At 36.8% G+C, this 144,179-nt stretch overlaps 1 protein-coding gene across 1 annotated transcript; it reads right to left on the reverse strand.

The window, feature by feature from the left end:
- Positions 1-3,952: 3,952 nt before the first annotated feature.
- CA4 (carbonic anhydrase 4) lies at positions 3,953-90,918 on the reverse strand. The gene is made up of 8 exons (XM_053704841.1): positions 90,813-90,918; positions 54,359-54,400; positions 52,943-53,107; positions 40,363-40,508; positions 34,045-34,104; positions 13,814-13,880; positions 9,419-9,582; positions 3,953-5,234 (listed from the first exon to the last, which is right to left on the reverse strand). The coding sequence occupies exons 1-8, from the start codon at positions 90,886-90,888 to the stop codon at positions 5,052-5,054; spliced, it is 903 nt and encodes a 300-aa protein (XP_053560816.1). The 5' UTR covers positions 90,889-90,918; the 3' UTR covers positions 3,953-5,051.
- Between the last annotated feature and the right edge of the window lie 53,261 nt (positions 90,919-144,179).

Below are 144,179 nucleotides of genomic sequence, written 5' to 3' on the forward strand. Positions count from 1 at the left end.
TTCAGCCTTATGGATAAATTGCTTAGTGGAGATCCATTTCCTCACTACAATAAATACAAAATAGCAGCAGGATTACACAATAGTATATGTTTGTGACTCCCAACATGTTCAAATATTTAACCTTGGACCAGGAAGCAGTGATTGGTGCTACGAGACCTAGGGTTTGGAGTCAGGACAGTCAAGGAAACAGTTATGTATTTCTGGGTAGGGTACCTAAACCTAAATAAAGAAACTGCAAGATGCTCTACTTTGTTCTAATATATATATATATATATATATATATATATATATATATATATATATGCTTAGAGTGTTATGGCTGCACCTCACTGACAAAGCCCGCAGAAAGCTGGGGTTGCCATGTTCCTTGTTCAGAGGAGGATTGTCTGGTATACTTCAGGAACGTTCTCCTCTGTGAAAAGCACTATTGGGCTAAAAGAGGCTGCTTTTAGCTACTAAGCTGTTGTTCGTTCCTGGTAGAGAGCTTATCTTTCTGTATGTGTGTGTGAGTGTATATATATATATATATATATATATATATATACACACACACAGAGAGAGAAGCACACTGACAGGAATGAACAACCAGCTCAATACCATTGTTAGCCTGTTCTATGGCGATTTATCACCTGGGTGCAGCTTCTTTTAGCCCAGTAATGCTTTTCACAGAGTAGAACTTTCCTGTAGCATATCAGTCTAATCCCGCCTATTACGGTCAGTCCAGCACTGAAATACCAGGCAATTCCTCTCTGAACAAGGAACACAGCAACCCCACGCAATTGTTTCGGCATTCATTGGGTCTTGTCAGTGAGGTGTAGCCATATTCCTCTAAGAACACTGAGCAAGGAGTCCACGTCTGGTTTCCCCTTTTTCCCATAGGGAGACTAAATACACACAGAGAGAAGCACACTCACAGGAACGAACAACCGTCTCAATACCATTGTTAGCCTGTTCTACGGCGATTTACCACCTGGGTGCAGCTTCTTTTAGCCCAGTAATGCTTTTCACAGAGTAGAACTTTCCTGTAGCATATCAGTCTGATCCCGCCTATTACGGTCAGTCCAGCACCGAAATACCAGGCAATTCCTCCCTGAACAAGGAACACAGCAACTCCAGACGATCATTTCGGCCTTCATTGGGCCTCGTCAGTGAGGTGTAGCCATATTCCTCTAAGCACACTGAGCAAGGAGTCCACTTCTGGTTTCCCCTTAAAATATATATATATATATATATATATATATATATATATATATATATATATATATATACATATATGCTATTGTTTCATAGTATTTATTGCTGTGAGGAAATGGAGAATCCCTCGGTAGATAGTTAACATATTTTATACAGCTGTAAATACATTTTTGATTAAGTACAACTTACAGGTTCACATTATAATATACTATTTTTTGTCCTGAGAAATATTTTTAGCATGACTGAAATATGTGTTAAAATAAATGTAGCTTAACAGTAGTTCATCAGGAAGACCAAATAATATTAGAGTTATGAAGTGAAACTAGAAATAGTTGTTAAATGGACATACAACTCAAAACTCATGTTCCCCATAAAGGACCAGATTACAAGTGGAGCGTAAATGTTTGCGCGGGAGCGATAAGGGGTTTATCACGGGGCTTAACACTTAACATATTTTGAGTTGAAAGTAAACGCGATCGCCTGAGCACAATTGCGATTTACACTAGAATAATTAACGTGACTTCAGAGCTCATTTAATGTTCAAAAGTACATTACACAGTACCGTTACACTCATATTAACACCACCTAATAAAAATTATTTAAAAAGAAATATTGCACACAAAAGTTATAAGGGTTCAAAGATATGAGGTCTCAGGTGTTAGAGAAAAAAAAGGCAGACAAAGGGCTTTAACATTGAGATACATACATATACTGTACATCTGTAAAGATGGATATGTATGTATATATATATATATATATATATATATGTGTGTGTGTGTGTGTGTGTGTACATAAGTATTTATGTATTTATATGTGTATATGTATTTGCAAAAATTTATACACATATTAACACTAATACATATATATATATATATATATATATATATATATATATATATACATATATAATATAAATATATAAGTGCATTGGAGACCTTTGCAGTTAAGTAGATGAAAACATGAAAAAACATAATGCAATATTCATTCCTAAAAACTATGTATTTACTGTAAATATTGCATATACTTACATATTCTGTACATAGCGGAATATGTTCTATGTATTTTTAAATAGATATTCCTCTATAAATGTGTATATATTTATAGCTATTTATTATCATTATCATTTATTTATATATACATGTAGAAATGTGTATTTCTGAATAAATAGAACATATTCTTCTATGTGAAGAACATTGGAATATGAAATATTCATATTTTCATGTCAGGTTAGCGCACTTGAGAATATGCGTTCGGGTTTGCGCGAGTGTTGGTGTTTGTTTTTTTCCCCTTTTTTTTCTCCATTGACTTCTATAGGGGAATACGTGAACATGATATTGTAAGTTTGGCTTTTCTCCCTCTTCGGGTTAGAGCGCGATTGAAAACAGTTTACTTTCAACTCATAATACCAGCGCACAGGAACGAACAACCATCTCAATACCATTGTTAGCCTGTTCTACGGCGATTTACCACCTGGGTGCAGCTTCTTTTAGCCCAGTAATGCTTTTCACAGAGTAGAACTTTCCTGTAGCATATCAGTCTGATCCCGCCTATTACGGTCAGTCCAGCACCGAAATACCAGGCAATTCCTCCCTGAACAAGGAACACAGCAACTCCAGACGATCATTTCGGCCTTCATTGGGCCTCGTCAGTGAGGTGTAGCCATATTCCTCTAAGCACACTGAGCAAGGAGTCCACTTCTGGTTTCCCCTTAAAATATATATATATATATATATATATATATATATATATATATATATATATATATATATATATATATATATATACATATATGCTATTGTTTCATAGTATTTATTGTTGTGAGGAAATGGAGAATCCCTCGGTAGATAGTTAACATATTTTATACAGCTGTAAATAAATTTTTGATTAAGTACAACTTACAGGTTCACATTATAATATACTATTTTTTGTCCTGAGAAATATTTTTAGCATGACTGAAATATGTGTTAAAATAAATGTAGCTTAACAGTAGTTCATCAGGAAGACCAAATAATATTAGAGTTATGAAGTGAAACTAGAAATAGTTGTTAAATGGACATACAACTCAAAACTCATGTTCCCCATAAAGGACCAGATTACAAGTGGAGCGTAAATGTTTGCGCGGGAGCGATAAGGGGTTTATCACGGGGCTTAACACTTAACATATTTTGAGTTGAAAGTAAACGCGATCGCCTGAGCACAATTGCGATTTACACTAGAATAATTAACGTGACTTCAGAGCTCATTTAATGTTCAAAAGTACATTACACAGTACCGTTACACTCATATTAACACCACCTAATAAAAATTATTTAAAAAGAAATATTGCACACAAAAGTTATAAGGGTTCAAAGATATGAGGTCTCAGGTGTTAGAGAAAAAAAAGGCAGACAAAGGGCTTTAACATTGAGATACATACATATACTGTACATCTGTAAAGATGGATATGTATGTATATATATATATATATATGTGTGTGTGTGTGTGTGTACATAAGTATTTATGTATTTATATGTGTATATGTATTTGCAAAAATTTATACACATATTAACACTAATACATATATATATATATATATATATATATATATATACATATATAATATAAATATATAAGTGCATTGGAGACCTTTGCAGTTAAGTAGATGAAAACATGAAAAAACATAATGCAATATTCATTCCTAAAAACTATGTATTTACTGTAAATATTGCATATACTTACATATTCTGTACATAGCGGAATATGTTCTATGTATTTTTAAATAGATATTCCTCTATAAATGTGTATATATTTATAGCTATTCATTATCATTATCATTTATTTATATATACATGTAGAAATGTGTATTTATGAATAAATAGAACATATTCTTCTATGTGAAGAACATTGGAATATGAAATATTCATATTTTCATGTCAGGTTAGCGCACTTGAGAATATGCGTTCGGGTTTGCGCGAGTGTTGGTGTTTGTTTTTTTCCCCTTTTTTTCTCCATTGACTTCTATAGGGGAATACGTGAACATGATATTGTAAGTTTGGCTTTTCTCCCTCTTCGGGTTAGAGCGCGATTGAAAACAGTTTACTTTCAACTCATAATACCAGCGCAACCTGACAAGCACAAAAAACATACTTTTAGCGCAATTGGTGTTCCACTTGTAATCTGGCCCAAAATGTTTTAATCATGCATAGGAGTAACAAAGTTTGAAATGTACTTTTTATTAGTATTCATTTTATCAACCTCTCCTGTCATTTATATCTCTAAACTAGTTTTTTCACTTATCCTGAGACTCTGGAGTGCATACTACAGCCTTCAAATCCTTGACTCTATAACATTCTACATAGTCATTGATTTTTAATTCCCTAGATTGCAAACTCACAGTTTTAAATGTAGTGTGTAATTGCTTCTATATACTATGAATAGATATAAAATGAGTTTATGTCCCTTTAACATTTTTTTTTTTTTTTAAAGCGATGTAAAACCCAAACCTTTTTTTTTTGTGTGATTCAAAAAGAGAAATTTTTGCAAGGTTTCCAATTCACTTCTATTATCAAAATCGCTTTGTTTGCATGATATTCTTTATTGCAGAGATATCTAGATAGGTGTCTGGAGCACTAAATGGCAGGATATTGTGCTGCCATCTAATGTTCTTGCAAATGGAACAAAAATTTGCAAAACTGCTTCCATATAACACTCCAGACAAATGCATATTCCTGGGCTTACTTGCCTGTTTTTTTACCAAAATATATCTCAAGAAAATTTGATAATAGAAGTAAAATAGAAAGTTGTTTAAAATTGCATTATTTATCTCAATCATGAAAGAAATATTTTGGGATTCATATCCCTTTAAAGCAACATTTTGATTAAAATGTTATCATAAGACAAACTGCAGCCAAAGATATTAGCAAAGGTTTACCCAAGGACAATATTGCCCCAGCTCTTGAGTAAGAGACTTTTCTTTCATTAAGGTTCTGAACAGGCCTAAAATTATTTTCCATTTTATGGGTACCCGCGTCAAAGTTCAGAGTTTCGTAGAATGCCTTTATCTGAAAAAGAAAACAGTCTGTGATATAACCAGTATATTCATAAGGTTTCATATTTTATTTTACACAAAATGGCAACAAAAGCAGCATTTATATTACAATAAGACCCTACAATGATGTAAGAATGATCCAATCAAAATAATCCTTTTCAGCCACTTACAGCAGGGTGAAATAAAAAGACTAGGATAACCCAAAATGGTATTTTATGGGACAAATCCTACAAAAATGTAATAAATTATTATAAATAAAGTGGAATTAACGTAATAAAACACAAAACTTACTAAGATTCTGGTGCATCGGTATAATTATATTCCCCTATATAGGACCAGATTACAAGTGGAGCACTATTTAAAACTCCTGCTCGAGCGTTAACTGCGCTAGAAGTAAGCTTTTTGCGCTTGTTAGGTTGCGCTCATATTATGAGTTGAGAGTTAACCGTTTTCCCTCTTGTGCTAACCCGACAAGAGCAAAAAGCAGAAATTAGAATATCACACGTATATCACACGTGCGATAACCTATTCCTAAGTCATTTCCCTATGTGCATAATATTGGAATGTAAAATATTTACACTACATCTATAGTTAAAAGCTTTTTTAAATATAAACATTGGGTAAATATAATTGTTCATGTTTCCATCAACTTTACTGCAAAGGGCTCCAATGCACACACATACATATATATATATATATATATATATATATATATATATATATATGTGTACACATATACATACATACTGTAAATACATATATAACACATACACTCGCCACTCGTAACCTAGCCCATAATGTTCATTTGAGGTGTTTAGTCCAGTTAATTTTCACTTATTGTAAGCTCTCTATCTCACAGGTTGGATAAAAATCAATTACTTTTTAATTGATTTATTTTTTAAAACACTTTTTTTTAATTTAGATCAGATTTTTTTTTATTTAAATCAGATTTTTTTTTATTAAATATGTTTTTTTTTTTAAATAAATTTTTTAAAATACATTTTTTTTTGAGGAAAAATCTATTTAAAGATAGTTTCTATTTAAGAAACATTATAATGATATTCTAATTTCTGCAAAGGTTATGTATCCTGAAATATAGATTTTTTAAAATTATATAGCAAGATGCTGTATATTCCTTCGCTGTAGTGTGGTTTTATTTTATTGGTAAATTAATTCCATTATTTGCTACCCTGCAATGTATCTATGTACACAGAATCAACCCATACTAAATTTTCAAGAAGCTCACTGAATTGTTTGGAGTGGAATAGATCTGCACAAGGACCTAAGTGGGAGGAGGAAGGGGCCAACATTAAAAAATGCAATATAATGTTATTGTGTTAATTAAATACAACTATTTAAATTATTATTATTATTATTAATGTAATCATTATTTTTCTCCTTCCAGTAAAGTACAGGTGAAAAGTTGATTAAATATGAAGGATTAACAAAAAAAAAACAGGAGAAAGTTCACCTCCAAATAATTTCATTAATTTCAATTATTTATCTATGCATATCTAATGATATTTCACCAAATCAGTAATGGTCTGATATAACTGGAAATAATAATCTGTAAATGTATTATTCTAAAAATGACAACCATGATTTAAATAGATTTAAATTGATCTTACTGACTAGTGATTTGAACTGTGATTTAAATCTATTTGATTTAAATCAAATCCACCCTGATAGCTCAGCCTTCCTTCCCTGTCTTGTCTTTATTTTTTATTATGATGAGGATTATTATAAAAATAATAATTATTATTGGATCACTAAGAGTAGTTCAGAATCCCCAGTCTCCAGTGTTCTCCATTGTTCAGTGTATTCTAAGGAGCTCATTCACTAGATATAGATATATGAGTGAACTTTACAGAAAACTAAAGGAATTTAAGTGACTAGAGAAGCCTTTGCTATGAGAATTATTCTTAGTATAAAAGAAAAAAAACATGGCTTACATATATCCCGTTGTTTACAATAGGAGCTGGAATTGTACAGAAACCTTATACATCTGCATATATTGCAGTTCAAATAAATTCACTAGTGACATTTCAGTTTGATATATTTTTGCTACTGTTATATTTTAACTCCAGGAAGGCTAGGGCTATGTTATGCTACTCTGATTAGTTTATATGTTAGGTCATGCAGTTCACTAGATATGTGCAATTTGTTTCGGATCGATTCGGGAATTCGGAAAATTCGGAAAATTCGGAGATTCGGATTGAGCCGAATTTCCGAATTAAAATACTGCCGAATTTACTGAATAAATCCGAATTAGTTCGGATTTATTCAGTAAATTCGGATGGCCATGGATTACACTAGTATTGTACAGTATATTAGGTTATATCACTCTGCTATGGGTTACACCTAATATACAGTACATAATACTAGTCTAATACACAGCACACATACCGAAATTCCGAATTTCCGAACCGAATTGAACCGAATTTTTTTGAATCCGAATGAATCCGAAACGAATCCGAAACGAATTCATTCAAAGTTTTCCGAATTCGAATCGATCCGAAACTAAATTAGAAAAACTCAGAATCGATCCGAACCGAACCGAAACGAATTTTTCGATCATGCACATATCTACAGTTCACACATTTTAACTAAAAAGTACAGAGTAGTGATAAGGTGGGTACTCTGAATTCAGTGCACTCAGGCACACCATGCAATCAGCAATCAGCCTGTTGCTGCCTGCAACTAAATGCATGTGCTGTTCTCGCCACTAAAAGCACCATGCAACCAGCTGCCTGCTGCTTGCACCTGGAGCACGGCAGCTCCCTGACTTGTATGCTGTGCTTTTTCTGAGGGTGGCTTAATCACCTCTTGCACTCAGGAAGCAAGTAATATTGGTTCACCCCTAAATGAGAATATAAGAATGTTGTAGCTACTGAGATGATCACAGTGTTGGGCTTGGGAGCTCCAACTAGGGTTGCCACGCCACCCCAGCCATGTTTTCCTGGACACTTATGAGTAACATATGCTGCAGGGTGTGTATGGAGGAATATGAATAGAGCTGTCCAGAAACACAATGCCCTTACACATGTTCCCCTCTGCACACCCTGCAGCATGTGTAACTCATAAGTGTCCAGGAAAAACATGTCTGAGGTGGCAACGCTAGCTGCAACACTTGTGTCTCATAAGGAGGTGTTCACTTATGTGCTTAATTGTGTGGACTGTTGTAAATTGTATATGCTGGTGGTAACATAACACATCTCTATAGAGTTTAATGAAGATACTTGTTGCCACCAGTTTAAACAGTTTGCAACAGCAATGGAAACTAGGCCATAGTTAGCTAAGGTTAGTAATGTAAAAATGACATATGCTAACAAATTATTCCTTTAATCTTTATGATGTCAAATTACACTATCAAGTAAAACTGAATCAAACAGGATCCAGACAACTTTGTTATAAAGATGTTTAGTTCTGTTTCTTTTGATTTGCATTTTTTTTTTGGTGGTCCTTAAAGGGTCATGAAGGACATTTTTTATTTATTTCATGATTCGGATAAAGTATACATTTTTAAACAACTTTCCAATTTATTTCTATAATCAATTTTGCTTAATTCACTTGGTGTCCTTTATTGAGGGAGCACCAATACACTTCTGGGAGCTAGCTGAACACATTTGTAAGCCAATGACAAGAAGCATATATTTATATGCAGTATATATATGCAGCCACCAATCAGTACCTAGCTCTTAGCTCCATCCTGAGCCTACCTAGGTATGCATTTGAACAAAAGATACCTAAGAACATTATAAAACAAAAGTAAGTTGGAAAGCTGTTTAAAACTGTATGCTTTATCTGAATCATGGAAGAAAAATTTGGGGTTTCATGTTCATTAAATCTGAAACCAGATTATTTAAAATTTTAGATCACAAACTTTTTATTTTGTTCCCACTGTTTAGTTTAACAGTCTAGATGAGTAATCAGTGAATTAACATGGGAGTATATAGTCAGCGCTGCGGAATCTGTTGGCGCTCTACAAATACCTGATAATAATAATAATAATAATAATAATAGTGTTCTGAGGTTCAATTTGATCTCTACAATTTGTTTTTTTTACTGTTATTTACCTAATTTGAACATATGGTATAAAAATATATCAAAAATTGACCAGATGCAAAAGCATTTTTTTTTTTACATTTCTTCTGAATCAGGTTATTGTTATACACTATTAAAGGTTATGGGTATTACCTGTTCTTTACCCAGCAGAATTGGTTCTTCAAAGACAGTCCATATAACATTCTCAGTGCAAGGTGGAGTGGTGAGTGACCCTTCATATCTGTAATAACGTGTAAGATCTTTCTCTTCTGGAATGAGATCTTGCAATTTCAAGTTGGCTATGGATTGATTGCTATCTAAGAAGGAAAGATAAATATTAATGAGTATATCTTGGCAAACCTTTTGTGCAATAATGTCGCTTTCCCCATCATATTTTGACATTTTGGGCTCCATTTATTAGCAGCAGATGTTATAAGGCCATAACTTCTTAACCTTTGAGACAGTGGAGATAAATCACCCCTAACTCATTTGTTTAGGGTGAAGATCTGCCTAATAATTTACTTGTGCAACGATAACTGATAAATCTAAGCAGCATCACTAAACATATTTTATAATAAAGGGACACAAAACCCATCCCTTAAACCGGACTACTCACACGTTTTTAGTGGTTACCTTTAATTTACTGCTGAAAAGGGTTTGTTTATGTCCTTTTTAATAAAATAAATGCTCCTTTACCCTTCCTTTACTTAACACATATTGCTCCCAGCTTGTCAGTTATTCTCACAAAGTTTTAAAGCTAATCTAAAGCTGTAACACTCTTCCTGTTCATTATAAAATAAAGCACATACTCTACCTAATGTAAATGTATTGTAAAATCCTTAAAGGGGGAGATGATTTTATTAAAAATAAAATAAATAACTCTTTTTTTTTTCCTGCAGTAAATTAAAGGTAAGCATTAAAGGTATTGAATATATAGTTTTTGAAGGAACTACTTTTGTGTGCCTTTAAGTATTGCACTACAATCATTTTAATCAAAGTATTACATTAGCATAATTTCCTCTTTTGTGAGGCTTCTATCATTTGATGAGCTATAAAAGAACATTACATACAAAATCCAATCCCCTATCAAATATTTAATTGATCAAATCATAATACTATGTAATAGATATATATTATGAATTGTGATTGCTTTTTTAGTATTTTAATTATTGTGTAAAATGTGATCTTTTCTCTCATCCCAGATAGGTTGGAATGCATACTTCATGTTTTTATATGGTGGAGATTGCCTGACCCTGCAACATACTACAGTGATTGTTTAAAGGCAGATAAAAGTTACAATTGACATTTCATGATTCATAGGGAATGCAATTAAAAAAATCCAATTTCCATTACAACATTGCATATTTCCTTTATGACTCATTAAAATCTATTTGAATGTCATCCCAATTGTAACCTTGATGATTGCATTGTATTGCCCCTTAATAATAATAAAAAAATCCACTCTTTTAACAAACTTACATATTTCTCTTGGTATCTATTATCATACCTTAGCTGCATCTTTTTACGTATAAATAACATTGTTACAACTGCAGCCTACCTCAGCAAATTTCAGCAAATATCCTATATAATAAAAGGCCAGGTATGTTTGTCCGATGCAGTCATGCACAGTAGAGACTGCGCGAGGACAAACAAACTTGGCCTTAACCGCAGTGAGGTGCGAGACAGCTTCAGGAAGCTCCAGCACTCTCAGCTGTTATGTTACAGCCGAGAGCTGGAGCTCCTGCAGCTTCAGGCATCTGTCGAATATGGAACTGGAGCGCTTTCGGTGCTCCGCCTCCATTTAAGGGCAGATGTCTGTTCCTTACAGCCGTTGACACTGTGTGTGTCACTGTCTGTAACGATCTTTGGCTGGTGCCGTTGGGAGGAGTGGGCAGGGGGGTGGGAGACGGGTGGGTGGCTCAGCAGCATAGGGGGGAGGGAAGGGGAGGGAGTGGGAGGGCCCTACGCTACAGAAAAAAAGGGACAGGGAGGGATGGGGCAGCTACACTACAGGAAAGAGTTGCTACAAAAACAATAAAAGGGACAGGGAGAAATGGGGCAGCTACACTACAGAAAAGGGTTTGCTACAAAAAAATAAAAGGGACAGGGAGGGATGGGGCAGCTACACTACAGAAAAGGGTTTGCTACAAAAAAATAAAAGGGACAGGGAGGGATGGGGCAGCTACACTACAGAAAAGGGGTTGCTACACAAAAAAGGGACAGGGAGGGATGGGGCAGCTACACTACAGAAAAGGGTTTGCTACAAAAAAAATAAAAGGGACAGGGAGGGATGGGGCAGCTACACTACAGAAAAGGGGTTGCTACACAAAAAAGGGACAGGGAGGGATGGGGCAGCTACACTACAGAAAAGGGGTTGCTACAGAAAAAAAAGACAGGGACGGTTGGGGCAGCTACACTAGAGTAAAGGGCTTTGGGGGTACTAAATGGTGATCGTGGGACCACTACACTACAGAAAAAAAGAAAAAACAGCTGCCAGTAGCTAAGATGGCAGCGATAGTTAGAGGGTGAGGGTTAGAGAGCTGTTTGAGGGGGGATCAGGTAGGTTGGAGGGTTAGGGGAATCCTACACTTTAGAAAAATAAGGATAAAGGGATAGGGATAGAGGGATAGGGATTGAGGGAGAGGGATAGAGAGATAGGTGGATAGAGGGATAGGAGAGATAGGGAGAGGGATAGAGGGATAAGGATAGAGGGATAGGGAGAGGAATAGAGGGAGGGGGATAGGAATAGATGGATAGGGATAGAGGGAGAGGCATATAGGGAGAGGGATAGAGGGATAGGAATAGATGGATAGGGATAGAGGGATAGGGATATAGGGATAGGGATAAATGGATATAGGGAAAGAGGGATAGGTATATTTCTTTCCTTAAACATTGTGGCCCTGTACACAGGCTTTAACACTAGTATCAAGATAAAGAAGTGCATTTAATCACAGAAGTAAATTAGGGAGTTTTTACATTTTCATGCTATATCAAGGGTTTTCAAACTAGTCCTCAAGTCTCCCTAACAGGTCAGATTTTCGGGGTTACCTTGGATGAGAGCAGGTAAAATAACCATGTTTATACTAATTAGCTGATTATTTCACCTGTGTCCCAGATCAGATATCCCGAAAATGTGGCCTGTTAGGGAGTCCTGAAGACAGGTTTCAAATTCTATGTTTAATTTTGACATTCATGTCCCTTTAAATAAGTGCAGAATTTACATTTCATCTTTCACTGGCTATATAAAATGAGATAAATATACTCAAGAAGGGTGTATCTGCTCTGGATTTGCAAAACCCTGCTGATTTTGTTAACAAAATTACATTTTAAAATTAATTGAAATGTGAAATTTCTTTACAGATACATTGCAATGCATGAGGTTAATTGGAGTACTTTCACTTTAAAGAAGGCTTAATACATATAGAGAGAAGTGCACTCACAGGAACGACCAGCTCAATACCATTGTTAGCCTGTTCAATGGCAATTTACCACCTGGGTGCAGCTTCTTTTAGCCCAGTAATGTTTTTCACAGAGTAGAACTTTCCTGTAGTATACTAGTCTGATCCTGTCTATTACAGTCAGTCAAGTGACAAAATATCAGGCAATTCCTCTCTGATCAAGGAACATAGCAACCCCAGACGACAGTTTCAGCCTTCATTGGGCCTTGTCAGTGAGGTGTAGACATATTCCTCTAAGCTGCCCCTTTTTCCCTTAGGGAGACTTAAAGGGATATTAAACACCAAAAATGTTATTGTTTAAAAAGATAAATAATCCCTTTATTTACCTAACTTAACTAACTTGCATGAGCACAATGTTATCTATTATGAAACACATGAACTAGAGCCCTCTAGCTGTGAAAAAACTGTCAAATGCATACAAATTAGAGGCGGCCTTCAAGGGCTTAGAAATTAGCATATGAACAAAACTAGTATTAGCCTTTAACTAAGAATAACAAGAGAACAAAGCAAATTTGATGATAAAAGTAAATTAGAAAGTTGTTTAAAATCATGAAAGTTCAATTTGGACTTTACTATCCCTTTAATACATATAGAGAGAACCAATATTTTTGCAATCATATATTAATATTTATAATAACTTCCCTAAGCCACTTAAATATATGGCACAGATAACACAGATTTGTACTGAAAAGCTATTAAAGTTAGAGACCTAAAAGCCAGTTATTTTTTCCCACAAATTTCCAATTTAGTTTTCTAACTTGTTTTGTTCTATTGGTAGCCTTTGTTGAAGAAGATACCTAGGTAGACTCAGGAGCTGTCGATTGGTGTTTGCACATATATGACTATTGTTAATGGCTTGCTCTATGTGTTCAGCTAGCTCCCAGTGGTGCATTGCTGCTTCTTCAACAAAGGATACCAACATAAGGAGGTAAATCAGACAATAGTAAATGGCAAAGTTGTATAAAACTATATTCTCTATCTCAATCATGAAAGAAAAGTTTTGGGTTTCATGACCCTTCAAACAGTGGCATTAATAAAATCAATAAAAAATGCAATAGAATTGTGGTCTTTGAAATGTTGTTTTGCATACTTATATTAGAGATGCCTTTGACGGCTGTGATCAGGTTGTCATATTTTTCATTGTTGTGTTCCGATTCCTAAAAAACAAAAAAACAAAATTATTCTACAAGAGTTTGGTAAAAGACAATTTTGCAGTTGCACTTTGTCCAGCTTTTTTTTTTATTAAAGCGCCACAAATTGCACAAATTACAGACCTCGTTATAACATGTCGTTTTACATTACAGGTACAAGCAGTGGTAAACATTCCAGCTCACAAACAGAAGAACGCTGATAAGCCAAGCAGGAACATAAATCACATTCCATGTCCTGCTCTGGACCGCTTTGTAGACGATACAAATATAGTAAGCTAGTAATTTATGTTTTAGAATTTCCCTTTAAAGGGATAGTGTACTCTGATATTTTCCCCTCTTTAATGTTTTCCCAATGATCAATTTTACCTACTGGAGTGTATTAAATTGTTTACAAATGTTCCTTCAACTTTATTTTCTCACTTGAAATAGCTTAAGTTCTGGTTACAAAATAAAAAAAACATGTACACAAGAAGGTTTAGAATAATACTCCCAGTGGGGGGGCTGTGACAGAGAGGTACTAAAATGTTTCCATTGTTCTCTCTGAATATTGGCATTTAAATAAACAATAATAAAGAAGATAAGGAGGACTTTGTGTAAATAATTAGACAAATAAGATAATGAGATATTATTGCCCTACAAGATTAACCATTTTTGGCCATATTACAAGTAGAGCGTTATTCAATGCTCCCGCTCGAATGTTAACTACGCTAGAAGTAAGATTGTGTTTGTGCGCGTCGGGTTGCACTCATATTACAAGTTAAAAGTAAACAGTTTTCGCTCACGAGATAACCCGAGGATTGTAAAAAGCCTAACTAACAATATCACGTGCACAATAACCTATTCCCCCAATACAAAGAACATCTTCTACTATGTGCAGAACACTAGAATGCAACATATTTACAGTAAGTACACAGTATAACACTTTACAACACTTTAACACTTTATTAAATATGAATAATATGCTTTTAAATGTTTTCAAAGGGCTCCAATGCACTTATATATATATGTCTATATGTGTGTTTATATTTGTATATTTGTCTGTAAATACATATGTACACATATAAATACATAAATACGTATGTGCACACATATAAACACACACACACACACATAAATATATATATATATATATATATATATATATATATATATATATATATATATATACATACAGTATACATATTTAGACATGTGTATGCATGTATGTATGTATGTATTTGTTAAAGCCCTTCGTCTGTCTTTTGTTTCCTCATATCTTTCAGCCCTTATAACATTTTTGTGCATTTAAAAAAATATTTTTTATTAAATGGTGTTATTATGAGCGTAAGTGTAATTTGTAATGTATTTTTGATGTGTTTTGTGACAATTTTTTTTTCCTGAAACAGTTAACTGAAGTCACGCTAACCTAATGCGCTCAAACTATGGAGTTTACTTTCAAATTGTAAAACAAGACGCTCACAAAAACACCCTCGATAAACCCCTTTTTGCTTGCATGTAACTGTTAGCAAAACACTCAAAATCTATACCTGTATTGGGTTGTAGTTTCAGTTAGCAGAAATGTCTATTTCATATACAAAAATATACCTAAAGGAACACTTTCCCATACATTTTAAACTCAGATGGCTGATGATTTAATATCTAATGATGTCTACCTAATAAGGGCAAGATTACGAGTGGAGTGCAAACTGTTTTGCGCAAGCGATATCGGGTTTATTGCGGCTGATTGAATGCATCGGAATGAGTGCTTGTATTACAAGTTGAAAGTACAGTTGCAATAATAACAACACTATCTAATATCAATTATAAAACAAATGAACAAAAAAATTATAAGGGCTAAAAGATATGAGGTCTACTTTCAGATGTTAAAAATAAAATGGCGGCAAAGGGCTTTAACATAGAGATACATACATATACATGTCTAAATATGTGTGTGTATATATATATAAATACGGTAATAATAAATTTAGCCAGCACAATCTTCTTGTTAAAAAGGAGTTTCTTTATTTTTTGACATAATAAAAAAATGCTTCAGTCAGCTAGACAGGACAATCCGTCTGACATGTTTCGGCCAATAGGCCTTAATCATTGACATACAATTCAATTAAAACAATTAAAATTCATACCTGTTGCTGTTTTAATATTAGATAGCATTGGTCTTGTGACTAGACAAGGTTCATCAATACATTTAACCATATGATGTCCAATTTTGTTTTATGCTTCATTTGGATAACTTTACAAAAAATATATATAAAGCTTAGCACAAAAGTATACTGTTTATTTATCATTATATTGTACCAATATTTAATCAATGTTTCATACACATATGAAACATATTGAATCTGTTCAATTATACATAATAATTTATACATCTTAAATTATATTATATTGTATCAGGGACACAATATTCTTGTCCAGGATCAAAGGGAAAATATAAGATGGACCAGTATCTAAGAATTTACATTAAGTTAATAAACTATTGCCGGATTCTATAATATCTTGATACTTATATATTTGTCATCATATGTATAAATCTGTATACCTTTGATTCACACAAATTGGCATATTATATATGCCACTGAGAAATATATATATATATATATATATATATATATATATATAGATAGATATAGCCGTCATTAGCACTCAAGGGGTTAATAAAGTGTTATACTGTGTATTTACTGTATCTATTTCACATTCCAGTTTTCTGCACATAGTAGAAAATGATCTTTGTATTTATAGATATTCCTATATGTAGCTGTATATATCTTTACATATACTGTATATATACTCTATATATATATATATATATATATATATAGAGAGAGAGAGAGAGAGAGAGAGAGATAGTTATATACTGTACCAGAATACCATCAGATATATGAAGATAGAAATATGTATTTATGAATAAATAGAACATACTCTGCAATATGAAGAACATTGGAATGTGAAATATTCATATTTTTATATCGGATTAACGCACTTGAGAATATGTGATCAGGTTGCAAGTGAGTAGGGTGCAAAAAAAATTTCCATTGAAGTCTATGGGGGTCTATATTAACTTTGGCTTTTTGTGGGCGTCGGGTTAGTGCACAAGCAAAAACGTTTTACTTGTAACTTGTAATACGAGCACTACCTGACGTGCGCAAAAAGCTTACTTCTAGCGGAGTTAATGCACAAAAGGGAGCAATAAATAGCGCTCCACTCGTAAAATAGCACTAAGTGAATACATTTTCTTTTATTAACCAATAATATACATTAATTAATGACCATTATCTCAACAGTAAAGTGAATGGATATTGGGGCCCATATCAAGCTCCGTATAGAGCTTGAGGGCCCGTGTTTCTGGCGAGTCTTCAGACTCGCCAGAAACAGCAGTTATGATAACCCAGAGCTCAGAGCAGGCGGACAGGAATCGCCACAATTCAACCCGATCGAGTACACCTCCCTGCTGGCGGCCCATTGGCCGTGAGTCTGCAGGGGGCGGCGTTGCACTAGCAGCTCTTGTGAGCCGCTGGTGCAATGCTGAATACGGAGAGCGTATTGCTCTCCGCATTCAGCGATGTCTATCGGACCTGATCCGCACTGTCGGATCAGGTCCGACAGGCATTTGATGAATAGGCCTCATTGACCTAACTGACTTAAATTGTCAATGTATCAGTAAAACCTACATAAATATCAGCAAAGCAAAAATGATCCGCATTTATTCCAAGTCCTCTGCCTTTAGAACATGACCACTTATTGTGGTTAACATCCAAAATTAAAATCAAACTTTCATGGCTTGTTGAGTTACTAATGAAGTTCCACTCTTCAGTATTTATTTGCTACTATGTATTAAACACAATGAAAATGCACAGACTATGGGCGTTATCACATATTTGGCAACGGGTGCAAAACCTAGCTTGGACAATTTTTAGTCTAATCGATCGATCACATATACGGCGCAGGAGACAAGTTACGTGTGTTTATTTTACACGTCGGCCACAGTTTTTACTCCCATAAACTAACATAGATCTGGCGTCGCCAGTCAGTATCAAATATGCAGCACAAGGACTTACACGCACAGAATCTTGCCACACATACGGCTAGATTTAGAGTTTTGTCGGTAAGGACCCGCGTATCTAACGCTGGCTTTTTTCTGGCCGCACCTTTAAAATAACTCTGGTATTGAGTCCACAGAATGGCTGCGTTAGGCTCCAAAAAAGGAGCGTAGAGCATATTTAACGCCACTGCAACTCTCGATACCAGAGTTGCTTACGGACGCGGCCAGCCTCAAAAACGTGCTCGTGCACGATTCCCCCATAGGAAACAATGGGGCTGTTTGAGCTGAAAAAAAACCTAACACCTGCAAAAAAGCCGCGTTCAGCTCCTAACGCAGCCCCATTGTTTCCTATGGGGAAACACTTCCTACGTCTGCACCTAACACTCTAACATGTACCCCGAGTCTAAACACCCCTAACCTTACACTTATTAACCCCTATTCTGCCGCTATCGCTGACCCCTGTATATTATTTTTAACCCCTAATCTGCCGCTCCGTAAACCGCCGCTACTTACATTATCCCTATGTACCCCTAATCTGCTGCCCCTAACACCGCTGACCCCTATATTATATTTATTAACCCCTAATCTGCCCCCCACAACGTCGCCTCCACCTGCCTACACTTATTAACCCCTAATCTGCCGACCGGACCGCACCGCTATTATAATAAAGTTATTAACCCCTAATCCGCCTCACTAACCCTATAATAAATAGTATTAACCCCTAATCTGCCCTCCCTAACATCGCCGACACCTAACTTCAATTATTAACCCCTAATCTGCCGACTGAAGCTCACCGCTATTCTAATAAATGTATTAACCCCTAAAGCTAAGTCTAACCCTAACACTAACACCCCCCTAAATTAAATATAATTTTAATCTAACGAAATTAATTAACTCTTATTAAATAAATTATTCCTATTTAAAGCTAAATACTTACCTGTAAAATAAATCCTAATATACCTACAATATAAATTATAATTATATTGTAGCTATTTTAGGATTAATATTTATTTTACAGGTAACTTTGTATTTATTTTAACCAGGTACAATAGCTATTAAATAGTTAAGAACTATTTAATAGCTAAAATAGTTAAAATAATTACAAATTTACCTGTAAAATAAATCCTAACCTAAGTTACAATTAAACCTAACACTACACTATCAATAAATAAATTAAATACAATTCCTACAAATAACTACAATGAAATAAACTAACTAAAGTACAAAAAATAAAAAAGAACTAAGTTACAAAAAATAAAAAAATATTTACAAACATAAGAAAAATATTACAACAATTTTAAACTAATTACACCTACTCTAAGCCCCCTAATAAAATAACAAAGCCACCCAAAATAAAAAAATGCCCTACCCTATTCTAAATTACTAAAGTTCAAAGCTCTTTTACCTTACCAGCCCTGAACAGGGCCCTTTGCGGGGCATGCCCCAAGAAGTTCAGCTCTTTTGCCTGTAAAAAAAAACATACAATACCCCCCCCCAACATTACAACCCACCACCCACATACCCCTAATCTAACCCAAACCCCCCTTAAATAAACCTAACACTAAGCCCCTGAAGATCTTCCTACCTTATCTTCACCATACCAGGTTCACCGATCGATCCAGAAGAGCTCCTCCGATGTCCTGTTCCAAGCCCAAGTGGGGGGCTGAAGAGGTCCATGATCCGGCTGAAGTCTTCATCCAAGCGGGAGCTGAAGAGGTCCATGATCCGGATGAAGTCTATCAATGGCATCTTCAATCTTCTTTCTTTGGGAGCCATCATCTTCCATCCGACGCGGAACATCCTATTCTCCCGACGCCTACTAGCCGAATGACGGTTCCTTTAAATGACGTCATCCAAGATGGCGTCCCTCGAATTCCGATTGGCTGATAGGATTCTATCAGCCAATCGGAATTAAGGTAGGAATATTCTCCGATCAGCCAATAGAATGCGAGCTCAATCTGATTGGCTGATAGGATCAGCCAATCGGATTGAACTTGATTCTGATTGGCTGATTCCATCAGCCAATCAGAATATTCCTACCTTAATTCTGATTGGCTGATAGAATCCTATCAGCCAATCGGAATTCGAGGGACGCCATCTTGGATGACGTCATTTAAAGGAACCGTCATTCGGCTAGTAGGCATCGGGAGAAGAGGATGTTCCGCGTAGGATGGAAGATGATGGCTCCCGAAGAAAGAAGATTGAAGATGCCGTTGATAGAAGACTTCATCCGGATCATGGACCTCTTCAGCTCCCGCTTGGATGAAGACTTCAGCCGGATCATGGACCTCTTCAGCTCCCGCTTGGATGATGACTTCAGCCGGATCATGGACCTCTTCAGCCCCCCGCTTGGGCTTGGATCAGGACATCGGAGGAGCTCTTCTGAATCGATCGGTGAACCTGGTATGGTGAAGATAAGGTAGGAAGATCTTCAGGGGCTTAGTGTTAGGTTTATTTAAGGGGGGTTTGGGTTAGATTAGGGGTATGTGGGTGGTGGGTTGTAATGTTGGGGGGGGTATTGTATGTTTTTTTTTTACAGGCAAAAGAGCTGAACTTCTTGGGGCATGCCCCGCAAAGGGCACTGTTCAGGGCTGGTAAGGTAAAAGAGCTTTGAACTTTAGTAATTTAGAATAGGGTAGGGAATTTTTTTATTTTGGGGGGCTTTGTTATTTTATTAGGGGGCTTAGAGTAGGTGTAATTAGTTTAAAATTGTTGTAATATTTTTCTTATGTTTGTAAATATTTTTTTATTTTTTGTAACTTAGTTATTTTTTATTTTTTGTACTTTAGTTAGTTTATTTCATTGTATTTATTTGTAGGAATTGTATTTAATTTATTTATTGATAGTGTAGTGTTAGGTTTAATTGTAGGTAATTGTAGGTATTTTATTTAATTTATTGATAGTGTAGTGTTATGTTTAATTGTAGCTTAGGTTAGGATTTATTTTACAGGTAATTTTGTAATTATTTTAACTAGGTAGCTATTAAATAGTTCTTAACTATTTAATAGCTATTGGACATGGTTAAAATAAATACAAAGTTACCTGTAAAATAAATATAAATCCTAAAATAGCTATAATATAATTATAATTTATATTGTAGCTATATTAGGATTTATTTTACAGGTAAGTATTTAGCTTTAAATAGGATTAATTTATTTAATAAGAGTTAATTAATTTCGTTAGATTTAAATTATATTTAAGTTAGGGGGGTGTTAGTGTTAGGGTTAGACTTAGCTTTAGGGGTTAATACATTTATTAGAATAGCGGTGAGCTCCGGTCGGCAGATTAGGGGTTAATGTTTGAAGTTAGGTGTCGGCGATGTTAGGGAGGGCAGATTAGGGGTTAATACTATTTATTATAGGGTTAGTGAGGCGGATTAGGGGTTAATAACTTTATTATAATAGCGGTGCGGTCCGGTCGGCAGATTAGGGGTTAATAAGTGTAGGCAGGTGGAGGCGACGTTGAGGGCGGCAGATTAGGGATTAATAAATATAATATAGGGGTCGGCGGTGTTAGGGGCAGCAGATTAGGGGTACATAGCTATAATGTAGGTGGCGGCGCTTTGCGGTCGGCAGATTAGGGGTTAATTATTGTAGGTAGCTGGCGCCGATGTTGTGGGGGGCAGGTTAGGGGTTAATAAATATAATACAGGGGTCGGCGGTGTTAGGGGCAGCAGATTAGGGGTACATAAGTATAACGTAGGTGGCGGTCGGCAGATTAGGGGTTAAAAAAATGTAATCGAGTGGGGGCGATGTGGGGGGACCTCGGTTTAGGGGTACATAGGTAGTTTATGGGTGTTAGTGTATTTTAGAGCACAGTAGTTAAGAGCTTTATGAACCGGCGTTAGCCCAGAAAGCTCTTAACTACTGACTTTTTTCTGCGGCTGGAGTTTTGTCGTTAGAATTCTAACGCTCACTTCAGCCACAACTCTAAATACCGGCGTTAGAAAGATCCCATTGAAAAGATAGGATACGCAAATGACGTAAGGGGATCTGCGGTATGGAAAAGTCGCGGCTGAAAAGTGAGCGTTAGACCCTTTTTTGAGTGACTCCAAATACCGGCGGTAGCCTAAAACCAGCGTTAGGAGCCTCTAACGCTGGTTTTCACGGCTACCGCCAAACTCCAAATCTAGGCCATAGGCAGGTGCAGCAAACCTTGCACTGAGTAAAAAAGTACCGTAACTCCATGGAAGCCTTAACTAACACCTAACGCATGCGCAATATCAACCCTTAAACCGCCATCCCCCCACATCGCAATGTCTAATAAACTTATTAACCCTAAACCGACATCCCCCCACATCGCAAACTACCTAATAAATGCATTAATCCCTAAACCGCCAACCCCCCACAATACAAAGAATTAACCTAATAACTAAGCCCCCTAACACCCCCTAACTTAACCCCAATTAAAATATTAAAGTATTACCCTAATACCCCTGTAATAAAAAAATTACAAAAATAAAAGACCTAAATTACTAAAAAAAAAATATAAACTAACACTACACAAAATAAAAAAAACTAACATTACAGAAAATAAAAAAACAACATTACAGAAAGAAAACTAACATTACAAAAATAAAAAATAACTAAGATTACAAAAATAATTCTGCCCTTAAAAGAGCATTCAGCTCTTTTGCAGCCCATGCAAAATAAAAAAAAGCCCTAATCTAAAAAAAAAAACACTCCAAAAAAAACACTAACCCAAAAATAGGAACTCGCCATTGCTGAAGCCCACCGATCCATCTTCTTCCCGGCAGCGAAAAGTCATCATCCAGACGGCTCCATCTTCATCCATCGCGGGTCCATCTTCTATCTTCTTGGCGGAGGCATGGAGGCGGAGCGGTCGGCCAATAGGATGTAAGCAGCTCTCATCCTATTGGCTGATTTGAAATTTTCAGCCAATAGAAATGCAAGGGTACCCCTATATAAAAGGCTTACCTTGCATTCAATCTTCAGTGTGTGGCGGACAATCACATGAAGAGGCCCTCTGTTTGGACGATGACCTCCCAGACCGCTCCACCTCCGCAAACAGCTTTGCCTCTGTGCCTCCGCCAAGAATATAGAAGATGGACCCCCGATGGATGAAGACCTTTTGATGCTGGGAAGAAGATGGATCGCCGGACTTTAGCAATGGTGAGTACCTATTTTGGGGTTAGTGTTAGGTTTTTTTGTTTTATTTGGGGGGGGGTTTAGATTAGGGCTTTTTTTTATGGGCTGCAATAGAGCTGAATGCCCTTTTAAGGGCAATGCCCATACAAATGCCATTTTCTGGGCAATGGATAGATTAGGGTTTTTTAAGTTAGGTTTTTTTTATTTTGGGGGGCTGGGTGTTGAAATGTTAGGGGTACTTTGTTTTGTTTTTTTGCAAAAGAGCTATTAACTTTAGGGCAATGCCCTACGCCCTACAAAAGGCCATTTTAAGGGCTATTGGTAGTTTATTTATAGATTAGGGTGTGTTTTTTTTTTAAAAAAATATTTTTTTTAAACGGGGTATTAGAATAGGAGTATTTTTTATTTTGGATAATTTAGCTTGTTATTTTTTGTAATGTTAGCTTTTTATTTTTGTAGTCTTAGGTTTTTTATTTTTGTAATATTATTTTTTTTTATTTTCTGTAATGTTAGGGTTTTTTATTTTGGGTAATGTTAGTTTTTTTTTAGCAATTTAGGTTTTTTACTTTTTGTATTTTTGTATTATTTTTTAATGTAGTTAGTATCTTTTTAATTTATGTAACTGTATTTTAATTGGGGTTCAGTTAGGGGGTGTTAGGTTAGGGGACTTAGTTATTAGGTTAATACTTTGTATTGTGGGGGTTGGCGGTTTAGGGGTTAATACTTTTATTAGGTAGTTTGCGATGTGAGGGGTGGCGGTTTAGGGGTTAATATGTTTATTAGACATTGCGATATGGGTGGGTGGCGGTTTAAGGGTTGATATTGCGCATGCGTTAGGTGTTTGTTAAGGCTTCCAGTGAGTTACTGTACTTTTTTACTCAGCGCAAGGCTTGCTGCACCTGCCTACGTGGGGCGAGGTGAAAATGGGTGAAATATCTCCACTCTGCGCGCGTAAGTAATTGCGCTGCATATTTTATACCGACTGGCGACGCCAGTTCTATGTTAGTGTATAGGAGTAAATACTGTGGCCGACGTGTAAAATATACACGCTTAACTTGTCTGCTGCGCCATATATAGACTAAAAATTGGCGACACTGGGTTTTGCGCCCGTTGCAAAATATGTGATTGCGCCCTCTAAGTCTAAATGGAGCTTTAGAAAAATTCCCAAATCAAGAGGAGACTCTGTTTTACTTCAAAAGTATATCCATTTTTTTCTTTACAAAGTCCTCCATTAAATCCTATTGAGATTTTTAAAAGATACATTTATTGTTAAGTAGTTCAACTGAATCAGAACCAAACCCTGTTAAATCGATTAACATAGACTACTGGTGATGCGCTGACTGTAGTGCGTGAGCGATATGGGGCATTTTTGCGCACAGCCAGGTAGATAAGAGTTGTGCGTTTGTGTTTTAATGCTGAAAAAATTGCCATTTCAGCGTTAAAACAGTAATGCAGCCATTACGAGTCTTGTGGGTATAACTGTACCACAAGCCTTTTAGCCTTTAACGCAACGTCAGTCCCGCACATTTAAAAAAAATTGTGTTTTTTTCATGGGATTCCCATAGCGCTGCCATTACGAGTTTTGCGGTGAGGTTAAAAGCTTGCGTTACACCCTATAATGACAACATCCGTACCGCCATCTGAGATCAGTAGTTATGAGTTTTACGCAACAAAACTGTTACATAAAACTCATAACTAAACTGTTACAAAGTACACTAACACCCATAAACTACCTATTAACCCCTAAACCGAGGCCCTCCTGCATCACAAATACTATATTAAAGTTATTGACCCCTAATCTGCCGCTCCCGACATCGTCGCCACTAATAAAATTTTTTAACTCCTATTCCACCGCTCCCCGACATTGTCGCCACTATATTAAAGCTATTAACCCCTATTCCCCCACACCCCAACATTGTCCACACTATAATAAATATATTAACCCCTATTCCACCGTTCCCCGACATTGCCGACCACTAAATAAAGTTATTAACCCCTAAACCTCTGGCCTCCCACATCACTAGCACTAAATAAACTTATTAACCCCTAAACCGCTATCCCCCCACATTGCAAAACACTAAATTAAACTATTAACCCCTAAACCTAGCAACCCCCTAACTTTACATTAAAATTACAAGATCTCTATCTTAAAATAAATAAAAACTTACCTGTGAAATTAAAAAACTAAGTTTAAACTATAAATTAAACTAACATTACTATTAGACTAAAATTAAAATAACTATCAATTAAATAAATTAAATTACTCATTAAAAAAAACTAACACTACTAAAAAAAATTAAATCTACAGTTACAAAAAATTAAAAATACTAAATTACAAAAAATAAAAATATACTGAATTACAAAAAATAAAAAATACTTATTCAGCCAATAGGAATGATAGCTGCTTAAATCCTATTGGCTGATTTGAACAGCCAATAGGATTTTATCAGCCCTAATTCCTATTGGCTCATTTAAAATTTTCAGCCAATAGGAATGCAATGGTACCCCCAGTATAAAAAGGGTAACTTGCACCGCAGGGATGAAGAAGAATCGTTCAAGCCGGACTTCAGCAACTGTGAGTACCTAAAGAGGGGTTAGTGTTAGGTTTTTTGGGGTGTTTTTTTTTTTAGTTTAGGGTTTGGGCTGGTCTTATAAGAGCCGAATGCCCTTTTAATGGCAAGAAAAAAAGCTGAATGTCCTTTTAAGGGCAATGCCCATACAAATGCCCTTTTCAGGGCAATGGGTAGATTAGGTTTTTTTAGTTAGGTTTTTTTAAGGGGTTTGGGGGGTGGGGGTTTGTAATGTTAGGGGGTGTTTGCTTTTATTTTTTAGAAAAAGAGCTGATTTCTTAAGGGCAATGCCCTTCAAAATGCCCTTTTAAGGGCTATTGGTAGTTTATTATAGGTTAGTGTTCTTCTATTTTGGGGTATATTTTTTAAACGGGGTATTAGAATAGGAATAATTTTTATTATTTTGGATAATTCGCTTGTTATTTTGTGTAATGTTTTTTTTTTGGGGGGGGGGGGTTTAATTAGCCATTTTTTTATTTTTAATGGGCAGCAAAAGAGCTGAATGCCCTTTTAAGGGCAATGCCCATGCAAATGCCCTTTTCAGGGCAATGGGTATATTAGGTTTAACTTTATTTTATTTTTGTGGGTTTGGGGGGTGGGGGTTAGGGGGTTGAAAAAAGTCCCAGAAGGGGACCAAAAGAGGTACGCTAAAATATATAGATTAATCAATGTTCAAATATTCAAAGGTTACCAATCGTGATTACAAACAAAAGTTCTGGCATTCCCATATCAAAGGCTTGATGTTGAATGGAATCTTCAATATATAGCAGGGCAGCTCCTCTTAGACCCGGTGTGTAGGACAATCTAGAAGAATGTAAGAGCAAAGAGAGAGGCACCCTCTCTTTGCTCTTACATACTGTTAGGGGGTGTTTGTTTTTCTTTTGTAGAAAAAGAACTGATTTCTTTAGGGCAATAACCTACAAAAGGCACTTTTAACGGCTATTGGTAGTTTATTATAGATTAGGGTTCTTTTATTTTGCAGTGTTTTGTTTTTAAACGGGGTATTAGAATAGGAATAATTTTTATTATTTTGGATAATTTGTTTGTTATTTAGCTAGCTTAGGTTTTATTTTTATTTCACGGGTACGTTTGTATTTAGTTTTAAATAGGTATTATTTAGTTAATAATTGTAACTTTAATTTAGCTCTATTTTTTTATGTTAAAGTTAGGGGGTGTTAGGTTTAGGGTTAGGTATAGGGTTACTGTTAGCTTTAGGGTTAGGTTTAGGGGTTAATAGTTTAATTTAGGCTGCTGCGATGTGGGGGGCTTTTTTCCCCATAGACATCAATGGGGCTGCGTTACGGAGCTTGTAATTCCGCAATCGCAGGTGTTAGTTTTTTTTTGTAACACACTCTCCCTATTGATGTCTATGGGGAAAGCGTGCACGACCACGTCAAAGCAGCGCTTGTATTTTGTGTGGTATGGAGCTCAACGCAAACATATTGCATGCACAAGGCGGCTTTTTCAAAACTCGTAATGGCAGCGCTAGGGAGGGTGAAATAACACAACTTTTGTTGCGTTCATTTTGGAACCCTCTATAGCGCCCAACTCGTAATATACCCGAAAGTTAACAAGGTGAGTTTTTGCGTGTTGAAAGTAAACACGTTCGCTTGAGCACAATCAAGTTTAACGCACAACGGGTTAGTGCAACTTCAGGGCTCTGGTTAATTGTTACGCTAGACAAATCGTTGCACAAAACACATCAAAAATACATTTAACAGTACAGTTACAATCATATTATCTGATAAAAATTATTAAAAACAAATTGCATTAAAAAGTTATTAGGGCTCAAAGATACGAGGTCTCAGATGTATGGGTAAAAAAAAGGGCAGCAAAGGGCTTTAACATAGAGATACATACGTACACATGTCTAAATATGTATATTTATTTATATATATATATGTTTATATGTTAAATACATATAAACACATCACATTACATAAATACATATGTACACACATATAGATATATATCAATGCATTGGAGCCCTTTGCTGCCAAGTAGCTGAAAATATTAAAAATCATATTTATGCAATATTTATATTTAATAAAATGCTATAGTGTGTATTGACTGTAAAATGTTCCCATTCCATGGGAACTTTTAGGAGAAAGCCACAAGTAGCACCTTCATTTGTTACTTCTCTCCGGAAGTTATTTCATGTGCAATACAAATACCTCATATTCGGCTAGATTACAAGTTATGGCGTTATGGCTGCTCACTAATTTCGTGTACGTTATTTTCATCGCTCACCTTTCATAGCGCTGTTATTACAAGTTCTGAAAAAGCAGGCTTGCGCAGGCAATATGGTGGCGTTGAGCTCCATACTTCACCCAAATACAAGTGCTGCTTTGACGTGCTCATGCATGATTTCCCCATAGACATTAATGGGGAGAGCCGGCAAAAAAAAAGCCTAACACCTGCAATCGCGGAAACAAAAGCTCTGTAACGCAGCCCCATTGATGTCTATGGGGAAAGAAAAAGTTACGTTTAAACCTAATACCCAAATATAAAAACCACGTCTAAATACTCCTAATCTGCCGCCCCCGACATCGCCGCAACCTGCATAATGTTATTAACCCCTAATCTGCCGCCCTTAACATTGCCGCCACCTAAATAAAACTATTAACCCCTAATCTGCCGCTCCCAATATTGCCGCCACCTACATACAGTTATTAACTCCTAATCTGCTGCCCCTAACATCGCCGCCACCTAAATACACTTATTAACCCCTAATCTGCCACCCTTAACATCGCCGCCACCTACATTATAGTTATTAACCCCTAATCTGCCTCCCCCAATGTCACCGCCACTATACTAAAGTTATTAACCCCTAAACCTCTGGCCTCCAACATTACTAACACTAAATAAATATATTAACCCCTAAACCTAACCCTAACCCTAAGCATAACCCTAACGTAACCCTAAGCATAACCCTAACCCTAACACCCCCTAATTTAAATATAATTAAAATAAATCTAAATAAAACTTACAATTATTACCTAAATAATTCCTGTTTAAAACTAAATACTTACCTATAAAATAAAAACTAAGCTAGCTACAAAATAACTAATAGTTACCTAATAGTCTTATGTTTTATTTTTATTTCACAGGTAAGATTGAATTTATGTTAACTAGGTAGACTAGGTAGTAAATAGTTATTAACTATAAGTTACCTGTAAAATAAAACCTAACCTGCCTTACAATAAAACCTAACATTACAATAAAATAAAATAAATTAAATTATTAAAATACAATTATCTAAATTACACAACAAAAATAAACACTAAATTACACAAAATAAAAACGAAATTATCAAAAATAAAAACGAATTACTCCTAATCTAATAGCCCTATCAAAATAAAAAAGCCCCCCCAAAATAGAAAAAAAAACCCTAGCCTACACTAAACTGCCATGGCATTTAGCTCTTTTACATTGCCCAAACCCTAAGCTAAAAATAAGCTAAAAATAAAACCCACCCAATAAACCCTTTAAAAAACCTAACACTGACCCCCGACGATCCACTTACAGTTTTCGAAGACCGGACATCCATCTTCATCCAGGTGGCAGAAGTCTTCATCCAAGTGGGCAGAAGTCCTCATCAAAGACAACAGAAGTCTTTATCCAAGCGGGCAGAAGTCTTCATCCAGACGGCATCTTCTATCTTCATTCATCCGGCACGGAGCGGGTCCATCTTCAAGACATCCGGCGCCGAGCATCCTCTTCTTCCGATCGTTGCTGGAAAATGAAGTTCCCTTTAAGTGACGTTATCTAAGATGGCGTCCCTTACATTCCGATTGGCTGATAGAATTCTATCAGCCAATAGGAATTAAAGGGGAAAAAATCATTTTGGCTGATCCAATCAGCCAATAGGATTGAGCTTTAATCCTATTGGCTGATCCAATCGATGAGGACTTCTGCCCGCTTCGATGAAGACTTCTGCTGCCTGGATGAGGATGGATGTCCGGTCTTCGAAAACTGTAAGTGGATCGTCGGGGGTTAGTGTTAGGTTTTTTAAGCGTTTATTGGGTGGGTTTTATTTTTAGCTTAGGGTTTGGACAAAGTAAAAAGCTAATTGCCCTTTTAAGGGCAATGCCCATCCAAATGCCCTATCAGCCAATCGGAATGTAAGGGACGCCATCTTAGACGACGTCACTTAAAGGGAACTTCATTTTCCAGCGACGATCGGAAGAAGAGGATGCTCCGCGTCGGATGTCTTGAAGATGGACCCGCTCCGCGCCGGATGGATGAAGATAGAAGATGCTGTCTGGATGAAGACTTTTGCCGGCTTCGATAAGGACTTCTGCCCACTTCGATGAAGACTTCTGCCTCCTGGATGAGGATGGATGTCCGGTTTTCGAAAACTGTAAGTGGATCGTTGGGGTTAGTGTTAGGTTTTTTTAAGGGTTTATTGGGTGGGTTTTATTTTTAGCTTAGGGTTTGGGCAAAGTAAAAGAGCTAAATGCCCTTTTAAGCGCAATGCCCATCCAAATGCCCTTTTCAGGGCAATGGTTAGCTTAGATTTATTTAGATAGGTTTTTATTTGGGGGTTTGGTTGTGTGGGTGGTGGGCTTTACTGTTTGGGGGTTGTTTGTATTTTTTTTTATTTTGGGGGGCCTTTTTTATTTTGATAGGGCTATTAGATTAGGAGTAATTCGTTTTTATTTTTGATAATTTTGTTTTTTTGTGTGTAATTTAGTGGGGTTTTTTTTGTAATTTAGATAATTGTATTTTAATAATTTAATTTATTTTATTTGATTTTAATGTTAGGATTTAGTGTTTAGTGTAAGGCAGGTTAGGTTTTATTTTACAGGTAAATTTGTATTTATTTTAACTTGGTAGTTAATAAATGGTTAATAACTATTTACTAACTAGTCTACCTATTAAAATAAATACAAACTTACCTGTGAAATAAAAATAAAACCTAAGATAGCTACAGTATAACTATTAGTTATTTTGTAGCTAGCTTAGGTTTTATTTCACAGCTAAGTATGTATTTAGTTTTAAATAGGAATTATTTAGGTAATAATTGTAAGGTTTATTTAGATTTTTTTAAATTATATATAAATTAGGGGGTGTTAGGGTCAGGGTTATGCTTAGGGTTAGGGTTATGTTAGGGTTAGGTTTAGGGGTTAATATATGTATGTAGTGATGTGGGAGGCCAGAGGTTTAGGGGTTAATAGTTTAATTTAGCCTATTTCATTGTGGGGGGCTTGCGGTTTAGTGGTTAATAGGTTTATTATAGCGGCGGCGTGGGCGGACGGCAGATGAGGGGTTAATAATATTAAAATATTGTTTGTGATGTGGGAGGGAGGCGGTTTAGGGGTTAAAAGGTTTATTATAGTGGCGACAATGTCGGGGAGCGGCAGAATAGGGGTTAATACATTTTAATAGTGGCGGTGATGTCCAGAGCGGCAGATTAGGGGTTAAGAATTTTATTATAGTGTTTGCGATGCAGGAGGGCCTCGGTTTAGTAGTTTATGAGTGTTAGTGTACTTTGTGACAGTTTAGTTCTGACTTTTATGGTACAGCTTTGTAGCATAAAACTCATAACTACTGACTTTAGATGGCGGTACGGATCTTTTCATTTTAGGCTGTACCGCTCACTTTTTGGCCTCACCGCAAAACTCGTAATACCAACGCTATGGAAGTCCCATTAATAAGGGACTTTTTTAAAAGTGCGGTACTGACGTTGCGTGACGGCCAAAAGGTACACCTATTCTGACAAGACTTGTAATAGCGGCGTTAGGGAAAAAGCATTGTTATGAAGCATAACGATGCTTTTTCACTCATAACACAAAACTCGTAACTGATTGTGAGGATTTTAAATGTGAGTGTGATGAGAGAAGTATTTTATTGAGTATATTTTAACTTTATTAAACAATATTACACTATCAGCTGTTTTCTTTCATTCCTTATATGAGCACAGTGGGGATAACACTCAGTGATCAGCCTTAAGATTGAAAGTTTCTACAGCTGAGACTCCGGGAGACAGGACAATTAACTACAAACGAGGCACTAATAAGAGCTACAGCAAGGAGGATTTTGTGATAGGTTAAACTTACCTCATATCGATTGAGGTAGAATAAAGTAAGTGGACACCCAAAAAGGGATTAATGAAGAGGATATGTATATAAGAATATAAATATACACATATATAATCCCAAATTAAGCTGTTCTGATAGGACTGCATAACCAGTGTGGAACTTTGCTTTATCTTAGTTTCTATATTGTTTTTCACTGTATCTACGCATGTATAAGCGACCAGCGCTTTCTATGTTCTTTTTTTTTTTATATAACTGTTAAAAAAGGTATTTGGGGAGTATTTCTTTGCTTTTTGAATAGCTGCAGGTTGCGTCTATATGTGTAACAAAAATTTATATATATATTTAGAAGTATTCTTGATTCCAAAGCACAGGTTCTAGACAAATTAATATTCTTTATTGTCAAATATAGGACCTAGATGGTACGTATCCTACATTGTGTGATTAAACTGTACCATATATGGAGTGCTCTTAGACTTTGGGCTTTTCTTGGAAATTCTGGAAATTCTACTTGTTTCAGATATAAATATCTGTATAATCATCCATATACATAGGTATAGATACTGTACATTTTTAACCAAAAAATTATATATATATATACGTATATATAGTAATGTGAAAAAGTCTTAAGCCACTATTAGATTTGTTTTCCATATTTATTTTTCGGTCTCCTTATTAAGATACAAAGAGAAAATACAGGAAATATGTAAACAAAATATAAAAAAACACAATTTTCAGCATAAAATGGCTTCTTCAGGCAAAAGTCAGTATTTAGTGTGACTTTCCTTGGCACAAAGCACATCTTGAACTCTTTTGGGGAGATTGTCCTGAAGTTTTCTGAAGTAATCTTCTGGTATATTATACCAGGCTTCTTTCAGCACTTCCCATAGTTCTTCTTTAGATTTAGGTTGCCTTTTATTAATTTCTCTGTCCGGTGATCCCATACTGCTTCTATAATATTCAGGTCTGGACTCTGAGGAGGGCAGTCCATGACTGTCAGTGTTTTATCAGCTGCTTTTCTCTCCAAATATGATTTAACTGCATTAGCAGTGTGCTTGGGATCAGAAGGAATGTCATTATGAATTAAAACCTGTCTGTATTTTTCAGCATTTATGGTCCCATCAATTCGGACAATATCGCTAACACCACTGTCAGAAATGCAACAACAAACCAGGACAGACCCTCCACAATGTTTCATTGAAGGCTGCAAACACTCATTCTTCCACCTCTCTCCAACACTTTTTCTCACATATTGTCAACGAATGGACCCAAAAATTTCAAATTTCAATCTTTGTAAGCTTTAGCATACCTTAGCCTTTTCACCCTGTTCCCCTTCCAAAAAAGTGGTTTCTAGGCTGCTACTCTTCCACAAAGACCATTCCTGATCAAGCTTCTTCAGACTGCAGAAGATTCAACTTGGTATCCCGATGAAGCTGCAAGATGCTGAGCCAGGTCCTTCCTGGACGACTTCTGGTCTCTCAAAGAAGAAACTCTGAGAAACTTCTCACAAGATTTTGAAAGTTTTCTCGGCCTTCCAGTCCTTCTTCAAATTTCTTTGTAATAGCTTGAATACTACATCTTGAGTATCCAGTTTGTTTGCTGATTTCCCTTTGAGACTGAGCTTGCTGATGCAAAAGTATGATTTTATGTCTGTCAAATTCTGTGATCTTTGGCGTTTTGAATAGAATGATTGAAAGTTGGTCTTACTACAAGCTTCCAATAAATTAAACTCATCTACAATGTGTATGTAATGCTCAAGCACGTCTTGCACAATCCTGTTGTAATAGACATTTTTCACAACATTCATTTTAAAATGTATTTCATACCAGATAGTTGATATATATTTTGGTGTTTACATTAAACAAAACCCTTTTTTATTCAATTTATAAACCAGCAAACCAACATCTCTAAATGGCGGAGGAGAGGTAAAAAAAACAACTAAAGGGACAGTAAAGTCAAAATTAAACTTTCATGATTCATATAGAGCATGCAATTTTAAATAACTTTCCAATTTATTTCTGTTATCAATTGTCCTTTGTTCTATTGGTATCTTTTATTGAAGAGTAAAACTAGGTAGGCTCATAAGAGCTCAGGAGTGTGCACGTGTCTTTAGTACTCTATGGCAGCAGTGTTTTTCAACATTATTTGTGGATTTGTTATACAATGTTGCACAACACTGCTGTCTTAGAGTACTAAAGACACGTGCACACTCCTGAGCTCCTATGAGCCTACCTAGTTTTTACTATTCAATAAAAGATACCAAGAGAACAAACCAATTTTCATAACAGAATTAAATTGTTAAGTTGTTTAAAAGGGCATGCTCTATCCGAATTATGAAAGTTTAATTTTGACTTTACTGTCCCTTTAAGTTTTGTACATTTTAAATTGTTTGGTATGAAAATATCTGCTTACTTCATATAGGAATCCCAGAACAGCCTTCGAACCATCTTGCAGTGCGTGGACTATATGAAGCTTAATAGAGAAAGAGAAGGTTAGTAAACAGTTGCATCCATTCAGGAATACTAAATACAGATGATTTAGAGGCACAAAATCTCTCTCTCTTAAAGGGACACTAAACCCAGATTTTTTCTTTCATGATTCAGGTAGAGAATACAAGTTTAAACAACATTCCAATTGACTTCTATTATCTAACATGCTTCATTCTTTAAATATCCTTTGCTGAAGAAATAGCAATACATATCGGTGAGCCAATCACACGAGGCATCTATGTGCAGCCACCAATCAGCATCTACTAAGCCTATCTAGATATGATTTTCAGCAAAGGATATCAAAAGAATGAAGCAAACTAGATAATAGAAGTAAATTCGAAAGTTGTTTAAAATTGCATGCTCTTTCTAAATCATGAAAGAAAAAAATTGGGTTTCATGTCCCTTTAATATTTAATCGTAATCAAATATAGGAAACATTAAATATATGATGAATAACAAATAAAAATGAATACATTTAGACCCAAATAAAAATCATTGTATGAATACATAAATTAGACATATCACCTATAATTTGGGTAAATACTAAGGAGACTGTATAAGTGTTTAGAAAAGTGTAATTTTTTCTGTTATTCAAACTGATACTCCTAACTTTATACATGTGCTGAAATTTGGGGATGGTGACCCGTCCAGGATCTTTATTCACTTCATCATGGATCGAGTGCACTGTTTTTCAAACCTGACCTTAGACCTCCCTAACAGTCCACATTTTGAGGATATCTGAACTAGATCACAGGAGAAACAATCAGTGGATTAGTAAAAAAGGTTAATTTACCTGCTCTCATCCAAAGTAATTCTGAAAACCTGGCCTGTTGGGGAGGCCTTGGGACAGGTTTGAAAACCAGTGATCTAGTGTATACTGGTCTGGGGGTAAAAAGCATAAGGGGTCTACACTACTATGGTACAAAGAACATCATGGATCTGATCTGGATGTGCAGTTCATTTTGTGCAGGGAGCATGGATTAGGTCTGTATCCCCAGTAATGTGAGGCCAGGGGCAGTGTCTGCTGCAATCTTGGCATGGGCTAGTGGGTCTGGTCTGGGACTGCTGTAGGGCTTTAGTAGGATGCAGAGGGCAATCAATTGTCTGTCCTCATCCACTTGTGTCATAATTAATAGTACAGACATATTAAAGGGACATGGAAGCCCATTTTTTTCTTCAGACATGACATACAATTTTTAAAAAAGTTTTCAATTGACTTCTATTATAAAAAAAATAACTGTTTTCATTGTACAGTTTGCTGAATAGATGTCTAGACAGGTAGTGGGCACATTTATGGTGGAGTACATGCCTGGAAACACTTTTGCCACCTACTGTTCTTGCAAATGTATAACATAGTCATAAAACTGCTGCCATACTGTATATTGTCCCACACACATGCACGTTCCTCCACTTTCCTACCTACTTTTCAATAAAGAACACCAAGAGAATAAAATAAATGTGATAATAGATGTAAACTGGAAAGTTTTAATTTTATATTCTATCTGAATCATGAAGGGAATGTTTTGGGCTTTATGTCCTTTTAAGGACGCTGCACAGAGGTCCAGGCTCAAAATGTCTGCTTACCTGATAAATTAATTTATTTCATGATGGTGAGAGTCCACAAGTCATCATGTGTGAGAATTTCCCTCCTGACCACTAGGAGGAAGCAAAAAAAAAAAAAAAAAACACCAGAGCTTGTTGTGAGTCCCAGAAAAATGAACAAAAAGAGAAGAAGAAAGTCTGAGTCCTTTTGCGACTTCCACATAATACCTGAGAATACTTACAACATCCAGATTCATATTATCTGTAGACACTACCTTAGGAAGAAAAAATGGCAAGTGTGAAGAACAGCCTTATCCTAATGAAAAATAAAAAAAAGGAGGTTTGCATGAAAATGCTGGAAGCTCAGAAACCTGTCTAGCGAAGAAATAGTTAAAAAAAAAATCCAGGATAAAAATTAAAGGTCTAAACCGTGCATTATATCAAAAGGAGGAGTTTGAAGAACAAAATCAGATTAAGAAAGTGGAGAAAATAAATGGTTTAATTCTGATCAGAGCCTGAACAAAGGTAAGAAAATCTGGAATTTTAGCAATTTCTTTATAAAACAAAAAAGAAAGCACTGAAAACTGACCTTTAGCAACAGTAACCTTAAAAAATAAATCTAAATTTGTATAAGTGCCCAAAAGTGCTATAAACTGCTAGTATAAAGGTGTAGGGGGAACAAATATATGTCCCCAGACTATGTGAAGCATGTGTACATGTTCATACTAATAGCCGGTGGCAGGGCCTCCACAAGAAATTTTGGGGTCCCTGACTAAACTTTTTTTTATTATGAATTTTTACTTGTGTATGATATATGTGTGCAGATTTATAAAGGGTCTTAATGGCTTTAACCAGCAGTTGTATAACATTTACCACATCTAGTGATTAAATTCACTAAGACACTTTTAAAAGTGTGTGTGTGCCTATATTTTCATTTATGGCATTGGGGTCAGTGGGTTAAGAGCAGTTAGCGTTGTTATCTTGCCCACACATTCAGCATATTAAACACTTCCTCCATTCTGTCTCATAGCAGAGTGGGAGACATTGAGAATAAGAAAAATCCGGCAGCACAGCAGTAAGACTTCAAAAGATGCTTTATTTTTTACAACGGGCAAGCAGGTACAAACATGGAATAACGGCTGACGCGTTTCGGGCCCCCTAGTGGCGCTTCATCAGAGACTACAGATAGTGCCCCCATGGCCCTCTTAAATACTGGCCATTGATGAACGAATATTAATTTAATTAATTTAATGTCAAATACAGAGAATGAACTAATATATATATATATATATATATATATATATATCATGATTTGACAAGAAAGAGAAAATCCTGGAAAAATTGATACCAGGATAAAAGACAGGGAAATCAGCACTCTTTTTTATCAAAAAAAGTTTATTAAGCTCTACAAAATATAATAAGGTGTATCCAAAGTGAAAGCTGTAATGGCTTCAAGAGAGATCAATCTCTGGCACTGGAATTCCTAAGACAAAGTTATCTTAGAAACATACTTAGCAATAGGTAAATACACAAGTGACCAAGTAATGTGTGTAACAAAAACATAAAAAATAATTAACAAACCTGACCGGTCAGGGGTGAGTGTTCAAGCATGAACAGGATATATTAATAAAAGACGTTACGTCTATATTATGTTAGACAAAGATATCTCATTGTACTCACAACGCTATAAGTGCAATATATTTCTTGGGAAACAATAGTCAGACTGCTGCTCCCTACTGCAGTCGGCACCTTTAAGAATGTAAGGCAAACTGCCGGGCAGATATCAAAATGGGAACAAGGTAGTTTCTGACTGTGTACCTCAAGATATAATACAGGTATATATGATACAGGTTAGAGCAAAAGCATAGTGATAATCATACAAAGTATTACTGAGATATATTAGTGGGGAACAATTATCAAACTACTACACCCTGCTGCGTACGGCACCTTATCAAATAAGGCTTAATGCCGGGCAGATATAGTGATGGGATCTAAGTAGTTAATGATAATGTGCCTCAAAATATTTACATCTGTCAGTAAATAAGCAAGCAGGCATCAAAAAAGCAGAGATGAAATATGCTCAGCAGAGATTAGTAATAAGCAGGTAGTAGCATGTTGTTTGAAAAGTCACTGCAGAGATCCTTAGCATTAGGTCATATGTGCATGAGATGGAAAAGTCATGAAAAGATGACAAACATGGTGCAAAGTGTGGAATTGCAGATCAAGTATGCATAATGTTAGTATGCCATGAGCGATAGATAGAAATATCAAACTCTTATATATAGAGTGACTTCTGTTTCGACCCTCTCTGCAGGGTAACGATATCCAGATCGAGCATCAATTTGCCTATTTATCAGGCCAAGTTATGACAACATACGACCTGTCTCTTGTATAGTCCTCAAGCTGATGCTTGCTGTATAAACATCAGTGGTTTTCCAGGGACCTCCAAACTTTTCCTGAATGCGATGCTTGTTGTGTATCCGTTCAGTGGCGTTCACACTGACCACATGTACCGTGTCGGCTTGTCCAATGCCGACGCGCGTTTCACCCGCTGGGTGTGTCGGGCTTCGTCAGGGCGTGATCATATATGTAGTTTTATTACGGAAGAGGTCACTAAAATATTAATATAGAATGAACTAAAAACTCATCCAAAATAGGTGAGCATTAGATATTGTGATATTTTGGATGACCTGTTTTGCATATCTAATGCTCTCCTATTTTGGATGAGTTTTTAGTTCATTCTATATTGATATTTTACTGACCTCTTCCGTAATAAAACTACACACATATATATATATATATATATATATATATATATATATATATATATAAAAAGTACATACAAAAGTATAAAAACAAGAGTGAAGTTATAATATGCATAACATATATTTGCAGTATGCGGTACTTTGAATTGTTCATTTCATTGTAATATGATATAATGAAAATGTTTAGGGAGAATCTTTTCTTTGCAATAATCTGCATATATCTAGCTGGGTTAATAAGACTGTGGCATATTTTATGTTTTTAACTTCACATATATTGTTAATGTTTTTTTTGTGCTCTGTATTTGACATTAAATGGTTAATATTTGTTCACCAATGGCCAGTATTTAAGAGGGCTATGGGTGCACTATCTGTAGTCTCCGATGAAGTGCCACTAGGGGGCGCAAAACGCGTCAGTCGTTATTCCATGTTTGTACCTGCTTGTCCTTTGTAAATAATAATAAAGCATCTTTTGAAGTCTTACTGCTGTGCTGCCGGATTTTTCTTATTCTAGATGTTTCATGTGGTTGGTTCTCTGCACTTCGGGCATTGCACCCTGTCACTAAGGTTGGAGTTCAAGAGTTTTCGGAGCTGCAGTTGGGGTGACGCTTGATTACGTCATCTGCTTGAAACAAACACTGGATGCCGACAGGTGGATTAGGAGCGGCCGCTGTTTTTACTGTCCTTGGAGACATTGAGAATCCTGCATAGCTGACCTAATTAGCAGTAAGATAAGCAAAGTTAGAGCCGGGAAGGAGAGCCCTGCCCCTCGGGACTTTTAGTGTCTGACAGGGAAGGTTCAGGCAGCAGAGCAGATCAAAGCAGGTGTCCTCCCAACCTCAGTTTAACATAACCAGGCATAGTAGCTCTAATCTGGTGGCAACCCTAGCTGCTTCAGCTGTGCCAGGAGTGCTCTTCCTCCTCACTCACTTCTTGTTTCTATCTAGTCCTGGCAGGAACTCCTCCCTCCCACTCTGATTTGAGAATATATGCTGCAAGGCATTCTGGAACGTGTAGTTTCCAGTTCCAGCTGTGCAGCATGTAAAGAACCCAGCCTTACTAAATTTCCTGTGCAGCTAGCTGCTGCAAGTAGTGGGGGTATGTGGGGGCCCGCTGGGGCCCTGTAGAGCACGGGGCCCCTGACTGGAGTTATGTCTGTCACCCCCTGATGGTGGCCCTGGCCGGTGGGTTATGAAGGTGCAAAGTATTTACCTCTTTGCATCTGCTTCCACGTTATTAACTAAGCTGCAGCAACCTGTTTCCATGAGATAAGTGAAACCTAGGCAGTGCAAGTACAATACTAAGGATCTAAGTCAGTAACAGTATCTAAACCCAGGGAATTGGTGAACAAAAGTTTACATTTCACCTGGGGAGGGCTATAGATCCTACAAGGAGCAGTTCACTGTAGACCAGGGGATTGGTGGACAATTCCACATTTCACCTGGGAGGCTTGTGACATTTTTTACTGACAAAATACTGCCTGTCTGATAACTCCTCGTCTGCCCTTCTGACTGACAGGGTATTGCAAGGAGGAAAGGGCCTCAGAATAGTTAGAGGACCTCTCTCAACGACGAGTAGATCTGCAATTCACCTTTACCTAACTCCTCCTCAAGGTGACAAAAAAAATGACTGAGGATCATGGGAAGTGAATGGATTTAAAGCTCTGGTGTGTTGGGGTGTATTTTGCCTCCTCCTAGTGGTCAGGAGGGGAATTCCCACAACGCTCACTTGTGGACTCTCACCACCTGATAAAAGAAATGTAGCCCTAAATATTTTCCTGTGTCTGATCTGTGGAACTATGTAAATCACTGGTATAAAACAAATGAGGGGAATGCATAAATCTTGAATATTATCAGTCTACCTTTTAAATATAGTAATATAATATAGTATCTAACTGTATTACTGTTAAGATTCAACTTACTGTGGGTAACACTTACCTCCATTGCATATTGTTTACCATCTATTGTGTGCTCTGATCCTTTACTATTGCTACTGCCCCAATGAAAATGGAGCTGAGCAGCTGTATATGTATTTTCAAGCCCACCATCTGATATTGTGATTGCTGCAGTCAAGGCTACTTCAGCTACAAGTGAAAGAGACAAGAAAAAAATATAAAAATTATATAACTCCATTCTTAAAACTGATTAGAAAATGGAAGGTCATTCTTGATGACAATAGATTTTCTATGGCATTATCACACTGCGTTTTATAGATACCTTAAGTTTCTACTAACTAACATTATTATTATTATTATATTATAATATGTTAGATAATATTTATATTATGATATTTTTATATAACTCTAACTTAGTCCTTTTACATTGATGACATTTTCTAAAATGGAAATATATATGTCATCTACATATCACTTTTAAAGGGACATGAAACTCCAAATGTTTATTTTATGATTAAAGGGATAGTAAACACCAAACATGTTATTGTTTAAAAAGATAGATAATCCCTTTATTTACCATTCCCCAGTTTTGCATAACCAACACAGCTATATTAATATACTTTTTACCGCTGTAATTACCTTGTATCTAAGCTTCTGCTGACTGCCACTTTATCTCAGATCTTTTGACAGACTTGGTTTTCAGGCAATTAGTGCCGACTCTTAAATAACTTCACGTGTGTGAGCACAGTGTTATCTATATGAAACACATGAACTAACGTCCTCTAGCTGTGAAAAACTGTCAAGTGTATTCAGATGAGAGGCGGCCTTCAAGGGCTTAGAAATTAGCATACCCAGGTTTAGCTTTCAACTAAGAATAACAAGAGAACAAAGCAAATTTGATGCTAAAAGTAATTTAGAAAGTTGTATAAAATTACATGCCCTGGTGTTTCCGGGGGAGGAGACTGGGTGTAGGACATGCTGTGAGCACGCTCTCTCTCAACTCCCATACTAGCCATTGGCGGTAACTCGCGCCAAACCCTCTGTCCTGGGCGGCTAACCATCTAGAAACAACTAGATCCCGGTTCCACGGCGGTGTAACTACAACACACCGCAAAAGCCTTGATTTCTCCAGCCTTATTAAAATATTACCAAAGAAGTGAAACACTAGGTTCTGCTGTCCTGCCCGCCCCTCCCACCGATGCTGCGTGAGGAGGTGGATGGGACGCTGCCTAGTGAGGACACTCTTCTCTGCACACAAGGGACTCGCTGACAAAGATTGACAACAGCTACTCAGATCCAACTTTAACTCCCAGAGTGGCACAAGTTTTATGTGCCGCCCTACCTTACCTTGAGTTCTTCTGGTCCGATTGGGCCCTATTCTCGGAGCGAGGGAGTGTGGAGCTGGATGGTGCCCTCCTGTGCAAGCCGCGCTGTGTGAGGAAACAGCCTGGTCGCTGACCAGTGACGCCGATTGTCGGGGCCGCGCTGACTGCTGACGTAGGAGGAGAATAGCTGCCCGGCCATAGCTCTCCGCACACCAATGCTGCTAGCGGAAGCCTGGCGTATATCAGAGGCACAAATCTCCGGGATATCCTGCGCTGAGAGAACTATTCAAAAGTCTACCCGAAACTCTGGCCCCACGAAGACAATAGGATTTACGAATACACAGGCAAGAACCTGGAACTTCGATACAACCAGTGCACCGTGCTGCATGGTATAAGGTACTCTTTCGCTATAAAGGCACACTTGTCCAGACCCTGGGGAATATTGCGGCATAGCCGTCATAATACTGATTGAAACAAACACTGAGTGGCTCTCACAGAACAGTAGTATAAGAGAACGAGCAGCAGAGGTTATGTTACTTCCATACCAGTCCCTGTACCTATCTCCAAAGAAATCAGCTGGATTAGGAAAGAACTCTATGCTTCTTAAAGGGACATAATACTCACATGCTAAATCACTTGAAACTGATGCAGTATAACTGTAAAAAGCTGACAGGAAAATATCACCTGAGCATCTCTATGTAAAAAAGGAAGATATTTTATTTCACAATTTCCTCAGCTCAGCAGAGTAAGTTCTGTGTAAAAAGTTATACTCAGCTGCTCCCAGCTGCAGGTAAAAAAATAAAAAAAATTAAGAAATGAACAGCAGCCAATCAGCATCAGCAGTGCTGAGGTCATGAACTCTTACTGTGATCTCATGAGATTTGACTTAACTCTCATGAGATTTTATAGTAAGCTTCCTTTACCTGATTGGTGAAATAATATGAGAGTGCACGATGCTAGTTCCTTCAGATGTCCCAGGACAAACACACTAAAATGCTGCTTAGAAATCCTTTACAATGGGAGGTGGCTACTGAGGAACTTTTGAGGTAAAATATCTTTCTTTTTTACATAGAGATGTTCAAGTGATATTTTCTAATCAGCTTTTTACAGCTATGCTGCATCACTTTCAAGTGTTTAAACATTTGGGTATTATGGCCCTTTAATAATTGAATGTAACATTAAGCTTCCTGGACACTTTTGCTTGCTCTGTCTCCCGGCTGCTATATTAACCTCTGGCTGCTCTCTTGCAAAAAGAACTGTGCTTCTAAAATCTTTATGGACATTGCTGTTTGTTTTGTTTGCAGACCAGTAAACTAACATATTGCTGTATTCCTATGCAACAGAATTGCTTAATTTTCAATAGAAACCGATAAGCTTTAAGGAAACTAAAACATAGTATATATTTCTGCTTAACCTTCTGGGAATCAAAATATGGTTGCTCTCTGTTTTTCTTTTTTTCTTTTTTCTGATATTTTCCTTGCTTTTTTTTACTGACTAGCCGCAATCAAATATCTATACTCTCTTGAAGGCTAAACTGATTTGTTTCTGTAATTTACTAACATTGGTAAACTAACATGCTGATACACTATTTGTAAAATATTGCACAGATTAACTGTATATACCTAATCTAGAGGTATTAATATACAGAGTATATCCTACTAAAACTACACTTTACTCTATTTTTAACCTCTTTCAAGAAATAATGGGCTACTTCCTGTAGCTAACCTTGATAGAAGGCCTTACTACATGATTACTGTATCTTTATAAATTAGCCAAAAGCAATGTGCTTCTAAATTCATTTATCCTTGCTCTCAGTTTTCCCTTAGGTTAGTTAGTTCAGTATTTGACTGTTTTTTCCATTTGTGCTTACAATGTATATATTCTGTTTGTAGCATTTCCACACAGGCTTTGGGGAACCAAAACAGAGTATAACCTGGTTTAATGTATGTCTGTTCTAAGAATTTTTTTCCTAAGTATTATTGCTAAATATTAAATCACTTCCTGATCATAGATGCTAACTAAATAACCTGTTAGTACCCCACTGCCTTGTCTAACCAGATACATAAGTACTAAAAGAACTAATACACAGTCTATCCCTCATTAAATTCCACTCTAACCGCTTTAAAAACTACGCCCCCTCTTCAGTGACAAACTCTATCTAATCATTTTAAACATTCCCCCTCTCTTACTCCCACGGCTGGACTTATAACACAACCAATTTACTCACCCTTAAATAGACACCTTGCCCCCCTTCCCCTTTCTTTCTCCTTTTCTTTTTTTTTTTTTTTTTTTTTTCCTCTCTCCCCTTCCTATTCCCCACTTCTCCTACACTATTCACCCCCTTCCTCACTTTCCCATTTTTTGAGGCTTAAACACCTCCTTAACCTCCCACTCCCTTGGTCTCTTTGGGTTTTCAGAGCACTCCACTCTCACTTTTTCGGCGTCACGATATTAAAACTCACTTTTTCAAGCTTTTTCCTCGGCACATGGATAAATTTCTTCACGTCCCCCACAAGACCCCCTCTCCAGCCATGGCAGCCAGACAGAGGGATAGGAAAATGAAGACCACACAAGAGAATGTCACTGACATACAACCAATAATGGCCAATACAGCAGGGATACAAGAAGTAACCAATATCCAAAACTTGGTTACCAGTATCTCAGATGCCCTTACCCCTAAATTCGATGCTCTTAAAGCCGAATTAAAACAAGATATTCTTTTATTAACACAGGAAGTCAGGCAGTTTTCTGCCAGACTACAAGAAGTAGAACAAAGGGTATCTGATCTGGAAGACCTCACAAATTTACATAGCTCTAAATTGGAATCAGCAAATACTAATATACAAAAAATCCAAAACAAATTAGAAGACCTAGAGAATCGTTCCAGAAGGAACAACATAAGAATCATTGGCCTTCCAGAGGAACAACAAAACGAGAATCTTATATCTTTTATCTCAGAACTATTACCTAAAATTCTTAAAATATCATCCACCCATCAACCCATAATGGTTGAGAGAGTACACAGGATAGGTTCCCCACATACAGATAGTAAAGGTAGAAATAGACCCAGGCCGATTATAGCGAAACTCTTAAATTATCAGGATAAAATTACCCTACTTCAACACTACCGCAGACAACAACCGATTACATTCAATGGGGCTACAATTTTAATGTTTCAAGACTTCTCTGCTGATACAGCAGCAAAGAGACGGGAACTCGCCCCCATCTGCTCTAAATTTATCCAAAAAGGTTATCGAGCAATGATAATATATCCCCATAAACTTAAGGTTATAGCACAGGAAGAAACACACTGGTTTGAAGAATCTAGCGCGGCTGAAAATTTTTACAAAACACTCGACTCTCTAAACTAACAATAAAAACACAGGAGTGTAAGAAATTTTAAAAAATCAACAAATAAAAAAAAATAACCCTTTTTTTTGTTTTTGAAATGCAGGCTTTATGTAGGGAAGACCCCGGTCTATGGATAGACAAGGGTCATGGGACTTCCTCCCCTCACGTGTGTGGCGAATGTAATAGAAAAATCCTTCTTTCCCTTTCCTTTTTTTTTTTTTTTTTTTTTTCCCCTCTATTATATGTCTTCTTTTCGAACCCCCGTTGATGTTGTGGCTGGGTTTCCCCTCTTTTCCCAACTATATATCTCTCCCAAATGGGAAAAATAGGAAAATGTAAGATAGTGTCATGGAATGTAGGGGGAATTTCTACACCTATCAAACGTAAGGCGATCATTACACAACTATGCAAATTTCAAACTGATATTGGTTTCCTTCAAGAAACACATTTGTCAGCAGAGGAAACCTTAAAATTAAAAACTTCCTGGGTTAAAGAAGTATATTTTGCGGCTGGTGTTAAGAGAAAGAGGGGGGTAGCAATACTAATAGGTAAAAAAACCAAGTCAGAAGTTGTTCACTGTGTGGCCGACCCAGGGGGGAGATATGTCCTGTTAAAAATAAAGATTGCTAAGAAGCTATACACACTCTGCAACACATACGGTCCAAATGTATTTGACCCTGGATACTGGAATGCTCTTCAGTCGAAACTCTTATCCTACACAGAAGGCTCTCTAATCATTGGCGGCGATTTTAACATGGCACCTCAATATCCAATAGACAGATTAAGACAAGACACTAAACACCTGAAACAAAAAAGAGACAACTTAGAAACCAAGCTATATAAAAAAATCATGCATAACTTAGCCATATATGACATATGGAGAAACCAAAATCCAACTACTCATAGCTACACCTGCCTTTCGAAGGCCCATAAAACTATGTCTAGAATAGACATCTTCCTAATTGACGAGCGCATTCCAGTGTCAAGGGCCAAAGCGACAATTATGCCGATACTATTATCAGACCATGCACCTATCTCTCTTGAAATACATTTAGCAGATGTACATTCGTCTTCTTCACGCTTCTTTTTCCCCTATTACCTAACACCAGACCTAAAGTTTAAAAACTGGCTATCAAACAAATATAAAGAGTATGTACATTTTAATAGAGAACATCTTAACAGTCCCGAAATATTTTGGGAAACGGCGAAAGCTGTAATGAGAGGGGAAATTATCGCCTATGGTGCTATGCTATTAAAAAAAACCAGGCTTAGGGAAAAAGAATCCTATAAATTTTTGTTGAATTCCTATAATCAATATCTCTCTGATAGAACCCCTGCTAATTGGGCAAATTATCTACGAGCGAAAAAAGAGAGAGATGCCTTTGTATTATCCCAAGAAACACAAAAAGAATTGAAAATTCAAACTAGAATGTACAGGTATGGCAACAAGTCAGGCAGAATATTGGCTAAATTAATTAAAAATGAAAAAAAACAGTTAAATATAGATAAATTGCTACAGAAAGGGAAACATGTTACTAAACCAGATGATATTTTGACGATATTTTATGAATATTTTAAAGAATTGTATACCCCTAAAACTACTGAGGCAAATAAATCCGCTGAGTTCTGGAGTGAAATTGAATATCCCATATTGGCCCCAGATGCCATTAATAATCTCAACGCCCCTATATCGGCGGAAGAGATTGAGAAAGTAATATCTAAGCTGTCATCAAATAAAGCACCCGGTCCTGACGGCCTCCCCAGCGAATTCTATAAAATACTGCTCAGTGAAATCACCCCACATATTCGTACTCTTTTCAACAGCTTCTTTACTGAGGGTAAACCTACTCCCCTATCTTTTTCACAGTCTTATACAACATTAATACTGAAAGGCGATAAAGACCCAGTCTGCAAGGAATCGTACAGACCCATAGCCCTTCTCAATGTGGACTATAAAATTTTAACAGCAGTATTGGCGGCTAGATTACAAGGGGCCCTTGCAGAAATTATCCATCCAGATCAGTCAGGGTTTCTAAATAACAGAAATTCTGCCGCAAAAATTAGAGAGGTATTAGTTGTGACAGAATATTACAAGGCAATGTCGGATGTGAGTGGCGGGGGAGAGGGCATACAGGACCTTGCTATTGTCTCTGTTGATGCAGAGAAAGCATTTGATTCAATTATTCATGAGCATATATATTCTTCACTTGAACACTTTGGTATCAAGGGTAAATTTACGGAGTTTATAATGAATCTATATGCTTTGCCTGCCACAAGATTGATAATTAACAATAATCTTTCCCCACCTATTTCCATAGGCAGAGGGACGCGTCAGGGCTGCCCTCTCTCCCCGCTTCTCTTTAACATTGCAATTGAACCCCTGGCAATCAAAATAAGACAATCTCTCGACGGGATTAGAATTCGTAAGCACGAAATCAAAATTGGGCTCTATGCAGACGATTTGCTTGTCTATATGACAAATACCAAATTAAATATCCCTAAACTTTTCTGTATAATGGACTATTTCGGTTCCTTTTCAGGATACAAAGTTAACTATACAAAATCTGAAATATTCTGGCTTAGAAAGACTAAGAACTCGATAACAAATATACCACTACGACAAGTCACAGACTCTTTTAAATATTTAGGAATTCACATCCCGCTTAATATCGAGGACCTATACAAACTCAATATTCCCCCAGTCTTGAAAGTAATTAAAGAAAAACTTAAGAACTGGCATAATCTGCCAATATCATTATCTGGCCGAATAGCTCTATTTAAAATGGCCCTTCTCCCGAAGTTACTCTATATCCTTCAAAATACATCTATATTACTGCTAGGGAAAGATATTCGTTCACTTAACACCGCACTTACAGAATTTCTATGGCAAGGGAAAAGAGCAAAAATATCTCTGAGGAAACTCTCAGTACCAAGGGAGGCCGGGGGACTGGCCATGCCCGACATATGGCTATATAACCTTTCTTTTCTTGCACGTATAGTTACAGACTGGATCTCTTCTAACAACTACATTCTAAATAACGAACTAGAATCCAACGTCTGTTATCCATACTGTTTATCTGCATTGATTCATCTTGAAATAAAAGAAACCCCGACAGAAATAAAAAAACTTAAAACAATATATAATCCGCTCAAAGCTTGGCAAAAAATAGCAAAGCTTCTAGCAATAAATAGCAAAGCCTCCCCATATTTGCCGATATTAGGGAATCCCAAATTTCAGGCAGGCATCCTTTCTGGTGTCTTTAAGAGATGGTACTACTCTGGTTTGACCAATGTTTATCAAATAATAGACAAAGAAAGACATTGTATTAAATCATTTCAAGAATTAAATATAGAATTTGGCCTACTAAATAAAGACTTTTATGCATACCTACAACTTAGGCACTTTGCGCTTGAACTAGTTAAGGAAAAAGGCTGGAACTGGAATATGGGCAAACTTGAAGATTGGTTAATATTAACTAGAAATGGACGTATGTCCATCACACCATGCTACTATTTCTTAGGCACAAATAAAGGTCTATCTGTCCTAATGCAACTGACTGCAAAGTGGAATATACTAACTGCTTCGAGCAATATAGAAGCAAAAACCATCCAACTTTCACTCAAAAAGATCACCCAAAATACACTTTCGGCTACATGGAGAGAAGCCCACGTTAAATTCCTTCATAGGGCATATTTTACCCCCGAGATAGGCTACAAGTGCGCCAACTTAAGCTTCAATAAATGTCCCAAATGCTCACACTCTGCAGCTAATTTTTTGCATATGATATGGCATTGTTCAAAAGTCAGGATTCTATGGCTCAAAATAGAATATTGGTTGAAAAATGTATTAAAAATAACCCCTCTTTCTCTGACATTATTTCAGATTATATTTGGCCTAAGGGAAGAACCCGGCAAACAAAACAATGAAAAGGTTGTAATTTCTACCATTTTGGCCACAAGATATTTAATCTGTAAAAAATGGAAGACCCGGTCAATCCCCTCTCTTTCTGAAGTAAAAAACTGTTTAAAAAAACAGTGTATTTTAGAACAAAGGGACACAAATATTGATAATGAACAAGATGTTAAAAGATTTTTCAACAACTGGGCAATCTTTTTAAAAATATTCTCTCCCACAGAAATAAATCACATAATTTTTCCTTTTCAAAACACGGAAATAGTCCTGTTAGGGAACTGGTAGATAAGAATTTCTTCATAAGAGTAAACAATTTTTTTTTTTTTTTTTTCTCTTCTTTCCTTTTATCACACGTGGGGGGGGGGAGATATGGGGTGGGATTGGAAAAATAAATAAAACCCCAAGACACCTCTCATAGATAATTACATAAGATATAACAATATTATGAATGGCAATTAATTTACCTTCCTAAGACTAAATAGATTAGACATAACTAATACAAGGTCACTGCTCTATTCTATGACTTCATAGTCTTTGTATTTTCTGTTCCTATTTCTCTCTGTGATCTAGATGAACAATAAGTGTATTATTTCTGATTTGCATTAATTATATTTTGGTTCTAGATACTTCTAAGGATAAATATATAAGAAATATGAAGTACAATTGATATAGTTTTAAATTTACAGGTTATGTAAAAATCAATCTAATTTTGTTTTTTCCTTTGTATACCTAAATGGATATAATATGTTTCAATGGCCTTATATCTTATTCTTTACTCTTGTTTTTTGTACAAAATAGTAAATGTATGATATCTGACTTATGTAAATTGTTTTGGTTTATAAAATAAAAAAAAAAAAAAAAAAAATTACATGCCCTATCTGAATCATGAAAGTTTAATTTGGACTTTACTATCCTTTTAAGACAGAGAATACTATTTTTTTTAAAAAGTTTTCAATTGACTTCTATTATCAAATTTGCTTCATACTCATGTTATTCTTTGTTGAAGAGATATCTAGATTGGTAGCGTCTGGGGCACTACATGACAGGAAATAGTGCTGCCATCTAGTGCTCTTGGTAATGTATAGCTTTTTTGCAAATGTTTCAGATACAGCATACAATATTAAACAACTTTCCAATTTGCCTTAATAAGCGTATTTGCTTCATTCCTTTTGTATTCTTTGTTGGAAGAGCAGCAACACATTACTGGGAGCTAGCTGTACACACTGGATAAACCAATGACAAGCGGCATGTATTTGCAGCTACCAATCAACAGCTAGCTCCCAGTAATGCATTGCTGCTCCTGAGCCTACCTAAGTATGCTTATCAACCATAGATACCAACAGAACAAAACCAATTAGATAATAAAAGTAAACTGGAAAGTTGTTTAAAATTGTATTCTCTATCTGAATTATGAAAGAATTTTGTTTGGGTTTCATGTCCCTTTAAGGGTATACTTATACACCAAAGCATACTGAGAATCAAACTTACTTGTAAATGTATCCCATTATAAAGTTAAATAGGATGCTATTATCATCTATTTGTAAAGCGCTGCCAACTTCCGTAGCCCTGGATACAGGCATTTCTGCCAAGAATTCTCAACTGTTGAGTTTGTTTGTTTTAAAATATTTTAAATTGTATTTATTTGCTAAAACATAACTTTTATTTTACAAGAAGATTTCACGACTGTGTAACATGAAAAAATTAAGTTCACAGCAGTTCTGGAAATACAAAAAGGCTGCAGTAAAGAACCAGAATGATCGTACTAGTCTATGTAAATGAAAGCTTAAAGTGTCATAAAACATGTTGAGATCTGTGCATATCTTTAAAGGGCTAATTTATTTAAAATAGTTTGTCTAAAAAAATTGTTTAAAAATTGCTGGCAAGTATTTTAAAATAATTTTCAAAAATAAGCAAAATGAATTACATAGCTAAGCTGCCTGGAGCAGCTAACTCCACCCTCTTATCAGTGTTTAGACACAGGCATTGTATTTCAACTGAGTTCACAGCTTCTAGGCAAGCTCCAGCAGATAATCCCTATTCACTTTTGCATTCTACCAAAAGAACAATAAACATAGATACAGCCATAAAAGGAATTGTGTGGGGGGAGTTAGAGCTTTCCAATTCAGAAACTAAAAAGAAAGGGTTAATGGCGAGGTACTGCAGTTTAAATTTGCAGGTAAAGTAATTAAAGTACATATTATATTATTTTGTCTATATCCCAACTTGTTTTATGTCCCTTTAATTAGTACTTTGGATAATCGTATGCATATCCCAGAGTTTCTCTAAAGGGACACTAAAGTCAAAAACTAAAGTTTCATGATTCAGACAGAGCAAGACATTTTAAGCAACTTTCTAATTTACTCCTATTATCATTTTTTCTTCCTGCTCTTGGTATCTTTATTTGAAAAGCAGGAATGTAAGCTTAGGAGCCGGCCCATTTTTGGTTCAGAAGCTGGGTTGCACTTGTTTATTGGTGGCTAAATGTACCCACCAATTAGCAAGCGCTGGCCAGGGTTCTGAACCAAAAATGGGCTGACTCCTTAGCTTACATTCCTGCTTTTCAAATAAAGATACCAAGAGCAGGAAGAAAAAATGATAATAGGAGTAAATTAGAAAGTTGCTTAAAATTGCATGCTCTATTTGAATCATGAAAAAAAAAAGTGGGTTTAATATTCCTTTAAGTATTCTTCCTTTCCTGCACAAGTTATTCATAATGTCGTCATAAAGTCTTTTCTTATATGTTTTATGTTTTTTGACCATGCACTAAAGTACAATATTTCACTGTGTAGTAAGTCAGCAAATCCAAACGCATTAGGGATGTTGAGGGGTCTAGATAATGACAGTCAAACTATGTTTACACTTACATATATATATATATATATATATATATATATAAAATTATTATTATTCTTTATTTATAAAGCGCCAACAGATTCCGCAGCGCTGTCCATGGGTAACAAATATAAAAGGACAGCACAATATGAGACACCAGGCAAAATTTAAGAAACAAATACAGGGGGAGCTGGGAGTCATGTTCCCGTGGGAACTTACAATCTAAATATATATATACAGTCAGTATATGTGTGTGTATGTGTGTAACCCCAGGTTTCCTGATTAAGGATATCTTGGCATGGAAGTCCTAAGCTGGATAGAAGATCCAAGTAGTGGCTGTGTTCTGTTGAAAACTGCAATTTATTGAAAACTGCAATCTGACGTCACTTCCGGTGAGTCTTCTATTTTAGTATCTGTTTTGCCTCTGTCTGGGGGGCGCACCGCTGATCCTCTGGCATACACCCCAAGTAAACCTTGGAGAGTGAGGTTTACAAGGGGGGGCTTCGTCCCCCTTGAACCCCCAGGCAGTGGCAAAATAGATAGTGAAGATAGGCGATTACAGTGCCCATCTGATTGGTTGTGAATCCTGTCACTAACTGGACACGGATCAATCAGGTGTATAGAATGACCGGAAGTGACGTCAGATTGCAGTTTTCGATGAATTGCAGTTCTCAACAGAACAGGTGCTCATTGCTTCAGGCAAGCTGTTACAGGAGAGTGGACAGTGCTGCACAGGACTGGGTAGAGTAAGGAGCTAGGATCTTAAAATAATAAAAGAAGAAATAAGAAAGATGTACTTCTTACTTATGTTCTTAATGTATTACAATTATATACATGCTTTGATATTTAAAGGGATAGAAAGGTCAAAATTGAAATATTTATAGGTGCATTTCAATTTTAACTAGAAGTATTTTTACTATTTACTTCCATTGCTAAAAATGCTTCTAATAAAAGTTATTACTGTTTTTGAGAGCCATGTGCAAATATGCTGGGAGGGCCATGCACTACTATTCAAGCTCAAGAGAGCTGGCGGTTGTGTGCAATGTGTCTGACATGGGCTGCCTTGATTTTGATTGTTTGAGATTATATATACACACACACACATATTATTTTAATCAGAGTAATATTTATGTATCTAAAATATGTAAAATGAATTATGCATTCATTCTACTGCTTCTAATAAGATATTGTGTTAAACTTACCTGAGTGGCCATTATTTTTAATAGTAGTTGAAATGGAACTGTCATATCCTTTAAATGCAAATGATTTTAGATTTGAATCAGACGCTACATTTTTAGTATCAATGTTGATTGGAGATTGTTTGTGACCGCCACAATCCTTGAATTCATCTGTCCATTTACTAGGTCCTGTGTAATACAACAAAATACTAAAATAATGTTCAGAATACCAAACAGTTAGTCTCAGTGTAGTGCTACAATATAAAAAGTCTGAAGGCAGACTAAAAGTATTATACTAAAAATAATATGAGTTAGCGCCACAACTACAGTATATCATATTTATAAATTATATCTATTTGAAACATTAAACTTTGCTCCAAAAGCATTATGCCAGAGTTACACATCTTAAGGCACAATTACAGCAAGGAAATATTCTGTATATGAAGCAAACTATAGGCCTGAAAGATGCACTTAAATGATCATTTCTAATGATAACAAGTACTATACATGCTACTCTTATAGAACTATATTTTTACACAATCAAATAAAGACTGTTACAAATGCATTATCAATTACAAATATTAGATTTGTGCTGTGCAAGAATACATAAATAAATCCCCTGCTGTGGTATCATGCAAAAAAAAGATCATCACTGCTCAGACAGACCTGCTGCTTTTTCTTTAAAGGGACAGTAACAAATGTTTTAAACTGCAGAACATTTGCAGCATTGCAGTTCATACAACTGCTAGGTGTTAAATAAAGAGCTTTCTAAGTGCACATGGTTGCTTGTTGTACTCATCAGCCTCTGCCTCAGGCTTTTCTTTTTTCTATTTTATTTTTGAACAGGTCAAGCAGTACAGCCAGTCAGACACTTCTTATGGAGGAGGTTAATTAACACTGAATAGGCTTTTCAAGGGGTGTGTTGCTGGACTACAGAACTATGCACATTTTGCTTAATTTCTGGTGCGTATAAACATAGATTACTTAAAATGCCCCTTTAAACCTGCTAATCAAATTGTTTAGCCTATAACTAGTACTTTGGCATTAAGGTTGCCAGCTGCTCTTACAGGTTATGAGCTTTGCACCAGCAAGAACTTATGTGCTATGTTATGCCTCCCCAAAAATACTTATATGAATAGTTCTAAACATTATATACATGGTGAGAAATCTACAGTTAGTAGTAAAAAAACTTCACCTTGCACTGTACTGTCAGTGCAGTTACCTTACTTGCTTGCAGCATGTATTAATCTTCCTGGGAGTCTCTATATGTTGACTAAATCAATCTGACACCGTTTGCACTATGCTCATTGCATATTTATACTGTAATTTAAATGTGAGGAAAAGAAAAAGAATTCTATCTACTTTGATATGTTTTTCTTGACATTCTACTTCAACTTGCATACATAATTTTTAATAATTATTTTATTATCTTCATTTTACCTGGGCATCCATCAGCCTGAATAGATTCATAACACCAATGCCCTGTAAAGGAAAACACAGATTTTAGAAAAGTCATACACAAATTGGTCCATCTAAACTTTATTATATAAATGGAGATTAGTCTGTAGTTTATTATATAGAATAAAAAACATAAGTTAAAAAGAAAACAATAATGCATTAAAGTGAAGGTCAGTTTTATAATACTGGAATGCATCTATTTACATATTAACCTATCAGCATTAAAGTCGCTAACTTCATTTTTCAATTAAGTCTTTTTTATATAAATACAAAGTATATTATAACTCCGTTTTACATGGTGACTCCTCCCCTCCACCACTTCCGTATTCGGCACTAGTGACGTAGCGAGCGGTCCAACACGCTCACTACGTCACCGCAAAGCTCGTGCACAATACAGAGAACAACCTGCCCATGCGTACAGTCACCGCAATCACGCATGCGTTACAATTTTACAGCCCATAACATTGAAACATAGTATTCAATGAATGAATACATACATTCATTGATTACTTTGCGATCATGATACTCGCTAGAACTTTGAGAAGACTGTACAATCTATTAATTTCCAATATGTAACTAGTGTTTATACAATAAAGTCGTTATATATATATATATATATATATATATATATATATATATATATATATATATATATATATATATAAGCAAATTGTCAAGTCTAAAAATAAAAACAGTGTAGTGAATTATACGGTGTATTCGATAACATATTTTGTCTAAAGTGAAATTGCTTCCATGGGCATTATACTTACCCATAAATACGATAGCAGCGGACAATTTCTTTATATTGCTTTCTTGTAGCCCAATCGGTCGTTGTGAGCTATTAATTGTATCCAAAATATAACGAAGCGTAATACGCATGCGCGTCTCATGCACGAGCATGACAGGTTGATGATGCTAGTGGGACTTTAACGCATGCGCATAAGTGAATAATGACGTGGAGAAAAAGGGGCAGAATGCCCGGGGGGGGGGGGGGAAGGCGATTGGAGATTACATCTTAAAAATTGTCAATCAAAATTGGCAAGATGGCGTGCGGACAATAAAAGTAAAACGAGCGAGAATTGAAAGGTATAATATAAAAGTTTCTGACCAAATTGAGTAAAAATGATGAATGAACATTTAATTAACATTTATTAACTGTAGAACGGAGCGAGCGACTAAGCCAGACTTGACCTTCACTTTAAGCTGGGCCTTGAAATAGTTTCAATTTACCACCATAAACAATAAACAAATGTAAAACTGATGTACAAGGGGTCTGAGCATTTATGTGTCCACCATCCTCTATCCAATCCTGCCATATTATCACTAATGATTGATGTTAGCGACAGTCAGGCAGTAAATGTTGATATTAGCGATACAGGCTTGTCCAATCAAGCCTTAACCTAGCATATGTAGGTGGGAGACTAGGGGAAGCAAAGCCATTTTCAATCACTCTGAATGTGCAGTTGTGTGACTTCTGTGCCTCTGTAAGATAGTAATTGACTGTTTTTTTACCATTAAAAGATTAGTTATTTTAATTGTTCGAATTCTATAATTAAAGATTTTTGTTAAAATTAGTTGTATATATTTGTTGTTCCCATTGGATATAATGACAACAAATCCAAAACAAATATTCGAACAAAAAAATGCCCACATGAAACAAATTTGTCTGAACTCAGCCTTGGGGAAAAATCTGAAACTCATTTTTTGCCTGTGCACATCTCTACTCTATGCATCTTTGTTCTTAGTTCTACAAATTATATGTCAAGAATTACTTTTGTTGTAAAGAGGAAACAGTCTTTCTTTCAGTACTGACCTTATACTTATATTCCAATATTTATTTTCAAGAACATTTTGAGTTGCACTTCAGTTCTCACAAATCCAGTGCTGGAACTAACTGAACGTCGGAAACTAAGGATACGTTTGTTATTTGTTTACTCAACAACTATGAGATTTGTAACATTTTCACATCACAAATCTAATTTCTACTTGTGTTCAAACTTTTTTCCCATTAACTTGCTATTTTTAACATTTTCAGCAAGCATATATATAATATATATATAAATATATATATATATATAAAGCAAGTATTGTGTATGCACTCCCACTATCAATTAATGTCTGCCAGGGTGCTGTAGATAAATTAAAAAATCATAGTAATAAGTTCTCACTGGTCTTTGGACGTCTGTGGCAAACAAAACTTTATTCCATGTGATGTTTCGGGACCAGATGCAGTCCCTTCCTCTGACAAACAAAAAGTGAACAAACTGAACTTTTAAAGGCCTATGGAACCCTCCCCCAAAAATTGGCCAATCATGGCTGTCCATATGACACGCCTACACCCAAAAAATACTTATTTGTCATAAATCAGTGATCACGTATTGATATAATATGTATATAAAACTATAGTGTATATAAGCTCTATAACTCACATTCAGTGGTATAGCCAGTACCATCAAAGACTGCGTGGCATCCCTCCTACGCTGCATACAGAGAAAGCCATACACACTTCAGCTAAATCGGAACATACAATAAGTAATAAGCAAACCGCCCACCTTCACCTTGGGCCAATCACTATGGCCGGGGAGTGTCTCCATATAAACGCATGATTATCAAAACACATCAAAACACGAAAGGGGCGGACCAATCACAACCTACTGCCGCATACCCACCTGTCACTGCATTACAAGGACCACACAGCGTCATCCCCAGGGGCAGAGAAAACCCACGTCACATCAATACCCTCCACATTGCCAGAGGGCCAATCACCATCTGCTGCCGCATACCGGCCCCTCATTGCACTACACACCGTCATCACAGGGGGCGGAGAGACCCAACCCACAACGAATCAACACCATCCACATTACCAGAGAGGGGTGTGTCCCATTGTTTCATAGCAACAAAATCCAAACAACACAGAGGGATTGCACTACCATATGTAAAAGAATCACCCAACTAGCTCATACCATACTTAGCTGCCACCCTTGGAGTGTAAAAGGGCAGGAAGTATCTGGGGATATATTGAACCTGAGCAAAAAGCGCCACTCCTCGACTCTGTCCCCAAATTAAAAGCTTCATCAACCCATATGACCCCAGATCAGAATAAAGTACAGAATTTACAAAATATAAAATCCATCATATTAAAACCACACAAAGTATGCTCTATGGTGACAGGCTACCACCGTGTCAGATCAGACCAGTATCACATTTACACAAAAAAACGGAACATATCCATAATCTAATCAAGAGGGTAATTTACCCACCTGTCAGTGCTTGTAATGCAATGCCAGGTGGGTATGCGGCAGTAGGTTGTGATTGGTCCGCCCCTTTCGTGTTTTAATAATCATGTGTGTATATGAAGACACGCCCCGGCCATGTGGGCAGTTTGCTTATTACTTATTGTATGTTCCCATTTAGCTGAAGTGTGTATGGCTTTCTCTGCATGCAGCGTAGAAGGGATGCCACACAGTCTTTGATGGTACTGGTTATACCACTGAATGTGAGTTATAGAGCTTATATACATGGTAGTTTATATACACATTATATCAATATGTGATCACTGATTTATGACCAATAAATATTTTTTGGATTTAGGCGTGTCATATGGACAGCCATGATTGGCCAATTTTTGGGGGAGGGTTCCATAGGCCTTTAAAAGTTCAGTTTTTGTTTGTCAGAGGAAGGGACTGCATCTGGTCCCGAAATGTCACATGGAATAATGTTTTGTTTGCCAGAGACGTCCAAAGACCAGTGAGTGCTTATAACGATTTTTATATATACAGTATTTATATATATATATATATATATATATATATATATATATATATATATATATATAACACATAAAGGAAACCCAGCACTCACCAGCTAGCTCACAGCTAAGATTTAAAATGGAAAGGTTAGTCACCGCATCTGGCCAAATGGGACAAGCTCAGGCACCACGTCAAGGTCCTTTCCAACACCTGAGTCCCTAACACAGCCACACAATGCAGGGTCTCAAAGCCAGACAAACTGGGAACAAGGGAGGGGTGCACAGGTATATGTAATCACCCAGCAGCATACAAAACACGGAAAGGGGACTGCACTCCAAAACCGGACCAGGTACACATCCCATGACCCAGCAACATGCCAGCCCTGGGTGCTAAATAGCACTCACAAAAAGAAAAGCTGTACTGTCACCAGAGCCATAGACAGTTAACCCCAGACAGGAGTGGGTGCAAGAACCGTGGGGGATTACAAAACACATACAACACATAAAGGAAACCCAGCACTCACCAGCTAGCTCACAGCTAAGATTTAAAATGGAAAGGTTAGTCACCGCATCTGGCCAAATGGGACAAGCTTGTATGTTGCTGGGTGATTACATATACCTGTGCACCCCTCCTTTGTTCCCAGTTTGTCTGGCTTTGTGTGGCTGTGTTAGGGACTCAGGTGTTGGAAAGGACCTTGACGTGGTGCCTGAGCTTGTCACATTTGGCCAGATGTGTTATGTGTTGTATTTGTTTTGTAATCCCCCATGGTTCTTGGACCCACTCCTGTCTGGGGTTAACTGCCTATGGCTCTGGTGACATCACAGCTTTTTGTGAGTGCTATTTAGCACCTAGGGCTGGCATGTTGCTGGGTCATGGGATGTGTACCTGGTCCGGTTTTGGAGTGCAGTCCCCTTTCCGTGTTTTGTATGTTGCTGGGTGATTACATATACCTGTGCACCCCTCCCTTGTTCCCAGTTTAGAAATACCTGATACACTATACAAGCGTAACTCTAGGGGGCGCTAGAAGAAATATATAATGTTTATCCATTGTTACGGTCACATTTGTGACATTTTATATTGTATTTTACTGCACCATTAAACTATGGTATTTTAACTCTTTGCTGAGAGCCTGAGCTTGATTGAAATCTACCCTGGAGTGATTTGTTGCACTGCCTTGGTCAGTGAACTGGGACACTGTGAACTCCCAGTCTGCCTCTATAAGCACAACAGAGTGCTGCTTTACTTGTGAGTATAAAATCTGTATTCACCTATTTTTACATTTGCCCAAACTGTATCACACGAGGAGGCGCCCTTGTCTTTGTGATTTTCTTTGCACAGAGAGAGTACTTGTTCCCAGTTTGTCTGGCTTTGAGAGCCTGCATTGTGTGGCTGTGTTAGGGACTCAGGTGTTGGAAAGGACCTTGACGTGGTGCCTGAGCTTGTCACATTTGGCCAGATGCGGTGACTAACCTTTCCATTTTAAATCTTAGCTGTGAGCTAGCTGGTGAGTGCTGGGTTTCCTTTATGTGTTGCATTTGTTTTGTAATCCCCCTTGGTTCTTGGTCCCACTCCTGTCTGGGGTTAACTGCCTATGGCTCTGGTGAGAGCATAGCTTTTTGTGAGTGATATTTAGCACCCAGGGCTGGCATGTTGCTGGGTCATGGGATGTGTACCTGGTCCGGTTTTGGAGTGCAGTCCCCTTTCCGTGTTATATATATATATATATATATATATATATATATATATATATATATGAGTAGATAGAGAGCACTCTCACTTTCGAATCTTGATGCCAGGGTGCCAGCAGATAAATATACACGGTAAAGGAAGGCACTCACTGGTCTTTTCCTCAAAAAACTTTAATAAGCGTGACGTTTCGGGGACACACTCCCCTTCCTCCTGAGGAAGGGGAGTGTGTCCCCGAAACGTCACGCTTATTAAAGTTTTTTTGAGGAAAAGACCAGTGAGTGCCTTCCTTTACCGTGTATATATATATATATATATATATATATATATATACAGGTGGCCCTCGTTTTACAACGGTTCAATTTACGCCGTTTCAGAATAACAACCTTTGTTTCCAGTCATGTGACTGCTATTGAAAAGCATTGAGAAGCAGTGCATTTATTAAAATAGCCAGTAGGTGGAGCTGTCCGCTTGTGTTGCAGCAAAGCCAAGCAAGTTGAAATCAATCAGTTTAATCAGTTTAACAGAAATAACTGTGCAAGTAAAGTCTGTGTTGTGTGATTATTTTATTAGGTTTATAATGCTGTTTAGCAAATTGTTTTGTTCATTTAACTTAGTTGAATTATATATTCTGTGTTGTGTGATTATTTTATTAGGTTTATAATGCTGTTTAGCATTTAAAGTCTTCATTTCAAAGCTTTAAAAATAATGTATTAGGGGTTACTTATGATAATTTTGAGAGGAGCCTGGAACCTATCTCCCTCACTTCCCATTGACTTACATTATTAACTGGGTTTCAATTTACAACGGTTTCGATTTACAACCATTCCTTCTGGAACCTAACCCCGGCGTAAACTGAGGGCTACCTGTATATATATATATATATATATATATATATATATATTATGTGCATTTTGTTCAGAATTAATCACCTAATACAATATGGTAGATTTACCATATGATATTATTTTAAAATTACAGTAAAGCCAAAATGTAATGTTTCCAATTTAAACAGAGTGTGCAATTAAACAAATAAAAACTTTCCAATTAACTCCTATTATCAAATTAGCTTTATTCTCTTGGTATCCTTTGTTAAAGAGAAAATGTAGGCAGATTAAATGTGCACATGTTTTTAGCACTCTATAGCCGCAGTGTTTGTAACAATGTATAACAGTGCTACAAACATTGTTGCAAATCTGGCTGACATACAGCACTAAAGACACATGCACACTCCTGAGCTCCTATGAGACTACCTAAATTTGCACTTCAACAAAGAATACCAAAAGAATGAAGCAAATTTGATAACAGAATAAATTTGAAAGTTGTTTTGCTCTAATTGACCTTACTGTTGTTTGAATCCTAAGCATTAAAAATATGTGGGTGCAGTGCTGGTTCAAATTAATTATACTTTTTTTCTAATTTCAACTGGTTATATTCCATGTACAATAAAAGGCTCTAAAAGTTTGGGGAAACTGTTTTTTACTGCCTTCAATGTCACTATTGTGTCTTCTAGGTATTGAAGAAAATAAAAATAACAAATATTAGTTGTTTTTGTCAGCTCTAAAAGAATATTTGAAGAGTTGCATTTCTTTTACAGAAACATTTGAAAATCAGAATGATTTATAAGGAAAATATTTATTCTTCTATTGGCTATTCAAATCAACCAATAGGATTTCCTCAGCTCTCATCCTATTGGCTGATTTGAATTTCCAAAATCAAATCAGCCAATAGGAATGCAAGGGACGCCATTTTGAAAAGGCTCCCTTGCAATGAAGATTCAGTATACGACGTCGACCGTATGAAGAGGATGCTCTGTGCCGGATGTTTTTAGGATGGAGCTGCTACGCGCCGCCGGGATGAAGATAGAAAATGGCGCCTGGATGAAGACCTCGCCGCCTGGATGAAGACTTCTCGCTGCCTGGATGTCCGGACTTCAAAAACTGTAAGTGGATCATCTGGGGTTAGTGTTAGGTTGTTTTTTTTTTAATGCCCTTTTAAGGGCAATGCCCATACAAATGCCCTTTCCAGGGCAACGGGTAGCTTAGGTTTTTTTTTAAAGTTAGGTTTTTTATTTTGGGGGGTTGGTTGGGTGGTGGATTTTACTATTGGGGGGGTCATTGTATTTTTTTACAGGGAAAATAGATGATTTCTTTAGGGCAATGCCCTACAAAAGGCCCTTTTAAGGGCTATTGGTAGTTTATTGTAGGGTAGGGTTATTTTTATTTTGGGGGGCTTTTTTATTTTTATAGGGCTTTTAGATTAGGTGTAATTGTTTTTATTTTGGATAATTTCGTTTGATATTTTTCGTTATTTAATGTTTGTTATTTTTTGTACTTTAGCATTTTTTTAATTTTTGTAATTTAGTATTTTTTATTTTTCGTAATTGTAGATTTAATTTTTTTTAGTAGGGTTAGGTGTTTTTAATTTGTAATTTAATTTATTTAATTAATAGTTATTTTAATTTTAGTATAATAGTTATGTTAGTTTAATATAGTTTAAACTTAGGTTTTTTTCATTTCACAGGTAAGTTTATAATTATTTTAAGATAGGGATCTTGCAATTTTAATTTAAAGTTAGGGGGTTGTTAGGTTTAGGGGTTAATAGTTTAATTTAGTGTTTTGCGATATGGGGGGCTGTCGGTTTAGGGGTTAATAGGTTTATTTAGTGGCAGTGATGTGGGAGGCCAGAGGTTTAGGGTTAATAACTTTATTTAGTGGCGGCGATGTTGGGGTGCGGGGGAATAGGGGTTAATAACTTTATTATAGTGGCGGCGATATCGGGAGCGGCAGATTAGGGGTTAATAACTTTATTTCGGTGGCGGCAATGTCGGGAGCGGTATATTAGGGGTTAATAACTTTATGTAGGTGTCGGCGATGTCAGGGACAGCAGATTAGGGGTTAATAACTTTATTTTGGTGGCGGCGATGTCGGGAGCGGTATATTAGGGGTTAATAACTTTATGTAGGTGTCGGCGATGTCGGGGGCAGCAGATTAGGCGTGTTTAGACGTGGGGTTTATGTTAGGGTGTTAGGTTTTAACGTAACTTTTTTTATCCCCATAGACATCAATGGGGTGGCGTTACTGAGCTTTTCATTCCGCGATCGCAGGTGTTAGTTTTTTTCCAAACACTCCCCATTGATGTCTATGGGGAAAGCTAGCACGAGCACATCAAAGCAGAGCTTGTATTTTGTGCGGTATGCAGCTTAACGCAACCATATTACACGCACAAGGCTGCTTTTCAAAAACTCGTAATGGCAGCGCTATGGAGGGTGAAATAACGCAACTTTTGTTGAGTTCGTTTCGCACCCTCTATAGCGCAAAACTTGTAATCTAGGTGTATGAGAGGGAAAGTTAAGAAGCTATTGCACTAGAAACAATAATATAAAGTAGGTTTATTCAGTGTGAGCCGCTGTATATGTCTCCGCAAATCATTGCAATTACACACTTTCCATTTAAAAAAGGAGAGTATAGGAAAATAATGCTTGAGAAGATGAAAGGGAGGAATAAGGATGGTATTAACTAGACATTTAAACTTTAAAGGGAAATAAATCTCCAGAATTTTCCTTCATGGTCCAGATAGAACACACGATTTAAAAAAACTTTCCAATGTACTTCTATTATCAAATGTTCTTTGTTTTTTGTTAGCTTTTATTGAAAAACAGGAAGTTAAGTTCAGGAGCATGCACGTATCTGCAGTACTATATAGCAGCAAGTTTGCAACAATGTTATAAATTACCAAGAGCACTAGATGGCAGCACTATTTCCTGTCATATAGTGCCCCAGATTTGTGCACACTACGGGGTATATTTAACAAGCAGCGGATGCTGCAATTTACCCCCGTAGTTTCTAGATTGCTGGAAACAAGAGTTAAAAAGCAGCGGTCGTAAGACCGCTGATCCTTAACTCATCCGCCACCTCTAATGTGGCGGATAGCAATCATCCCGATCGGATACAATCGGGATGATTGACACCCCTTGCTAGCGGCCTATTGGTGCAAATCTGCATGGGGCAGCATTGCACAAGCATTTCACTAGGAATGCTTGTGCAATGTTAAATGCCGACAGTGTATGCTGTCTGCATTTAGCGATGTCGGGTAGACATGATCCGATACAGCGGATCATGTCTGTCCTACATTTGGTAAATCGGCCCATATCTATCTAGATATCTCTTCAACAAAGAAAAACATGAGAACAAAGCAAATTTGATTAAAGAAATAAATTGGAAACCTTTTAAAATTGTATTCTCTATCTTAATCATGAAAGAAAAAATTGGGGTTTCATGTCCCTTGTAACCCAGGTGGTGAAGCAAAAATGGACCGGCTCCTAAGCTTTACATTCCTGCTTTTTAAATGAAGATAGCAAGAGAACGAAGAAAAATTGATAATAGGAGTAAATTACAAAGTTGCTTAAAATTGCATTCCTTATCTGAATCATGAATGAAAAATTTTGGATTCAGTATCACTTTAAGGTAACATTTGTAAAGAATTATTCCATCTTCCTTGTGTTAAAGGGACATGAAACCCCCAAAAATATTTCATGATTCATAAAAATTTAAACAGATTTCCAATTTACTTTATTTATCTAATTTGCTTAATTTTCTTGTTATACTTTGCATAAGGAGCAGCAATGCACTACTGGGTGCTAGCTGAACCCATTAGGTGAGTAATGGATTGCTGCTCCAGAGCCTACCTAGATATGCTTTTTCAACAAAGCATACCAAAAGAACAAAGCAAATTAGAAATAGAAGTGAATTTGAAAGTTGTTTGTAATTGTATGTTTTGTCTGAATCGTGAAAAAATTGGAATTTTAAGTTCCTATAAACTTGGGTAACAGCTGAATTTTTTTTCCATACAGTTGTCTATAAAGATTGAAATTTGTGTGCAGGTTTTCTCTCTCTCTTTTCTTTTTCTTTTTTTGCAATATGTATCCAGTATTACTTATTATGATTAGCTTTATTTGTAATGTGCCAAATGATTCTGCACCTCTTACTTATCAGCCTCCCCCTTTTAAAAGTTTTTTTAAAGTGTTAATTGAGAAATGTTTAACTTAATCCATCACTGTTTTCATTAGCAATGTTAATGTAGGTTGCTAGCATAACCATTATAAGGGGCATAACCGACTTTAACCCATTGCACCATTTGGACGTAGATACTATGTCACACTTTGCCCAGCATACTGTGTTTCTGTAGTACCTATGTCTGACACAGAGGCGCTTGCTGTGGTCCCCACTGTCAGCTTAGACAGCAGAGACTGCATCTGGAGGGCAGAAGGCATCTGCTTTCATATGGTAAGAGAGCACGGATCGTGCTTCCGTTACCATATGAAAGCAGATCGCCGATCGTTACAGAGAGTGACACTATCTGTGTCACTCTCAGTAATAATCATCGTTGGTGCCGAGTTGGGGCAGCAGGAGGGAAGGAGGCAAAAAGGTGTATTCGCCCAGTGGAGGAGGGAGAGGGTGTGGCAAGGTTCCCTACATTACAGCAAAAATATGAGGCCGGGAAGAGGGAATGATGGGGCAACAAAATCAGATGGAGGGGGGACCCTACGCTACAGAAAAAAGGGATCTTGGAAGAGGAGGGGGAATGTTACACAACAGAAATCAATCAATCAAAATTTTAAAAATGAAACAAAAAAAATTGTTATTTGTTACTGGCAGACTGGTTGCCAGTAACAAATATGGTGGTGGGCAGTGGGATGGGGGAGGGTAAGAGAGCTGTTGGGAGGAGGATCAGAGGAGTGGGAAGGTGAGAAGGGACCCCTTCAATACAGAAATAAATAAATAAAGAAATAATAATATTTTTAAAGGGACATGCTAGTGAAAACTCACTAAACTCATAAAACTTTACAAATTGCTGCTATTATCAAACTGACTTTTTGTTCTTTTGGTATCCTCTGTTGAAAGTTAGCTCCTTTACATGAGAGCAATGTTTTTTTGTTAAAGATTTTTAAACATTACATTGTTTAAAGCAATTCTCCCATATAGTATTAAAGACACATGCACACTCCTGAGCATACCTGAGTATACTCTCATAGAATGAAGAACTCTCTAACTGAATCAGAAAAGTTTAATTTAGACTCTGATGTCACTTTAACTTCATAATAAGCAAATATAGAGTCCATGTATGAAAACAGTATGCAGCAGCACTGGTGATTTTAGCTTCTTTTTCTAAGCCGTAGCAATACATTCATAGAGACACCGTTTAAAATAGTAAAACTGGTGGATAGAGGATTACATTATTTGGGAATCCTTCCTTCAAATAAACTAGACTCATTATATCATCTCAATTACCAACCTCTACTTTCACAGATAAAAGGACTGATTCAGAGATGGGAGAAGATGAACATTTCACTCTATGGTAGAATTACCGCTGTTAAAATCTCTATACTCCCTAAATTGTTGTATCTGTTTCATTCCGTCCCAGTCTCAGTACCTGTGACCATTCTGAAAAGACTCCAAAAAGATATCATCTTGTTTATATGGCAGATGAAGAAACCTAGGACTAATAGACACACTCTTTGCTGCAGCAAAAGGGGGGGTGGTATGGGACTCCCAGATTTACTAGATTACTATTATGCAGCAAGGTTGGCCCAAACGTCCCTATGGCATAATAGATCAGATAGAATTCAATGGGTCCAATTAGAATCTGATATGATACAATTATACCCAATATATAAATTATTATGGTCTGATAGGGCTGATAGACCCATAGTTTGGAAAAATTTCTCCTCAGTTTTTCACACGGTCTCATTATGTGACTTTTTAAACGCTAATTTTAGATTACTATCAGGAAAATCTAGGGCGACACCTCTAGTGACTTTCTCCACTAAATTTGACATAGCCCTTCAAGATAAATGGGCGAATAGAGGGTTGTATTGCATTGCTGACACACTACAGAATCAGAAATGCATGGACTTTAACACACGCTGGACTGAATGAGCTAGACAAACTGAGCTGGTGCCATTACTTACAATTTAGGGAACGGGTGCTGGAGGTGGTGGGCAGAAACATTAAAGGCAATGACACATACCTGGAACAGTTATGCTTAAACCCAAATCGTGCTCAAAGTATCATTTCAAAACTTTATTTCATTTTTAATGCTCCATCTGTGGCAACGAAACTCCCTTTTATGCACAAATGGGAAAGTGATTTTGACTTCTCTTGGTCGCCTGAGAAATGGTATAAAACACTAAACAAAGGACCTTCCTTTTCAATATGTGCTCATTTAAAAGGTGGCGTTTAGGTGGTATTTTCACCCCGAGTCCTGTATGCATGCCACTGACCCAAATAAGTGGAACTGTTTAAAAGGATGCGTTGAGAGAGGAACTTATCCACACATGTGGTGGCACTGCCAACACATATCTAATATTTGGACACAGACCTTCTCATTACTAAGTGAAATTTTTGAGACAAATCTCCCTCTGACCCCGGTTCAAGCTTTATTTCATGACCCAGTACCTGGGCTCAACATGAAAATAACTACATTTATATTTCTTATTTGCACTATAGTTAAATTGACTGTTGCCCAATTCTGGAAATCGGTGGTTCCTACTTTTCAGCTAATCCACAATAAAATAAAGTATTACTTTCAGTTAAGTAGCATTGAAGCTGATATACTAGATACTAAAGACCAATTCATATCCCTATGGGAGCCTTGGATCATTTATACGGAAGCGAGGAATAGTCTTTTAGGTACACCTAGATCAAGTGTAGACATCCTTTATACAGCAGTATGAAATAGATAGAATACCTTAGTTTTTGGTTTTGGAGTCTCCTGGTTTGGGAGTGGTTATTTGACACTATATCAATACTATGTTGTCTCATATCGAACCCACTAATACCTTAGAATGTACTCTACTAGCATTTCCATTTTAAGCATAAACAAAGGTATTATTATATGTATTGTCACATGACTTCTTCCAGTCTAACTCTAAACTCAGGTATGATGCATAGGCCCCTATTTATTAAAGGTCTTTCGGACCTGATCCGACAATGCGGATCAGGTCCGCAAGACCTCGCTAAATGCGGAGAGCAATACTCACAAGAGCTGCTGGTGCAACGCCGCCCCCTGCTGACTCGCGGCCAATTAGCTGCCAGCAGGGAGGTGTCAATCAACCCGATCGTACTAGATCGGGTTGATTTCCAGCGATTCCTGTCCGCCTGTTCAGAGCAGGCGGACAGGGTTATGGAGCAGCGGACTTTAGACCGCTGCTTCATAACTTGTGTTTCTGGTGAGTCTGAAGATTTGCCAGAAACACGGCCCTTCAAGCTCCGTACGGAGCTTGATAAATATGGGCCATGGAGAGCTGTGACCTCATTGTCTAATTCTGTAACACTGTAACTGTACTTATTATTACTTTTTGGGAAAAAAACAATACAAATCTTTTCAACTTAAAATAGCAAAACTGCTCAAATTAGTAAACAGTATATAACACTAAAATCTAGATAAATATATAAATAAATTAAACAACAAAATTATAAAAAGAAGAGAAGAGGGTATTAGTAGTTCATATTTGTTATGAACTTGTTTTTTATGTATATATGGGAACTATTTGATCAGGAGATCAAAAAACAATTGAGAACATTCTTTACATATCTAGTGCAGTAGTAACAGTTCAGGTTCAGATATTTACCTTTGTAAACTCAGCTTATTGGAGACAGCAAATACCGCTTAAAATTTAAATAGTGTATGAAATGTATTGCCATTTAAAATAGTGCTAACCCTCTCAATATCAGCTCTCACATATAGGCCCTTTGGTAAGATCTTGTTCCACATTCTTTCTGGGACCACCATTCTCAAAGTTGTGACAAGTAAGTTTATTAAATGACTGTGTGCAGTTTACAATGAGTATGTGAAGTCAATAATCTACCCACAAGTCAACAGCTACCCTTGGGAAAAAGTTGCAAAACAACGGTAACTATAGTTTTTCCCCAAGTAGATAAATGTTCACCTTTTTGTAATGAATCATTTGTAGTCTTATTGGCAGGGCCAATGAGTGTGGTTTTCTACGTTGACTGCAATTGACTACACTTGGCTGTAAGTGGTTGGTAGCATTGGGGGAAACACATCCAGATTTGATCCTTACTGACATACCTTCTGCTTTGCACCTTAAATTCATACAATGCAGATGTACTTAGGTAGCAGAGCCCTATGACATTTTATAATCTGCAAGGTATAAGTTTGACTGTATGGTAAACAATTGCATTATTCCTGAAAAAGCCTCCTCCTTTTAGGTTAACTATTGATGACTTCTGACATACTTTGAGTAAATGAAGTTCACTAATGGAATGTGATATTGTTTATTATCTGTTCTTCTTTTTTTCCCTAAAAATATCACTGTGTATGTATATTTCAATCCTTACCAGCATAATTTATTTTTGTTTCATAATATTTAAGGCTGATAAGACATTGTTGGCTTTTTGTATGCCCCCATATTCATCATTGTCTCATGCAACAGACACACCCAATACCTCTGTCAATATCTACACTGCATAACTAGAACACCTATAGTAGGAAACAGTATAAACCTGCTGTTGTTATTGCTAAAATATATGGCTGCACCTCACTGACAAAGGCCCACACTAGGCCAAAGTGTACATCTGGGGTTTGCAATGTTTCTCGTTCAGAGAGGTATTGTCTGGTATTTTGGGTCTGGACCAGACTGATATTCTGCAGTATACTTCTTCTCCCTTTTTGTGTATGTAAAGTATGACCCTTGGGGAACCTAAGACAAATTACTTTAGAGATCATCCTGGAGTCATTTGATGATCATCAAACTACTTTTGAGGTCATTTGCACATCATCAGACATCATCAGGCCGGTAAAGTAATCAGCTAAGGTAAAACATTCTGGGTGATGTGTTCAGAATAATTAGCAGATTACCTTACTTATTACTTCACAAGCATGAATTGCCAGTGAATGACTTTAGAGTCATCTCATTTAAATATTTCGGCCTGTGGGCATACTTCAGGATGGCTTATGATGACTAGTTTGCAGTCATCGATTACTCCAGAATGATTACAGGAAGATCATCCTTTTTGAATAGGGAAACTAGATGTGGTTCCATCGCCCAACATGTCTAAAGGGATATGGCTGCACTTCACTGACAAGGCCCACACTAGACCGAAACATACGTCTGGTGTTTGCCGTGTCTTTTATGCAGCAAGGGATTACCTGGAATTTTGGGGCTGGACTATACAATAAAATCTACTTGGTTTGCTTTGAGACAGAAAGCTTTCATCAACTTAAGCCAAATCTTGCAGTATAAATGTTTCCCTGGTGTTCCCTCCAATAAACAAGAGATATTGTTTGTAACCCCAGCTAACATAAAGTATTTAATCATCTTTCATAAACCCCATACAAATAACAGGTATTGATATTTAAATATACTGTAAACTGGATCTACACCTTTTTTGTTTTGCTTAATAAACTGCGTCCTCTTTCTGTAGCAATTTTGCTTCCTGACACAATGAGAACTACTAAACAATTAGTATCATATTCCAAGCATTTTGTAAATAAAGTTTCTGGCTTCAGCACACAGCAAAGGACAGTGCGGATACTCTACTCTCTGTAAGTGGATGTTTGTTTAAATGTACTGCAAGCTGCCGGAAAGAGCTTATCTACTTCCAACTTTTCACCAGTTAAAATGGAATATTAACAAAACAGCTAAACTTGAAACTTTTCCTTGGCAAATACTGAATTATTTTGCTTCAGATAAAAGGTCCTACTTTGTTGCTTCCTAAAAGCAGCACATAGCATGAAAGCAAACACCGTTCTACAGCTTAATTAAATCTGTAAACTGGTTTGTGTGAAAAGAAAGTGACTAGAATGTGTCTCTCAGAGGCATAAATCAGTCATTCTTTGCAACAGCTAAAAGGACGTGTATTTTTTCCTTACTACATCTAAACGGAGTATTTTAAAGTTCATTATTATGTTTTTGTTACTTTTGTTTTTCTTTCTGCATCTCTGCCCTGAATAAAACAATGTTTCTGTTTTCAATTCATAATGGTTGATGTCTTCCTGTCCACCAATGGGACAGTGGGAGCTGTTCTTATCAGCCAGTCAGCAATCTATCACTAGGGCCCAGTTTTAACAAAACATATTTTTATGTCTGTTTACTATCAACTTTAACATAATCTTTTTACATGCAAAAATTATAGTTAATTTAAATGATGGTGTTTACTACACATTATAGTTTTTTTGGTTAGAATGCTTTGTTGGAATGGATTGTTTTACAGAGGTTTTTTCTGTATAGTTTTGAAGATGTTTTGTGATTCTGGCATCTTTCAGAGTGAAAATCTTTCTATTTCCTGAGAGGTAGTGGTGTCTCTAGAAATTAATTGTGTGTGTGGGGGGGGGGGTGGCATTAGTCATTTCTGGACTTGGCTTTGGCAAGAGAAGCAGGACAGATGTACTGTGGGGGTAACTGGTTGTGCAGTGGGAGAGACTGGACATGCAGCTGGCCTTGCCGGGTCGAGCACGTTCTGGAAAGCAAGGGATGACCACCGTTGGTGGGGGGAAGCCATTATGCTGGGGGGGGGGGCTAGAGTCCCCTGACAATGGGACAGCCGAGAGGTGAACAGTTAAGGGGTAATGCTGTTCCATCAATTACTTGCAGATGTGACAAAGGGCTGGTGCAAATCTATTTGTGCTTCAATACAATTGTAACATCTAAGAATTAAATGGACGTAAAACCCATTTTTTCTCTTTCATAATTCAGATAGAGCAAGTGATTTTAAACAACTTCCCAATTAACTTCTATTATCTAATTTGTTTTGTTATTTTGGTATCCCTTGTTGAAAAAGACAGCCTAGGTAGACTTGGGAGCTGCTGATTGGTGGCTAGTGGCTACACATATTTGCCTCATGTTATTGGCTCCCCAATGTGTTCAGTTAGCTTCCAATAGTACATTGTTGCTTCTTCAACAAAGGATACCAAGAGAATTAAGCACATTAAATAATAGAAGTTAACTTGAAAGTTGTTTAAAATCGTATTTTTTTATCTGAATCATGAAAGAAAAAAATATGAGGATTTAATGTACTTTTAAATTAATGTGAAACGCAATATTAAAAAAAAAATTCCCTTTAAAGAGACAGTGACACATGACTATGAACAAATTTACCTTTGTTTTTATTTCTTTAAAATTTGTGATGCTAATTTGCATAAAATGTTGGTGCCTTTTTGATCTTTAAAGCGGGCAACCATACATTCTCTATAATTAGAAATGTAAGACACTGCAATTGTACAACGTGCAGTTGTATCATATGAAGTAAGTCTCAGCTGTTGCTGCTGCCGCCAATGGTACAAAGCACCAATACAAAATTCAGTGCCTTAAAGGGATATGAAACCCACATTTTTTCTTTCATGATTCAGAGCATGCAATTTTAAGCAACTTTCTAACTTACTCCTACTATAATTTTTTCTTTGTTCACTATCTTTATTTGAAAAAGCAGGAATGTAAGCTTAGGAACCTGCCTAATTTTGGTTCAGCACCTGGGTAGAGCTTGCTGATTAGTGGCTAAATGTAGCCACCAATCAATGTAGCACAACTTTGCTGCCATGAAAAAGCATGAAGGTGGCATTTCAAATAAATGTTTGCTAATATTTATAAGTAAGAAGATATACAGAGGGCGACTCCTAGTGTGGAATTAGTAAGCAGAGTGTGAACCCACCAGCTTTACCCTTCAGAGATATACTCACAAAGTATAGAGCACACTGTAGTGCTAATGAAGCAAGCTGGGTATATTAAAAGTGGCCCAGCGCACATACCACTCCGGTGAAAGATGGTCCAATGTATTCAGAAGGTTCAGATAAAAAATTCAGGAGACTCCAGATATATATAAAAAACACTTTATATAAAAATATAACAGTGTACAATAAAAATCAGTAGAATTCGCTACGCGTTTCTCAGAGCTACCACTCTGTTTCCTCAGGCAAGTTATACTGATCTAAAACTGAAGTCTCCTATTTATACATCCTCAAATAAATTAAAACATTGGTCACACCCAATTTACCAATTACTTATGCAAATGTTGCTATGGTGACCTTCACAATACAAACTGACTTTTCTTGATACCAGTATGTGAATATATAACTCATTGTATGCATAGATCTACTTTAACATATACAGCTAGTATCAAAACAAGTATATAGCAGATATTACAATATATCTCATAAACATTTCGGAAGAAAACATATATAGTATGCACAATAGTGTTTCAGCAAAAAAACAAATACAGCACTCATATAGTTGGTTCATTAAATTTTCAGCAATCTCTCTTTATGAAAGTGAATGCACTATTTATTTCTATTTTATATGGTTAATAACTTCTTTATTTCCTGAGGATTTCTTTCCTCCCCTTTGTTCATAGTAGAAAGTCTAATTTATTTATTAATTAAAAGCATTAGCTAGTTTGTTTATATCATATATAAAGCTGTCAGCTTGTGGGTGTGTGTCATTAGCCTATCTCACACTTCCATATGTGTGGGTAATGGCTAGTGGGCGTGTATCATTTATCGCCGGTCTTTAAATACAATTCCTCAACTTTCTTCCTAATATATTCTTACCCCTTTTGACATGATCTCCTACAATAAACTGTTTAAATGTTATCTGAATTGTTGTATTGTGCATATCATAAGCTGATTTTATGAAGGGCTATGTCTATTTGTTTAAAGCTCCCTCTCTGATTTCACAATGTCCAATGTGTAGGTGATAATCCGTGGGCGTGTAGCATAAACCAATCACGCGTCACTATGTGTGTGAATCCCAGCTTATAGGCGTGTGTTTTCTATCGTTAAAAAAAAATAAAAAAAAAAAATAAATCAACTATTGTCTATTTATTTTTTTGGGATATGAACTGCTTTGCTATTATGATATATTTATATATAACCCTATGGCTATGTTCGAGATAGCATCAGCCAATTTGTGTAGCCCTTTGGTATACCAAAGGGCTACACAAATTGGCTGATGCTATCTCGAACATAGCCATAGGGTTATATATAAATATATCATAATAGCAAAGCAGTTCATATCCCAAAAAAATAAATAGACAATAGTTGATTTATTTTTTTTTTTATTTTTTTTTAACGATAGAAAACACACGCCTATAAGCTGGGATTCACACACATAGTGACGCGTGATTGGTTTATGCTACACGCCCACGGATTATCACCTACACATTGGACATTGTGAAATCAGAGAGGGAGCTTTAAACAAATAGACATAGCCCTTCATAAAATCAGCTTATGATATGCACAATACAACAATTCAGATAACATTTAAACAGTTTATTGTAGGAGATCATGTCAAAAGGGGTAAGAATATATTAGGAAGAAAGTTGAGGAATTGTATTTAAAGACCGGCGATAAATGATACACGCCCACTAGCCATTACCCACACATATGGAAGTGTGAGATAGGCTAATGACACACACCCACAAGCTGACAGCTTTATATATGATATAAACAAACTAGCTAATGCTTTTAATTAATAAATAAATTAGACTTTCTACTATGAACAAAGGGGAGGAAAGAAATCCTCAGGAAATAAAGAAGTTATTAACCATATAAAATAGAAATAAATAGTGCATTCACTTTCATAAAGAGAGATTGCTGAAAATTTAATGAACCAACTATATGAGTGCTGTATTTGTTTTTTTTGCTGAAACACTATTGTGCATACTATATATGTTTTCTTCCGAAATGTTTATGAGATATATTGTAATATCTGCTATATACTTGTTTTGATACTAGCTGTATATGTTAAAGTAGATCTATGCATACAATGAGTTATATATTCACATACTGGTATCAAGAAAAGTCAGTTTGTATTGTGAAGGTCACCATAGCAACATTTGCATAAGTAATTGGTAAATTGGGTGTGACCAATGTTTTAATTTATTTGAGGATGTATAAATAGGAGACTTCAGTTTTAGATCAGTATAACTTGCCTGAGGAAACAGAGTGGTAGCTCTGAGAAACGCGTAGCGAATTCTACTGATTTTTATTGTACACTGTTATATTTTTATATAAAGTGTTTTTTATATATATCTGGAGTCTCCTGAATTTTTTATCTGAACCTTCTGAATACATTGGACCATCTTTCACCGGAGTGGTATGTGCGCTGGGCCACTTTTAATATACCCAGCTTGCTTCATTAGCACTACAGTGTGCTCTATACTTTGTGAGTATATCTCTGAAGGGTAAAGCTGGTGGGTTCACACTCTGCTTACTAATTCCACACTAGGAGTCGCCCTCTGTATATCTTCTTACTTTTCAGATGATTTTGGAAATCTACTAAGAGGAGCTGCCCTAGCATTCTAATGCACAGTCAACTGGGACACTGATAAGTTTCCAGACTGCTTATCTAGGCATTATCTTTGCCTTCACTACATGTGAGTACAAAATCTATATCTCATTCTATTTATCCTTATATATACTGGCTACACTAGGAGGCGCCCTTTCTTTTTTTGTTTCATTTGTAATATTTATAAGTGCCACCTTCATGCTTTTTCATTGAAGATTGTACATTGGGCTTGTCTGAGGGGAGCCTGGAAGATGTTGCACCTTTATGTGATTTGACATTTTCTGGATTAAGGTGATATGCTGATCCTAAGTGCTTTTGGAAAACACTGCTGCCATTGAGTACTAAAGACACGTGCACACTCCTTAGCCCTTATGAGCCAACCTAGTTTTACTCTTCAATAAAAGATACCAAGAGAACAAAGAAAGTTTGATAACAGAAGTAAATTGGAAAGATGTTTAAAATTGCATGCTCTATCTGAATAATGAAGCTTCATTTTGACTTTACTGTCCCCTTAAGGGAGGCATCACATATTATATAACTGAATACAATTGCTCACTAGATTTTCTAGGACGTTCCGTATACTTGCAGATACATTTATTGGACAAAATTCCCTAAAAGGCATCTCCATCCATCCCAGCTTTAGTAACCTCACAAACCTCTCCACCTCCACCATTTTTTTATTCTATGCATATGACTCAGTAAAGTTTACACATTTCATTTTTATTTTTATTTTTTTTTTAGTGAATCAGCTACTTGGAACAATATAGGACCTGGAGAAGCTGGAAACGCTGGCAAGATCTCTGAAGTTGGAGAGGCTAGAAAACAACACATTAAAATTAAAGGGACATGAAACCCAATTTTTTTCTTCCATGATATTGATAAAGAATATAATTTTAAAAAAAGTTTCCGATTTATTTCTATTGTAAAATTTTCTTCAAGAGATACCTAGGTAGGTAGAGTGCAAATGCACTACATGATTGGAAATAGTGCTGCCATCTAGTGTTCCTGCTAATGTATAACATTGTTGAAAACTGTTGCCATATAGTGCTGCAAACACGTGCACACTCCTGAGCTTACCTCCCTGCTTTTCAACAAAGAATAACAAAAAATGAAGAACATGCGATAATAGAAGTAAATTGGAAAGTTGTTTAAAGTTGTATGTTCTATCTTGATCATAAAATAAAAACGTTGGGCTGTATATCCCTTTAAATAGTACATTTCGCCAACTGTTTGTCCACTGATGCATGACACGAGACTTTAAAGGGCCACTAAACCCAAAATTTTTCTTTCATGATTCAGTTAGAGAATACAATTTTAAACAACATTCAAATTTACTTCTATTATCTAATTTGTTTTATTTTTTAGATATCCTTTGTTGAAGAAATAGCAATGCATATGGGTGAGCTAATCACACGAGGCATCTATGTGCACGCACCAATCAGCAGCTACTGAGCCTATCTAGATATGCTTTTCAGCAAAGAATATCAAGAGAATGAAACAAATTAGATAATAGAAGTACATTAGAATATTGTTTAAAATTGCACACTCTTTCTAATGAATGAAAGAAAAAAAATTGGGGTTTCATGTCCCTTTAATTCTGTAGTACTCAAATCCTTTTTTAAACGTTTATAAAATAACAGGACACTAAAGATTCTGTTTTTAAAAAAATATTTGAGTCTTAATAACTGTGACTTTTAAGATGCCCAATTTTCTGTTCATTGTGATTTAAAACATGAAAAAATAATGATAATGTTAAACTATAAAATATGTATGAACTTTTTTGACCTTATCTAAACAATGGTCTTAAACTCTTATACCATTTCTGGAGATTTCCCTCTTGGCACAGTAAATGAATTTCAAATACATTTTTTGTAAACAACCCTGATATCGACATTCTGAGCATACATTTGTACACAGCTACGTGTGCATCTATATAAACAGAAGAAATGGTTTATCAAAACTGTGCTACGACAAGATTCTCTCCTGGTATTTTTCTAGTTTCTATTTCTTTTACTGAAATTCTTGACAGAGGGAGAACAGTTGTAAGAAAACTGTTGTCAATAGGTAATATTAAAAGGATTTCTTCTTAAAAGGAAAGCCTGTGATTTTACAGAAGATTTTCACCCAATGAAACATGAGAAGACTGCTATATGTTTTGTAATAAATTATCTTATTGGACTAGCTTTGTGAAACTATTAAGGATTGGTTTGACAAACTTTTTAAAAAGGTCAATTTTTTATATTAATACATTTATATCACTCTAATGAAACATGGGTTATTATGTATATAAAGCATGAAAATAAAAATTCAATTCAGCTCGCTGTAGAAATAAAAATTATATATATATATATATATATATTTATATAGGTAGTGGAGAAAAGGATGCACTCACCAGGATTTTTAAATCGTTACCTTTATTACTTGTAACATTTCGGGGTGTTACCCCCTTCGTCAGACACCAACAAAAAAATCCTGGCGAGTGCATCCTTTTTTCCACTACCTATACTTGATCTTGGAAGCACCCTGGGTGGATGTTTGGTTACCCGTGAGTGCTGGCCCTTTGCATACTTATATATATATATATATATATATATATATATATAATATGCAGTACATGCTTTCAAAATGTTACTATCTATAGTACCAAAAACAATGAGTGTCGAAATTTGATCCCAAATTTAACTGGGCATGCGCGCATGTCCGTGGCCGCATGGAAGCACTAGATCAATTTCCTTGTCGAGATTTGCTACCCTCTCAGTGTGCATGCTGCTCATTACATAATCACATTCCACACATTCCTTTTTAACATATGTAGAGTGCGATTACGTAATTCTGGGCCTGCAGAGGGTAGAAAATTGCGACAGGTAGCAAAATCAGCAGAATACCCGCACTGCTTTGCTGATTATTTTACACATTCTGTTAGAAACAGTCATTATATTTCTCAGACAAAATAACTGAAGAGCATATATCTGTGTGCCCTTATTAGTACCATAACAAGTCCTACTCTAATTATCCTACTTTATTTTATTGTTATTTTTATAAATTTATGTTTATCAGAAACAATGACCATTTTTTAGGGTCTTCTATCATATTATTTATATTTACTTTTGACGGGCAAAAACACATCTTTACGCTTATCCCTCAAGGTAAATAAGATAAGTTACTGTGTATGACATTTCATTTTGCTATCCTTGGGAGCTTCAGCATTTGATTTGAGCTGAGTTATTCAGTTTGATGTAAATTTCTTGCAAGTATTTTTCCTAAACTATAATCACTACACTTCAATCATTGATACAGATTACAATTTATTGCACTAGAGCGAGAGCATTGGTGATACTGATAATAATAATATAACATTTATAGCAAAGCAATTAATATAGAACAGCCATAACCATCGTATATGTGATTAAAGGACCATCAAACACACTAGAGTTGAAAACACAAGTGCAAAATAAAAAAACGTAATAGCACTTACTCTGAATATTAAATAAGCAGTAGATTGTTTCTGAACTCTTGCACATGCTCAGCAGTAGCTGGAGCCTCTGTGTGCATATAAAAAGACTGTGCACAATTTGATAACGGAAGTAAATTGCAAATTCTCTTAAAACTGCATGCTCCTAGAGAGAAAATTATGTAACCTAGGCCTGACTTATACCTTCTAGAAAGTAAATTCTGTAACCTAGGTCTGACCTATACCTCTTAGAGAGTAAATTCTGTATTTTAGGTCAGACCTATACCTCCTAGAGAGTAACTTCTGTAACCAAGGTCTGACCTATACCTCATAGAGAGTAACTTCTGTAACCAAGGTCTGACCTATACCTCTTAGAGAGTAACTTCTGTAACCAAGGTCTGACCTATACCTCTTAGAGAGTAAATTCTGTATTTTAGGTCAGACCTATACCTCCTAGAGAGTAACTTCTGTAACCAAGGTCTGACCTATACCTCCTAGAGAGTAACTTCTGTAACCAAGGTCTGACCTATACCTCATAGAGAGTAACTTCTGTAACCAAGGTCTGACCTATACCTCTTAGAGAGTAACTTCTGTAACCAAGGTCTGACCTATACCTCTTAGAGAGTAAATTCTGTATTTTAGGTCAGACCTATACCTCCTAGAGAGTAACTTCTGTAACCAAGGTCTGACCTATACCTCATAAAGAGTAACTTCTGTAACCTAGGTCTGACCTATACCTCATAGAGAGTAACTTCTGTAACCAAGGTCTGACCTATACCTCATAGAGAGTAACTTCTGTAACCTAGGTCTGACCTACAGGGAGTGCAGAATTATTAGGCAAATTAGTATTTTGACCACATCATCCTCTTTATACATGTTGTCTTACTCCAAGCTGTATAGGCTCGAAAGCCTACTACCAATTAAGCATATTAGGTGATGTGCATCTCTGTAATGAGAAGGGGTGTGGTCTAATGACATCAACACCCTATATCAGGTGTGCATAATTATTAGGCAACTTCCTTTCCTTTGGCAAAATGGGTCAAAAGAAGGACTTGACAGGCTCAGAAAAGTCAAAAATAGTGAGATATCTTGCAGAGGGATGCAGCACTCTTAAAATTGCAAAGCTTCTGAAGCGTGATCATCGAGCAATCAAGCGTTTCATTCAAAATAGTCAACAGGGTTGCAAGAAGCGTGTGGAAAAACCAAGTTTCAAAATAACTGCCCATGAACTGAGAAAAGTCAAGCGTGCAGCTGCCAAGATGCCACTTGCCACCAGTTTGGCCATATTTCAGAGCTGCAACATCACTGGAGTGCCCAAAAGCACAAGGTGTGCAATACTCAGAGACATGGCCAAGTTAAGAAAGGCTGAAAGACGACCACCACTGAACAAGACACACAAGCTGAAACGTCAAGACTGGGCCAAGAAATATCTCAAGACTGATTTTTCTAAGGTTTTATGGACTGATGAAATGAGAGTGAGTCTTGATGGGCCAGATGGATGGGCCCGTGGCTGGATTGGTAAAGGGCAGAGAGCTCCAGTCCGACTCAGACGCCAGCAAGGTGGAGGTGGAGTACTGGTTTGGGCTGGTATCATCAAAGATGAGCTTGTGGGGCCTTTTCGGGTTGAGGATGGAGTCAAGCTCAACTCCCAGTCCTACTGCCAGTTTCTGGAAGACACCTTCTTCAAGCAGTGGTACAGGAAGAAGTCTGCATCCTTCAAGAAAAACATGATTTTCATGCAGGACAATGCTCCATCACACGCGTCCAAGTACTCCACAGCGTGGCTGGCAAGAAAGGGTATAAAAGAAGAAAATCTAATGACATGGCCTCCTTGTTCACCTGATCTGAACCCCATTGAGAACCTGTGGTCCATCATCAAATGTGAGATTTACAAGGAGGGAAAACAGTACACCTCTCTGAACAGTGTCTGGGAGGCTGTAGTTGCTGCTGCACGCAATGTTGATGGTGAACAGATCAAAACACTGACAGAATCCATGGATGGCAGGCTTTTGAGTGTCCTTGCAAAGAAAGGTGGCTATATTGGTCACTGATTTGTTTTTGTTTTGTTTTTGAATGTCAGAAATGTATATTTGTGAATGTTGAGATGTTATATTGGTTTCACTGGTAAAAATAAATAATTGAAATGGGTATATATTTGTTTTTTGTTAAGTTGCCTAATAATTATGCACAGTAATAGTCACCTGCACACACAGATATCCCCCTAAAATAGCTATAACTAAAAACAAACTAAAAACTACTTCCAAAACTATTCAGCTTTGATATTAATGAGTTTTTTTGGGTTCATTGAGAACATGGTTGTTGTTCAATAATAAAATTAATCTTCAAAAATACAACTTGCCTAATAATTCTGCACTCCCTGTATACCTCCGGCTCCTAGAGAGTAACTTCTGTAACCAAGGTCTGACCTATACCTCCTAGAGAGTAACTTCTGTAACCTAGGTCTGACCTATACCTCCTAGAGAGTAACTTCTGTAAACAAGGTCTGACCTATACCTCATAAAGAGTAACTTCTGTAACCTAGGTCTGACCTATACCTCATAGAGAGTAACTTCTGTAACCAAGGTCTGACCTATACCTCATAGAGAGTAACTTCTGTAACCTAGGTCTGACCTATACCTCCGGCTCCTAGAGAGTAACTTCTGTAACCAAGGTCTGACCTATACCTCCTAGAGAGTAACTTCTGTAACCAAGGTCTGACCTATACCTCATAGAGAGTAACTTCTGTAACCTAGGTCTGACCTATACCTCCTAGAGAGTAACTTCTGTAACCAAGGTCTGACCTATACCTCATAGAAAGTAACTTCTGTAACCAAGGTCTGACCTATACCTCATAGAGAGTAACTTCTGTAACCAAGGTCTGACCTATACCTCATAGAGAGTAACTTCTGTAACCAAGGTCTGACCTATACCTCATAGAGAGTAACTTCTGTAACCAAGGTCTGACCTATACCTCTTAGAGAGTAAATTCTGTATTTAAGGTCAGACCTATACCTCCTAGAGAGTAACTTCTGTAACCAAGGTCTGACCTATACCTCATAGAGAGTAACTTCTGTAACCTAGGTCTGACCTATACCTCCGGCTCCTAGAGAGTAACTTCTGTAACCAAGGTCTGACCTATACCTCCTAGAGAGTAACTTCTGTAACCAAGGTCTGACCTATACCTCCTAGAGAGTAACTTCTGTAACCAAGGTCTGACCTATACCTCATAGAGCAAAGCTTTCCAAACTTTTCATCTTGGTGACACACTTTTTAGACCTACATCATTTCGTGACACAGCAATTCAGTTGTACTAGCAAACAGGAGGTTAAACTAACTTGTTTTAAGAGATACGGACACATACATAAATTATATAATAACTAAATGTATTTACAAGTAATAGTATATATGTATGTATGTGCAAGAATTAAAAAAAAGTTTATAATAACTACACCAATAACTACTTACTATTTTAATGGGATGTATGAGGTTTATGAACACAATGTCTGAATATTTGGTGGAATATTAGATAAAGACACTCGCATTTCATCATCAAGCATTTTAAGCTTCCACTTCCTATCCATATATCAAGAGCAGAAGCAGCAATGCACTACTGGGTGTTAGCTTAAAAAAAAAAACCCACTGACTTCTGACTTCAGCTCAGCGTTTAAGCTGCCGCCCTCAGAGCTCGGTGAGTCCGATTGACTACTGCCCACACTGCAAACACGCTGCTGTCCCACTCACTGACTACACATGCAGTCACAAGCCAATTAAGGAGACTACACGTGCAGTCAGGAGCCAATGTGCCGCCAAAGCCACCAATTGGAATAGTTTCAGTTCCCACTGAGCTGCACCAATAGGTTAAGATGATCTGTGACCCCCTAGGTATCAATCACAAGTCAAACATGTGATATGTGTAGCAGGCAGGCCGAAAGTCAGAAACCCAAAAATTTTTTTACAAAAAATTAAATTTAAAAAAATTTAAGCTGAAGCAGGGACACACCTACACACAGTTTGGAAAGCACTGTCATAGAGAGTAACTTCTGTAACCAAGGTCTGACCTATACCTCCTAGAGAGTAACTTCTGTAACCAAGGTCTGACCTATACCTCATAGAGAGTAACTTCTGTAACCAAGGTCTGACCTATACCTCATAGAGAGTAACTTCTGTAACCAAGGTCTGACCTATACCTCTTAGAGATTAAATTCTGTATTTAAGGTCAGACCTATACCTCCTAGAGAGTAACTTCTGTAACCAAGGTCTATCCTATACCTCATAGAGAGTAACTTCTGTAACCTAGGTCTGACCTATACCTCCGGCTCCTAGAGAGTAACTTCTGTAACCAAGGTCTGACCTATACCTCATAGAGAGTAACTTCTGTAACCAAGGTCTGACCTATACATCATACAGAGTAACTTCTGTAACCTAGGTCTGACCTATACCTCCAACTCCTAGAGAGTAACTTCTGTAACCAAGGTCTGACCTATACCTCATAGAAAGTAACTTCTGTAACCAAGGTCTGACCTATACCTCCTAGAGAGTAACTTCTGTAACCTAGGTCTGACCTATACCTCCTAGAGAGTAACTTCTGTAACCAAGGTCTGACCTATACCTCATAGAGAGTAACTTCTGTAACCTAGGTCTGACCTATACCTCATAGAAAGTAACTTCTGTAACCAAGGTCTGACCTATACCTCATAGAGAGTAACTTCTGTAACCTCGGTCTGACCTATACCTTCTGCTCCTAGAGAGTAACTTCTGTAACCAAGGTCTGACCTATACCTCATAGAGAGTAACTTCTGTAACCAAGGTCTGACCTATACCTCATAGAGATTAACTTCTGTAACCAAGGTCTGACCTATACCTCATAGAGAGTAACTTCTGTAACCTAGGTCTGACCTATACCTCATAGAGAGTAACTTCTGTAACCAAGGTCTGACCTATACCTCTTAGAGAGTAAATTCTATATTTTAGGTCAGACCTATACCTCATAGAGAGTAACTTCTGTAACCTAGGTCTGACCTATACCTCATAGAAAGTAACTTCTGTAACCAAGGTCTGACCTATACCTCACAGAGAGTAACTTCTGTAACCTAGGTCTGACCTATACCTCATAGAAAGTAACTTCTGTAACCAAGGTCTGACCTATACCTCATAGAGAGTAACTTCTGTAACCTCGGTCTGACCTATACCTTCTGCTCCTAGAGAGTAACTTCTGTAACCAAGGTCTGACCTATACCTCATAGAGAGTAACTTCTGTAACCAAGGTCTGACCTATACCTCATAGAGATTAACTTCTGTAACCAAGGTCTGACCTATACCTCATAGAGAGTAACTTCTGTAACCTAGGTCTGACCTATACCTCATAGAGAGTAACTTCTGTAACCAAGGTCTGACCTATACCTCTTAGAGAGTAAATTCTGTATTTTAGGTCAGACCTATACCTCATAGAGAGTAACTTCTGTAACCTAGGTCTGAAGATATTTTACCTCATAACTTCTGCTAACCACAGTAAGTTTTGTGTAAGACAGTTATACTTCAGCTGCTATAATAAATTATAAGATATGATGTAAAATAATGGTATCTTTAGAAAGTCCTTTAAATGGCTAGAAAAAATAGTATATAATATGTGTTGGTACAGTAAATGAGTAAGAGGAAAATTACAGCTAAAAACAAACATCGCAGAAATGCAAAAATAGCCCTGGTCCCAAACGGTCAGAAAATTGAAAGGGGTTAATCTAATGGTATTTCTAATGCTATCTCTAAATATAATATTTGATTCTATTTTTTATAATTTCTAATGATGCAATATTCAATATATTTGTAATAGTATTTATAACCCTTTCTTTAAATGTAATATTCAAATTATGCAATATTCAAAATAGAAAATTTTAATTGATATATTTGTATCTAATATGTATCAATTTACTAATTCCTTACCACATGAACTATTAAACTTTTGAATAGTATTTGTTAAATCGAATGTTACATTGAAATACTCGAAAACCATAAAATTTGATTATCTAATTTTAATGGATTTTCTTTCTTCAAAACGAATGCCCATAGGAATATTCATTCTACAAAGCAAATTATAATTTCACCACATTCACCCATTCCTACTGTACACCTGTTTGCCAAGAACACCTTAACTTTATATCTATTTAACTATATATTTGACTCTAGTGTGCCAGGATTCTTTAGGGCTCATTGTAAAAATCTCTTAACCCAGCACATGGAGGGAGGGAATGTGATCCTTATGGGGCAAGAGTCACTGTCAAAACCCAGGATTTGGTGTATAACCAAATTAGCAGAACTCAAACCCACTTTTTTCACACTTTGTTTAAATTGTATTACACTTTAGCATACTTAGTTTAAATAACATTTGTTTTACATTTTCAACAAGTTTTTTGTATTCTAAATGATGTATGCCTAGATCTTAAGTCCTGTTTGTATTACAACTGAAACCTATATAGTAAAAAACAACCAGAAAGCTATTTATTTATGTACAATAATGTTATCAATGTGATACTTTTAAACTTAAAAGCAATTCTGATAATATGACATATATATATATATATATATATATATATATATATCTTTGCTCTCTCTTCTATATAGACTGCTCCCCTTCTTTAGATTTCAGCAAAATTCCACCTCATATAGGGCCTGATTCAGTAAAATTTGCAAGTATGGAGAGAAATATCTTGCAGAACATCACATAAGCATGCTTCATTTAATGCTCTAAAAAAGTGGGCTGAGCCTGGAGTGAATGGTGAGACGCCTCCCGTAATGCAGAATCTCACAGCGGGTAGTGATTGTGACGGGTAGCACCGACACTGATAGCAACATTTTGTAAAGCAAATACAAATCAAATTATGCATAATTTACCTCTACTTTTGCACATCTTTTTATCTGTACATTATTCTGAAACAACCTTACAACTTATATTCAGTTACAAAAGAACAGTGCCCTCTGCTGGCATAACAAGCTTAGACAATACCATGAGACCTGTGAGAGAATGTCAGACATGGCCAATGAAAGCCCTTGCACTCTCTAGGGCTGTGAGACATACTCTTACAAAAGAAAAAGAAAAAAAAACTTTGAATCTTGGTTACTTTATTAACTTTGTGTTCTGTAATTACATTGTACAGAGACCTCAAATAGCAGGTCACTTGCCCTCCTAGGATGCAGCTTATTACTGTAAAGATGGAGATAACCTTCCCCTATAAAAAAGGGTATTTTCCAGTAATGGGGCAGGGGGACCATTATAGAACATCTATCTCTTCCTTCACTTAAAGATGGAATTCCCTAATTTTAAATGTGGGGATACACTGTCATCTAATATTTACACCACGTTTCCACCCATACAGTGTATGATGAGTGTTTTTAGTCCATGTACCCCATTAAACACATAGGTGTATGTGACCCTAATTTGGAAAGAGTGGAGCCTTCTTTCAATGAGGGCCTTCAACCCTCTGTCATTATTAGGTAATTTCCATAAAAATGACAATTATTGTTCATGTCAGGGCTAATAGATCCATATGTATGATGAATTGTTGGTGTAATTATTTATAAACCCCGAGGTATAGTTTGTAAAGGTACCTAATAGAAAAAAAGAATGCATTGTGTGTATAAATGCAATGAGTGTCCAACTACTAAATACTGCTCTAGTATAGTGGTGTGAAATGGCTCAGCACTGAAGGGGTTACAACGTTCTAGTCGCTTTCTCATTTAAATGATCTTACACATATATATCCTTGGTGGCATAGTTTGCTTATTGCGATGCTGTTTGCATGATTCTGGAAAGAAATAGGGCAAATTGGTTGTATAATAAAAGGATACACTACAGAAATGAATCAACACACAACTATACAAGACTAAAGAACTGTATCAATCTACCTTGTCAAGACTATATTGTATTGCATACCTACCTGAGCCGGCACTCATAGGGTAGCCAGCTATCCTCCAAAAAATACCCACCATCTTAGACCCTACCCTTGACATTCTCATATAATTTTTGTGAACAAAAGGTGATTCTATCACCTTGGAAGCCAGTATCACAAAGATACATTATTATATTTATAGAAGAAATAAAAAAATAAACAAATAAGCAAATCTGATCAATTTGAAAAATGTAAAAGATTGGGTATGTCCCCAGAGATTTCATAAAAAATTAAAAAAGAAAGATAAAATAGTAAATATATATGAGCTGCATACAATTGTCAAAAGTCCCCTTTATTTGACCTCTGCATGAACTTGATCTATTGCTTTATTAGCTACTAGTGACTAGCACTGAGTATTGGCATTGCCCATGGAATAGTATAGTGAGAGTATAAATAAAAGCACACCTTTAACCAGAGTATTAAACAGAATAAATCAAGATGCCGCAAATCTGTTATCTTTGCAATTTAGCTATTTAAAACTGGATTACAAAAGAACTGGGTCACTTGGAGGGTATATAAGGAGTGTTTTTAACACCAATTTTTTCACATTTTCCATAAGGTGCATTGAAATGTTCTTCACAGAATATTACTATAACTGAAATGAGTGCATCTCCAATATATTTCACAAAATATTTTATTCAAAACAGCATAAGCTTTAGCTATAGTAAATAGTATTCTAAATATGAGAGTATGTTGATATAAGCGGAACTCTCAATAATCCCAAATTTTGAGGGGTAGCTCATTTAGTCCTGTCCTGCTACCCATCCTGTCACCTAAGCCTGGCTCAGAATGCACACTAATGTCCTGAAACCACCACTCCCCCCACCCACCGAACACCCAAGCAAACCACCCTAACTAATCCACATCCATCTTAACCCTGCCCTGGCTTAGTCCCACCTTGGTATGGTAACAAAGACTGCCCACAGCCTCCTGGTCCCAGATAAAAAATGCACACCTTGGAAAGTGTCAGTAATTTTGTGAATAGTTGGAAAATCATGACTGTATGTACATGCTTAGGGACTGCTTCTCCAGACCATTTGCAACACAGTGGCACGTGTAGACAGTTACATGTTCATTTTAACAAGATTTGATTCACAGACAAAATGGCATTTTAAAGAGTGACATATAGAGAACCACTTTATTTAGTCTAATACATAGATTAATGCTTATTTTATTTCTTGAAATTGAATTATATTGTGGGAATTATGTACACATACAATAGCATAACATGAAGCAAATAAGCAAATTAATAAGGGACTACTCTTGAATTTTTATTGTTCAAAAAAATAGATAATCCCTTTATTACTCCTTCCCCAGTTTTGCATAACCAACACTGTTATATTAATACACTTTTTACCTCTGTGATTACCTTGTATCTAAGCTTCTGCAGACTGCCCTCTTATCTCAGTTATTTTGACAGACTTGCATTTTAGTCAATCAGTGCTGACGCATAAAAAAATCTACAGGAGTGAGCACAATGTTATCTATATGGCCCACATGAACTAGCACTATCTATCTGTGAACAACTAAATGCACTGAGATAAAAGGTGGCTTTCAATGGCTTAAAAATTAGCATATGAGTTTACCTAGGTTTAGCTTTCAACAAAGAATAACAAGAGAGTAAAACAAATTTGATACTAGAAGTAAATTGGAAAATTGTTTAAAATTGCATGCCCTATCTGAATCATGAAAGTTCAATTTTGACTAGACTGTCCCTTTAAGTATTTGCACACATGCTTGAAAACGTATCTGGCAACCAAAGGGTTAACCACAGTTCTCACCAACTTGTTAACTGATGTTAATCACTGGACTTTGTATGGTTATAAGTAGTTCAGCATTACTTCAATACAGTGTCCCATTTATAACTATTATGAAAGTACCGTCAATAATAAAGATAGATAGATAGATATACACACACATTGGGAATGACAAAAAGTACTGCCCCGAATGTTTACAATCAATTATTCAGAATTATCCTACCTATATTTTTATTAACTAGATCCTTAAATCGGGCTACTACCCAGATAAGAAACATGATATATAATACCACATACATACCTATATATACATGTGCATGTAATAATGTATGATGCTACACTTCAAATTATTGCGTACAATTTGCTATTTCATGTACAAACTATTTGATTGACCCTACTGATAACATAATCACACTTTTAATGTATTCTAGAATTTATAGTGCCTTTATTTAAGTTATATCAAAACAAATTCATTTATGTTATCACATTGTTTGGGCTAGTGTCTGCAAGCTGTATTTACTTCAAAAGTTTCTAAACATAATCAGTGGAATGTCTAATTAATTTGATGCAAATTATTATGGAATATAAATGTATTGCTAGGTGTAGGTGATAATATAGTTAGTTTATTAACAGTCTATTTAACCTTCCTAACCTCTCCATTCTCTCCATTTCTTATTATAAACAAGGAAATAGTATGACAGAGATGCAATTCAATTAGCAATTTAAATTGTGGTTATAAAAAGGCTTCTTTTGTCTTTTTAATTTCAAGAAATACATCTAGTACATACATTCAGTGCCAATCTTTGAGTTTAGCTGTGTCCTGAGTGGTGCATACACTCTATTCACTGTCAGGCAAACTTGTCACAACTGTACCTACCAATACACTAATTCTGAAATCAGCACCTGGGGGCATGTACAATGTACAGCTATCTGATACAAAATAATTAATAAGCTAAAACTGACTTTTTTTTTGTAATTATACATATTTTTTCTTACAGAGCCTCAGCATACTATATTCAGTTTTAAAGGGACACTGAAACCATTCTTTTCTTTTATGATTCAGATAGAGCATGCAATTTTAAGCAACTTTCCAATTTACTCCTATTATCAATTTTCTTCGTTCTCTTGCTATCTTTATTTGAAAAAGAAGGCATCTAAGCTTTTTTTTTGGTTCAGAACTCTGGATAGCACTTTTTAATTGGTAGATTAATTTATCCACCAATCAGCAGACCAACCCAGGTTGTTCACCAAAAATGGGCCGGCATCTAATCTTACATTCTTACATTTCAAATAAAGATACCAAGAGAATGAAGATAATTTGATAATAGGAGTAAATTAGAAAGTTTCTTAAAATTGCATGCTCTATCTGAATCACGAAATATTTTTTTTGGGTTCAGTGTCCCTTTAAGGCTTTTTGTGAAAAGACACCGAACAACTGGAGAGGCTGTTAGTAAAATTAACCCAGTGTTTTGAGGCATAATTTCAAAGTAAGTTATACACCTTTGCTGTGAGTCATTAAGCATGGATAGATACAGAAAGCAGGCTGTATTAGCACTCATTAGTAAAACATTGTAATTATTCTCGTTATCCCCTTTAAATAATGAGCAAAGGCTGCTTTGATGTCAACACAGTGAAAACTGTTGTTTTGAAATGACACCCGATCTCTATAAATCCTTATGCATAAGATAACCACGTAAAGGTTATTTTTTTGGACTCTCCATATTCCTGTAAAATCTAACTGCTAACCTGCTGTGCACTGAGTCACCACTGTTAAACCTCTTTATGCGCAATTATCTATAATAATTGTAATAATTATCTATAAAGTTACAGTCATGTGCATGGCGAGTTACCTGATTCCCTTGTTTTTTTGTTTTTTTGTTTTTTTTATGCATTTAGTTTTAAACATTCAAAAATAATCTATTGCTTTATACTTAACTTTATTTCAGAGGCATCTACAATTTAGAGCACAGTCAGTGCACTGTAAGCAGTTTGTGGGCAAGTCAGATACATGCAGTCAAGGTTATTTTTCTGTGTATGGGTGGTGTGTGTGTGTATATATATATATATATATATATATATATATATTCACCCCGTTTTTTAGCATTTTTATTGTATGATATATATATATATATATATATATATATATATATATATATATATATATCATACATAGATAGTTCTACCCATTGCAATAAAAATTCTATTGTCTATTGTGTATATATATATATATATATATATATATATATATATATATATATATATATATATAATAGACAATAATAAAATAGAATCTGAAATAAAAAGATTGAAAAACCTATCCAATTGACAAGGATTAAAACTTCAATCATTTTTTATCTTGTAAACCATAAGGTCATTTTTATACATTATAGAATTAAAAGATGTTATGCTAAATTAAGATAACAAAACAGCTTCCTTGGCTGTATAGAACTTGCCCTCGTTTGCCATTATCCCACCTATATCGATTAGACCACCACACTTATCATTTAGAAAAAGGCTAACAAAAAATAAAAGAGATAAACTTGTTTTACCTGATCCAGGTTCAGCCGCTGTCACTAGGACAGAAGGGAGGCTGATGAAAATAAGCAATGAAACGAATCCCATCATAGTGCAACAAACTAGCGCTGGGAGCCAAAATCAATCAGAATCTTGTGATCACATTTCGCTGTGACTTTTTATACAGGAGAAAAGAAGATAGTCAGGAAGGTGAACTCCTCCCCTTTACACCCATTACTGCAGCTTATCCTTTTTACAACTGATACATTATTATGTCACTGTAAATTCTTAGGAAGGTGTAATGATGATAACTGTAAATTTATCTGCAGACTGTTTCATTATTTAGGGGGGGGGGGGTAATTTGCACGAACACAAAAAGCATGAACATTTTTTTTAAAGACGATTCATATTTTATAACACATTTTCTACAAAATTTTACTATTTTGTAAACATATTTTCTATTAAACGTGTATACTATACATTCATATTATAGCCAAATAATATATATAATTATTTTAATTTCATAACGATACCATTTTGTTTGTGGTACATGTTACTTTAGACACACGATTTAATAAAAGTTACTGCCTATTTGTGAGGTAAAATGTACATGAACAGAACTGGAAGACTTTGATTTAATTCAGTAGCCAGAGAAATGTCACTAAAAGAGTTTGCCCTGCATTGAATGCACTAAATATAGAGGTCAGTTAATTGCAAAATATATTCTCCTTAGACTGAAAACACTATTATTTCAGAATATATTTAGGTTTAGGATTTTTAAAATAGTATTCATATTATCTATAATGCTAGGTAAGTCTTTATAAACCAGCATTTTTGAAACTCTAGGATTTACCAGTGCTGCAAATAAAGGGGACTTTCAGTCATGACATTTTCTTTATTTGCAGTGAGTTTATGCTGAGCCGAGCGCCTCCGGCCACCCACTGCAAAACGCAATTTTTTCAATGTGGTGACGTTTTAACTTGTTAGCCAATAGATGTGTAAGCCAATTGGCATAATGCTCTCTGGCAAGTACGCTATTGGCTAAGAGGGTGCTATTGACAAAAAGGAGTTTTGCTGTGGGCAGCCGGAGGCACTCAGCTAGGCATAAACTTTCTGCAAATATAGGAACTTTCAGCATGAAGTTGTTTATACTTCATGACTGAAAGTCCCCTTTATTTGTAGCACAGGTAAATCCTAGCACTCTATGACTTTATTAGGGCAAGGAAGTGATGGTAAACTTTCCACAATTTTTAAACGGATGTTAGCGATATTTTAGATGAAGTTTAAATTATCAGTTGTGATGCCTTTAGCTTAATTTGTAATGTAGCAAATAATTTCAAACACCCTACGCTCCAGCCCCTACTTCAAAAGTGTGCTAGGGGTTTGAAAAATTCTCCAATCGGCGCTCTAGCTACAAAAAAATTAAAAAGTATGCAAGTGTCGTATGGCTAGAGCGCCGATTGAAGAGAAGTTCAAACCATTAGAACACTAAAAATCACGCGGGTTATTTGAATTTTTAGTGTTATATTCAAAAGTAAGTCAAATCCTTTCTTTATTACAAATGTTGAATTAAACTCCATCTAAAATATTGCTAACATTTCATTTCTGTTTATACAAACGGGGAAGTTTGTCATCACTTTAAGTTTTTTCTTGCAGTTCCTACTATATTATCTAAAGGAACATAACCTCTATTACAAAACGGACAGTAAGTGCTTTAAAAGACACTCTAAGATAAAAATAAACTGTTCTATTTTGTTGGAGCAGCTTACTCCTTGACACATTTCCTTTTCAGACTGCTAAGGGGTTAAACACTGGCAAATTTGTACCAATGGCAGCACAAGTGTGCTGCTGAGGCAAACTTCTCTCTTGCAACCAGCAACAGAGGAATAATAAAGCAGAAAATTACTAGCAGGCACCATTATACCAAAAAGCACTTACAAGGCTGCATCTGGTGCTTTCCAATGCCCACAGTGTGCTCCTTTGAATTACAGCCACAGTGATGACTTTGGATTATCTGCAGTTACAATCCTAGGGCCAGAAATTAAAATTGTTGCTGGGTCAGAATCTATTTTCCACATAGACACTCACTTGGGTTGCGCTCAGGAAATTCTGTAATAAAAGGGGCTGTCCCTGTGAGCTGCAAGATTTCTCCCATAGAAAGTAATGGTGTTAGCTGGAAAGGAAAACTACACAAGTGGCACTAGGCCACTTTAAAAACGATATCCTGCAGGCAATACAAGTTAGATTACTCTGCTTTTCATGTATAGTTTCTTAAAATCACCTCAATTTTCATTTGCATGTGTTTTTCTGTTGGCTAATTTTGCGTATTTTGAAACAATCTCGCCACCTTTAAGTTTACAAGAAAAAAGCAGAGAGAACTGCAGGGGTAAAAAGTTTATAGAATATACCAGACAGGGAGGAGAAATTTCAGCTATACCCATGGAACACTCCTGTCCAGCCGACTAGCAAAGGCAGGGACATTTTTACAAATAGTGAAATAATATGCTTTGCATTTCCTATTATAACAACAAATGTTTCGTTTTTTTACATGTGCAGTGTTATTTTATTACTATGTCAACTGTGGACCTTAAATCATTTATTTCCTGCTCAATTTCAATACAAAATTTAATTTTTTCATAATATAAAATGTTTTAGAACACTATTTTTTATGATTTTTAATGTGATTAAACAACATAATTTTTTACTGCATATTTTTATTTCAATATTTAATTTATTTGTTTTATATGATTTTAAACAACAGTTTTGTGTGAGCCCTATTGTATGTATAGCCTCCACATATTCACATACTTAAAAACAGGGAAAACCCCTTTCAAGACACACGGTTCTCACCGTAAAAACTGATTTATAGAATTAAAGGGACAGTAAAGTCAACAACTTTCCAATTTGCTTCTATTATCTAATTTGCTTTGTTCACTTGGCACCTTTTGTTGAAGACTAAACCTAGGTGAGCTGATAGGAGCTTAGGAGCATGCACGTGTCTATAGCAGTCTATGGCAGCAGGATTTGTAACTATGTTTAACATTGCTATAAATAATGTTGCAAACACTGCTGCCAGATGGCTTAAAGGGACAGTCAACACCAGAATTGTTGTTGTTTAAAAAGATAGATAATCCCTTTATTACCCATTCCCCAGTTTTGCATAACCAGCAATCATAATAATACAATTTGTACCTCTGTGATTACATTGTATATAAGCCTCTGCAGACTGCCCCCTTATTTCAGTTCTTTTGACAGACTTGCATTTTAGCCAATTAATGCTGACTCCTATGTAACTCCATGTGCATGAGCTCAATGTTATCTATATGACACACATGAACTAATGCCCTCTAGTGGTGAAAAACTGTCAAAATGCATTTAGATAAAAGGCGGCCTTCAAGATCTAAGAAATTAGCATATGAGCCTACCTAGGTTTAGCTTTCAACTAAGAATACCAAGAGAACAAAGCAAAATTAGTGATAAAAGTAAATTGGAACATTTTTTTAAATTACATGCCCTAACTGAATAATGAAAGTTTATTTAGGACTTGACTGTCCTTTTAAGAAATGTGCACCCTCCTGAGCTCACCTAGGATTACTCTTTAACAAAGGAAACCAGAGGTAATATAAGCAAAATTGAAAATACTGTCCATTTAAGACAGGGACTTCATAATACTTGGGAGATTTATAATAGAATCTCATAAGCCCAGAGAGCTTTATAGAAATTGGGCCCCTAGACTGCCTGAAGCTGATACAGCTGTAGTTCTTGAGAACACACTTTTTTGTGGGCAGTGGAAAAGCCTACAGTGGTTTTGAGCCTACAGTGGTTTCGACTTTATCAAATACTGCAAAGGGGTCATTTTGACAAGTGTTTGCTTTTAAGCACATACCTGCCAACCGCTTAAACAAAAACTTTCCAAACTATAAAAATTAATGAATAAATAATAAAACTGCACTGCCAACACCACACACTGATGCCAGGTTCTGCCATTTTACAGGTTAGAGTCCCTGTAAGCTGTTTTGCTTTTAATATGTTCCATTCTTTTTTTTTTTGAGTTGCCCAACACACACAGATCATTCCCTATTAATCCTGTAAATCATGCATAGTATATATATGTACAGCAAACTTGCAAGCCAACAAAAACAAGTGAGATTAAATAACTGCATTAAAGAAAAATATCTGCTATTTTTAAAGGGAATGTAGAGTACAGTGTATATGGTACACTTATTTTTCCTATCGTAAAAAGGTAAAACATTGTATGGAGAACTTATTGATGGGATTGTCTCATACTTTCTGACTTTGCTAACAGATGACTACATAATGATATGACCAAATATAGACTTGGAACTAGATGACGTCAATGAATGTGAAACAAATGCACAATGTCACTGAACATGTAAAAGAACTGTTTAATATTTGAAATGTCAATAAAATAGAGAACATATCCTGTACCTTTCAAGAGCTATATATACTGTGTATATATATATATATATATATATATAAATAATTATTTATTGGTGTGATATTTCGAGGAGTGGACTAGTACATTTTTTCCCTGAATAGTAATGATTAGGGACATTTTCCACACTATGTATATATTTCTGTATAAACAAAGTTATATTTACTGATGTGTTATAAAGATAAATGCATTATGTGTACTTGGTACAAACATAACAAATGCCTACATATACGCACACACCCAGGTACATATACAGTGGTTCCTTCCAGAAACAATAGGAGTGAGCCAGTTGTAGATGAGAGGCACAAACAATTGCCCGGTTTCAGCTGTCATTCACATTGGTGAATTATATGGGTCGGTGCTTTGGGGAGAGTTGTTTGCCGCTTTAAGAAGGAACACATATGAGAAATACATATGTGAGGGTTCTTATACAAAAGCATTTTTTAAACAGCCCCGAAAACAGCCCTGACATATGTATTTTTCATATGTGTCCCTTTTTAAAGCGGCAATATGGTCAGCCTAGTTAAGGGAGACAAATCAATCACAATTTGGAAATGGATCGATGTGCTCCACACAATCTGGTGGAGAAGGGGACACACAATAACCAAAGGAGAGTCATATTGTGGCCCTTGGGTGTTAGGTTGGACATCCCTTAGTTAACTAAATATATATGTTGACAAACTAGCTTGCCTAAAATAAGTTTTATATTACATACAAGTTGTGACTCACAAGGTTCAAAAGACTCAGGCTATAAAGAAAAACACCAAGTACTGCAATACCTCAATAAAAAGCAGTATGTATCACAAGATTAAACACAGTCAGCACCTCGGAATGCTGAAGCCCTTATTTTAGTACTTTTTTCCTCCATAAATGTGAACATATTTCATTCTGGTCTAAATATTGCATGTAGCATAAACCATTCTTAAAGGGACATTGAAGTCAAAATTAAACTTTTATGATTCAGACAGAGCATGCAATTTTAAACAAATTACAATTTACTTCTATTATCCAATTTGCTTTGTTCTCTTGATATCCCTTGTAGAAAAACATACCTAGGTTTTCTCAGGAGCAGCAATGCACTGCTAGGAAATAGCTGTTAATTGGTGTCTACACATAAAAGCTACCCTCAACCCTATACTCACACACACTTTCAACCTCTCCCTCAGCACCGGTATATTTCCCTCATCGCTGAAACATGCACTGGTCACACCTATCCTCAAAAAACCTTCCCTTGATCCTACCTCCTCATCCAACTACCGCCCTATTTCCCTCCTCCCTCTTGCATCAAAGCTTCTCGAAAAACTATTTTATGCACGCCTATCCCATTTCCTTACAATAAACTCCCTCCTTGACCCACTGCAATCTGGATTTCGTCCCCATCACTCCACAGAGACAGCAATTGTTAAGGTTACCAACAACCTACTTACAGCAAAATCAAAAGGCCACTTCTCTCTGCTTATCCTCCTTGATCTGTCCGCAGCCATTGACACTGTTGACCACCCTCTTTTGCTCCAAACCCTACAATCCTTCGGCATCTGTGACACAGCCCTCTCGTGGCTCTCTTCCTACCTGTCAAACCATACCTTTAGTGTAGCCTTCTCTGGGGCCTCCTCTGCCCCGTCACCACTTTCTGTCAGAGTACCGCAAGGCTCTGTCCTCGCCCCCCTTCTCTTCTCAATCTACATGTCATCACTAGGTTCCCTAATAAAGTCCCACGGTTTACAATATCATTTGTATGCCGACGACACCCAAATTTACTTCTCTGCACCTGATCTATCTCCTTCCTTGCTAACCCGTGTCACTAACTGTCTTTCTCACATCTCTAACTGGATGTCCTCTCACTACCTCAAGCTAAATCTCTCCAAAACTGAGCTCCTTATTTTCCCCCCTCCCTCAAAACTCTCCACCCCCAATCTCTCTTTAACTGTCGACAACTCCATCATTACCCCTACCCATGCACGCCCGATGTCTCGGGGGCACATTTGACTCAGATCTTTCTTTCACTCCTCACATTCAGTCCTTGGCTAAAGCCTGCCGCTTCCACCTTAAAAACATCTCTAAAATTAGACACTTCCTTACACAAGACACAAATAAGATTTTAATCCACTCTCTCATTCTTTCCCACCTTGATTACTGCAACTCTGTCCTCTCTGGTCTCCCCACTTGCCGCCTAGCTCCTTTACAATCCATAATGAATGCCTCTGCCAGACTCATCTTCCTTACACGTTGCTCTTCATCTGCTGCACCTCTCTGCCAATCCCTTCACTGGCTTCCTCTTGCCTCTAGGATCAAACACAAAATTCTCATTCTGACATACAAAGCCCGCAACTGCACTGCTCCCCCTATATCTCAGACCTTGTCTCCAGATACTCTCCCTCCCGTCCCCTTCGTTCTGCTCATGATCTCCTACTCTCATCCTCTCTTGTCACCTCATCACACTCCCGTTTACAGGACTTCTCCAGACTGGCTCCCATCTTGTGGAACTCTCTGCCTTGCTCCACAAGACTCTCTTCTAGTTTTAAAAGCTTCAAGTGCTCCCTAAAGACTCTACTGTTCATGGATGCATACAACCTTCACTAACCTTTCTCTATACCAGTTCCTCTCCTCCATTGCTATCCCCTGAACCCCCTTAGCATGTAAGCCTACGAGTCCAGCTGTTTGTAGATCACCTTCTTAAGAACTGACTACAACAGTGCAACTCTTGGCAGGGCCCTCTACCCATTTGATCCCTATAATTGTTTTGTTGTACTCCCCCTTTGTTTATAGCGCAGCGGAATCTGTTGGCACTCTACAAATAACCGATAATAATAATAATTAAAAAAGCCTTTTGTCATTGGCTCGCTAATGTGTTCAGCTAGCTTCCAGTAGTGAATTGCTGTTCTTCTGATAATAGAAATAAACTGCATAGTTTTTAAAAAAATGTCTGATCTATCTGACTCACAAAAGACAAATTGTGGGCTTCATGTCCCTTTAAAGCAGGGATAGGGAACTTTGACATTCCTGATGTTTCAGAACTACATTACCCATGATGCTTAGGCACTCTGAAGTCCAGTTAAGCATCATGGGAAATGTAGTTCTAAAACATCTGGAGGGCCAAGGATCCCTATCCCTGCTTTAAAGGTATGCAAGAGACAAAATTGAAATGCTCCTGAGAATATCTGGGCTTTTAGCAGAAGCATTTTTTTGCAATTCACAGATACTTTCATAGTGATATTGTTTACTGTGTGTGGAGCATATGGTCTGTGCACCATATTAGAATATGTGTGTCTTCTTTGAGAGCTGGAAGTGGTATATATTGTGCCAGATATGACATAAACTGATAAAAGTGATCGTGTCATAGACCCTCACTACAATTCCTAATGAGCAATAAACCATATCATCCTTCCATGTTCACTATACTATAGTAACACATATATGGGGGTTCCATTTAACTGCTTATAGGATAGAGCACTCAGAGCATATGCATATATGCCCAATGCATCCCAATTCAAACTTGTGGCATGTATCTCTTAGCAATGTCTCAGTCTGTATCATCAAAAAGGAAAGAAAAAAAGAAAGAAAGCAGGTGTTTTTCCAGCAGACACTATGAAGCTAGTTTGACCCCTCTGAGGAAGCGTATTTGTGAAACGTACGTCAGGGGTCCTCTGGGATAAGCTTTGTCTTTCCCTTTTTTAATTTGCTCACCCTCGTTGTTCTGACACTTGCAACAGCATATTATTATACTTGTTAAAAATAATTGTAATTTAGCCTCGGATTGTAAGGGCTTAGTCTATACTTATACTTATGCTGCCAGATATCTTAAACATTTGAATCTAGATTAATTTTGAACCTCAGTTCAACCTGGGTGCAGTGTTTTTTAATTCTCAGCCTTTGCTCATGTATTTGTGGTTAATATATTATTTACTTAATAAACTTTAGTGTATGAATGTCTTGCTATATAAGAAAATTCTTTTTTTTTTAAAAAAAAATATTTATATCTGTCTGATCATGAATGGGCTTAGTTGGCCAATTTTCTCTATCACAGAGTTGAGTTATCTATCCACATTTGTAAGTCTCTTTACAATTACTTGTAAGTTGTACTATAAAGCTAGTATCCAGGATGTGTGAATTAGAGTGGACTTCTATAAACATAACTCATATTTAAACTTGATAAACAAATACAGATATAGGTTAAAATAATGCTGATCATAAACCAAAAATAATTTTTTTTTTATCTATTTGTTAGGAGCCAGATGGCAAATATCTTAAAAATCATAAATCAATTATCAAAAAGTATTGATAACTGATTTATGGTTGTTGACTTATCTGACATCTGGCTCCTAGCGAATAGATATGATTTATTTTGGTCCAATAGTATCTAGCAACGACAATCTAAATGAGCAAGCTAGTAGTTATGCATACAGTTGTGACATAGTGCAGTGACATTACCATCATACACGAGGGATACTACAGACATACTGATTAGGTTGGATGCTATTTATTTGGATGATGAAACACTGTTAGTGTCTTGTGACGTGGAATCTTCATATACATCCATTTTTCACAGATATGGTTGTGAAGCTGTGGATTTTTTTTTTTAAATATTTTATTTTTACTCATTTTATACACAATAAATGCAAGTATAACAACCACATGCAAGTGGTTAAAATAGGACAAGTAACAAGTGACAAATAATATTAGTTAGTCTTAGAGCTTTCAAGTATATTTCCCGTGCTGCTCTGAGCTTTAAGTTTCTTCTCATCGATGCTATGATCTTGGGGGTACCAGGAGTCTTACTACAGTGATCTGAGGAATGCAAGATCACACCCAAGTTGTCTTTAGTGGTGAGCAACACAAGATTTGACTATCCTCTGGAAATGGGAGGTAGCTCAGGTTGTAATTAACAAGGTCTTGCCACTAGTGGTCTTGTTTATGAAGCTATGGATTTTTATTTCTACAAATGCAACCAACACAAACAGACAATAATTCATATTTTTGGTGGATGAGACAGTGACTTAATTTATTAATGTACTCAATGAAGAAAAATAATTGAATATATGGCTAATATATGCAGTAAGTGAATCTGAGAATCCCGAGAGGTGAAAATGATCAGCTGACTACAGACCTATTTTTAGAAAAAGTACAGCAACTAATTTGATCTTACAATTTTAGGGGAATCAATTTTATGCTACCAAAACAGCAATACCAACAAGAGACGTTTTCTTAAAAAGAAACTGCTCAGATCTAAAGAGATTGGAACAAAGAGCAAAGGAAATAAGTCTGTCCAGCAATACTGATTTAGAAAGCCAACCAAAGGGCCCTACCTATGTTTAGCGATACTTCACTGACACCACAAAAATAAATAAAAGAGCAGGGAAACACGACTTTTAAGTTCTTAGTTTAGAGAAAGTAATGTGTTTAATAAATATACTTGCTCACTAAAACCTGACCAATATACTCGTTTACTATAAAATCTGACCCAGATTTTGCACAGGTGTTAGGTGATAGAGGTCAAATGAATTAACGGTGAGCCCCTAACCTTAAGGATAAACCAGTTAAAAGTCATGATGTGTCCAAGAGTATTTATGTAAGGGGAAGTGGATTAGTGGCAATTTTAAAAAATAGTGTTTGTAAAGCCACTCAGCAGAATAAAAGGTGTGGGCAGTAAGAGCAAACTCATGGGAGGAGCAAGTACAAACAGTGGTAATAGATCACTGGTCCCTTTCTGATCCATTTTCAGGGCGTCCCCTTCAGTCACACATATCACATGCATGGCTTTAGATTGTCATGTACCATGCTACAGAATCACATACATATGGGTGTTGGGTGATGCCACTGATACTCTTTTGTTTAAGGAAGTTATTTTTTTGCCCCTGACGAAAATTCTGCAGCCTCTTATATCTCTAGTGCAGGGTTATGAAGGAGGGTGGGTGGAACATTGGTTATCAGAGGAGTCAAAATGAAAGATATTTAAATGTCCTTGTTTTTTTTTCTTCAATACTTTTTACAGACAGATAACAGACAACTGGCCAGTACCAACGCTAGGATTTTTGACTACACAGGCGAAGACACATTTTTCTGCCCCTCCCCCTGAAGAAATAATATACTACCATTACTGCTTTTTATTATAATGATCTAGTGATGTGTGAACAGCTAAACATAACTATTTTATCTATAATGACAGAAAAAATGTATTTCTGAGATCAAATTCTTGTCTGTTAATCCCATATAATGCACTCTAGCCACTAAGCTGAATGAGCCACACAATTACAACTCTGAACCGAGGGGAGCCGTCATAAAAGTAATAACAGACCCTGAGAGGGAATCGGAGCTGCAGGAGAGCGGAGAAAAATTTTTTGTTTAGGCTGCATCCTGACTAAAGTAAGCAACAACGCCCAAAGGCAGAGCATCCACACTTGCACAAGAGCCGATTGCCCGCAACTGGAGGTGAAATATCCCAAGTCCTGTTATAAACTAACAGTGAAATGCCGGGTTTTAAAAACACTGTTACAACTGTGCAGACCGTTACAGACAGCAGGCTATGTAAAAACGTGGTGTGATGATGTGAGCCCAACATCGCAGTGATTAACGGTACAGTAGCCCAGATATACACAGCAGGGGGTATAACTTTACTCTACATTAACATTGACTCCTACTAGACCTGGAGATAAAGGAGGGACACAAACGCTTGTGAATACCCTTATACGCTGCCCCATTAGTCGCAAGTGACGCAGCACCATATTAGCTTTGGGACCTTACATTACAACCCCATTAAGCCGTACTAAAGTGGCTTTATCTGGGGTAAAGGGAGTAAGGATTAAAGGGAGGATTTGCAGAGCGTTACAGTGACTGACCAGTTTGTTCAAATATTGTGTAAATTCGTTGAAAGAGGTAACGCTACTTCCCAACTGGCATTACAGAATCCTATAGGGTTAATAGCACTGCAACACACACCATATAATACTCTCCTTTACAAGTTTATCCTTGCGGTTCTGAGAGGGTTTTGGATACAAGATGACTCAGAAGAAAGCAGGTCTGCAAGAGAAGGGTTCCAAAACTAGAAATATGAACCATTATCTTAAAAGTGTGGACACACAGTCAGAAGATGAAAACCTGTCACAGCAACATATAAATATGAGCGAAATTGCTCAGACTTCCTCTTTGCCCCTGGCTATGCCCCAATATGTTACAAAAGATGACTAAAAGAAGTGGTCTCTGAAATTAAAAATCTGTTTAGTGAGCTACGTAGGGATCTTATGGATGTAACACAAAAAGTGACCATTGTGGAACAGACACAAAGTGCCCTGCAAGAGAAACTAAAAGAAACTACCTCACAAACGCAGCAAAATACTAATATGGTTCAAAGTTTGATGGACCGGATAGAAGACCTGGACAACCGCAGTCTGCGGAATAACTTATGTATAAGGGGGGTCCCTGAATCAGTTAACCCTGGCGCACTACAGGAATATCTACAAGACCTCTTCAGGCTAATTAAAGGTACGCCCATGGCCCCTGAAGTCATGATAGAAAGAGCACACAGGGTTCTTCGCCCTAAACCATCAAGTAAGGCTCCGCCGAGAGACTTTATCCTCAGACTCCTCAATTACAAAGACAAGGAGGAGATACTCAGGAATAGCAGAAACAAACACCCGGTGCAACATGCTGGTATCACCCTGCAGATCTTTTCAGATCTTAGCCCGGCGACACTCCAGAAGTGCTGAGACCTGAGATTTCTTACCACAACATTACAAGATAACAAAATACCCTACAGGTGGGGATTTCCCACATGCATCATTGCCTCCATGGGAGAGAAGACTGCCTTATACAGATCGTTATCTGATCTTGATCTGTTTTGTACCACCTTGGGTAAAACACCACCAGGTCCTGATAATCTACCTCCCCAGATTCCAGTGGACAGAGAAGACCGGCTCCAGACATAGTGGACTTATCAATGGTGAGACTTCCCTCCAATACTAAATAATATTGGATAGCTGTGGCTTATAACCACGGCAAAAGATGGACATGGTGACATTATGCGCTAAACAGGTCTGTATGGATATGAACACCTATGTGCATTGCTTAATATGTTTGCTTAACAGTTGTATTCGAGATCTTATTGTTAATTGTTCACAGAAGACTGTCACCCTTCTCTACTTATTTGCAGCAATGTACCCCTCGGTTCTTATGTTCTTATGTTAATTTGTATACAAATGTCTTAACGTTCTCAGATTCAGTTGTTTCAAATGTTTCAAATGTTTTAAATTGTGTGAATGTTCAGCCTTATTTCAATGTCTTTAATTAGGCCAACTTTTGGCACATTCCTTCCTGAGTAAACTTTCAAAAGTAAGAGTTTATCTTGGAACGCCGATTGGCATTCCAGTGTTTTTCATTACTTTTATTATCTTTTTTCCCTTTTTTTTTGGCTCTCCCTTACACCCTACTCCTTGACAGATTGGTACAGCTGTACAGTACTGGTTACACTAATAGAAATACCACACAACAGATAATACCCATATCTCCCCCCCCCCCCTTTTTTTTCTTTTTTTTTCTTCTTTCTTTCTTTCTTTTTTTCTTTCTTTCTTTCTCTTCCTTCCCTCCCCCTTCTTTTTCCACTCCTCCTCTCTTGTTTTCCTCCACTTTGGCCGCCTCTCACCTGCCCCCTCTGCCCAGAATGATGCCCTCACAGTAGAAGATGAAGATCTACCCTTTGAAATTCATAACAATTAATCTGAAGGGTTTAAATAACCCAGGCAAACGATCTATTGTCTCTAGGGATCTACAGAAAATGCAGGGAGATATCATTTTCATTCAGGAGTCGCATTTTGCTAAAAACTTTAACATGACTGAAGATTTGCCACTACCTACTATTTGGGAGGCACATAAGAGTGTCATTAGGGGGCACTTAATAAAATGCAACTAATTAGACGACGTAGGGAAAAATATAACTCAGCTCTTGACAGCATCATGACGCTAGAGGAACAGCATAAGAAAAATCCATCTAACTTAGAAGCTGAAACAGCCCTTAAAGGGGCAGTCTACCATAGAATTGTTATTGTTTTAAAAGATAGACAATCCCTTTATTACCCATTCTACAGTTTTGCATAACCAACACAGTTATATTAATATACTTTTAACCTCTGTGATTACTTTGTATCTAGGAACCTTCTTCCAGCCCCCTGATCACATGACTGTGACTGTTTATTATTTATTGTCTTAAATTTAGCATTGTTTTGTGCTAAATCTTAAATAACCCCCTGTGCCTGAACACAGTGTTGTCTATATGGCCCACGTGTACTTTCTGTCTCTTTGTTTTAAAAAGAGATTTAAAAAGCAAGTGATAAGACTTAGAAATTAACATATGAGCCTACCTATGTTTAAGCACCTCCTACAGGAGGAAAACCAACATAAAGCGCTTCTAATGCAGCAAAAATATTACGAGGGTGGAAATAAATCTGGGAAATTGCTTGCAAGAGTGCTGCGTCGCTCTAAACTGAAAACTTTTATATACGTGCTGAAGGATAGTAAAGGGAAAACTTACAAAGACAGCCCTAGCATTGCTGACACATTTAGGTCATATTACAGTACTCTTTATAATCTTGACACAACTTGTTCTGACGTACTTCCAGGGAGAGACACATAGGGTACAAGAATACTTGCACACCACCAAACTACAGAAATTAGACCAAGACGCAATTATCTTTCTTGAGACACCTCTGACACAGGAGGAAATACAGATAGTGTTGAAAGATCTCTCTAATGGGAAAAGTCCTGGCCCAGATGGACTGGGAACAAAATATTACAAAACCTTTTCCACCGACTTGCTCCCATTTTTGCAGGATCTATTTAACCAATTGGCGGACCTGGAGCAGTTACCACCTTCTATGTTGACTGCTTATATTACAGTTATTCCAAAACCAGGGAAACCCGGGGACCTGCCACAAAGTTACAGGCCAATTTTGCTGTTAAACGTGGACGTTAAAATCCCGGCCAAGGTTCTAGCGAATAGAGCAAATACATTTCTTCCGGGCTTGATTTCAACAGATCAGGTGGGGTTTGTCCCTGGGAGGGAGGTGAGGGACAATACCCTTAAAGTACAGCAGCTGATTGACCATGCCCAAAAAGAGGGGGTGCCACTTGCCCTGTTGTCCACTGATGCTGAATAGGCATTCGACAGGGTGAGCTGGCACTTCTTACGGTTAACTTTGGTAAAAATGGGATTTGGGGAGAGATTCAACAAAACTGTCTTTGCATTATATTCTTCCCCAAATGCATAGGTTAAAGTAAATAATGTCCTCTCAGATGCTTTCACTATCACCAATGGGACTAGACAGGGGTGTCCACTTTCGCCCTTGCTGTTCGCCATTTCGGTGGAGGCGTTGGCGAGTAATATCAGATCCAATCACCTCATCAGGGAAAAGGAGATGGGAGGTAGAGAAAACAAAATAGCAATGTATGCGGATGATCTCTTGTTTAGTATTACAGAGATAGAGAGGACAATCCCAGCCCTGTTAGAGGAGTTTATGAGATATGGGGAGGCTTCTCATTTCCATCTAAATAACATGAAGTCTGAACTTTTGAATATCTCTCTACCTACTGCCGCTATGGAGTGTCTTAAAGAACACAGTCCATTTACGCTGAAAAATAAATATCTAACATACCTAAGTATTAGTCTAGCAGCCTCTGTCTCTGATATTTTCACGGCAAATTTTGTAAAATTGAAAACCCAGATCTCAGTGGACCTCTCCTCCTGGAGACATAAATCGATCTCCTGGCTAGGAAGAATTCATGTTATTAAAATGAATGTTCTCCCGAGGTTGTTGTACCTGCTCCAGACTGTTCCAAACCCCTTGCCCCACGCTTTCCTTCCCTCACTGCAAAAACTACTTGAGGAGTATGTGTGGCAAGGCATAAAACCTAGAGAAAATAAGAGAACATAAAATATATAAAAAGAGTTCATTTCTGAGAGCTGATACAATAAAATTTATACTTTATTAATCCATAGTAAAACACATGGTAGAAGAAGGAATATAGGTTTTACGCGTTCCGGCATGAGCCATATTCATAAACCTGTAGATACAGCTGTTGTTCGAGTTTAAAAAGCATGTTACGAGAGTTCATTGGTTAGTGTCAGCACACCTCCAATTACATTTACCCTTTACCACACAAGTTATATATGCTGATCTAAATATACACAAAGGAATAATTATATACTAAAGGTGCAAATTAATTAATATATAAATTTATAAATTTATATTAGGGTTGTAGATAGGAATGGATACAACAGTCATAAGAAATGTTGTTACAAAAAAACACATTACAAATTCAATAGATTCTCACATTACTAAGCACTTTTTTTCTAATAGGCAGATTTGATAGAGGCTCATTGCTCATTTAAAGTGCACTCTGTGTATATCGGAAATTCACATGTCATAATTTCTACTCCATGTATTGTGTTAAGCACAAATTTACTTAAGCAATATGTATACAATCACCAATAAAGATAATAAGAATATTGAGCAAAGAGATAGGACATGGATTATAATAACAATAAATATCAAATATGAAATATAAAATCAATGAGGTGTTAGCATATATGTTTCCTTATTTTATGATTCTTTCCAGTCAATGTATTCCAACCATTTGAATATATTTGTACAAGTTATATCCTATAAACCTCGCTTATTAATAGTGTATAGGATGTATACCAATTTATTTCCAATGATTTATTATATCGTATTCTGAATTGAATCCGAAAGGGATTTGAGTTTGTAGTTTCATAATCCAATACACCTCTTGCCTAGCTAGAAGTTGATCCCTGTTACCACCCCTCATAGGTAGTGTTACTGCCTCTATTGCCCGCCATTTAAAAGATTTCACGTCATTTTGGTGTACCTCAAGGAAGTGTCTTGATAATGCTGAGCATGGTTTTTCATACTTAATATTGCCCAGATGCTTGCGAATACGGGTTCTGACATCCCTGCTGGTCATGCCTACATACTGCTTTGAATAGTCAATACACTTAATGAGGTATATGACGTAATTCGTCGAGCACTTCACACAACCTTTAGTGAGGAATGTTTCCCGTGAGTGACAAGAGTAAAAATCCTTGCCTTCAGAAACAAAATCACATGCCTTATATCTATGGTTACCACATTTATATGTGCCATTCACTAGTAACCATGATCCAGCGTTATTCTTTTTGTTAAGTAACTGACTTGGGGCAAGGATATTACCCAGAGGGAGCTTTCTGGAATATACACATTTAAATCCTTTCTCAACCGTTGACACAAGTTTCCCCAAGTAAAATTGGGAAATATTTTTTTACAATGTTGCATACCGAAGTAAAATCAGAAGAGTATTTAGTAATAAAGGATAGATCCCTATCCTCCATATTTTTCCAGACAGGATTTTGCATGGAGGGTCTACCCTCCTCCAGGATTTTTTTTGGCTAAATGGTTAAGCAGTCTGGGTGAATAGCCCCTTGACTTCAATCCTTTCTTGATGTTAGTGCTCTCCATTAGAAAGTCCTGATCTCTGCTACATATCCTCCATGCCCTCAGGAATTGACTTTTAGCAATTCCTTTAAACACATGTGAGGGATGGACACTATTGTTGTGGAGGATAGTGTTACCAGAGATAGGCTTTCTATAAAGTTTGGAGTGAATTTTCTTTTCTCTGTTTACACCACCTAAAGTGATGTCAAGGAAGTTCACATTGTTTTTATGCCATTCAAAAGTGAAGCTAAGACCATTTTCACTAGTATTAAGGTAACTTACAAATTAGATGGCAATTGATTCAGTAGATGACCAAATAAAGATGAGGTCATCTATGAAGCGTCTATAGAATACTATTTCCTCTCTGAAGGGGTTACCCTCACCATACAGAAACATATGTTCAAACCAGCCCATAAACAGATTTGCAAAGGAGGGGGCAAACTTGGCCCCATTGCTGTACCTTGTTTCTGCAGGTAGAATACCACCTAAAAGAGGAAATAGCTGTGTAACTCACAAGATATAATCAGTGGTTAGCTCATTCATATCTTGATCCATATTAAGGAAAAATCTTATAGCTTCTAGACCCATGTCATGAGGGATATTGGAATACAGAGAGACCACATCAATAGTGAGCCAACTGTATTCCCCCTCCACTCTACATTGTTCAATATACTCAAAAGATGTGTGGCGTCTCTGACATGGCTGGGAAGTGCCTGTACAAAAGGTTGTAAGATCTTATCCAACCAATCGCACAAAGGCTCCAGTAAAGAGCCAATACCAGATACAATGGGTCAGACTTTGATGTCAATCAAACTTTTATGGACCTTGGGCAGGTGATGGAAGACGGGGGTTAAGGGATGACCAACAAACAATGCATTGGCTGTCTGCTGATCCATAATACCCAAAGCTACCCCATCATCCAGGACCTGTCCAAGTTCATGTTGGAACCCAGCAACCGGGTTTTGCTTCAAAACTGTATAAACATTATTATCCCCTAGTTGGCGAAAAGCCTCATTCACATACTGTGTATGATCCATTACCACCACACTGCCCCCCTTATCAGACTGGCGAATGACAATGGAGTCATTTTTTTTTTAGTGAGGCAATTGCCTCATTCTCCAGTCTGGAGAGGTTATGTGTTGGTTGACTATTAGTTTGATTAAGTTGATGTAAATCTTCCACAACTCTTTTATGGAATGTTTCTAGGGCTTTTCCCCTGTTGTGTATTGGGTAGAAATCTGTGCTTGGTTTAAGCTTAGGTAAGTTTCCAACAGAAGGTTCTGAAGCAATTCCTGATTCAGCCTCTAAAGTTTCTAGAGTGACCACACTGCATGCTTCTACAAACCCTAAATTAGTAAGTTGTTTGCTAAATAAGAGAACCATGTATCTACCAAGAGAGGAGGGAGGATTGGGTCTGCCAAACCTTCTTCTATACCAAAGAGCCATTTTACTTCAAAGAGTTGTGGAGTGGTGCCAGGGCAGCGATCAAAAAATCTGGATATCTCTAGATAGGGGCGCTTTGCACAACAGGAATCTATCGTCCCTTCTGTGGACACAGAAGCGGAACAGACACGCAGACCTTACATATTTCCCATTACTGGAAGAAATGTTCAATGAATGGGACAAGACATTACAAACTGACTCACATATTTCGACAGCCTATTCCCCATTGACACCTGTATACGATAACTTTGAGCTCTCATTGCAATTTAAAAAGACTTCTACACAGACCTTACCGCAAAACAATCACATAGGCTGTTACACAACCAATGGAAGGGTAAGGACACGAGAGGAGTTTGAGAGGGAATTCCCTGATTTTCCTATCCCCTGGTTTGTCTACCTACAAATATGTCATTACATCACTACCCATAGACACAAACACCATCTACTGAGAAAACTCATGCCTTTTGAGCAGTTATGCACACAGAAATCAGCTTCCAGGCATCTGATCTCTTTGCTGTATAAACTTCTTCTTGTGCCAGAGGGAAGCGCGCTACCGAACTACACTAGAATGTGGCATAAGGAGTTAGGGGTAGAATTTTCGGTGGAGGAATGTCATGGGATGTTTCGTGCCATCAGTCTCGGCGCATACACAGGAGACCCAATATAAACACATGAGCTGTGGTATCTTACACCATCGCACCTTAAAACTATATACCCAAATGCCTCGGACAGATGCTGGCAGGGTTGTGAAGAGCTATTTACCATGGTACATATATGGTGGGACTGCCCTCTATTAGATAACTTTTGGTCTTCAGTTTGTGAGGAGATACGGGGCATTTTGGGTTTTAAAATTCCAAAGGCTCTGAAGACCCTGCTCTTTCACCTTCCTTTTAAAATTCGAGACCCGGTTAAAAAATCCCTCCAATTGCTGATGTTAATTGGAGCGAAAAACCTGATTCCATTGCATTGGAAATCTTCCCGAATTCCTACACTCTCTGAATGGAAACAAAACACAGAATCTCCTAACACTTGAAAGATACCATTATGCCCAAATTGCTAAACTAGACACATATGAGCTCATGCTCCAGATGTGGGAGGGTCCTAGGTGAGAGGTGGTACTACCTGTTAAGGGTGGGCTGATGTGAGATGAGACCTGTATTCCGAAATTTGTTCCTTTTCCCCATGTAATTCCTTTCTCCCCTATTATTCTATTCTCACTCCTTTATTCCCCCTTTTTTCCCTTACTCACTCCTGCTAGTTGTGTGAATATGGAATATTGAATAAATAAAAATTGACAAATTATAACCATGCCAAAAAACTAATAACAATATCTGAAGCTAATGTTGTACTGTTCCCTTGTCCCTCATTAGTAGAGACAAATTTCATACTTTTAATTAAGCTTTCACTCCTGTTGTTTTGTACCCCCTTGTTATGGTACCATGTTGATAATGACCAATGACAGGTTGACATGTAAAATCTTTTGAAAAATGTAGAGCTTTGTTGATGAGTTTTACACTGAAGATGTACATAAAGACGGATGGCTTTCTTCAAAACCACCCCATATGGTTATTTACAACAAGTTAAACAAGCTTGTAAAGACTGGAATTAAAACTTCGGATTGCCTGGAATGACTGCAATTTGTAGGCATTTTTGTCTTCCAAAGGTATCAGTTGATTCCATGTCCTTGCAATATAATTGTATGTATTCAATGATGCAGTATTTTTTGTAATCTGTTTTATTCAATAAAGCTCTTTTTTTAAAAAAAAAAAAAACAGAGATAACAGAAAAATACGGCTAGATTTGGAGTTTTGTCGGTAACTTCAACTCTCAATACCAGAGTTGCTTACGCAAGCGGCCAGCCTCAAAAACGTGCTCGTGCACGATTCTCCCATAGGAAACAATGGGGCTGTTTGAGCTGAAAAAAAACCTAACACCTGCAAAAAAGCCGCGTTCAGCTCCTAACGCAGCCCCATTGTTTGCTATGCGGAAACACTTCCTACGTCTGCACCTAACACCCTAACATGTACCCCGAGTCTAAACACCCCTAGCCTTAGACTTATTAACCCCTAATCTGCCGCCCCCGCTATCGCTGACCCCTGCATATTATTATTAACCCCTAATCTGCCGCTCCGTAAACCGCCGCTACTTACATTATCCCTATGTACCCCTAATCTGCTGCCCTAACATCGCCGACCCCTATATTATATTTATTAACCCCTAATCTGCCCCCCACAACGTCGCCTCCACCTGCCTACACTTATTAACCCCTAATCTGCCGACCGGACCTCACCGCTATTCTAATAAATGTATTAACCCCTAAAGCTAAGTCTAACCCTAACACTAACACCCCCCTAAGTTAAATATAATTTTAATCTAACGAAATTAATTAACTCTTATTAAATAAATTATTCCTATTTAAAGATAAATACTTACCTGTAAAATAAATCCTAATATAGCTACAATATAAATTATAATTATATTATAGCTATTTTAGGATTAATATTTATTTTACAGGTAACTTTGTATTTATTTTAACCAGGTACAATAGCTATTAAATAGTTAAGAACTATTTAATAGCTAAAATAGTTAAAATAATTACAAAATTACCTGTAAAAGAAATCCTAACCTAAGTTACAATTAAACCTAACACTACACTATCAATAAATTAATTAAATACAATTCCTACAAATAACAACAATTAAATAAACTAGCTAAAGTACAAAAAATAAAAAAGAACTAAGTTACAAAAAATAAAAAAATATTTACAAACATAAGAAAAATATTACAACAATTTTAAACTAATTACACCTACTTTAAGCCCCCTAATAAAATAACAAAGCCCCCCAAAATAAAAAAATGCCCTACCCTATTCTAAATAACTAAAGTTCAAAGCTCTTTTACCTTACCAGCCCTGAACAGGGTCCTTTGCGGGGCATGCCCCAAGAAGTTCAGCTCTTTTGCCTGTAAAAAAAAACATACAATACCCAAGCCCCCCAACATTACAACCCACCACCCACATACCCCTAATCTAACCCAAACCCCCCTTAAATAAACCTAACACTAAGCCCCTGAAGATCTTCCTACCTTGTCTTCACCTCACCGGGTTCAACGATCTGTCCAGAAGAGCTCCTCCGATGTCCTGATCCAAGCCCAAGCGGGGGGCTGAAGAGGTCCATGATCCGGCTGAAGTCTTCATCCAAGCGGGAGCTGAAGAGGTCCATGATCCAGATGAAGTCTTCATCCAAGCGGGAGCTGAAGAGGTCCATGATCCGGATGAAGTCTTCTATCAACGGCATCTTCAATCTTCTTTCTTCCGGATCCATCTTGCAGACTTCCGACGCGGAACATCCTCTTCTCCCGACGCCTACTAGCCGAATGACGGTTCCTTTAAGGGACGTCATCCAAGATGGCGTCCCTCGAATTCCGATTGGCTGATAGGATTCTATCAGCCAATCGGAATTAAGGTAGGAATATTCTGATTGGCTGATGGAATCAGCCAATCAGAATCAAGTTCAATCCGATTGGCTGATCCAATCAGCCAATCAGATTGAGCTCGCATTCTATTGGCTGTTTATTTAAGGGGGGTTTGGGTTAGATTAGGGGTATGTGTGTGGTGGGTTGTAATGTTGGGGGGCTTGGGTATTGTATGTTTTTTTTTACAGGCAAAAGAGCTGAACTTCTTGGGGCATGCCCCGCAAAGGGCCCTGTTCAGGGCTGGTAAGGTAAAAGAGCTTTGAACTTTAGTTATTTAGAATAGGGTAGGGCATTTTTTTATTTTGGGGGGCTTTGTTATTTTATTAGGGGGCTTAGAGTAGGTGTAATTAGTTTAAAATTGTAATATTTTTCTTATGTTTGTAAATATTTTTTTATTTTTTGTAACTTAGTTCTTTTTTATTTTTTGTACTTTAGCTAGTTTATTTAATTGTTGTTATTTGTAGGAATTGTATTTAATTAATTTATTGATAGTGTAGTGTTAGGTTAATTGTAGGTAATTGTAGGTAGTTTATTTAATTAATTTATTGATAGTGTAGTGTTAGGTTTAATTGTAACTTAGGTTAGGATTTCTTTTACAGGTAATTTTGTAATTATTTTAACTATTTTAGCTATTAAATAGTTCTTAACTATTTAATAGCTATTGTACCTGGTTAAAATAAATACAAAGTTACCTGTAAAATAAATATTAATCCTAAAATAGCTATAATATAATTATAATTTATATTGTAGCTATATTAGGATTTATTTTACAGGTAAGTATTTATCTTTAAATAGGAATAATTTATTTAATAAGAGTTAATTAATTTCGTTAGATTAAAATTATATTTAACTTAGGGGGGTGTTAGTGTTAGGGTTAGACTTAGCTTTAGGGGTTAATACATTTATTAGAATAGCGGTGAGGTCCGGTCGGCAGATTAGGGGTTAATAAGTGTAGGCAGGTGGAGGCGACGTTGTGGGGGGCAGATTAGGGGTTAATAAATATAATATAGGGGTCGGCGGTGTTAGGGGCAGCAGATTAGGGGTACATAAGGATAACATAGGTGGCGGCGCTTTGCGGTCGGCAGATTAGGGGTTAATTATTGTAGGTAGCTGGCTGCGACGTTGTGGGGGGCAGATTAGGGGTTAATAAATATAATATAGGGGTCGGCGGTGTTAGGGGCAGCAGATTAGGGGTACATAAGGATAACGTAGGTGGCGGTGCTTTGCGGTCGGCAGATTAGGGGTTAATAAGTGTAGGTAGGTGGAGGCGACGTTGTGGGGGGCAGGTTAGGGGTTAATAAATATAATACAGGGGTCGGCGGTGTTAGGGGCAGCAGATTAGGGGTACATAAGGATAACGTAGGTGGCGGTCGGCAGATTAGGGGTTAAAAAAAATTATTCGAGTGTCGGCGATGTGGGGGGACCTCGGTTTAGGGGTACATAGGTAGTTTATGGGTGTTAGTGTACTTTAGAGCACAGTAGTTAAGAGCTTTATAAACCGGCGTTAGCCCAGAAAGCTCTTAACTACTGACTTTTTTCCTGCAGCTGGAGTTTTGTCGTTAGATGTCTAACGCTCACTTCAAACACGACTCTAAATACCGGAGTTGGAAAGATCCCATTGAAAAGATAGGATACGCAATTTACGTAAGGGGATCTGCGGTATGGAAAAGTCGCGGCTGAAAAGTGAGCGTTAGACCCTATTTTGAGTGACTCCAAATACCGGCGGTAGCCTAAAACCAGCGTTAGGAGCCTCTAACGCTGGTTTTCACGGCTAACGCCAAACTCCAAATCTAGGCCATTGTGTTTAATTATACAAAGTAAAAAAAAAAGTGCTTTTATTACTTATTCTCCTTTAAGTGTTGAATAGCATTATATCTAAAAATTGTAAATACCTTTTTTTAAAAAAATACTAACCATCATCTGAGTCCTACATTTTTTGCTGGTGGTGGTTTGTGTGTGTATCTGTATATATATATATATATATATATATATATATATATATATATATATATGCATACACATACATGTGTTTATATGTGTATATATGTTGGAAAAATAACACCGATAGATTTTTTAACACAGGGTTGCTACAAACTTTCAATTTGAAAAAAAAAATGATATCTGCAAAGGGCAATAAAGTGAAGCACAATAAAACGAGGTATGCTGGGCTTTCAAAAAATCAATGATTTATTGTGTACAGTGACGTTTCAGGGAGCCAACTGTCCCCTTCATCATACCAGTTGGCCACCTGAAACGTCACTGTACACAATAAATCATTGATTTTTTTCAAAGCCCAGGGAGTGCGGTTTTATAATTTTGGAGTGGATATTGATGTTACTGACACCCTGGCAATTATTCCATAAGGTGAGAGTGCAAATCCCTATGAACATTTGAGATTTAACTACTGGACTAATATGGCTGCTACAATATATATATATATATTTATTTATAAAATATTTTACCAGGAAGGATACATTGAGATTTCTCTCATTTTCAAGTATGTCCTGGGTCCACAAAACATTGCATTGTTACAATAGGGTACAAATAAAATACAAAAACAATAATAATATACAATATATGCAAACATTTAACATAGAACTGGTAGGAAATATTTAATCAACCATGAAAGGCACATTCTGTTTTGAGATAAGTAGAGAGGGATCTCTTAAAGGATGTTAGGCTTGGGGAAGTTTTTAAAGTGTGCGGGAGGTCATTCCATAATTGTGGTGCTCTGTAAGAAAAGGAGGATCGAGCTGCTTTCTTTTTGTATTGAGGCAAGCTAAATAATGTGCTGTTTTTGGATTGGAGGTTATAGGAGGTGGGAATAGCAGGGGAGAGCATTCTGCTCAGGTAGGGTGGGAGCTTCCCAGAAAGGCTCTTAAACATAAGGCAGGAAAGATGGAGGGTGCGTCTGGATTCCAGCGACAGCCAGTTTAGTTCTTTTAGCATGTCACAATAGTGGGTCCTGTAGTTACATTGTAGCACAAAGCGGCAGAACGAGTTATACAGTGTATTAAGTTTATTAAGGTGAGTTTGCGGTTCAGGTGCGTATACTACGTCCCCATAATCAGCATTTGCTGTGCAATCTTTTCCTTTACTGTAGGGCTGAGGCAGGATTTGTTTCTGTACAGGACACCTAGTTTTGGATAAAGTTTAGATGCAAGTTTATCTATGTGGAGGCCAAAAGATAGATTGGGGTCTAATAACATACCTAAGTATTTAAAAGAGTGGACTGCGGTCAGTGTGCAATTTGATTTTGTTTTGATGCGAAGATGGGAATTTTGTAGTTTGTGTAATTTAGGTCCCATTCCAAAGATCATTGTGACAGTTTTGTCAGTGTTTAGGAAGAGTTTGTTTTTTGAGATCCACTTTTCTACCTCTGTGAACTGGTCTTGGAGCACTGCTTCAAGCTGCGGCAGATCGGAATTGTCTGCATAGATTACCGTGTCATCTGCGTACATGTGTACAGTTGAGGATTTGCAGACATTAGGCAAATCATTTATAAATAATGTGAATAGTAGGGGGCCGAGAATATATATATATATATATATATATATATATGCTGTATTAGTCCAGTAATTACATTTCAAAATAGCAAGGGTATTGCAGTATGCAGTGATACCAATTTTAACGTTAGTCCAATATATATATATATAGCCATAAGATTAAGCAGAAATGTCTTTAGTGAAACAAGTCATACAGATTAGCTTTTTCACCATGTTAGTTCAATAATTCATGTGCAAAACTAACAAGAGGATTACAGAATGTAGTGACACCTGCTTAGGTCTGAACCCATTACAACCTGATGTGAAACTCTAACAAGCAGGTTTATGACCTTGTACCACTAAATGCTTGCAGTATCATTTCACTGATATCATATCCAGAAAGATAACCTTGCTGTGGCATATTAAACTGTACTACAAATACTTGGCAGGTTGATTTGGGTATGGGCTTTATTTGAATACTACTTATAAAACTGTATTTTTAAATTAACTTATTTATTTCCTTTTGGTTTTTTTTAAATCTGGATTAACATTAAAAGGAAATAAACTTTCATGATTGAGATGTAGGGGCCGATTTATCAAAGGCTGAATGGCCTCTGATGACTCATGTTTCCGCATGAGGCAGTGAATCTGCAGGGGGCGGCATTGCACAAGCAGTTCACCAGAACTGCTTGTGCAATGTTAAATGCTGACAGCGTATGCTGTCGGCATTCAGCGATGTCTGTTGGACATGATAGGCTACAGTGTATCATGTCAGACAGACATTGATAAATCGGCCCCGTAGTGTGCAGCCATCAAAAAAAAAAATTCAAATTAACTAATTATCAAATGTATTTCTCTTGGTATTGTTTGTTGAAAGTCTGCTCCTTTCCATGAGAGCATACCTCATGTGGTGAGCACTATATGGCAGCAGAGATTGCAACAATGTTTGTAAAAATTCTATACATTGTTGCAAACACCACTGCCATATAGTGCTTTTTTCTTTCATGATTCAGAAAAAAGCACTATATGGCAGTGGTGTGATTTTAAACACTTTTCCAATCGACTTCATTGGAAAGATGTTTAAAATTGTATTCTCTGTCTGAATCATGAAAAAAAAAATGTGGGTTTCATGCCCCTTTAAGACACCTGAGCCTACCTAGGTATTCTATCATGGAAAGGAGATACGGTTGAAAAATAAATTGCTACACATACGTGTACTACATGCCTCTTGTTATTGGCTCACACAATGTGGTCAGCTAGCTCCCAGTAGTGCATTGCTGCTTCTTCAACAAAGGATACCATGGAATTAGGCAAATTAGATAATAGAAGTAAATTGGAATGTCGTTTAAAATGATATTCTCTCTCTGAATCATGAAAGGAAAAAAAATGTGGGTTTCATGAGACACCTGAGCTTATCTAGTTATTCTGGCATAGAAAGGAGATAAGGTTCAACAACGATACCAAGAGAAAGAGGTAAATGTTATAGTAAATTCCAATTGGAAAGTTGATAAAAAAAAGCAGATTGAATTATGAAACAAATTTTTGATGTTAAACTCTATGATTAGATTATATCATTTTATGTCATGTCTTTTTTTATTTGCAGATACTTTACAAGTATGTATATAGAAAGAAGGGAATTTTTTAGGAGACAAGAAATATCTCAACATTTCAGACATAGCTTACAAAAAAATGTTTTACAAGTAAAAGCAAAATAAAACAGGATGTTAAACAAAAACCAAATACTGTTATGCCAAGGTTTTTACTTCTGCACTGGTTTTATACTCAGATGTGCAACTGTGGGTATACAAGAGTATGTGAGGGAGTTAGGTATCCTCATAAATCAGCCCCCCCCCTCTTTTGACCCCCCTTAAGTGGTTTTTCGGGAAATGTTAAAACATGTATTTCTTTATTTTTAAAGGAGAATCTAAATACCAATTTTCAAGCCTGTAACATATTTGGTTTTTGAGATATAGGTATCCTCATAAATCACCCCCCCCCCCTTTTGACCCCCCTTAAGTGGATTTTCGGGAAATGATAAAACATGTTTCTTTATTTTTAAAGGAGAATATAAATACCAATTTTCACGTCTGTATCATCTTTGGTTTTTGAGAAATAGTTATCCTCATAAATAACTCCCCCTTTGACCCCCCTTCAGTGGATGTTTTGGAAATGGTAAAACACGTGTTTCCTTATTTTTAAAGGAGAATGTAAATACAAATGTTCACGTTTGTAACATCTTTGGTTTTTGAGATATAGGTATCCTTATAATCCAGCCCCCGCATTTTGACTCCCCATAAGTGAATTGGGGAAATGGTAAAACAAGAGTTTCTTTATTTTTCAAGGAGAATCTAAATACCATTTTTCACGTCTGTAACATCTTTGATTTTTGAGATAGAGGTATCCCCATAAATCAGCTCCCCTTTTGACCCCCTTAAGTGGATTTAGGGAGAAATGGTAAAACATGTGTTTCTTTATTTTTAAAGGAGAATCTAAATACCAATGTCCACATCTGTAACATCTTTGGTTTTTGAGATATAGGTATTCTCATAAATCAGTCCCCTTTTTGACCCCCTTAAAGTGCCATAAAACACGTGGCAGATCTGTGCATATTCTAAAAAGGACTAATTAAGTAAAAAATAGTTTGCATAAAAAATTGTTTAAAAATTGCTGACAAGTATTTTTAAATAATTTTCAAAAATAAGCAAAATGACTTACGTAGCTGTGCTTTCTGGAGTAGACTGATCCACCCCCACCCCCTTATCAGTGTTTAACATCAGAGACTTTCAGGTTTCAAATAGGGCATGTCATTTTAAACAACTTTCCAATTTACGTTTAGCACCAATTTTGCTTTGTTCTCTTGGTATTCTTAGTTGAAAGCTAAACCTAGGAAGTCTCATATGCTTTTTTATTTGCTTTTCACAACAGGGGAGACCTAGTTCATGTAAACCATAAAGATAACATTGTGATCACGCCCATGAATTGTGGCAGACACTACACTAATTGGCTAAAATGAAAGTCAGTAGATAATAAATAAAATATCATGTGATCAGGGGGCTGTCAGAAGATGCTTGGATACAAGGTAATCACAGAGGTAAAAAGTATATTAATATAACTGTGTTGGTTATGTAAAACTGGTGAATGGTAAATAAATAAATAACATAAATTCTGGTGTTGACTGTCCCTTTAAAAGGAAGGGTTAATGGCGAGGCACTGCAGTATAAATATACAGGTAAAGTAATTAAAGTACATATTATAATATTTTGTCTCTATCCCAACTTGTTTTATGTCCCTTTAAGTGAATTTTGGGGAAATGGTAAAACAGGTGTTTCTTTATTTTTCAAGGAGAATCTAAATACCAATTTTCACATCTGTAACATCGTTGGTTTTTGAGATATAGGTATTCTCATAAAAAAGTGCACGCCCCTTTTTCACCCCCTTAGGGACATAATTTCAAAAAATCCTTCCTTAGTGGGTGCCTACATCATAATAACAACATACCTTCCAAATTTCACGTTCCTGGTTTGAGCTGGGCGTTGATGAGTCAGTCAGTCAGTCAGCCAGGACGTCTTCTTTTATATATATATAGATATATATATTTATATGTGTGCACATATGTATTTATATATTTGTTATGTATATAGGTATTTACAGACACATATATACATATAAACACATAAATACATATGTATACATATATAGACATGTTCTATGTTTTTTAAAATAGATATTCCTTTATATATCTATACCAATATATAATTATACATATATATAGGGATAGATATATATTTTACCAAAAAAATCAAATATATATAGAAACATTTATCTATTATTATCTATCGGGTTTACGCATGAAGTCTATGGGGGAATACGTTAATGCGGTTGCAACAATCAATAAGATTGAAATAAGCACTGCCAAATAGTGCTTAAAGGGCCAGTAAACCTAGGAAATAATGTTATATAATTCTGCACATAGTGCAGAATTATATAACATTAGCTTAGCCCCAGATTTCTAAAGTGAAGGGTTAAATGGATATCACACAACGAAAACAGAACGCCACTCTTGGCTCTACTGAATGGGTCTGTTTTCTTCTCTTAAGCGCATCACAGGCACGCTGTCTTATCACAGCCGGCCGGATCTCGCTATTAAAATCAATGTTACTCGCTCCCGCTACCAGACTAGAGCGGGAGCAAGCTACATTGATTTTAATAGCGCGATCGGGCGCTCTGTTAATAGACAGAGTGCCTGTGATGTGCTTAGCAGAAGAAAACAGACCCGCTCAGTAGAGCTAGGAGCGGCGTTCGTGCCATGAGCACAAATGCTCGCAGCTTAGGAAATAAATTACCTGAACTAATTTCAATAAGAACTAGGGACAACTTGGATTTAGTAGCTATAACAGAAACACGGTACAATGATTTGCATGACTGGGACATAGTCATACCTGGATACAGGTTATTTAAAAAGAACAGAGTAGGAAAGAAAGGTGGAGGAGTTGCTCTGTATGTAAATGAAAATATAAAGGTTACTGAAATTGTAGGAAGAAATGATGAGGTGGAAAGTATTTGGGTAACTTTGGAAATTGGAGATAAAAATGTGTTTAGAATAGGGGTTGTATATAGGCCTCCATTGCAGGATGAAAAACTGGACAATCTGTTATTAGAAGAAATAACCAAAATGACCATGAAGGGTAAGGTTATAGTACTGGGGGACTTTAATTTGCCAGATATAGACTGGAAGATTCCTTCTGCTAGGTCAGCTAGAAGCAGGTATATTCTTGAATCTCTGCTAGGGGAATCACTTGAGCAAGGAACCAACTCGCAAGGAAGTTATATTAGATCTAATACTTACAAACAGTGATACAGTTTCAGATGTGTCTGTAGGTGAGAACTTAGGATCCAGTGATCATCAATCTGTTTGGTTTAGTATTCATGTGCAGGAACTGCCCACCCAGACTAAAACAAAAGTTTTAGACTTTAGGAAGGCAGATTTTTCATTAATGGGAGAATACCTAAAAAACTGTTTAAAAGGGAAAACTCTTATTACAGGGGTTCAAGAACAGTGGGAATTTCTGAAAGGTGCCATTTTAGATGCAACCACACACTATATTAGATATGTCTGTAAAAGTAAAAGAAAGCAGAAACCAATTTGGTTTTCAAAAGAAGTAGCACATGCTGTAAAGACAAAAAAGATAGCTTATAAAAATTACAGACACACACAAGCAGATGATGACATGAAAATATGGAGACTCCAACAAAAAAAGACTAAGCAGTTAATTAGGAAGGTTAAAGCTCATGCAGAAGAGAAGATAGTACAGTCAGTAAAACATGGGGACAAAACATTCTTTAGATATATCAGTGAAAGAAGAAAAAATAAGGTAGGAATAGTAAAATTGAAATCAGTTGATGGTAGAATAATAGAAGGAGATAAGCAGATTGCAGACTGTCTCAATGATTACTTCTGTTCTGTTTTCACAAAAGATTGTGAAGATAGAATGTCTACATTAAGGGATGCTACAAGCCTAACAGTAATCTTTTTACAGAGGATGAGGTTTTGTTAGCATTATCAAAAATAAATGTTACAAAGGCAGTGGGTCCTGATAATATTCATCCAAGGGTTTTAAAAAAATTTTGATCAGTGCTAACTGTCCCATTATCTGTTTAATCAGTCACTATTAACAGGAGCTGTCCCAGATGATTGGAGAATAGCAAATGTAATACCTCTTCATATAAAGGGCAGTAGAGAAGAATCTGGCAACTTATGTTTGTCTTTATGGCTTACATAAAGACAAACAATTTAGAGGACCAAAATCAGCATGGTTTTACTTCAGGGAGATCATGTCAGACCAATCTAATTGACTTATTTGATTATGTAACAAAAGTATTATGCAAGGGTGGAGCAGTTGATGTTGCATATCTGGATTTCAGCAAAGCATTTGACACCGTCCCACACAATAAACCAATTCACAAACTGTATCTCCTTGGTCTAGATTCAAAAATTGTGAACTGGGTGGAATGCTGGCTTAATGACAAAAAACAAAGTGTCTTAGTAAGTGGAGTTCATTCAGCAGAGGGGGCTGTTACTAGTGGTGTTCCTCAGGGGTCAGTTCTGGGGCCTGTTTTGTTTAACATATTTATCTGCGATATCAGCAAAGGGCTACAGGGGAAAGAATGTCTGTTTGCAGATGATACAAAAATTTGTAACAGAGTGGATGTTCCGGGGGGGTAGACAAAATGAGAAGTGATATACAACAATTAGAGGATTGGACAAACGACTGGGATCTAAAGTTTAACACAGCAAAGTGTAAAATAATGCATTTAGGGAAGAAAAATCCAAATGTTAATTACAGACTCAATGTCATGAACCAAGCCTCCAGACTAAAAAGAAAAAGAAAAGGTCTGGGAGGCATTCTGCTAGGAAGGGCTGTGTGGGGATTTGAACCTGTGGCACTGTGCTTGCCAGTCGGTTTACTTGCATGCTGAGCCACAGCCAGTTCTAGCAACAGCCTGGAACTTAAAAGATTTGATAAATTACTATTTATACTTACTTATAATTATACATGTGCAAAACACAGGTGCTCTTAATTTTGGAATTACTTAGTACCAATCCTGTGCAAAACCTCCCTATTTAAGGGTGGCTCTTAGACTGCATTTTGTCTTCACATTGGATCTGTTTTGTCAAGTCAGAACCTGTTGCCTGTACCACTTTGGAGAAAGACTTCACCTTTGCACCTGTTTACAAGGTATTACCAGGAGAAAGACTTTACCTTTAAACCTGTTACCTGTTTACAAGTTTGCTTCCTGCCTTGTGCAATTCCTGCACTTCAGCTATTACCAGGAGAAAGACAGTACCTTTAAGCCTGTTACCTGTTTACAAGTTTGTTTCCTGCCTTGTGCAATTCCTGCACGTCAGCTATTACCAGGAGAAAGACTTTACCTTTAAACCTGCTACCTGTTTACAAGTTTGTTTCCTGCCTTGTGCAATTCCTGCACTTCAGCTATTACCAGGAGAAAGACTTTACCTTTAAACCTGCTACCTGTTTACAAGTTTGTTTCCTGCCTTGTGCAATTCCTGCATTTCAGCTATTACCAGGAGAAAGACTTTACCTTTAAACCTGCTACCTGCTTACAAGTTTGTTTCCTGCCTTGTGCAATTCCTGCACTTCAGCTATTACCAGGAGAAAGACTTTACCTTTAAACCTGCTACATGTTTACAAGTTTGTTCCCTGCCTTGTGCAATTCCTGCATTTCAGCTATTACCAGGAGAAAGACTTTACCTTTAAACCTGCTACCTGTTTACAAGTTGTTTCCTGCCTTGTGCAAATCCTGCATTTCAGTTATTACCAGGAGAAATACTTTCCTTTTTGAATCTGCATCTCTGCTTACTTTGTTTGTTTATTTCCACTCCTGCCGTATGTGGACTTAACATACCTGAGTAGCACATTTAAATATATCCTGCAAGTATTTGCTTAATCGAAGTATTGTGTTATTTTAATAAATCTGATATATTTTCAATCTATATGGCTTCTCCTAATCTTCATTTAAAGCAACTATTCCAGACAGTGAGGCTCTCACAAGATATCCTGAGACAGAACATGACACTTTACTGACTGTTACAGATGAGGAACAGGACTTGGGAATTATTTCAGATGATTTAAAACTTAGTAAACAATGTAGTAATGCAGCAAGTAAGGCTAGCAGAATGCTTGGATGTATTGGTAGAGGTATTTGCAGCAGAAATAGTAAGGTTCTTATGCCACTTTATAGATCATTAGTTAGGCCTCATCTTGAGTATTGTGTGCAGTTCTGGAGGCCATATCTTCAGAAGGATATTAACAAACTTGAATCTGTGCAAAGGAGGGCTACCAAAATGGTACATGGTCTAAAAAATAAACCTTACCAGGATAGGCTCAATGACCTACATATGTATAGCTTAGTGGAGAGAAGGGAAAGAGGTGAGATGATAGCAGCTTTCAAGTACATTAAAGGGTTTAGTAAAACTGAGGCTGTGGGTATTTTACATAAAATGGAAAATTCAAGAACAAGGGGTCATGAGCTCAAGCTAAAGGGTAGTAGTTTAAGGAGTAATTTGAGGAAGCACTTCTTTACAGAAAGAGTGATTTGATTTATGGAATAAACTTCCTCAAGAGGTAGTAATGACAAACACTGTGGGGGACTTTAAAAATGCCTGGGACAAGCATAAGGCTATCCTACAAACTAGATAAGTTTATACTGTTAGATAATATCGGGCAGACTTGCTGGGCCTATGGCTCTTATCTGCCGTCAATATCTATGTTTCTATGTTCGGTTTTCTTTGCGTGATATCTATTTAACCCTTCACTTTAGAAATCTGGAGCTAAGCTAATGTTATATAATTCTGCACTATGTGCAGAATTATATAACATTATTTCCTAGGTTTACTGGCCCTTTAAGGTAAATGCATTCTCATAAGCCTACATTGGAGCTACATTTCAACAAAGAACACCAAGACAAAGTAGTACATGGGATAATTAAATTGAATTGTTATTTATTGAACATTCTTTGTGAATGATAAAAGCAAAATTTTGATTTCTGTGCACCTTTAACCCCTTAATGACTGAGGACGTGCAGGGTACGTCCTCAGAAAAAAGGCAGTTAACGCCTGAGAACGTACCCTGCACGTCCTCAGTGTGGAAAGCAGCTGGAAGCGATCCTGCTCGCTTCCAGCTGCTTTCCGGTTATTGCAGTGATGCCTCGATATGGAGGCATCCTGCAATAACCTTTGTAAGCCATCCGGTGCAGAGAGAGCCACTCTGTGGCCCTCTCTGCACCGGAGATCGGTGGCTTACTGCGTTGGTGGGTGGGAGCCGGACCGGGGGGCGGCCATCGATGGCCCTGGTTATGTGAATGGGGGCGGGATCGTGGGCGGGGGTGGCTGGGGGCGCGCACGTGCACGGGAGGGTGGGGGCGGGCGCGTGCATGGGGAGGGAGCGGGTGGGAACCGCTACACTACAGAATTTTTTTTTTTTTAAAACCCCTTTTATTTTAGTACTGGCAGACTTTCTGCCAGTACTTAAGATGGCGGGGACAATTGTGGGGGAGGGAAGGGAAGGGAGCTGTTTGGGATGGATCAGGGGGTGGGATGTGTCAGATGGGAGGCTGATCTCTACACTAAAGCTAAAATTAACCCTGCAAGCTTCCTACAAACTCCCTAATTAACCCCTTCACTGCTAGCCATAATACATGTGTGAGGCGCAGCAGGATTTAGCGGCCTTCTAATTACCAGAAAGCAACGCCAAAGTCATATATGTCTGCTATTTCTGAACAAAGGGGATCCCAGACAAGCATTTACAACCATTTGTGCCATAATTGCACAAGCTGTTTGTAAATGATTTCAGTGAGAAACCTAAAATTGTGAAAAATTTTAAGTTTTTTTTAATTTGATCGCATTTGGCGGTGAAATGGTGGCATGAAATATACCAAAATGTGCCTAGATCAATACTTGGGGTTGTCTACTACACTACACTAAAGCTAAAATTAACCCTACAAGCTCCCTAAAAGCTCCCTAATTAACCCCTTAACTGCTGGGCATAATACACTTGTGGTGCGCAGTGGCATTTAGCGGCCTTCTAATTACCAAAAAGCAACGCCAAAGCCATATATGTCTGCTATTTCTGAACAAAGGGGATGCCAGAGAAGAATTTACAACCATTTATGCCATAATTGCACAAGTTGTTTGTAAATAATTTCAGTGAGAAACCGAAAGTTTGTGGAAAAAATTTGTGAAAAAGTGAACGATTTTTTGGATTTGATCGCATTTGGCGGTGAAATGGTGGTATGAAATATACCAAAATTGGCCTAGATCAATACTTTGGGATGTCTACTAAAAAAAAATATATACATGTCAAGGGATATTCAGGGATTCCTGAAAGATATTAGTGTTCTAATGTAACTAGCGCTAATTTTGGAAAAAAATGGTTTGGAAATAGCAAAGTGCTACTTGTATTTATGGCCCTATAACTTGCAAAAAAAGCAAAGAACATGTAAACATTGGGTATTTCTAAACTCAGGACAAAATTTAGAAACTATTTAGCATGGGTGTTTTTTGGTGGTTTTAGATATGTAACAGATTTTGGGGGTCAAAGTTAGAAAAAGTGTGTTTTTTTCCATTTTTCCTCATATTTTATCATTTTTTTTATAGTAAATTATAAGATATGATGAAAATAATGGTATCTTTAGAAAGTCCATTTAATGGCGAGAAAAACGGTATATAATATGTGTGGCTACAGTAAATGAGTAAGAAGAAAATTACAGCTAAACACAAACACTGCAAAAATGTAAAAATAGCCTTGGTCCCAAACGGACAGAAAATGGAAAAGTGCTGTGGTCATTAAGGGGTTAAAGGGATACTATACCCAATTTTTTTTCTTTAATGGTTTAGATAGAGCATGCAATTTTAAGCAACTTTCGAATTTACTCCTATCAATTTTTCTTTGTTCTCTTGCTATTACCAATCAGGAATTGAAAGCTAGCCCATTCTAGTTTCAGCACCCTGGATAGTGCTTGCTTATTGGTGGCTACATTTAGCAAACCAATAAGCAAGCATAACTCAGGTTCTTAACAAAAATGGGCCGGATATTAAACTTTTCATTCCTGCTTTTTAAATAAAGATAGCAAGAGAACAAAGGAAAATTGATAATAGGAGTAATTTAGAAGGTTGCTTAAAATTCCATGGTCTATCAGAATCATGCAAGAAAATGTTTGGGTTGAGTGTTCCTTTAAGGCTATGAAATGTGGCCTGAACAAGCTGATTACATCAGACTAGAGGGTAAAACCAGACCTTTGCATCCTAAATACCATTCTATATGCACATGTCAATATATAAATACTATAAAATAAAAAGGGAAAACACATAATAGGATATTTGTGTTGGCACAACAAAGTTTTATGCTATATGTGACTTTATAGTTTCAAGGACGCTGTTTAGCTAGGCAGCCATTCACTTTGCTATCCAGCCACTTAAATATTTTTAAAGAGGGGAAGAGGTAGTTGCCTTAATGTTTACAAACCAAACAAGTGTTTAAATTAAAGTCTATATTAACTGACAGTTAAAATCTATCCTTCAGAAAGAGCATTTTTCATGAAAATACTAACGGTTTAACTGCAGCTAACTAGCTTATACTCAGAATTACTATTCATTTACCAGTAAGTAGATGATGACTAATAGCTTTACATTGCCTGTGATTCTTCACAAATGGCTGTTCAGGATTGTGTCAACAACAAAAACAGCTCCTCTGCAGCCATTAAGATACAGATAATTATCAAATGATAGATTGCGATGAACCCTTTTGGGTTTATCACCTGCAGGCTGCAGCAATGCACTACGGGCAGCTAGCTAAACACATCTGGTGATCCAATGACAAGAGACATATGTGTGTTGTAGCCATCAATCACCAGCTGGTTCCTGAGACTACCTAGATATGCTTTTCATCAAATGATACCATGATAATGAAGTAAATATGATAATTTATTTGCAAAAATTGTAGTGTTTAGATTATCAACATCAATGGAAATCAGTGATCACATAAAGACACCTGTTTTGCACTATAGTTACTACAGGTAGAAAAGAATAGCTACATAAATATTTAGATTTTTATGATTAACAGCTAGGGCTTCTGAACAGTTTGAAGAGAGAGGGTATGGTATAAAAGGTTGGTTTTAGACATGTAAGAGTTAAGAAAGGCTTTAGGATAATTATATAAAGGTTAAAGGAAGAGTAAAAAGCCTGCAGCAAAATATTGACGTTGGTTACTGATTAAAAGTTGTCTACTGATTCTTTTGAAAACTTTATTTATTTCTAAGCAAAAATATTATTATACTTCAGTTTATTATTGTAGGGTTAAAGGGACATAAAAGTCAAAATTAAATGTTATGATTTAGTAGAACATGCTATTTACATTTACAAAACCTTTTTAATTTACAGCTTTTATGTTTGTTTGTTTTCTTTGTGTCCTTTTCAAGCTTACCTTCTCTCCCTGAAAGCATCTTGCCATGTCTTGTGAAGCATATGTATAACATTGTTAACAAACAACGTTGCAAACACAATTACTGTTCATGCTCCTTAGAAGGCAAAGTAAATTGCATTTTTAACCCCGTAATGACTGTACATCCCTAGTCTTTCTATGGGGCTTGTTTTTTTCAATAGCGACAAGACGGCACTATTATAGGAAGCCTGCAGGAGGGAGGGAGGGTATAATAGTGGGGTCTTGTCGCTGACAGTGAGTCCAGTGCTATTATAGGCAGAAAACCCTTAATGACCAGTGACGTTTAGGGTACGTCATGGTCATTAAGGGGTTAATTTTTTCATTTCATTTTTAATTTCAAAGCAAACATAGAACAAAACATCATGTAACTGTAAATCCGTCATCCCGACAAGTATTACAAAGCATAAAGTAACAAATCATATTGGCTAAGACCACATGACAATTCAGTATAGTTAAATATGCAGCTGTCCTTTAGGTATTCTTTTAACCCAGGTTTATAAATGACAATTATCCATGCCTATAAAATTATTAGCATCCACTTTTTTAACTAATAAGAGAAAGACTGGGATGAACATATGAATATTTAGTTACATGCCTTGAGAAAGCTACCAGTAGTGAGACAGTTGTCAGCTGCTACACAACACAGCCGAGGACATAACATACCGTGTAGGATGGCACTTATACTTGCAGGGCTGAGTGAATACAGGCATAGTGGCAAGGGCTAGATGTTCTCTTCATTGCCATCCTAAATCAGGTATTAACAGACTAGTTTTTTTAGATGCAATGATCTTATCCCTATATCTTGTTGTTAATCATTTAAATTTTTTTTAATAAAACGTTCATCTATATATTGAAATCCCAGTATTACACATGGAAAACTGATGCCTGGCAGTATATTCTGTTGTCTGAGATATTAAGCTGAGTCTAAGATCAGAAGTTGGTTTATTCATCTGAGTGTGAAAATTGCCTTAAAGGGATATTAAACAGTCTGTTTCATTGGTGTAATAAAAAAGCACTTAGCAGTGGCTTATACTTAACACTCTGGCAGAGTGGAGGGGGCGGGTTGGAGATTATTTGCAGACAAGGGCAGAGATACAGAAGGGTTGGTGAGGGTTTTGTATTCTAGGGTCAAAATTTTGAATTTTATTCTTGAGGCTATTGTGCCTTTTAGGTAAGCTCTTAAGATTTATAGTAAAGAGTTAATGCATAAAAATGACCTACCACAAATTTAGGTTATAGACTGTCTGATTTTCTATTGACAATGTGTGTATCTCTGTACTATTAACTATTTTGATTGAACTCAGATAAGTCTATGATTGGTTGATAGCTGTCACATGATAAATGGAGCATGGAAATCAACATAAACTTTTAGATAAATAGATAGATAGATAGATAGATAGATAGATAGACAGACAGATTGACAGATGATAGATAGACAGACAGATAGATAGATATATAGGTAGATAGATATCTGTTGATTATGCAATTCTACTGTATTTATTGGTCTGTTAAAAATGAAATACATTGTCTTATGTATGAAAAGTGTGGTGAACATATTAGTGCTAACATAAATTACATTATCACAAACAAAATTAAAAGCCCAATAACACTTGCAATTTAAAAACAATGTGTCAGGGTATGAACAAGTAAGATTTTAAATGTGTACTTATTGGTATTTACTTTGTCTCTTGTTCAGATTATTGAAAAAGCTTTTTCTTTTCTCAAAAAAAGGTTACTATAAGTAAGCTAAATTCCTCAAATTATTTTCTGACACTCAATTTCCTCAATTGTATTTTGAGCTTGAACTATGCACTACGGTGAATGCCCAGCACATGACTTATGTATGCTTTTAACAGTGCTTAGATGTCTAAACTGTATCTATTGTTTTAATTCTCTTGTTAAAGGGCCATTATAGTGTGTTAAACTAATATTCTATAATTCATTAAAGCATGTTTTTTTTAACGCTAGGGACTCTGCAAATAGGGTTAAACACATAGTTAAAGTACTGCCCACGAGCAAGAGAGAACTGTTGGTCCAGTGACTCAATCTGCAGGCTGCAGTGCTAGTCATACAATCCAGTTGTGCAACTAGTGTTTCTGCTCAGACCAGCATTTCTCTTTGGCCCCAAGAGGTACTTTAACTATAGAATTGCAGGGTCACTAGTGTTAAAAATACATGCTCTAACAAATTTGAGCTTGTAAATATTCCCTTATAATGACCCTTTAAAGCACTGCTCACCTTTTTAGAACACATAAAGGAGCCTTTGTATATAGATGATGTTGAATAATCCAAAAAGCTAAAAGAGATGTTACTCCCTGGCTCTCAGGATGTGTAAGACTCTGTAATGTAAACATCCGTTATCATTATCTTGACAAGGGTTGTGTGTGTGCGCTCACTCTGCAATAAAAACAATGATAATGTGATTTAAAATACAATTCTGGTCATATACCTTAATAACAAGGATTGTGGACGGGCAGAAATAATGTGCAAATTGAGCCCTAACACTCTGATTGATTCTTCTTTATAGCATTGCAACTTATATGGTATGTCACTGGTGTTTTGGCGTATACATTTCATGCTGGTATTTAGCAAAAACGACTTTCATTTCAGGTCCTTTTTTTCCCAGGTAGTTCAGTGTGTGTGAGCTCACACATGTGTGTGTTATGTATACTTATCAAGCCGTCTACTTTTCTGGCTTCGCCGGCCCAATACGTCCGCCTAAGCTCGCCTACCTTCGCCGCCGCGGACCTTGAATACGTTCGCCTAAGTTATCAAATAAAGCTGTCAAAAAGCCGCGGGGCGATGAGCAGCGGACTGTGACAGTTATCACTCATCCGATCTCGCTGCCCTTCGGCTTTTTCCCAGCTTTATTGCTAGCCTGTCACTAAGCACTCACACTAAACTACACTGTTCTACCCCCTATACCGGCGCCCCCGGAGCCCCCCGCAACTAAATAAAGTTACTAACCCCTAAACCGCCGCTCCTAGACCCCGCCGCAACTCTTATAAATGTATTAACCCCTAAACCTCCGCTCCTAGACCCCGCCGCAAGTCTTATAAATGTATTAACCCCTAAACCGCCGCTCCCGGACACCGCTGCCACCTACAGTATACCTAGTAACCCCTATCCTGCCCCCTCTACACCGTCGCCACCTATAATAAATTTATTAACCCCTAATCTGCCCCCCCTACACCGTCGCCACCTATAATAAATTTATTAACCCCTATCCTGCCCCCCACTACGCCGCCGCCACTGTAATAAAATTATTAACCCCTAAACCTAAGTCTAACCCTAACCCTAACGCCCCCCTAACTTAAATATTAATTAAATAAATCTAAATAAATTAACTCTTATTAACTAAATGAATCCTATTTAAAACTAAATACTTACCTTTAAAATAAACACTAATATAGCTACAATATAAATAATAATTATATTCTAGCTATCTTAGGATTTATATTTATTTTACAGGTAACTTTCAATTTATTTTAACCATGTACAATAACTATTAAATAGTTATTAACTATTTAATAGCTTACCTAGCTAAAATAAAGAGAAATGTACCTGTGAAATAAATCCTAACCTAAGTTACAATTACACCTAACACTACACTATACTTTAATAAATTATTCCTATTTAAAAATAAATACTTACCTGTAAAATAAACCCTAAGATAGCTACAATATAATTAATAATTATATTATAGCTATTTTAGGATTTATATTTATTTTACAGGTAACTTTGTATTTATTTTAGCTAGTTAGAATAGTTATTAAATAGTTATTAACTATTTAATAACTACCTAGCTAAAAGAAATACAAAATTACCTGTAAAATAAATCCTAACTTAAGTTACAATTAAACCTAATACTACACTATCATTAAATTAACGAAATAAACTACCTACAAATAACTACAATTAAATACAATTACATAAACTAACTAAAGTACAAAAAATAAAAAAAGCTAAGTTACAAAAAATAAAAAAATAAGTTACAAACATGTTAAAAATATTACAACAATTTTAAGCTACTTACACCTAATCTAAGCCCCCTAATAAAATAACAAACCCCCCCAAAATTAAAAAAATCCCTACCCTATTCTAAATTAAATAAATTTCAAAGCTCTTTTACCTTACCAGCCCTTAAAAGGGCCATTTGTGGGGGCATGCCCCAAAAAGTTCAGCTCTTTTGCCTGTAAAAGAAAAATACAACCCCCCCAACATTAAAACCCACCACCCACATACCCCTAATCTAACCCAAACCCCCCTTACAAAAACCTAACACTAATCCCCTGAAGATCATCCTACCTTGAGTCGTCTTCACTCAGCCGAGCCACCGATGGAACTGAAGAGGACATCCGGAGCGGAAGAAGTTAATCCTCCAAGCGGCGCTGAAGAAATCTTCCATCCGATGAAGTCATCATCCAGGCGGCGCTGAAGAAGTCTTCCATCCGGCCGATGTCATCTTCAAAGAGGCGCTGAAGAGGTCTTCTATCCGGGCGAAGTCATCTTCCAAGCCGGGTCTTGAATCTTCCTTCCGCCGACGCGGAACCACCTTCTTCCCCGATGGACTACGACGAATGATGGCTCCTTTAAGGGACGTCATCCAAGATGGTGTCCCCTCAATTCCGATTGGCTGATAGGATTCTATCAGCCAATCGGAATTAAGGTAGGAAAATCTGATTGGCTGATGGAATTTTAATTTTAATGATTTATTTTGCAGACACAAGGCACAGCGATGGGGACCACTATGGCCCCATCCTATGCAAATATATATATATATATATATATATATATATATATATATATATATATAGCATCTTTTGAGAATTGATACATCTGGGAGAATAAACCATTTTGCAACAATATAGTTAGCTACCGTCGCTACATTGACAATGTCAATATAATTTAAAAAGGGGACAGAACTCTAGCCGAACAATTCTGTATTAATAATAATACTTATAACCTTTCATTTATATATAAAATAGACAAAAACTAAATTGATTTTTTAGATCTCACTCTCTTTAATGATCCCATTACAAACAAGATTGCTGTCAAAAATTATAGGAAGCCGACCGACAGCAATTGCTTTCTTAATGCTAGTAGCAGCCATTTACTAGTAGCAGCCATGCGAATATGCAGGAACTGCACCATGGATGGAGATTTCACTAAAGAGGCAGATATTTTAGAAAGAAAGCTTATTCAAAATGGCTTCAATTGTCAATTAGTTACTACTGCAAGGAAAAAAACTGTTAACACTTCTAGAGAATCCCTCTTACATACACCTACTGAGATCCGAAAACATGAGGAGATCAAGTTTATCACCACACACAGTGTAGGAGCCTATAACATCGGATCTACCCTAACTAAACATTGGGATATACTTAAATAAGATCCTATTTTAGGTAAGGATCTACCCAACAGATCTAATGTAGACTTCAAAAGAAATCAAAATTTGAAAAATATAATAGCACCTTAAAAATTGAAACCTAGAGAAGCATCTAGAGTCCGGGGAAGTATACCAAATAATACACTGTCAGGGTGGCTATGTTTGGGCAATGGTCTATTTAAATGTAGGAGACTCAATTATTGTCTATGTCCAGCAATCAAACAGGGGGACCGCTTCTATAATTGGGACAGGTCTCAGAGTTTTGAAATTAAAACTCGTACTACCTGCAACACCACATATGCAGTTTACATGCTCACCTGTAGTTGTGATCTTATCTATATTGGTAGAACCAAAATTAAAATAAAAAAACGGATTTACGAACATATTACTAATATAGAAAAAAAATAAAAAATCATACGGCAAAGATTACAAGTTTTGTCAGTAAAAACTTGCGTTGCTAACGAGCCTTTTTTCCAGCACTCACTTTAAATAACGCTGGTATTACAAGTTTTCTGAATGGCTGCGTTAGCCTCAGAAAAGTGAGCGTTGAGCAAATTTAGCGCCACTTCTCCCTGTAATACCAGAGTTGCTTGCAGTAGCGGTAAGCTGGCAAAACGTGCTCGTGCACGATCTCCCCATAGGAAACAATGGGGCTAAGACGGCTGAAAAAAAACCTAACACCTGCAAAAAAGCAGCGTTCAGCTTCTAACGCAGCCCCATTGTTTCCTATGGGGAAATACTTTTAATTTCTACACCTAACACCCTAACATGAACCCTGAGTCTAAACACCCCTGACCTTACACTTATTAACCCCTAATCTGCCGCCCCCGACATCGCCAACACCTGCTTTATATTATTAACCCCTCCGGACGCCACCACCACCTACATTATACTTATGAACCCCTAATCTGCTTCCTCCAACATCGCCGACACCTACATTATATTTATTAACCCCTAATCTGCCGCCCCCAACGTCGCCGCAACCTACCTACAATTATTAACCCCTAATCTGCCTCCCCAACTTCGCCGCTACTATATTAAATGTATTAACCCCTAAAACTAAGTCTAACCCTAACCCTAACACCCCCCTAACTTAAATCTATTTTTAATAAATCTAAATACAATTACTATAATTAAATACATTATTTCTATTTAAAACTAAATACTTACCTATAAAATAAACCATAAGATAGCTACAATATAACAGTTACATTGTAGCCATCTTAGGGTTTATTTTTATTTGACAGGCAACTTTGTATTTATTTTAACTAGGTACAATAGCTATTTAATAGTTAATAACTATTTAATAGCTACCTATTTAAAATAATTACAAAATTACCTGTAAAATAAATCCTAACCTAAGTTACAAATACACCTAACACTACACTATCAATAAATTAATTAAATAAATTAACTACAATTATCTAAAATAAAATACAATTAAATAAACTCAACTATATTACAAAAAAACACTAAATTACAAAAAATAAAAAAATATTACAAGAAGTTTAATCTAATTACACCTAATCTAATCCCCCTAATAAAATAAAAAAGCCCCCCAAAATAATAAAATTCCCTATTCTAAACTAAATTACAAATAGCCATTAAAAGGGCCTTTTATGGGGCATTGCCCCAAAGTAATCAGCTCATTTACCAGCCCTTAAAAGGGCTTTTTACGGGGCATTGCCCCAAAGTAATCAGCTCTTTTACCTGTAAAAAAAAGAAATACAATACCCCCCCAACATTACAACCCACCACCCACACACCCCTACTCTAAAACCCACCCGATTCCCCCTTAAAAAAACCTAACACTACCCCATTGAAGATCACCCTACCTTGAGCCATCTTCACCCAGCTGGGCACCGATGGGGCAGAAAAGGACATCTGGACCGGCAGAAGTCTTCATCCTATCTGGGCAGAGGAGGACATCCGGACCGGAAGACATCTTCAACCAAGCGGTATCTTCATCCATCCGATGAGGAACGGCTCCATCTTGAAAACCTCCGGCGTGGAACATCCTTCTCGGCCAATGACTAACGACAAATGAATATTCCTTTAAATGACGTCATCCAAGATGGCGTCCCTCGAATTCCGATTGGCTGATAGGATTCTATCAGCCAATCGGAATTAAGGTAGGAAAAATCCTATTGGTTGATTTAATCAGCCAATTGGATTGAAGTTCAATCCGATTGGCTGATTAGATCAGCCAATAGAATTGACCTTGCATTTTTATTTTTATTTTACAGGCAACTTTGTATTTATTTTATCTAGGTACAATAGCTATTAAATAGTTAATAACTATTTAATAGCTACCTAGTTAAAATAATTACAAAATTACCTGTGAAATAAATCCTAAGATAAGTTACAAATACACCTAACACTACACTATTAATAAATTAATTAAATAAATTAACTACAAATATCTAAAATAAAATACAATTAAATAAACTAAACTATATTACAAAAAAAACACTAAATTACAAAAAATAAAAAAATATTACAAGAAGTTTAATCTAATTACACCTTATCTAATCCCCCTAATAAAATAAAAAAGCCCCCCAAAATAATAATTCCCTATCATAAACTAAATTACAAATAGCCATTAAAAGGACCTTTTGCGGGGCATTGCCCCAAAGTAATCAGCTCATTTACCAGCCCTTAAAAGGGCTTTTTGCCAGGCATTGCCCCAAAGTAATCAGCTCTTTTACCTGTAAAAAAAAGAAATACAATACCCCCAACATTACAACCCACACACCCATACTCTAAAACCCACCGATCCCCCCTTAAAAAACCTAACACTACCCCATTGAAGATCACCCTACCTTGAGCTGTCTTCACCCAACCGGGCACTGATGGGGCAGAAAAGGACATCCAGACCAGCAAAAGTCTTCATCCTATCCGGGCAGAAGAGGACATCCGGACTGGAAGACAACTTCAACCAAGCGGCATCTTCTATCTTCATCCATCCGACGAGGAACGGCTCCATCTTGAAGACCTCCAGCGCGGAACATCCTTCTCGGCCGACGACTAACGACGAATGAATATTCCTTTAAATGAAGTCATCCAAGATGGCGTACCTCGAATTCCGATTGGCTGATAGGATTCTATCAGCCAATCGGAATTAAGGTAGGAAAAATCCTATTGGTTGATTTAATCAGCCAATCGGATTGAAGTTCAATCCGATTGGCTGATTGGATCAGCCAATAGAATTGACCTCGCATTCTATTGGCTGATCCAATCAGCCAATCGGATTGAACTTCAATCAGCCAATCGGATTGAACTTAGTCGTTGGCCGAGAAGGATGTTCCGCGTTGGAGGTCTTCAAGATGGAGCCGTTCCTCGTCGGATGGATGAAGATAGAAGATGCCGCTTGGATGAAGTTGTCTTCCAGTTCGGAAGTCCTCTTCTGCCCGGATAGGATAAGGACTTCTGCCGGTCCGGATGTCCTCTTCTGCCCCATCGGTGCCTGGCTGGGTGAAGACGGCTCAAGGTAGGGTGATCTTCAATGGGGTAGTGTTAGGTTTTAAGGGGGGATCAGGTGGGTTTTAGAGTAGGGGTGTGTCGGTTGTGGGTTGTAATGTTGGGGGGTATTGTATTTCTTTTTTTTTTACAGGTAAAAGAGCTGATTACTTTGGGGCAATGCCCCGCAAAAAGCCCTTTTATTTTAGTGGCATTATCAGAGACTGTTTAGAAATTAGTTTCCCTACTTGTCGAAGATTGGCCCATTGTTGTTTGGTAATTTGTGTGATTTTGTTTTGATATAGTTTTTGATCTTTATTTTTTGTGGTGTTCCATATAATATCATCAGGCTCTTCTAGCCCCCCCATTGCTGCCTCGAAGGCAGGCCAAAAAACATCTTTCTGTCTTCTACTGAGTAGGGAATTCTGAGCCAGTCTTGCTGCTGTATAATAGTCTTGTAGATTGGGAACTCCCACCCCCCCAATTGTCTATGTTTCGTCAGAATTTGGTTTGGGATCCTCGGGTGTTTATTATCCCTCAAAAATCTATGTATGTCTCGTTGAAGGTTGTCTAAGTCTAGGTTGTTCATTTTGATTGGAAGGACCCGAAACAAGTAAAGAATTCTAGGCAGAATCGTCATCTTAACAGCAGCTAATCTTCCATACCAAGAGAATCCCATTTAACCCCATTTCCCTAAGTCCGATTTAATTACTTTAAACAGGAGGATGTAGTTAGAAGCGTATAATTTTGAGGAATGTGTAGTCAATTTTATCCCTAAGTATTTTAGTCCATCTGGAACCCATTTGAAATCAAAATTGGCCTCAATCGCCTTAATGGTATGTTTTGGTAACGACAGAGGGAGTGCCTCACATTTTTCTATGTTGATTTTATAACCCGATATTTGGGAGAACAGCTGTAAAGCATGATATACATGAGGCAGCGACATCAATGGTCTTGAAATGGTTAACACATCATCCGCAAACAGGGTGATTTTGTGATGTCGCTTCCCCAGCTCTTATCCCAAAATATCGGGCAGTTGCGTATATATGCAGCTAGCGGTTCTATGCACAGCACGAAAATTAAAGGCAAAAGGGGACATCCCTGCCTCGTACCATTAAGAATGCGTATAATCTTTGACTGGTGTCCAATTGCTCTAACCTGAGCTATAGGTCTCGAGTACAGCCCTTTAATAGCCTCTATAACTCTTCCCTCAAAACCCATTATTGCCATCAACCTCATCATATACTTCCAATCGACCCGGTCGAATGCCTTCTCCTCATCCAAAGAAAGGATCAGAGAAGGCATTCCCCTATCCTGAAGAAAGTCTATAACTGACACCATTCTACGGATATTGTCCGAGGCTTCCCTATCTTTAATAAAACCAACCTGATCCGGGTGTATAACGGAGGGCAGGATATGTTTCAATTTATTAGCTAGTATTTTTGTTACTATCTTGAGATCCTGGTTGATAAGGGAGATCGGCCTATAGTTAGCGCAAAGGTGGGAGTCTCTCCCTTGTTTTGGTATTACTACTATCTTGGCCTGGAGAAGATCCGCAGGTATTTGTCCTCCCTCCATAATGTGATTAGCGAACACTACCAAGTGAGGTGTTAATATATCTCTAAAAGCTTTATAATATTCCCCTGGGAACCCATCTGGGCCCGGAGCTTTACCCGGCTTAAGATCTTTAATAGCAGCGCGCACTTCTGCATGCGTAATTTTTGGCATTGAGGGTTTCCCTATCTTTTTCAGAAATTGGTTTCAGGTTTGCTTTTTGCAAAAAGGAGTCGAATATTTTTTCCATCATGGGACTGTGTTGTACTTTGGTACCATCATATAGCTCACTGTAGAATTGAGCAAATGTGTCTACAATTTCCTGTGGATGGGATGTCATGTGACCTTTAGAGTTTTGTATGGTTGGTATAGATAGAGCCTGATAATTATCTCTAATTTTTTTCGCTAAGTATCTATCTGGCTTGTTTGCAAAAATAAAGTAATTTGTTTTCAGCCTGTGTGCTGCTTTTATAGACTGTTCGTTTAGTATGGATTGCAATCTGTGTTTTTTATTTGTAAGCTGGGTCAATGTAATTTATTCACTTTATGTGCTTTCTCTAGTGATTGTATCTCCGAATATAACTGCCTAATGAGATAATTTTGTTTCCTAAATGTTGCTTTTTCTTTCATCAGTACTCCCCTAATCACTGCCTTATGTGCTGCCCACTGCATTATCGGGTTATCTGTTGAGTCTAAATTGATCTGCCAGTATTCCTCCAAATTTTTAAGTATTCTATCTTTGGTGTGCGGGTTCTTAATACAAGATGGGTCATATGTCCATGCTTTTGTTCTCTTCGGATCTGATGTCACCCAGGTTAAGTTTGGTGATTGAATGGTCTGACCATACACAAGGAAGGATATCTATATGCTGTATTACTGGTTGTAAGATCTGACTGGTGTATATATAGTCTATCTTCGTGTAGCTATTGTGTGCCGAGGAATAAAATGTAGTATCCCTAGTGTTTCCATGCAATACCCGCCAAGTGTCCTGCAAGGTGTGCTGCTCGAGCATCTCCAGAATGTGATTTGCTACCCTTCCCTGTCGTTGCTTCTTTTTAGATTGCAAAGCGGTGGCATGTTCTGTCAGTGACTGTAGGTCTACATTGAAGTCCCCTGCCAAAATTATTCGCGTCCTGGACCATCCAGTCAGTAGATTGGAAATAGTCTGAAAGAATTTATCTTGCTGCTCATTAGGAGCGTAAACATTGCACAAAAGTATATCTATTCCCTCCATCTGACCGAACACCAGAAGGTATCTACCATCTCTATCTGACATGGTTTCCTTATGTGTAAAGGGAATGGAGGAATGTATGAGGATAGAGACTCCTCTCTTGTTAGAGTCTAGTGTGGAATGGTACTGCTGCGGAAAATCTTTTGCCCAGTATCTCGGTATGGTGGAACTAAGGAAGTGTGTCTCTTGGAGGAAAATTACAGTTGCTTTCAGCCGTCTATAGCTAGTCATAGCTGTCCTTCTTTTTATGTCTGTGTTAAGACCTCTCGCATTATGCGAGAGCAGTATAATTCTAGGTAATAACATTAGTAAAAATGTGGGTGTGTTCTGCTCTCTTCCTACACTTAGCTAAGTGATTCTGGGGTAGTCTGTTAATTATGTGGTAAGATAATATCCAGCATTTCGCTAGTTTCTTAATAGTTGATGAGCATCGAATGTGTGTGCAGTACCCCGTGATTCCATACAACAAACAAGTGAACAATAACATAACTAAGAACATATTGTAATAAAAAAAGTGTGTGGGCACACCTGTGCCAGAACAGATACAGTGTTTATCATATATGCGGTCACAACAAAACCACAATAACTTATATCAATTAAAAACAATGAACATAAAATAGTCTTTTAAACCTAGTACCTGAATAACCTCCTTCTTCTCCTTGAGGTCAGTAAATTTTGAGCAAGTCCCGAATTCACTCAGCAAGAATGTAATTACCTTCATGTGGATCTTGAAGTCTTTGGCCCCCAGTCTCAAGTTTTATATTTCTTTTTCATAACTTTTTTCCATCGTGGTCATTGAGATTTTGCTTGGGGATAAGATGATTCAGAAGAGATCGTTGCTGTTTCTTCCCCCGCATTTCAGGTGGTTCTAAATCCAAGAGCTTGCAGATATCAGGTATCTCCGCTGTGGTCTTGATCGTAGCTGTTTTGCCATTTCTCATAACGTGTAAAGCAAAGGGGAAGCCCCATCTATATGGAATGCAATGTTTTCTAAGGAGGAGTGTGAGTGGACGTAGTGCATTCCTTCTCTGCAGGGTCTTAATACAGAGATCTTGGAAAAACTGGATAACGTTGCCTTGGAATTTAAATGTGGGGTTTTGTCTGGCACGCTGCTCTAATTTAAAGGGACAACAACTAATTACAGGAACTCCTACCTATATGGCCATAGATGTGGAAATTTTTATATAAACCTACTCAGCTCATCAGAGTGACCCAGTGCTTAAGTAAAATTAGATCAACGCCCACTAGTGGGTTTTAGAAGGGGCAATAATCTCAAGGATCTGTTGCTAAAAAATGAACCAATAGGGAGCTATGTTCATAAGTCTTGGGATACTAAAGTTGGATGCTATAGGTCGGACGGGTCACATGTAATAGTCTAATTTTAGGGGAATCCTTTGGACACCCACGAACTGGGAAGATGATGTACTTAAAACATAGATTAACTTGTTCATCTGAGATGGTGATGTACATTATTAAATGCCCATGTGGGTTAATGTATGTTGGCAAAACTGAGCGCCCCCTAAAGGACATGATTGCAAATCATAAATCCACAATCAGACAGACTTTAAAAAATAGGAAAAGTGACACCCGGTTGCTCTACATTTTTTGGAAGCAAACCATGGTGTGGCAGACCTGAGGTGCATGCCCATAGATCAGATTAAGCGCCATCCAAGAGAGGGTGACTCTAAAAAGTAATTACTCTGCAGGGAGGTGGAATGGATCTATCGCCTGCAAACAATGTCCCCTTTGGGGTTAAATAAACAAGTAAAATTGTCATGTTTTCTCTCTGAAAGATAGAGATTCACTTCTGTATTATAGCTCTGCTGGATTATAGAGAGTATTCTGCAAATATGCCTATGAATATGTTATTATATAAATGGAGATGTTAATAACATTGCCGATACTAGCTCAATTACATTAAGATTTATATTATATATATGATTTGACTTCCGTAAGTGTTTATCATTTTTGCAGGTTAAATTCCACGTCAGTTGAGATAATTAAATTATATTTTTGATTAATAAGATTATATGCACTATCTAGCCTAAGTATGAACAGACATTAAAGGAACTTGAAACCCAAAATGTCTCTTTCATGAAGTAATTTGGAAAGTTGTTTTTATAATTTTATGTCCCTTTAATCTTTAAGAATCTGTCTATCAAAGCAGTGTAATTATGACCTCTACCAAAATGCAGCTGAAAACAGCTAAAGAGAAAATACATCTTCCCCAGTCATGCATAGTACTATTAATAGAATGTTCATGTTCTGTACATTGCTGACGATTTTCACTGTGACTCGTGATACAAAGAAAATGTTATTGAACAGGAAAAAGACACCTGTATTTTTGTAGACATCTTTTAGGCATCTTTTTACATATCAATATTTTTCAAATGTAAAATAGCTCTGAACAAACTACATCTGTCTTTTTTTAAAGAATGTTTTACAAAATATGTATCATTTTAGAATAGGAAAGAATTGCTAAATTTTTTGACAGTTTTGTCCAAACATTACTGATAGATAGTGGTACAGTAAATAAAAAAAACCTGAAAGAAAACAATTATTTGACATGGTCTCTAAAATTATAGAGGCATATTCTAATGATGTGGAAATTATGAGACAGGTTAACATGGTCTCATAAGCCATTTTTAAAAAGCCATTATAGTGGGGGGAAAAGTACACGCTCTCATCCTCATTCATTAGTGCACATAATTTTATCACTATCAACCCGGGAAATACATAGTAACATAGTAGATGAGCTTGAAAAAGACAGAAGTTCATCGAGTTCAACCTATACAAATCTTAATATACTTACAAAAAAGCTCCAGTTGAGCTTAAATTAATCTCATTAAAAAGATGACCCATTTAACACAAGCAATCATATCCCTGAATTCTGTTTCTAGACAGAAATGTATCCAAACCATTTTTAAATGTATCTAAGGTATTGGCATTTACTACCTCCTCTGGTAATGAGTTCCACAATTTGTTTGCTCTCACAGTTAAAAAAAAATGTTTACGTTGCAGGAGATTAAATCTCCTTTCCTCCAGTCTTAAAATTTGACCTCTTATCACAAACATTTTTATTGGAATAAACATAAACAGAGCTTCTGCCATCTCTGTATATGGGCCTTGAATATATTTATATAAAGTAATCATATCACCTTTTAAATGTCTTTCTATAGGAAACAGACCCAGTTTGGCTAATACATCCGAATTTCCAAATCGGCACCATAACTAAAATCCCGAAAAATTCCGAAAATGAATAAATCAGTTTCCAAATCTTCAGATCCATTATTCATATTCAGAATTTTTCATTGTTCTAATCTAAACCGCAGTTCCCCGACATTGCCGACACTAACTAAATCACTAAATAAATCTATTAAGCCCTAAACTGCCGTTCCCAAACATCACCAACACTAACTAAACCTATTAACCCCTAAACCGCTGTTCCCAAACATCGCCAACACTAACTAAACCTATTAACCCCTAAGCTGCTGGCCCCAACATCGCAACAACCTAAATTAAACTATTAACCCCTAAACCTAATACCCCCTAACTTTAACATAATTAAAATAGACCTAAATTAAAGTTACAATTATTAACTAACTACCTAAATAAAAACAATCTTACCTGTGAAGTAAAAATAAAACCTAAGCTAACTACAATATAACTATTTACTAACTACCTTGTTAAAATAAATACAAACTTACCTGTGAAATAAAAATAAAACCTAAGCTAGCTACAATATAACTATTTACTAACTACCTTGTTAAAATAAATACAAACTTACCTGTGAAATAAAAATAAAACCTAAGCTTAAACTAATAAAACCTAACATTACTAAAAATAAAAAACCTAAGATTACTAAAAAATTAAAACTACAATTACAAAAAATAATAAACACTAAAATTACAAAAAATAAAAAAACTACCATTACAAAAAATAACAAATGAAATTATCCAAAATAATAAAAAGTATTTCTATTCTAATACCCCATTTAAAAAAAAAAAACACCCCAAAATAAAAAAAAACCTAATCTATAATAAACTACCAAGGGCCCTTAAAAGGGCCTTTTGTAGGGCATTGCCTTAAAGTTAACAGCTCTTTTGCAAACAAATAAAAACAAGCACCCCCTAACATTGTAAACCCCCACCCCCCAAACCCACAAAATAACACTAACCCCAAAATCAGTACTCACAGTTGCTGAAGTCCATCAAAAGATCTTCATCCCAGCAGTGAAGCATCTTCATCCAGGAGGCTCCATCTTCATCCATCGCGTGACCGACATCTTTTTCATCCCTGCGGACATGTGCAACGCTAACAAATTTGTTTCGTTTCGATTAGTTAAATAAATAATTTTGTTTCGGGATAAAAAAAGAAAAGTGGTGATTAATATGTTCTTATGTGAGTTTGGACCAGAATTG

This window comes from Bombina bombina, chromosome 3 (assembly GCF_027579735.1).
Source record: "Bombina bombina isolate aBomBom1 chromosome 3, aBomBom1.pri, whole genome shotgun sequence".
NCBI lineage: Eukaryota > Metazoa > Chordata > Amphibia > Anura > Bombinatoridae > Bombina > Bombina bombina.

Excerpts from the sequence above, each read along its gene's own strand:
- CA4 (XM_053704841.1), bottom strand. The coding sequence starts at position 90,888 with ATGATGGGATTCGTTTCATTGCTTATTTTCATCAGCCTCCCTTCTGTC. Across the intron at positions 53,108-54,358 it reads TCAGGCTGATGGATGCCCAG|GACCTAGTAAATGGACAGAT; the intron begins GTAAAATGAAGA and ends TGTATTACACAG. Across the intron at positions 9,583-13,813 it reads CAAAGGCATCTCTAATATAA|ATAGCAATCAATCCATAGCC; the intron begins GTATGCAAAACA and ends TTTCCTTCTTAG.